Below are 123,441 nucleotides of genomic sequence, written 5' to 3' on the forward strand. Positions count from 1 at the left end.
TGTTCGTGCTGTTTCAGAACAAATGATTTACCACTAGCTCGTATGTGTCTTCACAGGTGTCAACGTTTGAGGAATCTCCCTCTGCAAGCAGTTCCAGAGTTAGCTCTATGACTAGATAGCTCGCTGATTCGGGTACCTCGAAAACTGACTTTTTTGCCACAAACTGCGACACAGTTGTGCGTACTTTGCTACAAGAATGAGACCTCCTCGTTTATTTCCTTCGCCACATGATAGGGGAGGAACGAAGAGACCGTGATAGCATCGTGATCTGTTAATGGGGCGGTCCAATATGTCGGGGACAATATAGGTCGGGGACAATATTTTGTTCTTTGACAGGGTTTCTCGGGCTACTACAGCATTCTAGTTGGTATCATGTGTTACTGCGTTCTTTCGCATACATCTCCGTGCTTAATCTAAGAAGCTCATTGTTCTTTTATATTTCCAGCCGCAACTTTGACTTTCATAAGTCTGCCTGAAGGAAACGCGGTATTGGGAACCAGCCAGATGTCTGTTTGCCGTAGCGTTTCTAAGCTGTCCAGAACTTTCATATGACTCTGCTGGGATGACGTCGCCGTCTGCTATATGTTGCTCCCCGACCTGACAAGACGTTTTCCTGATATAGCAGCCGTCACAAAACTTAATGTGGATTCCTAAATGTCTAAGAATGTGAAGCCGAGATAGAAGAATGTTTCACTGAACATTTCGTATCTTCAGCGTATATGACATCCAATTCTCCCAATACAGATTTCAACCATCAAAGCACGTATTCCCCAACTGCTATCACTGCGTCAACACTGCGCGTCTGCGAGTGTTGTGAAGTCGCTGTCAGAAAAGAACGCGCAACCAGATCATCTGGGCATTATGCATTCAACGAGCGTCTCCAATGACGTCTCCGAGCCCTGTGCACAGAACGCGAGGCTCCAACGGCGTTTCTTAGTTCTATCTTCAATAGAAAGTGGTTTTAAGCCAGTTGGTGGGTATCGTAAGGAACACAACTGCTGAAATAATAGGGCGCGCGTCTCGAGCAATGGTTTTCAAGTTCGGTACAATGCGGTACGTGGAGACAATGATCACTCATTGTCGCTGTCCATTTAGGCATCCACAATCTCAGCACGCGCTCGGCAGAGGCAGGGTAAGGTAGTGGGTAAACTCGCGTGGACACTGCCCCCTAAATTTTATCATTCGGTTATTTACGTCACTGCTAGAACCACTGCTCGTAGAAACAACCTATGGGCAGACTCTCAGGACGACTCCCGGCCTCAGATTCCACGTCGCCTGGGCTAAATAAGGACTTCACAATAAAACTTAAGCAGGCATTTTAAAGACGCGCTTCAACTCTCTCGAAGCCTTGGTGGTGAAAACATTGCAAGCAACAGAATAAATTAACGGTAGCAAGAACAACGGCGTTTGTTTAGCTTCAGTTAAATCCAGTGTGTAGCGATAGCTTAAGAGGCCATCGGTACTTATCGTCGCGCACGCCTTGAAGCATCGCCGCGGCGGCGTTTCGCAAGGTGCTCCTCACGTTGTTTGGGCGTTTCCGCCGCCGCTTTCCTGGCTTTACGCTAACTTTCAGCTAGCAACGCAATGTTCTCCGCATAGTTAGATGCAGCCAACCAACGATTGTAACAAGCACAACTGCTTACCTGTTCTTCCTCCGAGTTGCTCTTCCTCTGCACGCACCAAACACACAACCTGGACACGCACCAGTACGAGGCATGGCTGTCACTGCGCGCCACTCCCGCCTAGGGATTTCCCAAAATGCAACGTCTGTTTTAGGTACGCGTGGTATGCACGTAGGAGCGTCGCCTGGAGGTGGGCCTCGATACAATGACGTAGCTCTGACGTCACATCCGAGCGCTAAAGGCTTACTTAGACTGGGTGGTGTTATGGTCTACTCTGAACTGCAGTCTGCGTCTTCTTTTCATTTTCTTCGCTCTTCGGACAGGCCCATACAGGCACTGCGAAATGGCGACTGGCTAATGTAGCTTTCGCTACAAAAGGAGAGAAAGAAGGAACAGAAGACGAAAAGAAAAAGAAGAAAGATAACTCGGTAGTTGGTAGCGGCGAACGACAACGGCTAGTTGCTAGGACAGAAAGTTCGTTCGAACGTTATGACGGCGGTATACCCAAGAGTTTGACGTAGAGACGATGTCATACCAATTGACTCGAATGATAAAGATCAATGACGAGAGGCAAGGGGTACTCATACATGAAGTGATTCCCCTATGGCTTAAATAAAGCTGAAACCATAGAGTAAGGTACTATGTGCAAAAGCCATGTCTTCAAGACGAACCTAAGCGTAGTCTGGCAGATTGCTCTCGCGTAACTACAGGTTTAACCACAAGCTAAACCACAGCAAATTGTTTGTATATTGTACATTAGTTTATAGGAACGGAAATCCGCAATATCTGTCTTTGACCTTCAAGGGTGTTCAAGGTGACATTGCACATCCCACGGCTGCCTCTACGTTTAGGTTTTGTGGAAAGGAACGAGGAATATACAAGAGGTTCGGGTGGCTGTTCATGGCTCTACGGGGCTGGGCCTGGTAGGTCACTGCCGCTTGCGGGAGGGGCTAGCCTGCTACCACATTTTTATCTGTTGTAGGCCATCACTGCACCCTCTACCGTTTCAGTGGTAGACGACGGCTGTTGCGACGCGCGTCTTTCTGTACGTCTTTTTTTTTTCTTTCTTCTCTATTTTCTTTTCTGTCCGCACGAGGCAGCGGAGGTTGTTGTTGTCCAAATAACATATAGCACATACCCAGAGAGGGGGATCGGCCAAGAAATAGGTAGCAAAGAAAGTTTTTGAAGTATACTTTCATGTAAAAAAAATAACGTGATTAGAGGGGTAGAGGAAAGGCAACAAAAGGTGAAAATAATTGAACAGAGAATGAAAAGTCGTAACACACATGGGAGGTTGACACTGGAATTGTAGAATAAGTGATGTTGAAATATTTAGGAAGGCAAACGATTTGATTCCAGTAAAAACGTTTGCATGGCGGTAAAAACCGACCTGTGACTGTCCAAGGATGGTAGCGCCGAATGATAATAGCGGGCTACTTAAACTGAAGCCAATCTGTTGCAATGGCCTTTCCATCAACTGTCTTCTCAACGTAGTGAAGCGATGGCAAAGCAATGAAATGCGATCTTATGATTCCTGTTCACCGCAAAATGTGCAGACTGGAGAAAGAGCCAAACCAGACATGTGAAGAGATAAAAATTTAAATGTGGGATACACTGAACCGAACTCTAAAATTGGACGCACATACATCAATTACATAAGCCATTAAAAGCACATCTCTCCGCATTCAACACCGGGTACGACTAATTCGGCGCAACATGCCCACGGCAATATGGTTAATGTGGGGCTGCCATAAAAGGTTATCATCATAAGTGACTCCTAATTACTTTAATGATTTACCCTGAGGAATTATTTGTTGTTGATTATATTGAATACGAGGACCACGCTTTTGCTCACATTTAATGTGAGACGCAAGCCACACAGCCAATTCTCAATGGAGTTTAGGTACGTTTGCAAGCGGAGATAAGGAGGAGGAGGAGAAAAGGAGAGCGGAAAGCAGGGATGTTAACCAGAAAGCGGAGATAAAGGGATTGAATGTCGGATTCAGCCGCAAAAAACGCGATATCATCTGCATATACGTAACTGTGGAAGTAATTATTAACTGGAATTGAGCTGAGTAGCATGTTAAAAAGCACAGGTGAGAGGACTGCCCGTTGATAAACTCCACTGGCTTGCTTGTATCTGTCAGAATGGACGCCATTTAATGCACAGCAAAACTCTCGGTTTTGAAGGGATCTACAGATGTCCACGCTACTAAATAATGTGGAAACTGAAGAATAAAATGCTATATCAACACTATCATAGGCTTTGACTATATCTAGCATTATCAAGGCAGCGTGCATTTTTTGGCGCCGCGCTAAAAGAACTCGTCTCTCGAGGTCAGCATGCGCATTCTATGTGGAACACTTTTGACGGAAACCAGTTTGGCAAGTGCTGAGGATATTTTCTTTGTTCACGAAGTCCGAAGTAAGTATAAGTATGACTCTTTCAATTATTTTACAATGTTTGATGTTAATGACAGTGGAAAAGGCACTATCATTGTCCTTAAGTGAAGGAATCACTTTGGCGAGTTTCCATTCTGGGTGTATCCAAGCATGTTTGGTGGAATAATTCACTAGCTCTAATAACGCGTCAGGTGACTCCTCAAAAAGGACCTTTATCATTTTGAAGCTACGTAATCAGGACCGGGAGCAGCGACTGGTATTTTCATCACTATAGGAGAAAGCTCAAAAACTGTAATGTGAGGATCATCATTAACTGGATCCATTCGCATTACTTATATCGAGCATGAAGGAAGTGCAGACGAGAAACGCTTCTGCAGTACCTTGGTAATTGTTTCAATTGTGTCTATTGCTTCATGGGGAGTCAAAATAAGAGAATGTAGATTTTGCGATGGCGGAATCTTTTTTCCGCTGGCGTAAAAAACTGAAAATATCAGTTCAGTTGCCAGATTTAGAAAGGAAATCGAAATGCCTAACATCATACTCCTTCGCTTTTGCAACTGTACGTTTAAAAGTAGCTGCGATGAACTTATAATCATGCCCGTTTTTCGGGCACTGATTGTAGAGAAGGTCCTTCCAAGCCGCTTTTCCACATCTGTAATCCCGGGAAAAATATGAATTCCACCATACAGCTGAAGTATTCCCCTTTCGTACCAAGATCTCCGCAGACTTCTTACGGCAATCCTCAATCACCGATCATAAGTGTTTTGATTTTTGTTCGTCATCCGTGTTAGTCACTGACTCACTATTAAAGCGTAACGTTAACTGAAAGTTATGTTAATAAATGACTTCAACTGGGAAGTTGCTGGAGTTACAGGGCAATTAACATCAGACGCAATTGCTATGTGGTCACTAGAGGTGCCACAATCAAGTGTCGACCAATTATTGACAGAAAGGCAGGGAGAGGTAAAAGGTAAATATAACACAGATCGAATGTATTTTCGTATGAAAGTAGCCGAACCCAAATTTCTGCAGGAAAGGTTATTATGTGTTACCCAATCCCAAATACGCTTGCCGCAACTCTGTCTTGTAGCCCCCCACGACACATGATGCGAATTAATATCACCAGCCAGCAGAACCGAGTTTCGACAATTACTAATAGCAGATCTAGAGGTTTTGTATCTTGTACATCGCTAAGAAAATAAACATTCTCTAAGAAAAACGTACAGCCACGTTTCTTCCAAAATAATTATATGTGGATTATGCTAAGAAGAAATGTAAACTAAATCGATTGAAGCTGTTATAATAGATCGACAGTGCCACTGGATAACTTTTAGTACCCCTTTGAGCGAAATTTGGGCAGCCGCAACTGCCTGCCCCAGAATATTCTCCTTTGGCTTTGATTCATGCTGATGTTTCTTTGATTTTGGTTGGGATCGCGCAGAAGAAGGGAAGAAGGATTCGACATGGGAGACCCACACCGTTTTAGAATTCTTGCATCTCATTCTACCATCTCTGCGTCATTAATGACTCCATCCTCATCTGGAAGAGTAGTCCTGTGAAACGAAGCAACAGTAGTGCTTTCTAGCAGTTGAGAACTTTCATAAAGTATGCTTACCATGACAAACAAGCCCTGCTTGCAGGGTTTGTGTTAGCTGAACTGTCAGAACGTTAGTAAAACACTCTGACAGTAGCAACTATTCAGTCGACCATCTGTTATTGAGGCTTCCACAGCAGTCATTATTGCCTTTGAGATTGATGCATCCAGAGGCACACCTGATCGGGCTGACACACCTGCATAACCATGTTCTCGCTCTTTAACTTCTGTTAAAGCGTCACGACGCGAACAGCGTTTTCTGTCAATTACTTCTAGAATTTCAATTTACGTTCTCGAGATAAGCAATCCAAGGAATTTGCCGGATGGGCTCCACCTCAAAGGCAGCATTTGTCATTTTGTTGCGGACGTGATGACGGATGATGACCATCGCCACATTTGCAACACCGCACGGTGGACTTACAACCACAAGCACTGACCATATCGCCTGCAATTGGTACACTGCAGTGGCTTAGATTCAAGAGGATCCACATGAAAAATCAATGGCCCTGCTTTTAACTGTAACGGGCATGAAGTTCCTGCCAATATGACAATCACTGACTCTGTTGACACCCGCGTATTGTTAACCTCCCGGATGCAACGATACACCACTAAGTCACCAGCCGCAGAAAGAAGGTGGAGAGTCTCAGTTGGAGTTAGTGTTTACTCCTCGGACCATTCATTTTGTGCATGCAACATGAGAAGGGATGAAGCTGCTCACCTAAAGCGATCCAAATGAAGTGCATTTAAAGAGATCCTTAACGCGATCAAGGTGTGGTGATCGGCACAGTATCCCGCCACGTCCAAACTGCGATCACTTCTGTAATCGTGTCATACAGAGAAGAGGCTACCTAGCTCGAACAGTCCCAGGGTTGGTCATTTTGATGAATCCGCCATCATTAGGCCCCAGCGTTAAAGGAATGCTTCGAACGCAAGACCGTTGAAAAGCTTCCAGAGGTAGATCATGGGGCAGAATGAAAGCCGACCATGGGGTGCTCCCCTGGCCGGTAGACTGCGTAGACATCACTTGACAGCTACAATCTCTCCGCGAGCGTTAGCTACACGGTAAAAGGCGCAAAGGCGCAGGGAAAACAGAAAGAGGACCAGCTGCCCAATACTTAGCCGATTCAAACCAGCGTCGAAAGCCACGTCACCTGATTTATTTATAGGAAGGGAAAGGCGCGGTAACTGTCTCACTAGTTTTCTGTGGACACCTCCACCGCGCCGTGAGGGAAGGGAGGAAGGTGGGAGTGAAAGTGGAAAGAGAGAAATAGGAGTCGTAGTGGAAGGCTACGGAGTAATTTCGACCACCTGGCGATCTTTAACATGCGCTGACATCACACAGCACACGGACGCCTCTTCGTTTCGCCTCCATCGAAACGCAGCCGCCGAGGTCGGGTTCGAACCCTGGTACTCCGGCACAGTATCGGGCGTCTTACCACTGCACCACCCCGGCGAGGCGAAAACCACGTCAGCACAGTAGCAACAGCAGGAACTCGAGAGAGGAAGACAATATACATTCGAGTAAATACCATGAAATTGTGGACACCTGCACTTAATTAGGTCAAGGTCATGGTTCATAAGAAAGGAAAAGCGCAGTGACTTTTAAGGTCACTTGAAGGCTCAAACTACCTGCCCTAGTGAAGCTTTCGCTCCAATATACAAGGAAACTTTGTTTCAAGTACACTGCAAGTGTAGCGGACTTCACTTTCATTCTAAATTGGTTTATAAGAAAGGAAAGGCGCAGGTACTGTCAAGGTCACATGAAGGCTCAAACTACCTGCCGTAGTAAAGCTTTCGCTCCAATATAGCAGGAAACATCGTTCCACATGCGCTGAATAAAAAAAGAAAGGCGCAGTGACTGTTAAGGTCACTTGAATGCACTGAATAAGAAAAATAAAGGCGCAGTCACTGTCAAAGTCCTTGAGGGCTCAAACTACCTGCGCCGTAGTAAAGCTTGCCGTTGTCAGATGGGGGGAGGTCCTTCCCCTGATGGGGCTGGGACAGGTAGGTGACCACCGCTTGCGGCGGGGGCTAGCCTGCCACTGATTTTTATCTGTTCTAAGCCGTCATTGCACCCGCCACCGCTTCGGTGGTGGTGGGCGACGGCTGTTGTTGCGGCGCGCGTCTTTCTCTCCCTCTACTGTTTTCTTGTCTATTTTCTCTTCAGTCCGCACGAGGCAGCGGAGGTGGGTCAGCTACAGAGCCAGTAGCGTTGTATTGTGTTGTGTTGTGTTGGGTTTAGTGCCAGATAAGCAACTAAGGCTATCATGCTCCAAGCACGAGATGTATTGTGTTTATGTTAGGAATACGAACTACAGATATCAAGGACATTACAACTTGTTTAGGAGCATTGCCTGTTCTAAGAATTTAAAAACACTGGAAGTATCGACAATAGCATTCAGGCCTGTGCATTTTCATTTCTTTCTTCCTAGAGCCACAACAACAACAGGAGGTTTGGTTCCGGAGGGCGCCGCACCTCAAGGTCTTACATACCCTATCAGCCCGTCATCATTCATACGTCATCCCCGGCAAGTCCCCCTCTTCCCGGATGTCCGGGGGGCGGAGGTTTTTGTTTCAGGATGACAGCCGTACCCTGGCAAGGGGGCAGTCGTGTGGTGACACGCACACAGCAGTTACACCGAACGCTATGCCAACTGTGTTTAAGATCCCCACTGTGACAGCAGGCCGAACACAAAGAGACCGGACCTTCATTTGACCCTAAAGGACAACCATACTCTTGGGGTGCTTCATATGGATACTGTAATGGCACCCCCAGTGACCATGCAGATAATCGGTGGCATGCTCCACATGTCTATGAACGCTTGCTCGCCGAGGTGACGCTGCTCAAGACAGGTGAAACCAGACCTCCCTGCAGACTCGTGCGAGTACCTCATGAAGGCCTGGGACACTGCGTCCAAAGGCAGCGGCGCACCTGGCTAACCAGACCTGATACATGCACTCAACGAGCAAGAGCACAAACTGCTTCACTGCATGCTTAGGCAGCGGGTGGAGGTACCTGACAGTCTGATATGGCACTCCTGGAATATTAAACAAGATAACCACTCGATGGAGGAGGGCGAGAAGACCACCACAGAACAGGCATACTGGGTGCAAGCTTACTCGTGTTAATGCCCTGCTGCGGAGGGGGAGACGACCGTGAGCAAGGCGATACATGAACGTTGCACTTCTTGCATCTAGGAAGTCCGCCGGTATCAATTTCCAGCTTGGACGCATACCTGACCGGTCGCTTGGACTGTACCTAGGGGAGGCTTAGGCGTTAACAGATTGGCTATAGATCCTTTAACGGTACTGCCAGAATGTCTATGACGGCCTAGAGGCCTCTTAGTCACTCCAAGCAGTTGGCTGCTTGTGGATAAAAAGGCGAAGGAGAGCCAGAGCGGGGAACACAGTGGGAGAATGTACTTTGAGAGAATAGACGTAGGCGGGTGCTCAAGAAGAATGAGGTCAAGCCTCGAGTCAGGGACATGTCTGAGTTCAGGGCTATCTGGGTCCATCTGACGTGTAGCACTGTGGTCACTTTGCCCAGGGCCGGGATGCCGAGGCCTCCCTTATCCCGAGGCTGTTTCACCACAGGCCTCCCGATTTGATCCGTCATTCCATTCCACAGGAAACGGAAAAGGATCCTTTCACGCTGAAGCTTTGTACGTGTCTACAGAGTTGTTATAGGCTACATACGTCAGGAACGAGAACAGAATGAACCGAACAACTGTAGCCCGTGCTGTGAGAGGACACGCCAATGTCCCATATTCTCTCTTCTCAAGCTTCTCTTTAGAAAGAGGCCAGTTGGTCTCTGATAACCCGTCAGAGCGGAAGTAGAAATTAATATGCGCACCTCATCCTTCAAAGGGAGACCATGAGGGGGATTCGGACTGAACGGTGCTTGCCAGATGTACAGGTCTGCACTCTTGGATCTATTTAGCCTGGGCCCACTCGCCCTGCAGCACCCATCTATGACGTCCAAGACAGAGCACACAGATGCTTCATCCGGGACGACGATAGTCAGGTCGTCTGCGTAAGCAAACATGGGGACAGGCGGAGAATCTGACGGCAGCGGAAATATGCCTATCTGGGAGTCTTTTGCTAACTTCAGCAGGAGTGGTTCGATTGCAAGCACGTAAAGGGCAGGCAACAAGGGGCAACCCTGCCGAACTCCACGGCATACATCGAAAACCTGTGACACCATTCCTTCAACTATTACCGCAGAGGTAGGCCTTGAGTATAAGACTCTCACCATCCTCTGGAAATCAGAGTGGAGATAAGCCTCCTCTAACACTCTAAAATTGTAGGCATGACTGATTATGTCAAAAGCCTTTTCCTGATCAAATGAACAAAGGATGTCTGACTGATTGCGCGCCTGCGCCCAAAGAAAAAGGTCTCTAAGGGCGAAACCATGGAGCTGGATGGAGCGGCCTGGTACGCAAGCCTGGTAAGGGCCAAGTAGGTCCCCCAGGAACATAGTTAACCTTCTGTACAGGCATCGCGCGATGAGCTAAAAGTCGCAGTTAAGGAGCTTGATGGGACGCCAGGCTCGCAGGTCAGTGCTTCTCGACTCGTCCTTACACAGGAGAGGGATCATCCCCTCCCTTTGAGCATCTGACAAAGCCCCCTCACTAAGAAGCCTATTCACTAATGAGGTGAAAGGACTCCCCAGTTGCCCCAAAAATTTGACGTAGAACTCAATGGAAAGGCCGTCCGTTTCTGGACTATGATTTCGATTGTAAGCCTTATTGGCTGCTAAAATTTCGTCTGCCTCTCAAGGACCACCTGAGACATCTACCAGCCCACACGGCCTCTCAAAATGAAAAGAGGTCGTCGGTGGAGGGGGAGCTGTATACAAATTACGTAGAACTGCCTTGCCAATTTCATTGAAAATGTATCGGGGTCCATTACAGCGGAAAGAGTTGACTCTGCGTGCTAAGTGGCGTCGGAGCAGATGCCTACTGCACCACGTCTCCCTTTCCCACCTCTCAGCGCGCAGTCTGGTCCTCAAGCGATTCCATCTGCGCTGGAGAAGAGTGCTCTATTCTTTGCGAAGTGACTGCAATGCAGCGGTCACCCCCGGTCCCCCGGAAAGAGGCGCGGACAGCAGGAAGATCGCATCAGAGATTATTTTAATCTCCTCACGCACCTCACGTGCCCTCTGCATTCCCCAGGACCGGCAGCGATCACGTATACTAGCCTTCACTCTATCCCAACCAGCACAATCGAGAGAATCGTTCAGATTGGAGCTTAAAATAAACAATGTCATCCGCTACCTCCTGATCTAGCAATAATCGCGGGTTAAGACGCCACGGTCCCTTGCCGCGAGGAACTACCGAACCATGAGCAAAGAAGAGAATTAACTTATGATCGCTAAGGGCCGTGGAAAATGTCCACATGGATTGCATGCTAGACACCAATGACTGAGAAACGTAAAACCTATTCGCTCCAACTAGGAAACTTCTCCATGTGCACTGTTAGCCGATCCCAGACACCTTATCTGGCACAAGGACGACATATTCATAACCACACTAATATGCAGCAAAAACAATTTGGTCTTCCCTGGGCCTTTGGACAAAATTTTGCAGGGACACCTTATTTTGACAAAAATTTTGCACTTTGTCTGTTTGTAGGCGCACAGCTGTTATTGACGTTCAAGCAGTTCATAAAGTACTGAACATGAGCTGATGTGTTCTGGAAAAAATTATCGAGGGTCTCTTAGATGTCTCGAAGAAAATGGCAAAAGCCTGCCCTTCCTCGCCTATCATTTGCCTCTCATCGTTTGCCTCTTATTGGTGTTCGTTGCAGTGCTACATATAATTACAATAGGCTTAAAAGAAAGGAAAGGCGCAGTATCTGTCACACAGTTATCCGCAAAGGGTTTGTACAGTACACCATCGCTCCTGTCGCGGAGGTGGTGAAGGGTGGCTGTTCCTGGCCCTACCGGGCTGGGACTGGTAGGTCAAAGCTGCTTGCGGCGGAGGCTAGCCTGCCATCTGTTGTAGGCTGTCATGTACCCGCCACAGCTTAGGTGGTGGACGATGGCTGTTGCGGCGCGCATCTTTCTCTCCCTATTGTTTTTCTTGTTCTCTGCTTTCTCTCTTCTGTCGAAACGAAGAGGCGTCCTTGTGGTGTGCGATTTCAGCGCACGTTAAAGATCCCCAGGTGGTCGAAATTACTCCGTAGCCCTCCACTACGCCTCTTCTTTCTCTCTTTCCACTTTCACTACCACCATCCTCCCTTCCCTTACGACGCGGATGAAGTGTCCACAGAAAAAAAGTGAGACAGTTACCGTGCCTTTCCCTTCCTATAAATCAATCAGTTCTCTCTTCTGTCGCCCCACCGGGGTGGTGCAGTGGTACGACGCCCGACTACTGTGCCGGAGCACCCGAGTTCGAATCCGACCGCGGCGGCTGCGTTTCGATGGAGGCGAAACGAAGAGGCGTCCGTGTGCTGTGCGATGTCAGCGTTGTTGTTGTGGCTGTAGGAAGAAGGAAAAGAAAATCGAATGCGCTTCAAAAGGCCGCTGAGCCGTTTCAGAAAAAAAAATATCTGTATATGTACATGAGCGTAGGTGCACGGACAGATGAATCGTATTGCTCACCATATGCGCAGGTATAGTGAATTAGAATATTATCCGCAGGTAAACAAATTTAGCCTGAGAGGTGCATGATAATAACTGACATCCAGCAACAAATCAAGCATTTCGTACCGCCCCTTCATGGCAGCAGACAACACTAAACGATGCAATTTTTCACCACTGGTAAACTGCTCAGAAACCCAAGGTACGAAAAAAAATGCTTACATGATTGCACTGAAGCTAGTTAATACAGCGGCATGCAGGATTATTTACTAAAGAACCATTAATGCACCACAATGGGGCAACGACACAGAGAAACACGCACAAGTGTCTGAAGCAGCCGCTAGAAGAAATTGCAGTGGCGCCATCTCGTGGTTTTTACACGAAGGTCATGCCTGCACCTCTCTGTTCGCGCCACTAGGACAATATTCGACTATAGCCTAAACCATGGCGCAAGAATATTACGGTCTAAACTCACACTTGCCGGAGATAGTGTGACAGATACTGCGCCTCTCCTTTCCTGTAAACCAATTATATGTAACACTGCAACGAATGCCGACAAGAGGCGAATGATGGGAGGCAACTTATAGGATAGGAAGGGCAGACTTTCGCCATTTTCCTCTTGAGGGAGGTGGTGAAGGGTTGCTGATCCTGGACATGATGGGGCTGGGACAGGTTGGTCACCGCCGCTTGTGGCGGGACTAGCCTGCCACCGAAATTTATCTGTTGTTATCCTCGCGCCGGTACCCGCGCGGCTCGAAGGGGAGAAGCGGGTGAGCGAAGATAGTGATCTAAAGAAAGGGAAGACGCTTGATTCTGCAACCCGTGAGGGTGCACGGCGAAACGTCAGGGGCGAGTGGCGCGCCACGTGTCGGGGCAGCGCCGCACATTGCGAGGAAGGGTTCTTCTGTGTTGGCCGCAAGATGGCTGTGCATGTGCGCAGAGCGCAGAAGAAATGTAGCGGAAACGTACTTCGCTACTCGTGTAACTGCGACTTCTGTAAGTAACATGCTCATAATTACCGATATACACCGCAGTATAATGTTCTACGGCACGTTTCTAAGGCAACACCGCATTCACTAGAAGCGCTTTTGAACCGCTTCAAGCATCGAGAATTGAGCCCCTTATGCACATGAAGAGTTTTTAGCCCCTTTACATCAGTCAAGGTTTGGCTGGAAGTTTTAGCCTATACCGAAGCTATGTACATGTGTTCTTTCACTTTTGTTGTGTAGCGATGTATGTCTAAGCAGGCAATAAAAAAAAACTCGTGGCTGAGTGGTAGCGTCTCCATCTCACACTCCGGAGACCCTGGTTCGACTCCCACCCAGCCCATCTTGGAAGTTGCTTTTTATTTATGAAGTGCATGCCGGGATTTATCGCTCACGGCCAACGCCGCCGACGACACCGGCTTTTCTGCTACACGAGCTTCTTAACGCTACCGCGTTAAAATGCACGGGCCTGCTACTGGCTCTCTAGCTGAGCCACCGCCGCTGCCTCGTGCAGACAGAAGAGAAAATAGAGAAGAAAGAAAAGGAAGAGGGAGAGAAAGACGCGCGCCGAAACAGCCGTCGTCCCCCACCGAAGCGGTGGCGGGTGCGATGACCGCCTACAACGGATAAAAATTCGGACAGGCTAGTCCCCGCCGCAAGCGGCGGTGACCAACCTGTGCCAGCCCCATCAGAGGTCGAACCATCAGCGCATGTTAAAGATCCCCAGGTGGTCGAAATTACTCCGCAGCCCTCCACTACGGCTCCCCTTTTATTGCGAAGCAATACAACTTTAGCTACCACCTCAGCCCGTCAAAAGGCGCGGCGGTGGCAGCCCCCTTGACCTTTAGCGTGACCTGGCTGCGTGACGTCATACCATCTGTGTAAGACTGGGGGCTCAACTCGCGCCGTCGCCTTGCGCGGTGGCAGCTACGGCCTGACTCCGTTCCTCTCACTAGTGGCGCTGCGCGCTGCGTGACGTCATACCATCTGTATAAGACCGGGGCTCAACGCGCTCCGTCGCCTTGCGCGGTGGCAGTTACCGCCTGACTTCTGCTCCTCTCACCAGTGGCGCAGCGCGCTGCGTGACGTCATACCATCTGTGTAAGAGCGGGGGCTCACCGTCGCCTTGCGCGGTGACAGTTATGGCCTGACTCCGCTCCTCTCGTCAAGCCATGAAATGCCGCCTACAGTCAAAGCGCTTAGGCAGGCTGCAAAGAGGAAGCAAAAGCGAGCCACAGAGACAGAAGACGAGTGAGAAGAACGGCTTTCCAAGCGACGAGCGCAAGAAGCAGCTAGGTGAAGAAGACTGTCAATGTCTTCGGTAGCAGAATCGACGACAGAAGCAGGAGAGGAAGGTACGAATTTGTCCGATAGTTTGGAACGTGCATCTACTAGCAGCACTACCAGTTCGGCGACTAAAGTAGTGAAAGGCGAAAGCCTGAGAAGTCTCACCTTGTAGCGTTCCTGCCAATCCAACACTTAAACACGCTCCAAGGAACGCCACGCGACAGGAGTGATGGCATACAATCCAAACGCACACTTGTCGGAGAAAGTGTGTCAGATACTGCGCCTTTATCCCAGACGTATGTAAAACCTGTACCAGTATGTAAAACCATAGCTAAACATAATACAGTCAAGCGTCATCATAGCCATAACAGCAAACATAACTGGAGCGTCACCATGGTGAATATAGCACAGCCAAGCATCACCACAAGCGGTACAATAGTAGTACCACGTATTGCTTCGCAATCACCAGGCTTAACCAAGCTAAGCCACAGCCAATTTTTTCTATTTCTATTTTTCTAGATAGCGACACACCGATAACGACGCAAACTCGGAATACGGGCCCAGGTGTCCACAGATACATGTGACAGATACTGCGCCTTTCCTTTCCTGTGAACCAATTATATTTCTCTTCTGTTCGCACGAAACAGCGGAGTGGCTAAGCTACAGAGCCAGCAGCAGGCCCGCGCATTTTAAGGCGAAAGCCTTAATGGCTCATGCTGTCGTGGACAAAGTGTGTCCCGCTTTTGTGGCATTCTGATTGGCCGAGGCGGGATGCGTCCCTGCCAATCTGCAATGCCACACTAACGCGCGCCAAGGAACGCCACCCGACAGGAGCGCTGGTGTACCATCCAAACTCACTTGCCGGAGAAGTGTGTTAAATACTGCGCCTTTCCTTTTCTGTAAACCAATTTAGTTATATGTAGAAAAATGCAACGAATGCCGGCAAAAGGCTAAAAATGGGAGGCAAATTATAGGATAGTAAGGGTTGGCTTTCGCCATTCTCCTCTCACGAGACATCTAAGAGACCCTGAATTCTTTCTTTTACTTATTCCTACAGCCACAACAACGCTCCTGTCACGTGGCGTTCCTGGGTGAGCATTAACGCTAGACAAGAACACATCTCGCGGAATCTCGAGGAATATGATATATCTCGAGCAGAAATCTCGCGTTGAAATCTCGCGCACAAAGTTTCGTTTCATGAGCATAGAAAGGTTTCGCCTTAAAAAATATTAAGGCTAAAACCTTTAATGGCTCATGTTGTCGTGGATAAATGTGTCCCGCTTTTGTGGCGTTCTGATTGGCCGAGGCGGGATGCGTTCCTGCCATCTGCAATGCCACATGGGACAGGTAGGTCAGGTAGAAGAAAGGAAAAAGAAGACGAGAGAAAGACGCGCGTCGACACAACAGTCGTCGTCCACCACAAATGCAGTGGCGGGTGCAATGACGGCCTACAACAGATAAAATTCGGTGGCTGGCTAGCCCCCGCCGCAAGCGGCGTTGACCTACCATCCCAGCCCCGTAGGCCGAACTGCCACCCTTCACCACCTCCAGGCTCGATCACGAAGCGTACAGTAGAAAAGGCAGGGCAATCCCAGAGTAGATGAGATATGCGGCCGCGCGTTAGAGTCGTGCAGTGGGGGCACGTAATCATTTTCTCTATGTACTGTCACCAACGGGCTATACGTGACATGTAAGCCACATATGCGATTAGCTTATTCAAGACTTCTTGACATCGGGTGAGATGGGTCTTACGCGTAAAAGGTGGGTCTGGTGTGGCCACCTGCATTCGATGCTGACTGAGGCTACGAAGACTGCTCCGTATATACTGCATGAGGGCAAGAGAAGGGGAGTGTTGCCTGCCCAAGGTCGAGTAAGGATGAAGCAAGGGAGTTGGGGAAATAAACGTAACCGTCCCACCTGCCAAGGCAGCCGCGGCGTGTGCCGCCGCGTTGCCCCCTGATTCGTCCGTGTAACCTGGGGTCCACTAAATGACGACAGTTCTGGTCGCGAGTTGGTGGCGTTTAAGGAGGCGCTGTATGGCCGTATTAGTTGCCTCTTGAAAACCCGGAATAGCGATCTCGTTTTAGCTTTATATGAATCAGTACGAATGCGTAATAAATCCGTTCAGGTGCATGGCAATCCTGACAAGGCTCCCCAGTTCGCGAGGTGTTCAGCATGAAGAGGGGTACCTTCAGGTAGGTGGCAGGCATAAGCGCCTGAAAGGGAAAGAGCGGCGGTCGGAAAAAATCATTTATGGCACACCCGTCCTCCAACTGTCAAAGATGGACTTCGCTAAGGTCCAACTCCTCCATTGTGCAACGCTAAGCACTATCACCGGTCTACCTAGGCACATTCCTATAGCTGAACTTGAGCATTTAACCGCTCTTCCACCGCTCTCTACCATCGTTTCCCAAGTCGCAGACGCGTCATCGAATACGTCTAGAGAACACTGTCCAAGGGCATCGCCTGTTGCCTTGGGATCAGCAGTGCAACGACAATACACCAGCCCTGTATGCATTTCTTCCCCCTTGGGAGATGCTAGTGGTCACACACCTCCATCGCCGACCTATACACCGCGATTTTGTCATTCCCCGGGAGCTACTCACTGGCAAGAGTGAATCCCTGAAACGACGGACATATACATTAACGCATCAGTTACTAACGAATTTGCCTCTATGGCCTGGGTATGAAATGACAAAGCCCTTCTAAACTCTCATCAGTGCATGGTACCCGTGTTGTTACCCTACAGACAACACGACTAAAGGAAAGAGCGTTCACAAGGCTTTGAGAGTTCGCACAGCTGGGTATATGAAGAGTGCAGTAAGATCACCCAAATAGGCGGCTCGGCTCGGATTCTATTCCGGACACCGCTTCCGGGTTTTGATAAGGGAAAAATGCAAGCTCCGTAGGCTGTGCGAAGTCGGTGACGGAAAGAACCCAGAAAGGCCGACATTATTCGGATCCTTTCATTATGGCGTCCCTCATAGCCTGAGTTTCTCTGAGACGTTAAACCCCATAAACTAGCCCAGCAACAAGCAAACCGACCAATCCACCCAATTTGAATGCTTAATTTACGTGCCCCGTTTTATTTTTAATTTGCCCGCCGTGGCAGTTCAGTGCCTAGCGCGTTCGGCTACTGGACCGAAGCGTTCGAACAGGCCGCAGCGGCCGTGTTTCGATAGAGGAGTAATCCAAAAAAAATTAGACGGCTTCAATGCTACTGAACCGACTATGGAGCGAAAGCATGAGCTGCGGGTGACCGAGCGTTCCTCTTCTTCTGTTAGGCGCAGTGCGGGCTCGGGGACCATGGACACGGACATGGACAGGGCACACAGCAACGAGCGGTTATACCTGGCGTAGTATTTCTTTCATAATAAAATCAGCCTTTGTGTTCAACGATGTCAGTGCACAGTCAAAATTAACCGGAGCTCTCTACTACGGCTTCCCTCATACAGCCGCTTCGAGACGTAAACCCCACATCCATGTATCATTATTGAACGTCAAACCCACGCAGTTAAAGCAGCCTTGATATAACGAGAGTACTTACATGACCAGAAATACAAAGCGTAATCGGTTATTCAAAGGCTATACAAGGAAAAAGAGCAAAGCCTTACCTTCTGTGGAGCAAACGTTGGACACTCCGAACCAGCAGTAATGTGGGTGAGGCGAATACGCCAAGCTATGTTATGGGAAATGGCAGCTCGAGCTAGGAAGAGCACCCTCGAGTTCGAGCACGAGGTTCGAAGGGCACTGCGTTCTGCACGCGCCTGTATATGGTTCGCTGCAGACAAGACCACGCGCTGCTACTTCGCCCTTTTCAAGGAAATGGCACGCGGTAGGGGTACATTCCTCTCTGCGTACCGCATCCTTCAGAACAGGCACCACCTCGGGGCCTCCGCGTCTCGAACGATTGTATGGGCTCTAGCTCACATGGACCTCGTAGGTAATGAAACGGCAGACACCGCCACCTCGCGCTCACTCTCCGGGCAACGCCTTCAGACCCTTTCGATGCGGATCCCCACCCAATCTGGTTCTCACTTTTCGAGAAATTACTGAGTTGTACCGATTCGTATCGAAGTTACGAATTGTTTGTTGAGAATCGCTAACGAATGTTTTAGTAGAGGGGTCGGTCAGAGCTAACGCGATGGCAACCTCTTCCGCGGTAGTAACAGTTACAGCGTTGAGGGCTGTAGGCATTTGCCAGTTTCGGTGCGGTGCCAAAGCAACTGCAACTATAGCGAGGCGAAGGGGGTGGTGGGAGGCATCTGTGTATGTAACGTCGGGGTGACCGGCAAAACGTCTCTGTAGTTGCCGGGCTCGGTCGGCTCTGCGCTCTGTATGATGCTCTACATGCATAAGTTTGGGAAGCGGAGGTATCGAAGACTGAGAGGGGTGATTCCTACCTGGCGCAGCACTGCGCGGCCCGCATGTGTCAGCGAGAGGCGCTCATATTGGGAAGTTAAAATCACTTCAATCAGCTCGTCGACTGTGTTGGAGATCCCGAAGGTCATCAGTTTGGTGATGGAAGTGAACATGAATGGGTAGATCCAATTGACAATGTCCGGCACGAAGCCATTCTGCAGAACCTCCAGACCCTAGGGGTGGTTTGGTTTGGTTTGGTTTGGTTTGGTTTGTGGGGTTTAACCTCCCAAAGCGACTCAGGCTATGGAAGACGCCGTAGTGGAAGACTCCGAAAATTTCGACCACCTGGGGTTCTTTAACGTGCACTGACATCACACAGCACACGGGCGCCTTGCTTTTCGCCTCTATAGAAAAGCGGCCACCGAGGCCGGGATTCGATCACACGTCCTTGGGAACAGTAGTCGAGCGCCGTAACCACTGCGCCACCCCGGCGGGATAACAAATGTATGCATATTATGCGACTTTCTCACGAAACGCAGAGTGCACCTTGACACCAGCCCAGGAGATCCTTCCATCATCTCTCCTGGGAGCGGGGTACACCCCAAGGTTCGGTGCTTTCACCACTCAGTTCAGTATTGCGCTGCTTGGCCTACCCAACCTTTTTGCAGACATCCCTCACTTGCACCACAGCCTCTACGCCGACGACCTCTGTTGACGTCCCCGCTTACCAACAAAAAGCCGTCCGCCTGGCGGCTGAGGCCGCGAATAACCAATGTATATTCGCCAGTCCTTAGTCGCGGAGGTTCCAGCCCCCGTTCCTCAGGCCTGCGTGCCAGAAGCGGGGAGTAGGGGGCCTCCTAAATCGGTGTAAATTAAAGTTTTAATCAATCAATCTGTGGATTACACATGGCAGTGATAGCCAGATTGAGGAGACTCTGCAAACAGCCATCGATCGCGTTGGTACTTACCTGGCGACAGTCGGCCTATCATGCTCGGCCACCAAGTCTGAATACATTATTGTCCCGACCCTGGGTAGACGCCTCAGATCACCTCCGGCATCATTCAATCTGCAAGTAGAGGGCACCCCCATGCGCCGTGCCGACCGAATCAGCATCCTGGGCCTTCATCTACAAGATAATGAAGGAAACGCCACTACTCTTCAGTGAATAGATCCATCTGTAAGCCAGATCAGCCGCCTGCTCAAGAGAGTCGCCAACAAGCATAAGGGCATGCGCGAATCCAACCTTTTGCGCCTCGTACAAGCCATCGTTTGTACGCGCATTGCCTACGTTGCCCCTTACCTTCGCCTCACGCGAACAGATCGGGAGCGACTGGATGCATCACTACGCAAGGCATACAAGACGTTGAGAAGAGTGGCCGCTGGAGATGTCAAGGTAATGGCCATGTGTCTGTTAATAGAACCAGCAGCGTCTACGTACAGAGTATTCCGTTGGCTGTCCCACATTCGAGAGAGGTGAGTGGCTCTTGCCTGTTGGCGGTCTTGATGATATTCTGCATGCATGTGCTTGGAGAGAGGTTTGACAATAATTGCTCGGCGGATATTTTGTGGCAGATCGTCGCGATTTTCGGTGGTATAGAGCGGAGCAATATTGAGAGTTTGAAGGACATCCCTTCCAGTGGACGAGGCTGCTAAGAGGACAAGTTGCGCCAGGCGATGTGCTTCATTCAACTCTTCAATTGTGTTATGAATGCCAAGTTGGAGTAAGCGGTCGGTAGACGTGCATTGGGGACGCCCCAGGGCTGTCTTGACCGCTTTTCCGACAAGAGTGTTCAACCCGTTGAATTCCTGCTTACGAACGAAGTGGAAGGTATGGAGTGCCATAGATAATGCGGGCGATAATAAATGCGTTAACCAGTTGCAGGGCGTCTCGCTCCTTAATGCCGTAGTTTCGATGTTTAACTCGTTGAAGCATTTGTGTAATTTTATCGGTAGTGTTGATTAAATGACATGATAGAAATCAATGATACATGATAGATGTCTCTCCTATTGATTAAATGATTGAGCGTAGAGGAATGGGAGCGGCCGTTAGGGATAACGAGGCCGAGGATCTTGATTTCCGACTTTACTTCTACCACCTACCATCCAGGATGACCTTGTGACCATTTGGACTGCCCATGGTAATGAAAGCGAAATTCAAGAAAACCTTCAAGCGGCGCCAGGCCTGATCAATGCCTATGCCGCTTCTCGTGGCCTTGCATGTGCCCCTGAGAAATCAAATTCTTATTATTGACCGCCGGCGACATCCCCCTCACACTTCCACCCCGCCCGGGACTAGGAGGCAGCCCTGCTAGGGTGCTCCGACCTGGCGAGCCAGAAGGCCCTGATCCATCGAGCCCGAGCCGCGGCGGTCTCCAATGGGCTCTTGTAATGAGAAGCCCACCTAGTGATTGTGAGAAGTGGTCCCGGCCACCTCAAGCTTCCTCCCTGCAATAAAGCTTTTCAGACAGACAGACCGAGTAGTCGAGAACCCGCTGTGGAGGCAACGCTGACGCGGCGTCCGACTGCCAAGCTGAAGAACGTAAGGTCAAATTCCGACCGTGGCAGGATTTCAAGGCAAAAGCCTTCAATGTCTCATGACTCATGCATGCGTTAGCGAGAAGCATCCGACTTCTTTGCGAGATTCCGCGTGATACCGCGAGACTGTAACGTCATCATCTGATAACGTCATCACCACTCGTTACGCCATGTCGTCACGTCTGGTCATGACCGATTCCCACATACGTTTACAAGCCGGAAACTACACCTGCCCGATCTGGATCTTCTTGACACAAACCGGGGAGGAAGAAGATTCGAAATGAGAAAATTGCGGCCAAAAAGGCACACTAGATTGCATTATTTGGGAATGCGCCGACTCCCCAGGCGCCAGCTTAATAGTGGAGAAGCCTAGGAGGTTTGGCTGCGGAGCGGAAAGCGCGCCGTTCAGCAGCAGGCCAACCGCCTGGCGGCTGAGACCGTGAAGAACTCTTGTACCTTCACTAACCCTTAGTCTGCGGGGCTCCCCGACCCCCCCCCCCCTGGCCTGCGTGCCGGGGGCGGGAAACGGAGGGCCCCTTTTCGATGGAAAATAAAAGTTTGCATTCAATCATTCATACACACGAAACTGACCGCGCTGGGCGTCCGATTCTGACGTTATTGCTGCGCCTTTCATTTGGCCCTTCCTTGAACGCCGCATATAAAACCAGACGCAGTACAGCAGGCATCAGAGCCGTTTCAAATTGGTTTACATGAAAAAAGAGGCGTAGTATCGGTCACAATTCTTCATGGATACCTAATTGATTTATTTATAGGAAGGGAAAGGCGCGGTAACTGTCTCACTTGATTTCTGTGGACACCGCAACCGCGCCGTAAGGGAAGGAAGGAAGATGCGAGTGAAAGTGGAAAGAGAGAAAGAGGAGCCGTAGTGGAGGGCTACGGAGTAATTTCGACCACCTGGGGATCTTTAACGTGCGCTGGCATCGCACAGCACACGACGCCTCTTCGTTTCGCCTCCATCGAAACGCAGCCGCCGAGGTCGGGTTCGAACCCGGGTACTCCGGCACCTAAACCGAGCCAAAAGAAAAGGAGGAAGGTGGCAGTGGAATAAGCAATGGACAGAAGTGCCGTATAGGAGGGCTGCGGACCACCGAGTTACCTCATCGCACTTTAGTGGTGAGAGGGGAGGGTGGTGGCTGCTCCTGGCCCTATTGGACTGGGAATGGGGGCTGCTCGGGCTCGACCAACTTTCTCAAATATAGACCATAACGTTGGGCTCGCCTGCCACGAGATGAGTGTATCTATTGTAAGCCGTCATGTTTCTCATTGTAATTCATTTTGAGCTTGTTTTCTGTAGGTATTGATGAACACGGAATAACTATTAATATATGATTGTTGCTTGTATCGCATCTTTCGTTGTCCTCCCATGTATGTACTACAGTGCGTGTGTGTATATACAAGTACCTATGTGTGTGGAAGACAATATTGGATTGGTAAAACGTTTATTCGGGGCCTGCAGTAGAACGCGCGCTCGCGCGCGCGTGCTCCGGACGGGGCCTATGTCGTCCTCTGGGCACCGGCCGCGCGGCCTGGGTCCCCGCTCGCCGTGGCCGGCTCGCTGGTTCCCTGCTGGGCCAGCGCCTTGATGACCTGCTGGACGGCCCAGAGTTGCTCCTCTTGACTGTCGCTCCCTGCGGCTGCTTCCAGTCGCGGCGGGATCCTCCCAGACTTAGCTTCTTCCTGGTACTTGGTACAATTCCACAGCATGTGTGCGAAGCCGGCCGTCTCCGTTCGGCAGACTGTGCATTTGTCTGTCGGGTGCGTCTCGGGATACATTCTATGCATCAGCGACGGACTGGGGAGTGAGCCCGTCTGTAGCTGTTTGAATAAAACGGCTTGCTCTCGACTGAGCCCCTAGCGAGGGGGTGGAAGAGTTCTGCGAGCTAGGCGGAACACCTTGGTTGTTTCGTTGTAGTCCGTCATTCGGTCTTTGGTGCTGAACCACAGCGGCCAGTCGACCGAGGCGCTGTCCGTTAGCGCGCGCGCCTCGGCGTGTGCCGTCTCGTTGTGGTTGGCGTTGCGGTCTGACGCCTTGCCCGCGTGCGCCGGGAACCACTTGATTCTCACTTGTCTGCTGCCATCGTCGTTTTTGGTTGCCTGCAGTATGCGCACAGCTTCTTTCGCTATCCTGCCTTTGGCGTAATTTCTCACCGCCTGCCTCGAGTCGCACAGCACTGTGTGGCAGTCGCGGTCGGCGATGGCCAGGGCGATAATTCCCTCTACTGCATCACCGCCGTTTTGGTGGCGGACGACGGCTGTTGCGAAACGCGTCATTCTCTCTCCCACTTCTCTTTCTTTCTTTCTCATTTTAATTTCTCATCTGTCCGCACGAGGCAGCGGACGTGGCTCAGCTTACAGAGCCAGTAGCAGGCCCGTGAATTTTCTTTCCCTTCTTCCTGCAGTTGCAACAAAGCAACTTTAGTGGTCAAAGTGCGGCTGCGAGAATTTTTTTTCACAGCAGTCTCTGTCCTCAAAGACGGTACAGCTGGGGCTGCTGCCACCCTCCGAAATAATTCGCCTGCACAGGTGGAAGGAGCCGCCATCACACACAATTAAAATCTGCACATATTTTGGGCCGCATACCGCCACTGCCTAAAGTGTACATTGTACTGGAATACTAGTACACTATACTAAGCGGCTTTATGACACCGGCCACCCATCACATTGCCGGGAACCATTGAAATGTCTATTTGTTCTTTTTCGGCAGCCACCAGTATGCGGCCTTATCACTCTGATTTGAACGCGTGGATCAGTTTTGTATTATTTGCTTGTTCATGTTCGCTGTCGCAAGACACGGTTTTCTCAGTCAATTTGTTGTGGCAGATGATTCGAGATGTATCTCGAAAGATTCCAGCTACGCACGTGTGTTCCTACAATGTTCTAGGGTATGCTAGTCACCGTTGGTGTTTTTATCTAGATTTTTCTTCGATGCTTTTAAATTGAGCGCTGTCGAGTGAAACTGCATTCTTTGTTCGATGATCACCTAGCACAACTGTTGCTATGCCGCCGCCGAATCGCTTAGTTCTTTTGCGGGCGCAAGTGAGCCCTATAAAGAGTTTCTTCAGTACACTCCTAGACTCTTTATTTATGCCATCGGCCTGGTCACCACCACGTGACATCCGGTGGAGGTGCTGCCCTTTGAGATCCGGCCTACCACTTCAAGCGAACACCTCATCATCATTCCTGCCGCCCTAGGGGACCAGACCCCAGGTCACCGAGCCTGCGGTCGACATCAATGGTCTATGCCGACTCTAACCCTTGGATGCTTGGGTTCTGAATGTGTTCCGAGACTCTCTTTCTGCTGTGCATGGCTGTACTTTTGATACACATCACATGACTGGATGATCTTTGATCTCAGAGTTCATTCTGGGCCAGCAAATGCACTCTCTTGCTATTCGCAAACAGATTTCAATTCCTTGATGCCATACATGCGGAGCCTGCTTCATGTCGGCAAGCATGTTCTGTGGTATCACAACTCTTTGGCCATTGTAGACCAAGCTTTTGTCAATTACCAGTTCATCATGGAAGTTGAAGTATGGATGTGTTCATTCTGGGAGATTTGACCTGTCTTTCGGCCATCCTTCTTTAATCAATCTCATCAGGTTGCGCATCACAATGTCGGTCAGTGCGTCTTCCTTGATTGCGTCAAGAGTCTGGCGCTGGATGCGTTGGCGACAAACAACATTGACTTCTTCTGCCGGTGGTCCACAGCTCAGTCCTTCAGGTATGCTCTGGACATTGCATCAGCAACAATGAACTCTTCCGTGGCAGTATTCGACTGTAATGTCATACCTCTGCACTTGTAACATGTCTGCAGTCGTTTGGGCACCTTGTCAAGAGCTTTCTTTGTGATGCTCTGCAGTAGCTTGTGGTCAGATATGACTGGTGTCCCTCCCAAAGGTACATTGGTGAAACTTGTGCAGGGCAAAGCAGATACCTAACATCTCTTTCTCTGTCTGGACATACCACGTCTCTGTTGCCGTCAGAGCCTTGCTAGCATAGCAGATAGTCTTCCAGCATTACAACATCTAGGCCTTTCTCACCGGCGTCACATTGCACTGTGAGTACTTTGTTTGGATAGTAGAACTTCAGGAGAGGCAGTGACCCCCGTATTTCCTTCACTCTGTTGAATACGATCTGCTGTTCAGTGGTTCAGGCCCATTTTATGTTCTTGGCTGTGAGCCTTCTGATAGCTGTGCCATGATCCGGGTCATGAAACGCTCTTCATGATTCTGCTTGTCTACAGTGAGCATGACAGCGGGATTCCGTGAGGGACAGATACTGGCTCGCAATTTGAAAGTACCAAGGACTAAAATAGTTACGTCACTCAATTAGGGTGACGTCAAGGATGTGACGTCACCTATCTGCCGTCAGCTATGAGGACCAAGTGGAAACGAGTGCGCTCTAACGCCGCAGGGCGGCCCTTCTTGCGTTCCGCAAGTCGTTACAAAGGGACTAGCTAACACTATCATCAACGAGTGACAGGTGCTGCGCCTTTCCTTTCCTGTAAACGAATTATAGAACGCCGGTGAACTTAGACGCGCTCGACATGGAAGCCAAGGAGAGTTTAGCTGCTGGCGAACGGCGCAGAAGACTGGAGAAATTAACTTCTCCTGATCCCAAAGTAGTCACTGCTTTTCGCTACGTATATCCAGGCATAGCAGAGCTAAGCCATCTTTAATTTTTTTAACCGATGTTGAGTATTTGTCTCGCATTATTCTGTTTGTGTAAAAATCGGGTCTTGAAGTTGGTAATAAAGAAAACATTTCTATGGCGGAGTGGTAGGGTACTCGTGTTTCCATAAAACTTTTATTGCTTCTCACTTTCTTCTGATTCTGCGTTACAACCAAACGCCGACGTCAGCTTTTCTGCGACACGGAGTCCTTAACGAAAAATCATATCATAGCAATATTGGTTCTAATGATTTAAGACTGATAGGTGTGTGTGTGTGTGTGTGTGTGTGTGTGTGTGTGTGTGTGTGTGTGTGTGTGTGTGTGTGTGTGTGTGTGTGTGTGTGTGTGTGTGTGTGTGTGTGTGTGTGTGTGTGTGTGTGTGTGTGTGTGTGTGTGTGTGTGTGTGTGTGTGTGTGTGTGTGCGCGTGTGCGTGTGCGTGTGTGTGTGTGTGTGTGTGTGTGTGTGTGTGTGTGTGTGTGTGTGTGTGTGTGTGTGTGTGTGTGTGTGTGTGTGTGTGTGTGTGTGTGTGTGTGTGTGTGTGTGTGTGTGTGTGTGTGTGTGTGTGTGTGTGTGTGTGTGTGTGTGTGTGTGTGTGTGTTATAGACGATAATGGGTTTAAAAAATCATTGCAAATAATTTATGAATGTAAGAAATGAAAAAAAAATGAAAATTTTGCAAAAGGGGGTTTAAAGATGTTAAAATGCTCAGATGAAATGCCAATTCTTGGGGATTCTAATTTAAAAAGTTTATATGGTTTCATTGGTTTGGTTTGGTTGCACGGTTTAGCGTCCCAAAGCGACTAAGCCTATGATAAACGCCCTAGTAAGTACTACAGAAATTTCGATCCCTTTGGGTTCTTTAATCGTGCGCTAACGTAGAACAGCGCACGGGCCCCATGATTTAGCCACCATCGAACACCGGCCACCGCGGCCGGGATTTGATCCCGAATTCTCGGGCACAGCAGTCGAAAGCCTGAACCTGCACCGCCGCGGTGGGAGTGTGCAATTGATCAATTAAATGAAGTAATTGAAGAAATGAAAAATTGGGAAAAGGGGGTTCAAATGTGAAATACGAGATGTAAAGCGAACCCTTAATGATGCTAATTAACTAAATTTTGAATGTATAGTTGATCAGTATAATTAATTGAAATAATTGAAAATTGGGAAAGGGGCTGGGTATTTGAAAAAACACTAAAATGACAAGCTGACGAGCGCAACTATCGCGAAACATGAACAGCGAAAAGACCATCATCTGTCGCAGCCTTTATTTCTCAAGAACTTCAAATAAATATTGAAAAATTGGGAAACACTTACGCTACTAAGGGTTTGACGCGATAGCGTATGACGCACATAGACGACGTTTTTCACGTTTGAATTTTTTTAATGTTGGAATTCTATTTTTTAATTTTTTAACTTGTGTACACCAATACTTACCATTACAAACATTCGCTTTCTATTCTGAGTGTTTTGGCATCATTGAACCTATTTTTCGTTTTTAACTATTTCACTTAAATGAAAGGCAAATTACAAACAAGCTTTTTAATTATCACCATCAAGCATTGGTTTTTTATTATAAGCACTGGGCATCTTTAGCCCCTTTGCAATTTTTCATTTTTTTTCAAGAATTTGCATTCATTATAAATTACCACCTTCAAGCATTGGTTTTTCATTCTGGGCATCTTGACACTTGCCCCACGGGGTGGCACAGTAATTAAAGCGCTCGGCCGCTGTGCCCAGGGATGCGGATCGAATCACGGTCACTTTTCGATGGAGGTGAAAAGCAAGGCAACCGTGTGCTTTGCGATGTCAGTTCACTGGAACCCTAGGTGGTCGAAATTTAAGGAGCCCACCAGTACGGCGTCTCTCATAACTTGAGTCACTTTGGGATGTTAAACTCCGTAATCCAAACCAAACCATTTTGACACCTTTGAACCCCTTTATTTCAATATATTTTCATTTTTTGCGATACTTCTAAAATTAATTAATATAATTACAATGATTTCATTAACTGCTCACTGCCTATCAAATGCCGATCATTCAACAATCACTAAACCACAAGTTACCATGACATAACTTTTTACGCAGCCCCAGATTATTTCCGACTTGCATTGCCGACATGCTCATGTGATACCCCTTAAATGGGGCCTTTGAGGATTCAATAAATAAATAACAATAATAAATGCTACAACGCGCTGTATAAGCTATCGCTTAATATTTATTTTCTTTGCGGTTTTCTGTGTCAAGAACTAGAATTACTCGAAAAGTCTGGAAGGCTGCATCGACAAGGTGGCATCGATCCGCTTTTTTCCCGCCGCTAGATGGCCGCCATCGGCTTCAAGCCGGCCCATTGTTTTCCACTCCAGCAGTTGTTTTATGTCCTAGGGTCCATAGAGTTAATACAAAGACTCTAGAGGGAAAGCTGCCCGTTCACCCAATGCATTCGATGGGTGACCGCGTGATTGCCGCCATTATCCCACTGTTCATTGGTTGCCAGATGATTTTCACTTGCTAAATCTGGCACATTAAGATGGTTTGAAGCTGGCAACTTATATCGTGGGAAGATGGCGGCGTGCAGTTAACCGACTGCGGGCGGCTACTGTTCAGTAGGTGCTGTAAACAACGGCAGAATCGTCGCGTGTGGAGCATTTCTTGTGATATTTTGCTTCGCGTACCTACTGTAACGTCACATATGTGTCCTGATTCTTCTGAGTTGTTATCGCAAGGCCGGCTATCCCTGCGATTGTTTCGCGCTTCGCATGCATTTCGTCCGTCGAGCGCACATGCATCTCCTCTGTGCCCGATCACCTGAAAATATGTCAGAAATTTGCTTTGGCGCAAGACGACGACCACAGTATATTAAAAAAAAAAAAAACAGTGACGAATTCCACAACAACGGCCCTTGGTCTATCCGGGATGGCTAGTGCTGCATACAGTAAATGTCAAAGGGTGCTCGTGTGTGTTTACTGTTGATCTGCTACGTCTGATCGCAAACATGGCAAACATGGTTTCCAATTGTTCTACATCATTCCTTTATGGCCAAGAAGGTGCCTGAAAGATTATATAATATGCTTGAAACTTGAAAACAATGTATAGAAATTTCCTACAGTTGTGTTATCGGCAGCGGTTTTTAAAACTTTCCAAACCTTTGTTTATTTTTGACGCAGTGAGCAGAAACTGTGCTGGCCACAATGATAAATTTGATGATGGCGGCTAACCAGTGAGAAGCTCGTTTCCACCTGAACTTGCAGAGAGCCGGCTCTGTGAACTGCGCATGCGCGCCCAGGACCAAAGTGGAAAGGAGGATAAGTTGCTCTTCTGGACGGATGTGACGTCAAATAGCTTTTAGTGCTTGTTTTTTTCTAGAAGTAAGCCTCAAACCCAGATGTTCACTGCGCCGCCCAAAGTATGGCCCAAACAAGGAAGGCTGGCGCGTTTTTCAGACAACGAGCATTTGCGCTTTGCGAGCCCTAGGCACCCTAGGTTGTCTTTCATGCGTCGGTCTACTGCAGTTTGCGGGCCACCATCCCGGTAGACGCAAACTCGGTGAAATGCGGTTTCAGTTCGTGGATTATAGCCTTAAATTCAAGGGCGCAGCCGTCGGTGCAGTCCTACTGACTGCGGTGAGTCGTACATACATGCCCGCGAACTCTAAGTAAAGTATTTGTCGTCTTTCTACCATCGCCTTCCTTGCAGCTTCTTTAACGAGTTTTTGCACGGCAGCGCAAGCATGCGTTATCCTCAATTATTGACGTGGCGTAATCGCGCTATCGCGCGACAGTCTCCGGGCGAAGGCGTGAGGAGACGACGAGACTGCTTAATGGCGTCCACGATCTCGTTTCATTGCGCTTGGAACAACTTCCATTCCTGCTGCTGTGCACCGATCGGTCGCCGGTTGCTGTTGTCTTCCGGATGCACTGGAGTATTGGGACATATGAGGCGACTAAAAGATAACGTAAAACTATTTCTGAGTTCGCTTATATTTGTTTGGGCAGTATAAGGCATTTTTGAGTGCGCCAGCGTGAACGCGCTGGTTTATAAACGGGGTTTTATTGCCTTCCTCGCAGCTTCAACCGATGGAGCGCGATGGAGCGGCTCGGCCCATAGAAAATGTCGGGCTTCTTTCGGAAAACTGTTGGAAGGTAAGTGGCACTCATCTGTACAGACCATACGTGGTAGTGCTGCAATACATGAGTAATATCTGCGGACTGCTAAAAGGGGGGTTGCTGGCCAGCTGAGAGAGTTTAAACGTAAGTAGGCCCTGTGCGGACTGAGCCTCGAAGTGCAACAAGCCTACTGCACAGCATGAAATGGCTACAAAAGTATGGTTATATACATGACCGAATTCATGTGCTTATTTGCTCAGACCTTCCACTGTCAAGTACTCACACTTATTTCGGTGTATGCAGCAATGAAAGTGACTTCATTACTCCTCAGCCAGCATAGGTTCATGCCTGTGACAATATCTGTCCTTTTACTGCCGAAATAACTGCATTGGTGGAACTCACTGAGCTTGTTTATATAGATTTAACACTTTGGATGCATGTTGCTACTGCAGAGTGCCCTAATATATATATATATATATATATATATATATATATATATATATATCTTTTGCCTGCTCCAACATAAATAGTTGGCAGTGCTTGGCTTCAAGCTGCTGCCAAGGCCATTGACAGCTTATTTGAAAAGAGAGCAATAATTAATCTGAGCTGGCATGTCTTGTGGGAGAGTGAGGCACTATTGCGAGTACCTCGTAATCCTGTCAAAAAGCTTGTCAGTTGCTGCTATAAGCACTCTCCATTGCAGTTCCATGCAAGCCGCAGCATATTGGGCACTTACTGCACAAGTGATTTAACTTAGTCTCTTTGTTGCTATTTCAGTGCTTTGTAAGTGTGCTAAATATTTGTATTTGTGCTAGCATTGACAGCCAGTCTCGTTGCTACCTTTTTCCTTCTGCAGCAGGCACTCTCACTTGTTTTACTCGAACCAAATTCTATTGTGAGTAAGTTTGCTGAATTTATGCAAACTAAATGTAATTGCTGTATTACTCTCATTTATTTACATTTACAGAGGCAAGGAATACTCTGGGCTGACGTACGAGTTTCCTCCACCAGTTGGATTCCGCCGCTACCTCAGTAGTGCAGTGAGCTGTAACTGGTGTGACCAAATGGACACTCTCACTCCTACTGGTTTAGAGCATGCTCCCAGTTAAGTTTAAAACACCTTGCTTGCAATGTATTTAATCTTGTTGTGTAATATTGTCACCGTTGCTGATATGCTATTATTTGAAAATCATTCTGGGTGGTTTGGAACACATGATTTGCAATGGGGGGAGGTGGGAAGGACAAATGTGTGACTGCAATTTTTTGCCAGTCTAGCTTCTAGCCTTGCGAATTAAAGTAACAGATTAATACCTGAACAGGCCTGACATTTATTGGAGAGTTTGTCATATAGAAGAAAACTTGATCCGGTGTGGTGGTAACACAGCTGTGGTTCTCCGAGAAAATGTTATCCGTGTGTGATGGTGTCTAAAACATGGCATTGTCTTAGGTAACTTGGCATGGAATCGGCCACTTCTTGTACTCTCTTGACAGCATCTATTATACTATGTGCTAGGTGATATGCCTTCAGGGATAAGAGTAGATGGAGAATACCTCAGTAATCTGCAATTTGCTGATGCCATTGCCCTGAAGGAGTCAGGATGATGGGCAGTAATGTGAGCAGGTTGTACGTCATGCTGGTCATGGAGGAAGTAAAAAAGACTTAGAAGCAATGCAAAGGGGGAAATCGGCTGGTATGGATAGGCAACTGCAGATCTTTGAAGAGTGGTAGGGAGATTGTGCTAGAAAAACTGCTTGCTTTGTGTGTGTAGTGCCTCACGACCTCAAGCGTATTAAAATCTTGGAAGGATCCTAACAGTACCATAATCTATAAGAAAGGGGCTGTCAAGCACTTGCAAACTTAAACTGATAGGTTAACTGTACATTGCCTACAAGATAATAGAATTGGGAAAATCTTGGACTTTCTATCAGCTGAAAGAGCAGCTGGCTTTCGTAAGGGCTGCCATGTTTTTTAATGTGTCTGCCCTGCCGCTGTTGTGTGCTGGATTGTAGCCTACATCCACATCGGATAGGAGGCTGTGCAAACAAACTGCTCTTTACAGAAGGGACATAATTTGAACTGCCCATATCATACAATGCAGCAGCAGTAGTGAAAAGTGCTCCACAAGAAGTGACTTACTGTAGAATGGTTGCTTTATTGCGGTAGCGTAAAAGGCGTCACCCTTGAGAAAAATCACAACCATGCCTTTGGCAGGTGACATGGCCATGCACTGATTGGTTGTCTGGTTTTGCGATGTCATGAGGCCACATGATATGGCCGAACTGGCTGGAGCTCATATTGTGGAAAAGCGCAAAAGAGACAAAGAATCGAGAAAAGAGAGGACGACGCTATCTGGAGCTGCTAACTCAGGCAGCTCCTTTGAGGTGAGAGGGTGAGGTGGAATAGAACCCTCCGAGACCCTTGGATCCAGTATCAGGCGTACTACTCCACATTCATACAGCTTGGTTAAAACAGAGCTTTATACCCATGTTGGGTGGTCTTAGGCACAATGTGGTAGATTATGGTTGTATGCTGACGATTATGTGTGAGATAATACCGGCACAAATTAAGGGATTAGGGCTTATACCTTTCAGGACCGCTTTAAGCCAATCGTTCATATATGAATGATGGTTCTCACACACTGGCAGACGTAAATTTTCTTGTTTGGAACATGTAGCCCCATTTAGGCAGATAGTATGACAAAAGTAATTATAGTAACTAGTTCACAGGGATGGAAAGGCACAGAATCTGTCACTTGTTTCTGTGGGCACCTGAACTGTGTCGTAAGGGAAGGGAGGAGGGAGTGAAAGTGGAAAGACAGAAATGGGTGCTGTAGTGGAGGTCTGTGGAGTAATTTTGACCACCTAGGGATCTTTAACGCGCGCTGACATCACATAGCACACGGGTGCCACTTCGTTTGCATCGAAAGCAGCCGCCAGCGGTCGGGTTCGGACATGGGTACTCCGGCACAGTAATCTAGCATCTTAACCACTGCACTACCGCAGTGGGGCTATTGTGACAACCATAGTTTCTGTTTGTGTGCAGCTTGTTTATTTTTTATTTTATTTTTTGTTCTTTCTGGCACAGTGTGACATTTAAAAAATTATTCGAAATAAAGAGGTCTTTGGCACCATTCACACGATTCTGCTGCTTCTACTATAGTTTTATTTTTATGAGAGCAGTAGCGAAGTCTCTTGAAGACAATTTTACTAGCTCTCAGTTCAGCTCAGATGATGAATCAGTCAAATGCCAGCCTCGAACTTCAGCTAGTGGCCAAGAAAAGCTTAGTTTCAATCTCTAATCACTCTTGGTCAGTTACACGTGCTCATTTTGTGTTCCTACTGTTCTGTTTCCATTCGCTGGGTTTCAGCAGCAATGAAAGCTTGGTACTACTTGATATGGCTTCTCCAGAACTTCAAGTGTGGAACTTCTTCAAGCAAATCGAGTGGAGTTTGAACACCGAGCTCCTATTGCAGATTTTCAAATTTGATGGCAAACTCTCCCACCTTGTGGAAAACATATCACCAAATAATCCAGTCATAAATCCTGAAAGGTTTGGAAATGCCAATGCTATAAACTGTAAAATGAGTAGAGGAAGGCCGAGCTTAAAAATGGGTGTTTTCAGCAACTTAGCTATATTTCTAAAAGAACAGCACACCTTCAAAATGAACTTCAGAACGTAAATTATTACTTCCTTGGCAGTTGGGCTTCGCTGCATTTTGTTAGTGTGATGTGGAGAATAGGTACATGAGACTCTCAACAACTGCTGCAGGAAATCAAGAATGACCACTGCTTCCGAACAGCACTACGAAAAAAAGAAATCTGCCGATAGGTGCACCATATCTTTACTAGTAATAAAAGAGGCAGTGTAGCATATTTTTAGTACTCTGAATTATTTTTCTTGCTGGCTTATTTTGATATTCATGCCCCCTTTTCTTTCACTTTTTGGATTTTTTCTGCAAATTTCGGAGAAAAGGGTTTTTATGTTATGTATAAAGCCAAAACAAAAACATGGGCATTTATTTAAGGTGGCGTTCTCTTCGACTGCGTCAGCGTGGAAACTGTAGAGCGGAAGAGAAACTACACTGTAGCACTTGACCGCTGGGAAGATAGGTTAGATGACCTGAGGCGCCAAAAGCGGAATGCTGCTGTGTACACTGAAATCGTGCAATCATTACCCCAATCTTAAATTTCCTTTTGAGACTCATTGCGACTGACAGCAGACGACGGACCACGTAGGAAATTTCTCAATGCTGACTGAAAACGCCCGTGTAGCACCGGATGCTTCAATCCTTGAAAGCCTGAATGCAGATTGAGTTCAATGAGGATCGGAAGTGTTTGTGTGACAGAGGGATTAGTATAGCGCAGCTAAAGCTTTGTGTTAGCTGGTGTGCACAAGTTGGGTGGCCGAGCTGTGTTAAATGGTATTACAATGCATATTTAGAAAACAAAACAGGGCACCCCAACCATTTATTCAACTTCTCAGATTATTTGGCATTACACACATTGTCTTGAAAGCAGTCCACAATATGGCCAGCACAACTTATGTCCTTGCTTATTTCAGATTGTTCATTTAAGAGAGCTAACATATTCAAGGGCTACTGACCAGGCTGACATTTTAACCAAGCCCGATAAGGCGTTGGACATGGTCTCTGCGAAATACTGCAGCGATGCACACACTGGAAAGCAACAAAATGCAAACCAAAGCTCTCATGGTCCTTTTAAAACAGCCAAACCTCCTCATCCTTTGCGCTGGCCATCGAACTTTGTCGATGAGGTACCAACAGATACTGCATTCATTGGTTTCTCTCTGACTGATGGGCGAGGGGTGTCACTTGGTCTGCTGATGTCACGCACTTTTTTGTCTTGCATTTCGTTTTCACTCATGCATACACTCACACAAGAAAGAAGGCTTTTAGTTTCTTGCCCTTGTCTATGCATGCTTCAGCGTGTTCTGTGCACTGTGCTATTCATACACCAACGGCTGGACTCAAGTGGCAGCGGCGCGCACTTTCATACAACCTGCGCATTTGCCGCAGATATAATGGCAGCTCTTCTAGGCAAGCAGTGCTCTCTTCCCCGTGAAGTTCGTGCAGGATTTACCCAACCCTGGCCACTCGCTTCTGTGGCGGCGCCCGGTGTGCACCTGCGTTCGCGCCTTCAAGCGTTCAAGTGTCCAGTTTACGGAGTGAGCGAAATACTTAGAGAAATTATGTAGTCTCAATTTTGTGTGCGCGAAAACAGTGCAGTGTAGGCTCAGACAACAGTATTATTTAGCACATTTTGATCGTAGTAATACTTACTTTGTCTTATTTCTTAGTGTGCAACATGTGCTAATTACCATCTGAATACAACAGTGATTTGGATTATCAGTCTGCAGTAAGGCAAGTAGCAGCATACTATTGTAAGGTCAGTCCCATTATGCTGCACAAAAGCTGATTTTTTTCTTCCTGCTGTAACTTTGTTTCCTTCATGATATGAGGGGAACTGTCAAAAATGCATTGACATGGCTACAGAAGCACAGAATTTATCACATGAACATTTTTGGGCTCTCGGGCCTGTTCTGCCAGGCCTGTTAAAATTAGTGGCCGAGCAAGGAGGAGTACCTGTTTTGCCTACATGCATTGTTTCAAATGATATGCCAGTGTGACGGCATCTTTTCGCTTTTGGGCACATTTCTGTCTGCTTCTGCACATGTACCAAAAGTTCGGGCGCCTTCACGTGTCTGCAAGTCAAGCTGGTCGTTGACCTGTTTTAAGTTGTTAGTGCAAATTAAAAAAAAAAAGTAACCTGCTCTTATTGCACTTTTTGTGCACTTTGAACAGCGCATTCACTGTAACTGCTTTTCCTGTTCTGAGGCGTGCGCAACATCACCTCGAAATAACAGGAGACATTCATCACCATCCTCATATAAGGATAGTAGGAAAGCCTTCCGACCCTTGTCTTTGCCTGCCACCTATGTTGCTAAGCTCTGCGGCTAGTTTGGAACGAAGCTAACTTCATGACAATAGTTGAGCTTCTCGGCTGCAGTGTGCTTTTGGTATTTCCTTCGGTCCGGACCCATACGTATGCTTTCTGCCACGCATTTGAACTTTATTTCCTCTGAACGACGTGCCCACGCCTGCAAGTTTGAAAAACTTGCGGTGTTTCCTTTTATCAATTTCCGAGTGATGGAGAACTCTGTTCCAATAATTTAGCTATATTTTATGCGAGTTTTTCCCTGGTTTTGGCTCTTCGGCAAGATGCTGATATACAGCCAGAGCCTGTAAGGATGGCTCACGGCCGGCACACCTATCATCTATAACAGCGGCAAAAATCACTGCAGGTCGCTCTGAACGCTCAAGTTCATGACATCTCGTTGGCAAGAATCACAACCGGGTGAAAGTGCAGGCTTGCAGCGGCAGGCTTGGCCAGCCTCCGCTTTTTTTTTTTTTTTTCCAGCTTGTTGCACACCAAATGACGGCATCACTGAGTAGACGCGTCAATGCCACACAGTGCCACGATTTCGCAGCTGTAGCAGACAGGAAGCACCCTCCATGCATAGGTCGTAAAGAGCGCACCGTCGCCACTCGAATCCAGCCATGGTACACCATGCATAACCATGAATACAGAAAACACAGAACATCCATACATGCACGGGCTTGGTTTCCTAAGAAAGGCCAGACACCTCGCACCTATGCTTCGGCCACCCATTGAGCTCAGCCTCTCCCACTCCTCCTCCTTATTGGCATTGTAGCTGGATGAGCCGAAGGTCACTGGTGGTGCTTGGGTAGCAGAAAGCAAGAAAAAAAAAAAGCTGCGGCAGTAGCTTTTTGATGGAAGGCAAAAAGCAAGGCACCCGTGTTTGTGCAATGTCAGTGCACCTTAAAGAAAGAACTCCAGGTGGTCGGAATTGTTGGGGACCTTCACTATGGCGTCTTTCATACCCGAGTCGTTTTTGGACGTTAAACCCCACAAACCAACCAGCAAGAAAAAAATAATAATGCCTGTAAAAGTCGGGGCCATAATGACTGCATTTGATGCGTTCTCGTAGCTGTTTTTACCCAGCACAGGACAGCCAGCGTTTTCATTTTGTTGACCAAACCAACATCGCGGGCATAGTTTCTCAAAGCACTAAGAGATGGCGCTCCACATTTCGCGTATTTAGGGAGCCTACATGTATTCCCCTACGCGTATTCTCTTGTGGAGGCTAGTCAACCAGGGAGGAGGGAGAGACTCTTTGGTGATGGAAGGGAAGGAGAGAAACATACCGGTTTTGATGGTTGTAGCTCTGTTATTAACGAGTCTGCTGCAAAAGTATTTTTGGCCATCGCGCATTCTGAAGGCGCTGCCTCATAGACAGCAGGTTTGAACACATTTTCGAATCTAGGGTGGTTCATAAACAAGTTCAGTTTATGGAATCGCACCTGAAAACGAAAGGAATGATTGAAGCAGGAGAAATGATAGCACCTTAAAATAGAAACAAAAGGTGGATGGGTTTTAAGATGCTTTGCAGCTGTTTTCCACTTGCCCAAAGGCAGTGCAGAGTTTTGGCTGGTGTGCAATGAGCAGTTGGGCGCATGGTTTCGCTGATGGCATGGCAGCTGCGTGCTGGTTGGTGACATTTTATACACAAGGTCTTGTAGACTTTGTGTCTAGTTGGAAAAAAAGAGGATTGTAGCAAATGAGCATTTATGCTGAAATAATTTTGTGAGTATCTTCAAAGAGCAGCCTTTTTTAAAAAATGGCTGCTTTCCATGAAAACATGGCATTAGATTTTTACTTTTCTAGATGGGGTTTTAAATTTTGTTTTGATGGTTTCTTGCAATCTTTTGCTTGTTCTTCACGACAAATGCATTTACTTCATAGCTTGCAATAAAATGCTTCCATTGCAAATAAGCATTCCTTGTGTGTCGTGCTCTTTGGTCTCATTATTTTGAACTGTAGTAGCCATGACAATCGGAAAACATTTGGGAGAACAGCATTGCATCATGTCTACATTATATTCCTGTAGAAAAAGAGAACGGGCATTGCAGTTGATGTCGATGAGACTGAAATCGACATTTGTTTCAGCTAAACTGTTTCCTCGATTTCGAATCTGGTTTGGGCTATTGCATGTCTAAGGCCCCAGCCAAATATTGCCCACTGCCTCAATAACAGCACATGCTCAAGGACCTAAAGAAACTACAAGATGAAAGTTTATTTTTCAAACCTTTGTGATGAGAGCAACTTTACAACAGGTAGAGGTATTGACATGGCACACAGGGATCGGGAATGCCAAAACCTAATGCGGTCTATGAAAGACGGCAAGCATGGGAAAGAGCTAATTAATTTTGATTGCTTGGTGTCCTTTTTATATGCACTGACATTGTATAGCCCACAGGTGTCTTTACATCTTGCCTCTGCCAAAATGTAGCCATGTATTTAATCTTAAAACCTTAGGATTAGCAGTTGAATGCATAGCCACAAAGTCACTGCTGCACATAGGTAGGAAGGTTTCGGACGTAGGAAGGGAGTAATGTTTTTAAGCCAGGTAGTCACTCTGAATCTGAACCATGAGAAACATTTCCCCAAGAGCAAAAAGAGGTGAATGTAAATTTGGAAGGTGCTGTACATATAATGTAATAAAAGGCAGCTTGCTATCATGTGATCATTTGAAAGGCTGAAAAGTGGACATTAAAGCATTAGTTTCAAATACCTAAGCAAATGACAGTGCAGCAGGATATAGAAAGTAAAATAATTTGGAAAACCTTCACAAACACAGATGTGGATTAAAGTACAGTTTCAAGGTAATCATAACAAGGAAGTAGTAATCGGCTATTATTGAAATGAGCAGGCCCTATTTGCCCTGGGCAGGTGGCGTCCTTGGTCCAAAAAGGTGAGGGCATAAGCAGGTCCTCATCTGATGGTTTGTGTGGGTGGTACTTCTATGCTGCCGCAACACCATACCATATGACACAGAGTGCTGGGCATCTTGCAGTAGAGTACCTGCAGTTGAGATTGCAGCACATGGTGCACATCTTTGAGTATGAAGATGCAGAAAACTGAAAAGAAGCATTAGAGTGGGACATGTAATCCAGGAAATAGGGCTTTTCAGCTAATCGATTAGGTTTCGAGGGAGTGAAACAAGCAAGGGATACCAGACACTGGGATGAAGAGATAATGTCGGCAAATGAGCCAAGGTTGGCGGCTGCAGCTAACGCATGAAGCAGCGATGATTGCAGACCATTAATTCCCTTCAGCATACCTAATGCAGGCAGTGATGATAAATCAAAACTCTGTTGCCAATTTATAAAATAACTATAGATATGTAACTGCACTGTGGGAAGCCACTTAGCCTCTTGATTTTTCTTCCAAGTTTTTTGTTATGAATGGACAGAGTGAAAATGCGCAAAGGAAATAAATGCCAGACTAGGAATAAGTGTAGTCCTTCATTGAATGGCTCTAGTGTCGCATTGCTGAACTGTGGTTTAAAAGTTACTTGTGGCGAGATAAATGAGTCATACAGCCTCTGGGAGGCTTGCAGAGAGAGCTGAACTGAGAAGAGAGAACTCGAGAGAACAGCAGAGACTTGTGCGAGCACCGTACAACCAGCCGGTTCAAATGGCGCGCCGTTGCAACGGTTGAGTGACAGCGCTGCAGGTGGCGAAAACGTCCAATACCAACAAAAATTAATTCAGTAAAAGGAAACCTTTAGATAATTAAAATTCGCACTTGTAGTTTATGGGTCACCACCTCCTTTGTTTAACTGAAACTGTTTCATTTGCAACAATTTCAGATACGATGGCGCGTGCGCCATTATCATCATCATCGCCCCCTCCGCTAAATTATTTGAGTTGCGGCGCGTTACATAAAACGTTTAAAAAAAAAATGTTTGACGCGTTATTGACTCTGGTTATTCTCCTTCCAGTGCTTTACGGAGCCTGTGTTGCGCTTTATCTATTTGTTGCTAATGCTAACGAACCATAAAATGGCTGTGTTCTGTGTTTATACAGCACAGGCGACGCACTTCGCACGGTGAGCATCACTTTGGTGAGTCGAATAGAAAGCCAGCTGATTGCTCTTTGGAAGGAAATGAGTTAATATATTGATTTGTGGAACATTAACGTACTCGAGTGCCATGTTGGTAAGCATGGTGCCTGCGCTAGAACCGCGATTCTTCCACGAATCGCTGTGTGAAATTAGCTGGGAGCGATTTGTTTCGGGACGTTTAACTGTGAACATTGCAGCAAGGTTACTTTCTTGCTGCACTTGAGGTTGTCTGAGAGAAGTTCTGCTTGCCTGCGCAGAACTAAATAAAGCGCTCCGTTGAAAGTGTTTAGGCATAATGACTACAGACATCGAAGGCTTACGTTTGTGTCAGAAGTGCTTTGAATTAATTTTTAGTGTCAATGTGAGGCATGTAGCTTTCCCCTAGCAGTCGTAAGATCACCGAGGGCAGCGTCAGTTTTGCACTTGCATCGGACGCGCCTTTTCAGCACATGCTGCATTTATGCGCCTGTTATTGCTTTTATGTATGATGACTGTGGTAATAGTTTGCAGACTGGCGTCTCTCATAGCCTGAGTCGCTTTGGGACGTTAAACCCCACAAACCAAATCAAACCAGTTTGCAGACTAGCTGAATATAGAACTGTGTTTCAAGTGTGTTGACCGCTTCTTAATAGTGTGTAATGTTGATTTACTAGAAATTAAGCTTCGCTTTTTTTTTTTTGGCAAATGATAAGGGCCTGACACGCTGTCCGTCAGTCCCGAGACGAGTGGTACGCTGTACAGCAAAGTAAATATACTGCATTACCGAACGGGGTCACGTACTCGTTAGCTATGATTTTTATTTTTATAACTGTAGTGCACAACGTAGATGTAATGTGCGATCGCTTGGTTCTTTCCTAGTGTATTCTTGTAAAACAAATAAACTGGTCAGAACAGCATAGAGATGTGGCTTTAGGGAATGCATCGAAACAGGCTTGCCAAATGGCTTGCCTCTGTTCTCATTCTTGCTCAGATCCAAAGGCAGTACATTTCATTTATCAACTTAATTTTTTTGTAAGTTCAGTGTTTGACTTTACAGTAGTTGTCTGCATGTTAGGTAATCTGCCCAAGTATAGATGACTTGCAGCACTGTCACATTGTTGGTGGACCAGAGCCATGAACGAACCCTGTTTGCCTGCCTAGCCTGCTACTAGCTACCTGCCCCATGGAAGATACCTATACCTGATTTACTATCATGGAGTATGTGCGACAGCCACCTGATAGCTCGCAGCTGCAGCCATGTTTTTATGTTCTACACCTGTGCACTGCAGTGTAACGCTCTATCACGCATTTTAAAAAGGACAGTATTTAATGGCTACATTTTCATCTACAATAATCTGTCACGGTTCCATCCACCAAGGCTGCACAACATTCATAGGTGCCCTAGTGAGGCTCAGAGGAGTTTTGAAAATTCTTGTGCAGTATTGTTGAATTATTACTTACAAAATATTGTCCAGTGAACCAGTTTTAACTGTGAATGTATTTATTTTTTCTAAATTACTACCCATGCAATGTTATTACGGCATTGTGAATGCACAAGATTGTTAGTCTGCTAGAGTTTCCAGTTTGTACAACCCATAGCCATTTAAACAAGAATTGCAATGGTGGCGCTGAATGGTAGCACTTATCTGCGAGATGGCTGATGCATTGTGAGGGCACCAGACATTCCCCTCATCATCTGCGGCGACTGTCATCGATACTACGAAATCACGGTGGTTGCCAGTGTTCAGGTGCGAACTGCTCGGGGTCGCAGTCGTCAACAATTTCAAGCCACTACAAAAAGTGTTAATTGCATTGATTACATCTTTGCATGACAGCCGATGTAACCAGCATGAACTATGTCTTACTTCAGGTACCATATGCTGTTACTTGCTGTACTGTACGACAGCACAGAGCACATGTGTGATTAGTGGGGTAAATAAAATAAATAAATACTGTCTCCACTGGGAATCAAACCTTCATCCCTTGTATTCCTCACATACTGTACTTTGTTTATGGCAATAGAACATGAGTCAGCACAGGTGCATTCTTGCAGTGGAATTATCTAGGCATAGCACTGCTAATTTTTGTTCTAATGTGGCACCTTTTATGGAGTTCACCGATTTTTTATTTTTTGCATCGTTCATATAATAAACACATAAAAACCCTGCAGCACTATGAAAATTTGCCCGTAGCATTCAACTCGTGCTACAGTATGTGCAGTAAAGCTACCTTTGTCTTTGTGTGCAAAATGAAATTTTTTACGAAAGATTTACATTTTGCATGTTGATTTGATCAGAATATATTGGTTTTGAACAAGATTGGAAGAGGCTTTTCAATACCCGAGCTGTTTCATGTGCATGGTTGTTAACTACCATGCTGAACTTTGTAGTCAAGTACAATATGTGCATAGTGCCTATATGCATACAATATATGCATAGAGGCAGGTAGAGTGATTGTTTAGGTGTACTGTAATTATCAGGCTGTGCTAGTATCGTTACAGCTATGATATAAAAATTCGCATCAGGTTTGTAGAACTTGTATTGTGAACAGTGGTTATATGGTGTCTGTGTATTTTATTTTAGTATAGCAGTGATATTGGTGCAAGTTCTGTCAAGTTTTGTTTTGTTTTGATTTTAACTTTGCTTATTGCCACTTGTGGACAGCCTTATCACACAGCGCTATTCAGGTTCTACTAGTGTCGAAGATCATTGATTTCACTTTTTTTAATAGGCACTGAGGGTTCACTGACACATACGCTACCAAATTTTTTTGTTTCAACTGCTTCAATTGTTTTCCTTCCCAGTGGTGTTGTACATTTTCACAAAAATTTGCTTTCAAAGTGAAGTTGTCGACTTTCTTCCAAGTTGTGTGATATGGTGTGAAAAATGGCATGCGTGTCATGAAACTTGTTCCAGATTTTTTTTATCGCATTCTGCATGTACGAGTTTTTTCAACCTTCTATGAATGCTTTGTCTTAAAAATATTAAGTATTCAGGCTAACGTCGGATTAGGTTGCATTCTGGGTTCTGTTGTGCCGGGTAGCAGCTCAGCAGTCAGATTCTTTTACTGGACTTGCCTGAGAGTACAAGTTGTGTGAAGCCTGCACACAGACCCATATCATGCCATTTGACGCAATTTTTACGCTTGACCGCCATCAGTTCAGAAAAGGACTGTATTGGGCTACTACGACAAACATTACCCCAGCTTGTTTTAGACGAAAAAAAAAAAGTTTGTGCCATGGTCGCCATCTTGCATGTTCTCATACACTTAAATTTCAAATTTGTAAAATTTGCTGTTCTCATCGTAGTTGTTCCAACAATATCCCAAGTTTTCCAGAAGTAAAGGAACCCAAGAAAATTGTTTTGGAGATTAGAGAATATAAGCCATGCCAGAATAAAATTCTTAAATTTAGAAAATTTGCTTTTTGCAGCATTTACAGCTGTAAAATACAGAGTAAGGTGGTTCTAGTGAACGTATGACCTGTATTAAGAAAAAAGTACCACTCCGTGGCATTTATTTTGGGAAGTTAAATCACAGCACTCAGTTCCTTGCTCGCATACAGCCGCCCATCTTCAACTAGACTGCTCAACGGCCACTTTCAACAGTGATGCTGTTTAAGCAGGAGGTTGTTTCATCTATTGTGCGCAGCTTAATGTGTTCACAGTAATGTCACTATGACCGGATGTGACATCATCATGACGTCACATCCAGTCATGTCTAATAACCAGAACTGAGGTCACCACATGACATCATGTCCGGTCATGACCGATGACTTCACCGTGCGATTTCACGCATATATGAAGCTAACCTTGCCAGGCATCCAATCTCCCCAGTACTATTCACAGCTTGCTTAGAGGAAGTATTCAGAGACTTGGAATGGGAGCAGTGAGGGATAAGGGTAGATGGAGAATACCTCAGTAATCTGCAATTTGCTGATGACATTGCCTTGCTAAGCAACTCGGGGGATGAACTGCAAATAATGATTGATGACCTAGACAGGAAAAGTAGAAAGGTAGGCTTGAAAATCAATATGCAGAAGACTAAGGTAATGTTCAACAGCCTCAGAAAGGAACAGCAGTTTACATTAGGTAGCGAAGTACTGGAAGTAGTAGGTGAATATGTCTACTTAGGACAGGTAGCACCCGCAGATCCGGACCATGAAAAGGAAATAACAAGAACAGGATTGGGATGGAGCGCATTTGGCAAGCACTCGCAGATTATGACTAGTAGCTTACTGGTATCGCTCAAGAGGAAAGTATACAACAGTTGCATCTTACCATTACTCGCCTATGGGGCTGAAACGTGGAGGCTAACCAAGAGAGTTCTACTTAAGTTGAGGACAACCCAGAGGGCTATGGAACGAAAAATGGTAGAGGTAACATTAAGAGACAGGAAGCGTGCACAGTGGGTCAGAGAAATAACTCAAGTTACCGACATTCTAGTGGAAATTAAGAAGAAGAAATGGACATGGGCCGGACATGTAGTGCGAAGAGAGGATAACCGATGGTCACTGAGGGTAACAAACTGGATTCCAAGGGAAGGAAAGCGTAGCAGGGGGCGGCAGAAAGTTAGATGGGCGGATTAAGAAGTTCGCAGGGGTGAAGCGGATGCAACTAGCACAGAACCGGGTTAAGTGGAGAAATATGAGAGAGGCCTTCGCCCTGCAATGGGTATAGTCAGGCTGATGATGATGAATCCCACAGACTTTCAGTAGAAGCAATGTTAGGTAACCCAAGGGCCGCCTTATACGTCAGCCTAATCATAGCGTCCACCTTGTTTTCCTCAGTCACATCCATATTCATACAAGGCGTCGCATAAACTGTTCTACTGATCACGAATGCCTGTACCAAATGACTTGACTCCTTTTCCTGCAATCCTCTCTTTAGATTGGAGATTCTTTCAGTGAGCCTCATGGCAGCGTTTACCGTATTCTTTAGCTTTCCTAAGGCCTCCTTATTTTTCCTGTTAGTCTGCAAATACATGTCCTGTTGTAGCGTATCCTCCTCCTCCAATTGTCTGTCTCTACCCCTGGTGACAGAGCAACATCGCACCAAGTGGTGACACACAAGCGATCTGTATCTGAAGAATGGTGGCACCTTAGATAGAGAAATGTTCGTGTCAGGCCGCACAACAAAAAACACTGAAATTGTGTGATTCAGCAACTTCAGCTACAGATTTCTTTTTATCGCACTAGCAGCAAAGAAGCCAGAAGAGTCTGTCAGAAGAAGCTCTGATTTCAGCTTTTAGCGATTCAGGTACTACAACCACCTGTAATGCCAACTAGTGGCCAAAGGTGCACATAGTTTCCGTACCCACTTGCTTTTGAGTATGTACACATGATCGCTGCATGTTCTCAGTTTTATCTCTGTTTAGGAGGGTTTCCACAATCGTTAGCAACGATCTGCTGACACTGGCACACAAGCGTGTAGTTTTCACGTAGATAGGAACCTAGTGTATACTTGAGTGAAGGTTCTCCAGCTTATGATACAAAGTATTTGTAAAGATAAAAATAAATATGATTGTACAGGGATTTTGGGGAAACCAACAGGTTGCTTGTTTTGACGGATGTTTGGAAGAAATGACTAAGTGAAATGCTTAAGTTCATAGGCCTCTTGTTTGTCCAACACGGGCATTGTGAAACTTCACTGGCTGAAGCTGCACTGGAATGAGGACATCTACAGTGGTTTGCCTCCACCAGGAACAATGCTGTGAATCTGCTTCATAGCAGTGCTGGTGCTTCTCAAAGTGGCAGTCCTGTACAATGTAGACCAGCTGCCACAAGTAATGCACCGGTACATCAATCAAGTGCGAAGCCCTCACAGCCACATTAGGCAGTATTTGCATGTAGCTTCCCGAAAAGAGTTCAATAAACAGATATTTAACCTTCGTGGCACACCAGCTCAAATTTTGTCACCCTCTGCAAAATGTGCCAACCATAAACCACAAAAAGTTGACAAATGCACGAAATGAGTTGTGCTATGAGCAAAAGAAGACCGGGCTTAAAAATAATGTTTCTAGCAATTTGGCAAAGTTACGAGAGTGGCAAGCCTTCACAATGAACCACGTAACACATTGGTTCCTGGTATTTGGCTTCACTACATTTTATTGGTGTAGTCGGGAGAATAGGAATTTCCAACTCGCAACAACCACCCCATCTTGATACATCAAGGCAACTGCTGCAGACATACAACAGATCCGAAGGCATGTCGCCTAGCACACATTACAATAGATGCTGTCAAGAGAGTGCAAGAAGTGGCCGATTCCATGCCAAGTTACTTAAGACAATGCCATGTTTCGGACACCATCACATACAGAGAACTTTTGCTCAGATAACCACAGCTGTGTTACCCTCGCAAGGGTCAACCCCAAGGGTCAAGTGTTGTTGTATATGACAAACTCTTTAATCCATGCCAGGCCTGTTCACACATCAATCTGTTGCTTTAATTCTAAAGGCTGAAAACTAGAGAGGCAAAAAATTGCAGTCACACATTTGTGCTTCTCCACCTTCCGCCACTGCAAATCATGCGTCCAAAATCACTCTGAATGCTTTCCAAATAATAACATATCAGCAAATGCAAGGGTGACAATACTCCACAACAAGATTAAATACATTGCAAGCAAGATATTTTAAACTTAAATAGGAGCACGCTCTAAACCAGTAGGAGTGAGAGTGTCCATTTGGTCACACCAGTTACAGCTCACTGCACTACTGAGGTAGCGGCGGAATCCAACTGGTGGAGGAAACTCGTACGTCGGCCCAGAGTATTTCTTGCCTCTGTAAATGTAAATAAATGAGAGTAATACAGCAATTACATTTAGTTTGCATAAATTCAGCAAACTCACTCACAGTAGAATATGATTTGAGTAAAACAAGTGAGAGTGCCTGCCGCAGAAGGAAAAAGGCAGTAACGAGACTGGCAGTCAATGCTAGCACAAATACAAATATTTAGCACTCTTGCAAAACACTGAAATAGCAAACAAAGAGACTAAGTTAAATCACGTGTGCAGTAAGTGCGGAATATGCTGCGGCTTGCATGGAATTGTAATCAAGAGTGCTTATAGCAGCAACTGCCAAGCTCTTTGACAGGATTACGAGGTACAGTCTTTGTCAAAAGTGTAGAGCCCAGGGGGTCTGCTTCTGGGCCAGTTCCTGCAGCTTGTAATGAATTTCCGGTATTCCAACTTTGTTGATGGCAAGAAGATGTTTTGTCCTACCCCCTTCAGTGGGAAAGGCCTCAACTAATTCTACATCAGTGCCACTATTCGGCTCAGAAGCGGACCCCCCGGGCTCTACACTTTTGACAAAGGCTGTACATGCAACGGTGCCTCACTCCCCTCAACAAAACGTACCACCTCAGGTTAATTATTGCTTTGTTTTCAAATAAGCTGTCAATGGCCTTGATAGCAGCTTGAAGCCAAGCACTGCCCACTATTTATGGAGGCATTGTTTCTGCTATCATTCCCAGTTTTCTCAAAGTGATGACGCTGTTGGAGCAAGCAAAAGATATATATTAGGGAACTCTGCGGTATCGACATGCATCTGAAGTGTTAAATCTATATAAATAAGCTCAGCGAGTTCTACCAATGCAGTTATTTTCGTAGTAAAAGGGCAGATACTCTCATGGGCAAGAACCTATGATAGCCGAAAAGTCACCCTCATTGCTGCATGCACCGATGTGAGTACTCGACAGTGGAACGTGTGAGCATACAAGCACAATAAATTCGTGCGGGTATACGCCCGTATCTTGTAGCAATTTTATGCTGAGCAGTAGGCTCGTTTCACTCCGGGGCTCATTTCGCACTGGGCCAGTTTACATTTATACTATCTCTCAGCTAGCCAGCAACTCCCCTTCTTTAGCACTTCGTCGACACTGTAAAGAAGCTGACCTCTTGCACTGCAGCACCACGTATGGTCCGCATAGATAAATACCTTACGACAGTTTTTTGACAGAAGCACGATCGTTTCTATGGGCCCAGCCACTCTATCTGCTGAAGCTGCGAGGAAGGCAATAAAACCTCCTGATCATAAACCAGCGCGTTCACGCTGGCGCGCCACACCAAAATGCCTGCTACTGCACAAACTAGGCCACAAACGAAGAATTTCAAAAAAAAAAAAAAAAAAAGCAAATTACAAACTTCCGTGACTCTCGACTCACAAATAGTTTCACATCATCTGTAAGTCGTCGCGTACGTCCCAATACCCCAGTGCACCCCGAAGACAACAGCAACCGGCGACCGATCGGTGCACAGCAGCAGGTATGCAACGGTTGTTTCAAGCGCGAAGAAACGGGATCGACGCATTTATGCAGTCTCCACATGCCTTCGCCCGGAGACTGTCGCGTGATTACGCCGCGTCAGTAATTGTGACTACCGCATAGCTGCACTGCCGTGTAAAAACTCGTTAAAAAAACTGCAAGACTGTAGCAGAACGCCGACAAATGCTTTACCTAGAGCTCGCGGGCATGTACGAAACACCATCACTCGCGTACGACCACGGTGTAAGAATATTTAGGTGGGGACACAGCACGGGCGAGACACTGGACGCAAGTTTCCAGATAAAGTACCAGCCACGCTCCTCTGAACCGGGCCGCTGATCGCAGCGTCAGCGTCGATGTAGCGGTGAACCTTCGCTGGAATAAAAAAACACATACATCGACGACGCCGTTGCGATAGCAGCCTGCTGATATCGCGCGGCGCATTTCTCCTGCGTGAGCCGTTTGCGTGGCCCGAACTGTTTCCCTGTCGTCGCCAGAAGCATATCACCGGAGCACTTTATTCTTAAGCCGTGCCCACTGCGTCACTGCAGAAATGAAGTACAGAATAATTTATTGGCTTGTCAATAGGAGGTATTCACTGAGGTCGTACTACCAGATGGCGCGAGCATCGTCCCGCCTCGTCCGCCATGTCGGAGGTCGCCGGTGGCATCGGCGCGCGTCTGCTCGCGTTGTTTCAGGTTCGCTGTCAAGTGCCCGCCGTATATTGGAAGTGATCCGCAAAGTTTTATCAAGCTGGTAAATACGTCCACATACACTTTTCTTTGTTGAGCCCTTTATGGGCACGGAGTTTGCAGCGATATTTTGATGCTCCGGGACATAACACGCTGTTCAGTGTTGCACCAGGCATCACCCGTGCAACAGCTCGACAGCAAAAGTGGCCGGAAAAACGACTTGCAGCTCGTCAAACCTGTTGTTGGCTGCCACTGAGGCAGAACACATCGTGAAAAGACAGCGAGCGCATTAAATTCTCCAATTCCAAAGCTGGCACGGCAGCAAAACATACACTTTTAGTGGCGGTAGTCGGCAAACTGACGAAGCTTCCACAGGCGCTGTTCCAGCAGTAAAGCGAATCAATGCAGTTGCTTAATTTGGGTGACAGAAGGTCGAGAAAAAAAAGTACTGTCATGTCCTCGCAGGATAAACGGCCCACCCAGAGAGCATGTTTTACAAATTTAGTATCGGCTACGTAGCTCTGCTCGAAATCCACATAACCCATGGAACCTAGGTTCGCAACAACGCGATGTACAGCGATAACGCTTGACAAAGTTGTAACTTGTTACTTGCAAGTCGGAGGAGGACAGACACGTCGCAATGTGCTCACCTCTAAAAACGACACGCCGGTCATCGACACCCTCACGCACGTGTGGCTCTTGGCCTCGCTTTCTTGCCAAAAATTAAAACACATTCGTGGCTTAGTACGTTTTAATTTCTTCACCTGTCGCAAAACTTCAGACCGCACATCACGTGGCAGGCACCGATGTCAGGGAATTCAACGCGAAGCAGTGGTCTTGTAGTACACGACACACCTCGACGAAGTTACCGCGGTCGTACGAGCCGGTGTTTTCACGAAGTCAAACATTTTGTCCAGACAGTCGTTTTTCTTGTTCCACGAAATCCACGGGTGTATCCACTCGCTCGCATGGTTTTCGCTGGCGCACGCAGAAATTCTGTAAAGGCGCGAAAGGCTTACCCCACGGATCAGAACGAGTTGAATATTGCGGCTGGGTGCGGCGCCCACACACACGACCCATGCACGACCACGCGTATGGCGAATTCTGCGCTGGCCGCTAGCGCCCCTAGCGGATGACGTCACATGAATACCTCCTATACTATTGACGTAATTTATTCCTAACAACGAAGTGAAGAAAAGGTTGAAGATGCACTTCATGTTTAAATTTGGGGGAGTGAGTACTACATTACTCAACCATTCAGTCATCGTTATTCAATTGAAGGCGCCGGGGAAGCAGTTTTCTCACTTTGGATAGCGTAAATAGAGCAGGGAAAGCGAATCCTGCGTTCGGTTGGGCGAATCGGAGAAAAATATAAAAATTCATAGGGTATTTGTAACCACTTATTGAAGGAACTTCAACAGCGCCCCGTACAGCTTCGTGCAAACTGAGCGGAAGAATCGAATAAGCAAGAGAAGAAAAGTACGGACGAGTTAAGTGTACGAAAACCGGAACAAATGCTGCCGTGATTTAAGGCTTTTTTGCCTCAAGCAAGCTCAACTGTCTTCAAAATTTGCACGAAACCCGACTGCAGGAACGGCTGCACGATCTATCTATCTATCTATGTTCATCAACTGATTTATATGCTGCTTTGGCGCACCACATCACATTACTGTTCGCCGATCTCTAACGTAAATTCGAGAAAGCTGTTAACCGTAATTTTACCTCTATTGTTTTGTATGGAATGAATTATACTCGGTGTTCTTTTTCCATTGTTGTGAAATTCTATGCCCCTCTGTACTGTACCCAATACCCTGAGGATAAAAGAATGAGGAAAAGGAAAAACAGAAGCTAAGAGAAATAATGAAGTTAGAGGGGGGGGGGGGGGGGGGGGGGGGAATTCAGTGGGAGCTGGCAGAATCCAGTTAGGGGACCTCTAATTTAGGGAAGGAATAAAGTAAGGAGCAAACTAAGGATGAGCGGGCACACTGATGGGCGAAGAAAAGATGCAAAGTCAAAGAACAAATGAAACGACCGAAGGTTAATGCTTTGTTGTCAAAGTGCCACCGCTTATGCGTGCAGCAGGTTCAAATTCCGCGCAAAACATTATTCGCCTTCTGCGCTTTTATTTAAGCATTCATGAAGCCAAAGATTGATAAAACTGCGCTGACTAATGGACCTAGACAAAAACAACGCGGCAAAAATATTTTTCTCTCATCATCGGCCACAGTTTACGAGAAAATGGCTCTCAAAAAGCGTGTATTCACCATAGAAAAGCATTGCCTCCCACTACGTCACAGGCCGCTGAGCGAACTGCCATCTCGTACGGCTTAGATTAACTAGGGGACTTTATCTGGAACCGGCGCGGTACGCTGTGTCCCCACCTATATGTCTTGCACCGTGCGTACGACTCACCGTAGTCGGAGGCTGCAGACAGGCCAGCGACAGGACCGAAGGCTACGCTGTTGAATTTAGGGCAACAATCCACAAACTGAATCAGATTTTCACCGAATTTGCATCTATCGGGATGATGCCCCGCAAACTACAACAAGCCGACGCATGAAAAGCGACCTATTGCTCGCAAGGTGCGAGCACCCGTTGCCCGAAAAGCGCGCCAGCTTTCGCTCTGGTGCGGTGGCTCGAAACGGGGTAATTGGCATCTGGGTTTGAGGCTTATTTGCAGAAAAAAGCAAATACTAAAAGTTGTTTGACGTCACATCCGTCGAGAGAATCAACGCATCCTCCTTTCCATTTTGGTTCTGGGCGCGCATGCGCAGTTCACGGAGCCGGCTCTCTGCAAGTTCAGGTCTCGTTTCCCTGCCCAGGGGTGCGTTCCAATACCCCCTCGTAGACGTCTACTTAGACGGCTACGCGAGCAGCCGCCATCTTGGGATGCGTTCCAATTCTCGCGAAGCAGTCTCGCGAAGACGGCTTCGCCGAAGTCAACATCGATGCAGACTACTTTGCTGTCTAAACATGGCGGACAGAGCGCGTTTCGCGCTGAGCGAGTCGTGCGTGCGGTTGTTGCAGTAGCTGTACGGTGGTCGTGCTCTTTGCGAACGTCGGAGTATGCATATGAACGATCCTTCAAACGTGAGTTGTTGCGTCAATGTATGCGCTAGCTAGAGGATAATTTAGCTGTCTTTATGGTCGTGAGATATAGCACTGCAGATTCTTTTACCGCGCTAAGAGGAAAGCGTGCGTTGGATGCTGTTGGTCTTCTTTTTTTAACTTGTCGACGACTTTCTTCAGTCTGCTTCAGTCTTGATGTTATCGACGAACTCGTCGCACCTCGCCGGGAGTCAGGGCGGCTGCTGTACGGCGCACGTGTGTGTTTCTACCTTGCTGTAGTAGCCGTGGCAAACTCTTCCGCCGATTTTCAGTTAATCTCAGAGGAACGATCTCGCCTGACGATGCCGACTTGTTGCGCATTGATTTTTTTTGTGCCTGTACATTATTAAAACAAGTTGTTGTCTTTGGTTTCCTCGTCTAGTGACTACAGACAACAGGTGTAACGGCACAGTTTTTCGTTTGCTGTAGCCGGTTATCACCTTTCGTCCGTAATCGCCTCAAGTTTACAGTATTTTGCATGTTTTCATTCTTACAGCTGTGTGAATGAGACATCTGAGAAGCATGTACACTTCAGCATCAGTAATAAAAAAGGAAAAACGGACTAACGTTATCTTCCGTCAATTTGTGAGCATGCTCATTGCGTGAGAAGTCGGTCTGCTACACGTTAACCTACTAATAGTCCATCTACATTGTGGCGATCACACATGTAATATTCTTGCTGCAAAAAATCGGCGAACCGTTAAAAACGTGATTTTTACCTGTATTGTCGTAAATCTTTAAAGAAAACAGCGTTATAATAGTTATAAAAACTTTTTAGTTCAACCTTTATGCCGCGAGGTGACGCTAGGCGTAAACAGGTAGACGCGTTCCAATACGCGAACCTGTAGACGTCTACGTAGACGTCTACGAAGCAGTCTTGCTAGACGTCTAAGATTTGGAACGCACCCCAGTAACTCTATGCTAGGGTCAAACCACCTGGATCTAGTCAATTGCTTGCGATGCTTGTGCCGCCGTCTTGCGTAGCCGAAGTGCACTTGTGTTTCCTACAGTTATTAAAAAAAAAAGGAAAAATATTTTGTGCAATTGCTGTGCTGTCTATAAATTGGTGGTAGTGGTAAAACTATTTTAATGAAAATGTTTAGGAGTGTGTAGCGGCGGTTGGAGTCCTCAGTTCAGAACCCCATTGGCGTAGGCTGCTGTCCGCGCTCTCTCGACGAGTTCTTTTTGACTCCTTGCGTCCGAGCTGGCCAGAGCTGCCTCCCACCCCTCCTGCGTTGGGTGGTTATTAATAGTGATAGTCTGATTTATGCCCACACCATATGATACAGGTCCGCCTTCTCCCAGCAGAATTTGCATTGCGAGTCAAATGACTGGATCTATTGCGTGTAGTCTTCGTTGGTTGTGAAAAGTGTTGATCTGTAGCTTGCGGAGGTGTACTTCCTCACCTTTGTTTAGTGTCTTCGCCGGTGGAGGATAGACCCGGCGAGATAATCTTACGTGCTGAAGTATTTCAATGTGAGTTAGCAATGGGGTAGGAGGTTCCACGAGATCCGTATTAGGTGCCCGGGGGAGAAGCTTGGGCAGAGGAGTGTGCGCTCTCGTTCCCTTGGATGCCCTACTGACCTGGTACCCATACTAAGTGTTTATACGTGGGTTGTTAGCCACGGGTGTGACTATCTTCCAGGATTTTAGTAACTAGCGGTGCAATCCTGCCCCTGGAGTAATTGCGACATGCTGTCTGTGAATCTAAGAATGTATTCTGAGGTAGTGTGTGTTGCAGCGAGGGCAATCGCCACTCCTTCCGCAGTCAGTGTGTCTTGGCGGGGCAATATTAGTCCGTCCACTGTTTGATTTTGGTGCACTACCGCAACGACCGCCATTCCCCGTTCAGGACTCGCGGCATCGACATAGAACACGCCCTCGCATCTGCCTTAGTGCCTTTTTATAGCTTCCGCTCGTGCATGTCGTCTTGGCTGATGAGATTCGGGGTGCATATTTCCTGGCAGTGGAGTTCCCTTAAGTTGTCCTCTCCATGAAGCTGGGATGCTGCTTTTAAGTTCTAGCTGTCGGGTGCAATTGATGTTCAAATCATTCAAGATTTGTCGGCCAGTCAGAGTCGTGGAGATTCGTACCACCTGCGCCGTGAGGTGTGCCTCTATCAGCCCGTCTACCGTGTTGTGGATACCCGGTCGTAAAAACCGGTCCGTCGATGTCGTAAGAGGGAGGCCCAGGGCCTTCTTGTAGGCTGTTCTGATTATGACGTCGAGGTTCTTGATTTCAAGCATCTTGAGGCGGAGGTAGGGTGCTGCGTAGACGATGCGGCTTACGACGAAAGCAGCCTGCACCAGTCGGAGAGTATCTTGCTCTCGCATCTCTGATTTCCGTGTCGTTATCCTTGCTATAATCCTGGCGACTTGCTGGCTCACGAGGCAGAGTTTCTGGATCGTGAGGAAATTGTTTCCCTTGTTATTTATGTACAGACTCCGCATCTTAAGGTCTGGACTTCCTTGATGGGTAATTTGTCAACGTGGATGCCGATGGTGGCCTGATTTTTGTTCTGACGGAAGACTAGGAGTTCGCATTTTTCGGGAGTCCAGGTTAGTCCACATGCTAGAGCATAATTCTGAACTGTTGTTGCTGTTTGTAGCTGTTCTTCAATCATTGCCATACTTCCCGTGGTTTTCCCGATTATATAGCGTCAGCGTACAGGGCATGGCGTATGCCCTGTATCTTACGCGCGTTTAGAAGTGGTGGGAGATTTTGGGAGCAATGCTGAAACAGAAGCAGGGATAATACTGTCCACTGCGGAGTTCCTCTCGTGCTCATCTTAACGTGCGTGATTCCTTTTGTGCCGATGCTGATAAAATCGTAAATGTACGAGTTGACTCGCTGGCCACACCTCGTGCTCTGGAGGTTGTTGAGAATTGTGGGGTGCTTGACGTTGTCAAAAGCTCATTTGAGGTCGACGGATAGAAGTGCTCGATTACTGTTTCTGCGTACTGGATCAATGACCACGTATGACTTGCAGAAGCACATCAAATGGAGGACAGATGTGCTCTGAATCCAAACATCGTGTGTGGCAGTACCTCGTTGTTCTCTAGATGGTTGGAGAGACGCGCGTGGACTGCCTTTTTCTTGAGTTTGCCTGCGCACGACGTGCGTATGGAACGTAGGTTTTCAATGCTGATTTTCTTGCCGGATTTGGGGATAAAGTGTGCACTGGCTGTTTTCCATGCCTGTGGCATGGTGCCGGTGCGCCAGCATTAGTTTACGTAATTCGTAAGTTGCTGCAGTGCCTCCGTGCCAAGGTTGGTTAGGAGTCCGACCATAACTTTGTCTTGTACCGGGGCTGTACCTCGGCGTATATCTGCTAGTGCTGCTATGATTTCTTCTAAATTGAAGTCTTTATCTAGGTCTTCGTTCGGTTCCCCCCGATATTCTGAATTTGAGAGTTCTGCGTCCCTCGATGTGCAGATATAGCGACGCGTGAGCTCATCCACGAGTTCATTATCCGTGCTTTGAAAGCCGTGCAAGGCCCGATGCAAATTTCTATGTTGTTCACTCTTCGATTTCGGTGGATCAATTAGAAATCGGAGAAGGTTCCACGTAGTCTTGATGTCTAGGCGACCTTTAAGGGATTCGCACCTTTTTAGCCACTTGGTTCCTGTTTGCCCATTTTAGTCTTTGGTACTTTCAAATTGAGCGCCATGCCTATGCCCTTTTTTCGGCTCTACTTCCGGTTGCGTAACGTCACATCCTCTATCACACATTAATTCACTTCTTGTTTGGCTCAGGTGAAAACAAGAAGTGAATTAATGTGAGGTAGAGGATATGTGACCTCACGCAGCCTAAAGTAGAGCCGAAAAAGGGCATAGGAAGGGATTTAGTCTTTGGTACCTTCAAATTGCGCGCCAATCCCTTAATAATAATAATAACCAATTATTATTACTATCATCATTAAGGAATTGGCGCGCAATTTAAAGGTACCAAAGACTAAAATGGCAACAATAAGAAGTGAATTAAGCAACTAGAAGCAACCAACAGCAGCATCCGCGCTTTCGCATTACTCCAATGCGGATTCTGCAGTGCTCTTTAACTTCTGTCTTTATAGCACTGGTCGCTCCATATTCTCATGTGTGCGTCTATCATAGCCTGAGTCGCTTTGGTACGTTAAACCCCAAAACCAAACCCAACATTCTCATACAACCACGTGCATGGCATGGACAGGTGGTTGTTTCTGTTTCAGATCGGGAAGTCCCCATCTATCTATTATTTTGGCTCCTTGCTGCAGCTAACAGCATTTCGGTGCGTGGCCTCGCTACAGAACATATATATTCTTTAGCATGGAGCAAATATTGTTGAGGTTACCTATGTGAAAGCAATAGCGCAAAAGCCCTGGCTTTTATTGCGTAAGCAATACTGCGCCAGGTTTCGAGCCGTCACGTATCCCCGGCGGACGCCACGCTTGACTTCGAGCCGCAGCTGCGTCGACACCTGAACCGCGCCGTAAGGGAAGGGAGGAAGGGGGGAATGTTTGCATTAGAACGAAAAAAAAAAGATGTGAAAGAAACGTCCGCTATCCGTGCTGACGCACCGCTTACTCCCGTACTTCGCACTTCTGACGTTCCTTGGATCGCACTCTCTCACCGCATGCGATGCGAGCAAGGTCCGATGTTGCATGCGCGCGTCGAAATGCAGGCACGTGCGTCAGAGCGGTGGTCGGGAATTCGCGGCCGATCCCCCTGTGTAAGTATGCGCCATCAAATTAGAGGAGAACAACAACAACAACGCACCGCGCACCACACAGGGTCCAAGGGGCGGACAGCCGCCGCCCAGGGTAAGGAATTGCGCAGTAATAAAAAGACGATCGCTAACAGGAGTGAAAGTGGAAGGAGAGAAATAGGAGTTCGCGTCGGGTTGCTATGCGGTCTTACAAGAAGAAGCATCGGCGATGCGCCGAAGCCAGAAAACGGCAACGGAATCCAGAGACTGCTGAAGAACGTGAATAAGGGCTAGCGAAACGGCGAGCGCAAGACGCGCTGCTAGACGAGCGCGTCGTGCACCTCTAGACACTTGTACGTCTGGTGATGATCCTGCACGGAGACTTCAGAATGCCTTGGACAGTGATGACTTGGCATCAACAACAGGACGAGAAGAATCACAGAGTAGCCAAAAACGGTGCAATTCAACCAGGTGACAACGACGTGCCCAGGAGACTGCTGAAGAACGAGAGAAAAGGCTTGAGAAAGAACTAGATCGCGATGCTGCCAGACAGGCAAAACGGTGTGAAGAGCGTAAAAGACAACGTGCAGAAGAAACCGAGGAGATGAGAGCCGCACGTTTGAAGAAAATGTGTAAATCTTTGGCTCCTGCTGGCCTGATCGTCCAGACTCGGGACGTAGAAAAGCAAAGACGTTTGGACTACGCTCGATGGGTTGCTGAATGTGATTCCGCGACGCGGGAGTTTCACCGCCGTTTCACTAATAATCCATTCGGAAGCGTGTGTTCAGTGTGTGATCGCCTATGGCATAAGAATGACCTAACACATACACTACGTGCCGAACCTTAAGCGCAACCATTGCAGTATTGCTTGCACAATTCTTACCAGGTTTAACCAGAGCTAAACAACTGCCATTTTCTCATGCTGCATTCCGTAGTTTTGCAACATGGTCCTCTATGGCCGCCAGTTTGCTGCCGATGTAATTGAAGAACTTCTCCGTTTATGTGCATCTCATTTCAGACATTCGTACCCTTAATACCCTAAAATAAATGGTTCAGTAGAACGCATCGACAGAACGCTCACCAACATTCTTGCAATTTACGTCGCTTCGGACATAAAAACCGGGACTGTGTAATTTCGTTCGTCACATAAGCCTTCCAGGCATGAGACCACAAGCTACAGTCCGTTTTTCCTACTGTACGCCCGCTCCGCTCGACACTATCGACACCATCCTCCGATTTTTCACTGAAGACGACCCGTGCTTATCGGAAACATATGGTTAATACGGCGAGTTAGGCATGTTGGTACATATTTTTTTGGCAATGGCACGAGCCGAATTTTAGAAATGGCCATGGCCGAGTGTGAAGGTCGCCATCGTGTAGGTCCGAATCGACCGAGGTCAAATTGGTCAAATTTCAGGATTCGGTGAGCCAAATTCTGTGGTGGTCCATGCCAAATTTTGGGGTCACCGTCATATTCACCGTTGTAGAATTATGTTGGACATTGATTTTGATCCAAATAGACCGAGGTCACATTTTGAGGGTGGTTGGGTCAAATTTCGAACTCACCATCATGTCTAGTCGAATTAGGTTGGTCATCGATTTCGATCCAAATCGGCCGACGTCAAATTTTCGCTATAGCGGAGCGCTTTTGAATTAACCGCGTTAAACGACATTTTTTTCGCCTCGCGAACTTAGCCAATCAGAGCGGCGGCAAAAGAAAGATCGAACAAGATTCTTGGTCGGTAGTATTCCACGTACACTGTAGTTTTGATGACCCTATGAGTCCCTTATATGAGGTTTCAGTATTCTTACTCTGTAGTGCCGGTTAGTTCGTAGCAACTAGCCGCCGCAGAACCCGTTCAGTTGTATTTTGAGCCGATCCAGGTCAAGCCAGGCTTGTCAGGCAGCAATAATCGTCTGTCCGTCCGTGCGGCGGCCGTTCACGGGGACTTTTGCGCTTGCGGTCGTCTTGACGCCAGATGTAACGATGGAGTTCGAGCCGTTTTTATCTTGCCCGTGTGCCATTCCATGCGGCATCTTCGTGTGCTGCGGTTCATACCCTTTGCCGGACCTGGCACGTCGTTACAAGTAACCAATGGTGAGCCTAGGTAACGCTAGCAAGGGACTGACATGCTCTCGGAGCCCCGCTCCACTCAAGCTTTCGTTGCTAACCACATATGAAAAGATTGCATGCAAAATTGTAACGTTTTGGCTACGCTTATAGCTACGCTACACTGTCACTGAGCTATTTCTTTGAGATCTATATTACTCGGCATGACAACAAAAGCTGTCAAGTAAGTCTACGCATCAGCCTCTAGCGATTAAGCAAGCGATGTGGTAATTTCCACAGATAGCGTGACGCAGTGTTTGCGTAGAGATTTGCTTCCTGCGTCTGGATTCATTTTCTATATGAAGCACGAAGCTGGTAAGCGCTATAATATATGCCGGTGAGGGCTGTAACGTCTTCGATAAGGCTGTTAAGTAGAAATTCACTTGGAAAGCATCACTCCATCAGTGAATTTCCGGCGCAAGCCGTGGCTTCGAAGATAAACACGGCGTCGCTTCGAAGCAGAAGCCTTGTTCATTTATATTACTTTGTGGTTAACTGGTAAACTGTGCACTATTACGCTGCCAAATGTCACTATCCACTGCGCAGTAGTTGGCATGGCATGTTGGCGAATTAAGACCCGGCTGATTGCAATTTATACAGAAGCTCCTTCACCGCAGGCGCAAAAAAAGTTTGCGCCTGCTCATATTGAAAACGTGTGCACGTGAGCGTTTGGTGTGCAGTTTTTTTTTTTTCTTTTGTGAGCATAACATGACTTTTTTTTTTTTTTTTTTTTTTCAGCCCCGTTTATGCCACCTGGTCACTAAGAAACATTGCGCTCCAGAGATCTGCGAGTGAACTAGGTACAATGAGGAGCAGAAGCAACTCTGGTGTGCGGCTGGACTACTACCAGCGCCTGCTCTACCGCACCATCCTGAACTTCCAGGATCCTGTGACAGGGCTGATTCCTTCGCAGAAGTATGACAACCATGCGTGGGTGCGCGACAATGTCTACTGCGTGCTGTCCGTCTGGGGTCTCTCAATGGCCTACAAGAAGAATGCAGAGCTTGACGAAGACCGCGCCAAAACCTATGAGCTCGAGCAGAGCTGCGTCAAGCTGATGCGCGGTCTGCTCATGGCCATGATGAAGCAGAAAGAGAAGCTTGAGCGCTTCAAGGAGAGTCAGAGTCCTGCTGATTGCCTCCACGCCAAGTACAGCTCCGTGACGGGAGGCACCTGCGTTAGCGATGGTGAGTGGGGACATCTTCAGCTGGACGCCACCTCACTCTACCTGCTGGTGCTCGCACAGATGACTGCATCAGGCCTTCAGATCGTGTTTAGCCTCGACGAAGTGGCATTTGTGCAGAACCTTGTGTTCTACATTGAGAATGCCTACTGCATTCCAGACTATGGAATATGGGAACGAGGTGACAAGACTAACCACGGACTCCCTGAGCTGAACGCTAGCTCAGTTGGTGCCGCCAAGGCCGCTCTCGAAGCCTTGAATGAATTGGACCTCTTTGGGGGCAGAGGTGGGCCGCCGTCCGTCATTCACGTGCTTCCGGATGAAGCCCAAAAATGTGATGCTGTGCTCAATTCGATGTTGCCGCGGGAGTCAAACTCTAAGGAAGTTGGTGCAGCACTTCTGTCGGTAATCGGATTCCCTGCCTTCTCAGTTACAGACCCCGAGCTGATAGAAACAACACGTGCGACTGTCATTGAAAAACTGCAGGGTCACTATGGCTGTAAGCGTTTCCTACGAGATGGTTACAAGACTGCCAAGGAGGATTCCCGAAGGCTGCACTACGAGCCTTGGGAGCTGCAAATTTTTGAAAACATTGAGTGCGAGTGGCCGCTCTTTTTCTGTTACATGATTATTGATGCCTTGTTTCGTGGCGATACAAATATGGCTGATGAATATTCTGAAAGGCTAGAGCGTGTGATGATAAAGACAGATGAAGGCCTCAGGCTCGTGCCTGAGATGTATGGCGTGCCAGCAGACAAAGTGCATCTTGAATATCAGACTCCTCACAGCCAGGTCAGGGTGCCAGTTGGACAGGTCCCTTTCATGTGGGCCCAGTCTCTGTTCATACTTGGCCGCCTTTTGCAAGAGGGGTTTCTCGCACCTGGTGAATTGGACCCTCTGAACCGTCGTCTGTGCTCCCTGAAGCGGCCTGACGTAGTAGTTCAGGTTGTTCTGCTGGCAGAAGATTCATATCTACAGGAGAAGCTATTGCCTGTTTACCCTGACATCGAAACAGTCAGTGAGGTCTGCCCATTTGAAGTACAACCTGCCCGCGTATTAGGAGAGCTGTACTCCCACTTGGGACAAAACCGCAAGTTGGGTCTCAAGGGCCGTCCATCCAAAGATGTTGGCTTGCTGGCAACAAGCAAACTGTATCTCCTTCAGGACAGGCTCTTTGTGTTTTCACCACAAAATTTAGACAGTGAGGAATTTCACTTGGTAAATGATGTCGACCTTTTTGCAAACACCCTGTGTTCCAACATTTCTGTCCTTCGCTCACACTGGAACATTTTGGGGCGACCAATAATGGTCGTGACTCTTCAGCAGAGACAGTTGGTAAATGATAAAGTTCCACTCAGCTTGCGCCAAACTATAAAAAAGCTGTCTAGTGGATACCTCAACGGAACACGGGTGTGTTTGGGCAAACTGAGTGATTTTATCAGCACTTCTTGCATGGCTAGTCTGGACTTTCTCAGGAACTATGAGGACGGGGACCCAGAAAGCCTTCCAACGCAGGTACGGGATTATCTGGACCGAGAGATGAGGCGCACTTGGCTCAATCGCCCTGGGGCCATAATGCGCAACCCTCTGAGAATGGGTATCCCAGGCGCCCGTTCTCGAAAGTCGGGAGTCGCAGGTCTTGTGAAGCGGTCGCGTTCCATTACTGGAAAAGACGCCTTTGACGCCGAGTTCAACGCACTTACGTCGTATCCAGCTACTGCGTCTCGTCGCGCGTCTCTCGAAGAAGATGTTCCCCTCCGAGCAATGTCAGAACTGCACCTTGATCATGTGGCTGAATGGGAACTGCTGACCACTCTGCGCGAGACTGACTCCCTTGAGGAGCAGGGAGACATTCTGCATTACCTATCCATTCACAAGGGCCTCAACTGGGACACAGGGCTTGGCCAGCCACACTCAGTGGTCACCGTAAAAGACCTCTTTCAGGACTTCTATGAACGCACATGCCGCGAGCACAAGTGGGGCTTGGTAAGGCATTTTGCCAGTTGCCTAGGCAAGCGGGTCGAAGACCTAGCCAAGTCTGTGACGGATTTGCTCGTACGCCAAAAGCAGGTGACGGTGGGCATGCCACCGCACAATGAAGAGGTAATCACGCGGCCGCTATCGACTAAGGAGCTGAGGGTGATCATTGCACGGGCGTACAAGGGTGACCAGAGCACAGCCATGCTTACCCAAGAGCTTCTGGCCTACCTGGCCATGTACATAAGGACGGATCCGCATCTATTCCACGAGATGCTGCGGCTGAGGGTCGGCCTCATCATCCAGGTTATGGCAGCAGAGCTGGCACGCGCCGCAAAGTCATCGGTGCAGGACACGGCTGACCTGCTCCTCAACCTGAGCCCGTTTGAGATGAAGTCGCTGCTGCTAAACATACTCAGTGGACGGGAGCTGGCAGCTGTCAAGAGCATCTCGGCAACCAGTCCAGGGAGCTTTGCTGCTAAGCGCAGCATTGTCGACACCTTTGTGCATGGTGATGGCCAGGATGACTTACAGGTAATCATAGTGTTGATGGTAATTCATAATGTGTGTAGATTCCTTATGGTAGCCAGCATGCTAAATTTTTAGTCGTGCTATGCCCCTTCAAAGTCAAAACTTCTGATACCCCTGCCTCACGGCACTCCTCCAAGGTCTTTACTACAAAGGGCATTTATTGCACTAGAGGAGTAAATCACTTTAAATATATAAAACAGTTTTATTTATATATTTAATTATTTTGAAATACTATCAATCCCTAGAGAGATTATAACAGAGGTGGGCACAAAAAGGAATGGCATGCAATATAAGCAACAAATATTCCAGAGGACACAAGACAGCAGGACCGATGCATCGAATTTCTACAATTTGAGCCCAAATGTAGATACAAGGAAAAAAATGCAAAACTTCAAGTTCCAGCTTAGGTGCATAAGAAGATGGCTACACACTAGTAGAGTCAGCAACACTGCACAATAAATAAGTGCACTAAGAGATACGTATGGAAACATAGACTTACTGTAAATTTGATGGGAATAGCAATTATTCTAGAAGCTTTGCAAACTGTATCTCGAATTACCGCCCCATTGCCATTTTACCATTTTTTAGCAAGGTAATAGAAAGGTGCATAGCACAGCGCCTGACTAGTTACTTCTCTAAGTTCAACATACTTTCACCTCATCAATTTGGGTTCCGCTCGGGATATTCAACTAACTTAGCATTGGTTGCCTTCACTGACAAAATTAAATTTGCCATTGATAAGGGATGCTTTGCCGGGGCAGTATTTATTGACCTGACCATGGCTTTCGATTCTATCATCCACTCTATATTACTAAGTAAACTAGAAGCTGTAGGGGTAGTAGGGCCGCCTCTCAATCTCATCAAAAGTTACTTACTAGACAGAAAACAAGCCGTGTCGATTTCTAATGTGCTCTCTAACTTAAATACAATTAATACAGGTGTGCCTCAAGGTTCTATTCTCGGCCCTCTGCTGTTTTTAATATATATTAATGATCTACCTAGTTGTCTTGCTAAATCAGAACCGTTTCTTTATGCCGATGACACTACTATATTAGCTACTGATAAATCAATCCACTCATTAACATCTGTGCTGACTACTGATCTCAATAATATTTTAAACTGGTGTCATCGTAACTGCTTGCAGATCAACCCTTCTAAGACAACATTCATGGTATTCAGCTCCAATCGCAAGGCTCCCGTACACATCCCACCACTTACTTTTAATTCCCATTGCATTGAACTTTCAGAACATTGCACATTTCTTGGCGTTACTCTGGATGCTAACCTTAAATACAATAAGCACATTTCTAACCTGAAACAAAAATGTGGTTTTGGCATCAGAGCACTACTAAAAGCGCGTCCCTTTTTCAATCGTGACACTTTAATAGCTCTTTACTACGCATTCATTCATAGTCATTTTAATTACTGCATCACTTCATGGGGAAACACTTACCCATCACATTTATATCAACTGCAACACCTTCAAAATCAGGCCATACGTATAATAACCTACAGTTCATACCGCAGCGAAGCGCTATCACTTCTTCACGAGCACAGCATTTTACCGATCGCTTCACTGATTACCTCTAGTCTCGCAATCCTACTTTATAAAGCTGTGCACAACACCATACCCTCAATTGTAATCAACAGGGAGGCCCTCACCAATAACAATCAAACAAGATTTGCTAAGGACAACAATTTTCTATTACCAACTGTTCGAACAAACTACGGCAAGCACACGGCTCTTTTTGCTTCTTTACAAATTTGGAATAACCTCCCTTCTCATGTCAAGCAATCCCCATCTCTGTCCAGTTTTAAACAACAACTGTTATCTGTATTATCACAATAGTGTCACATTCAAACAAGTTTTTTCTTTATATACTTACCGCTTTGTTCACATTCAATTCATGAGTGTTTTCATATGCCCGTAGGGAAGACGTATCACTTTGTATATGTATCTTTGTATGAATATGTATCACTTCGTATACTTAATTTTAACAATACCGGCCGCGCATGAAATTTTCGAGCTTGTATTGAATTCATATTCTTTTGTTTTTACCATATTGTGTTCGCCGGATTTGCCTCTTTTGACTGCTTTTGCTGTACCAATAATATTTTTTTCATATGTTTATACATCCATCCATAGGAGGTCCCGATACAGCCTTGAGCTCTGGGACCTCCTTCTGTATTATTTATGTAATACCTGTTTCATGAATAAACAAACTTCTTCTTCAAAAAAAAAAAAAAAAAACTTTTCAGGTGATTTCTGTTACGTTATATCAGGGTTAAGCCTGTTCCACTCACGCACTGAGAATTAAATGTTCTGCAGTGTGAGTGCGTGTTATGACGAGTGGATCTTGAATGGTTGACATTGATGAAGGCTGAAGGATCCATCTTGAATTTATTATGGAGTGATAAAAATAGGAACTTAAGGCGATGAAACATCGCTCTATAAGCAATGTGGGAGGCACGCGCGACATAGTAATTTGATAGGAGAGTCAGTGCAACAGTAACTGTTGAATATTAATCGAACAGCCTTGTTCTTGCCCAGTTGCTCAGTGCACGTTTCAGGAAGAATGATTTATTTGTAGCTTTTTAGCAACATTACAAACATGAACTGACCAGCTAAGATCAGCCGTGACTGATATATGTCTAAATATTGATATTCTTGAACTCTGCGTAGTAGGGCAGTGTCGAGGCGATATTCAAAATTTAAAGGTGTCTTTTTAGTAACTGTCATGGAGACTGTTTTTTTCTGTATTAATAACCATTTGCCATTTGAGGCACCATTGCGTAATGCGATTTAGGACTTTGTTCAGATTTAATTGGTCTCCGTAGTTGTTAACTTTACTATAAATTACACAGTCAGCTGTGAATAGGCAAACATTAACGTCTATGTCCTCTGTAATGTCGTCAATGTAGAGTATAAATAAAAGTAGAGCAAGCATTGAACCCTGGGAGACACAAAAAAGAAAGGGAACCGTGTCTGAAGTGCAGTCATAAAGATGACAAACCGGTAACGATCTGAAAGGTAATCGCTGATCCAGCGAAAAATCGGTCCGTCTTCATCTAGTTGAACTAGAGCGTGGCACTATGAAATAAATAGTAAATTAGTGAGCAAACACTGCTGAACAAAAAATGCGAGCACAACAAAAAGGCAAGAAAGCAAGCACAGCACAAGGAGCATAGCATGTGCATATCAACGCAGCTTCTAAAAACATCTGAAGTCTTCTCTGAACACTCCAGATTTGTAAAGTTCATTGCGATGCAAAATTAATCCCTCTGTGGGATCAGCTAAGATTAAATGTAATATTCAAAATTATATTTGCAATAACATTTTTGTTTTTTGATCTCGATTGCTGGCGTTCGTACTTGGGCTGCTCTTTTATGCAACTTGAAGGTAGTCGACAACCGCCTTTCTCGCTATGGACCTTTTTCGCAACGGCCTTGAGTCTTTGCTGCGTAGCTGTGCCTCAACCGCCTTTTGATCAGGCAACCTTAAATCCCAAGGCCTTACAAGCAGAGCTTTTAGATCATACCAGCTGGAAAACTCCACTTCGAAAAGTGACCGGTTTCCATGCACATTTTTCGGATGCTTAAGAATTGTCGCACCATCTGGAAGCAGTCAGCAGAAGCTTTCTGTTGTTGCCATTATTGCCTTCTGGAAATCACCTTTTTCTTTTTTTCATCTTAATTACCTCTACGGCTTTTATTTCTAAGAATTCTCGCTCCTGCAACTCTTGAACATATTTTATTTTCATGGTTGTTGTGCATTTATAAAAAATCTGAGTTTGCAATTTATATGCAATTTCCTTTAAAGGCTGCGGGTGCCGCCACTATACGTAAGCACCCGATTTATTACCAATCAAAATCGCCGTTTTTTTATGCATGGGCCCTATAGGACGTTTTGCAGCTTGTAATATTGAAGAGCTCTGCTTACAAGTGCCCGTGTAACAGGATGATCAGGCTAAATAAACACTGCGTGTTAGGAAAGAAAACTGCACCCTTCATTCGGCTCACATCTTAGTAACGCTCTGGATCACAGCGGTTTCAGATTCATGCATATTTCTGTTGCCATTTACAGATATCTGACCGCCAAGGTCAGTGGCTACGCCGACGGCGCCTCGACGGTGCCTTGAACCGGGTTCCGGTTGGTTTCTACTCCTGTGTCTGGCGTGTCCTGGAGCGCTGCCCGGGAGTCTGGGTGGGTGGCCATTGTCTCCAGCATACGCTCACCAAGGAGATGACGCCGGGAGAACTCAAATTTGCACTTCGTGTCGAGGAGATACTTAACAAGGTTCCCGAACCCGAACACCGGCAGCTGGTTGTGGAGGCCCTCATGGTTCTGAGCCTGGTTGTCGAAAACGAAGCTGTGGCACACTTCAGCATGCCCATCGACGTCGAGACCATCGTCCAGAGGGCGCACGCCCTCTTCCTCGAGGACCAGCGCTTGTGCAGAGGAAACTCGATGCTCTGTTGCCTGGCAAATGCACCCGTCGTTCCGTGCGCTCGAATGGCGGGTTTCTGCCAGCATTTCCTTGACAGCGCCCCCAGTGGTTGCTTTGGTACCATGACGTACCTGGTTCGCTCGGTTGCCTACACGCTTCATGACCTTCCGCAATCGGTTCTGGAGTGCCCGCTTTCATGATATCCTGCCTGGCGATTGTTTGGAACGTGTTTTACAGGCAGATGCTCACAGTATCATTATAGTTACGAATAGTTTAGCCTTTTCTGTTAGTAGGCCCTTCTGATATTTTGCAGCATCTGTGATGCTTTGTTACACTGTTTATGTCCTGCTCACAGGGCATTTTGTTGAAGGCTGTACATTCCTGCGAAAGTAATCGCTTGGTAAAGAGTGCCTTTTTTTTGCTTTTATTTACTGTGCAACAGCACTGAGAAAGGATGTACTGGCGAGCGTATTGAGTGCATTTTTGATGTGCTCTATTGTACTTCATGACCAGATGTATGAATAGAATGCGTAATAGTAAGCTTGCCTAATCAGTGATTGGGCTTATATATCATATACCTGTGTGCTGAGCACACTTTTTTACCGTGCAGTCGCTGGCAATCATTTAAGTAGTTGAGACAGCGCTTATAAAGAGATTTAGTTTGAGAATGCCGTCCTGTACCAAAGTGAAGTGTAAAGAGTGGATATCATTTCGACAGTAGATGAGGGAAAAATTGCCACCAAAGTAAACTCATACTAGATCACAGACACATACTTTAATTTATTATAGGTGATATAAATTACAGTGAACTAATTTTTGCATTGCTGTGCCCTAGCAGTGCCCAATGTTGAGCCGTACAGCCAACAAATGAGAGTAAAGCTTGTACGTGCTCCCTGTGACATTCGTCTTCCTTTAACTAAAGTTGAAACGAGTTTAAGATGGCAGCTTGTTCCTACACGGATTTATGACAAGGTCACAATTAATTGAGCTTTATGCTATAAATTTCGCGCATTAGAAAGGCATTTGAGCATCTGAGGAGATCATTTTGTTTTTTATATGTTGGTGTGTGACTGTGTGAAGCTCGGCCCTCCAGTACTGGGCAGTTTCATTTCTTACCAAGTGCTCTTTTAGCAAAGCGACCGTAAATGAATCCAGACATCGACTGTGGCTGTAATTTTTTCTTGCTTTACGCAGCGTGCTCTTGTAAGCATCGGGACACAGTGAATTGTTTTGTTTGTTGCAGGCCAAAGTATTCATCACGATATATACCACTAGAAAAAAAAAAAAGGAATACTCTTAAAATGATGGGTCTGCCATCACCAGTTCCTAAAGCTACAGCCAGGGGAGGAGTTATGGGTCATTCTTGAACATTTTTTGTCAAAAAATAATCATGTACGTGCAGCTTTTGTGCAAAATTTTGTACTTGAGACCAAGTGTGTTCGTCCCACCCTCCATCTTAAGGCTTCCTCTGACTGCAGACAGTATGTTTGGCTAGTCTTATGCATTGCAGAATGTTTTTCTTTAATTGCACTGTGTCGTTGCGGTTCAAAGCATTCCATCATCTACCAGTCCAGGAAAAAAAATGCCTGTCAGTAGTACTAGCAAAGAGTGTTCAACATGGGAGCCATGTCTAGTAACTGGGGAAAAGCAGATCCCAGTGCTGTACTACACTGGTGAACATGGAGCGTTTACTCTAAAGTCATCTCACTACTGTGGAACATTGCCCACTGGTTTGGTACGCTCTTTGTTATTTATACTGCAATACGCAATACAGATTTTACGCATCTCTACGACTGTAGGGAAGCAAATGGCTTTCCAGGCATAGCTTGTATTAGATACATTGCACGGTAGTAAAAAGATTGATTTTGGTTAAAGTGGTTCATGCGTTCTCATTACTGGCAATCCTTTACTTTGCCCAAGTGTGGTGATGAAATGAAAACAAAAAGGACATTGTTAACTTCTACTTCATAATGTTGCTTTCGGTAGAGTTTGTAGTCAACCGCCTGTCATGATTACACCACCTCCATGATGCAGTGTCTACAGACCCTGATTTTTTTTACTTCTTGGCAGGAGTCATTGCCGAGGTTTTGTTTTTGTATGGATGTATACCAGTTCAACTTACCACTTCATTTCCCTTGGGTTAAGATTAGCATCCAGTGTCGCTATGGGACACTTGTATTTTGCTGGTTGTATAAGGTTGTGGAAATCTATTGGAAATCAGTTTTAGTGGAAATCAAAAAGAAGAAATGGGCGTGGGCAGGACATGTAGTGCGAAGGGAAGGAAAGCGTAGCAGGGGGCGGCAGAAAGTTAGGTGGGCGGATGAGGTTAAGAAGTTCGCAGGGGTCAAGTGGATGCAGCTAGCACAGAACCAGGTTAATTGGAGAAATATGGGACAAGCCTTCGCCCTGCAGTGGGTATAGTCAGGCTGATGATGATGATTATAACATTGTGAGACAACCTAGGGAGACTCTGAAGCTAGAATTTGACACCAGGTGCCAAATAATGCCCCGAACACGTCACAAAAACTGCCAGAAACTTGTCAATCAGCCGCAATTCTTATTGGTCGACAGGTCTGCCAGTCAAAATCGACCAATAGGAGCATGACTAACTGATCAGTTTTTGACAGGTTTGTGTGTTTCTGTGATGCGACTGGAGCGTAATTCGGCCCCGTAGTATTGAATAGCTCCCAGCAAGCAGGTAGAGTGCAGAAATACTGTGCAGTTGACAGGAACAAACTTGACTGGTTTGTTGATTATTCAATTTTTTTTTTTTTTTAAAGTGGCTGCCAAAGCTAAAATGATAAATACGCTTCTCAAAGCTCATCGATGCATGTTAGTATCTGCATAAAATTTCATATCTTTGTCGTTATGCATTCATAACATTTAATTCGTTCCAAACCTACATTATTTGCTTATATTTGAGCTATGGCTAAAGATATGCGCTCGGGAGGTCTCAAACCAGAGCACTAAAAAATTGGCTTTGGAATTACTTGAGCAAACAGAAAAACTATTCTAGTGGCTCTTTATGTTGAAGCACAAAAGCATTTATGCCTCTAAGCATTCCATTTCAGTGAGTTCAATGAAAATATTTGTACTAATTCATTTTACCATAACACTGACAGAGAGCTGCAACTTTTTTTAATTTCTCTATGCTTGGCCATTGATCGATGCAGTAGGAAATGTGTCCTCTGCTCTCGAAGCTCATAACAGATCATGACCTTAGACACTATATAAGGCCCCTACCTAGATTAAATATTACCTTCGACAATAAAATTTCGATTCAGAAAAAGGCAGCACTCCAGAGAAAGCAGATTCTGTTCTTCCGAGACAAATCCTGGGACGTGGGGGCTCTTGTTATGCAGGTTGCAGGTTATCTTTTTTTAAGATGGTAAAAAAAAAGTAATTTACCGAACTGGTACCTCGGGGCAAACATTTCAAGCAGTTTTATTAGACAGCGTACAGCGTCCAAGAATTTATGCTTAATTCTTCATAGCAGTTATTACAAAGTTAGCTAATTAGTCAGTACTATCTACTGTCGTGCATCGTTAATATGAACACTTTGGTTTCCGACCAAAACTGTCTATACAGCGAGTCATCCATAATAACGAGTCATGAATAAAAACAAAGAATTTTATTGAGAAAAAAGAATTGTAATTAATGACTGCTTTTGTACATAACGGTGTGCACTAGACTCAAAATTTCACAGTCAGTTTTGAGTGCATTATCCTTGTCATTGTTGTCTTCGAAAAATTGTAGTGCAGTCTGAAGTGACTCGCGTACCATGACACCCGTGATGGTGAGCTTTGTGTTGGTCGAACTTTCGAGCATGGCTGATGAATCAGCGTCCGATTCTCTACTCACCGCCACTTCCAAAATGGCCTCGTCACTGAGCAAAGTAGCCGCTAAGTAGCTGCTTGAGATTCTCCTGAGGAAACAGCTGAGCTGTCTATACTAGTCCCTCACGGCTTGGATTGACTGAGATGGCTTTTGCGGCTTGTATTCACAGATTTCTTCGCGCCTACGTTCAGCTCTGTTGTTTTGCGTTTAACTCCCGCCATGCCAAAAGCCAGATTCAAGTTGAGGGTTACAGGCTCCTGACGCTTTTTTGGCTAGTTAACCTTTCTGCCTTTCGTTCTTCTGATTCTGTACTGTTTCCGTAAGGAAGCAAGGGAGTCAAGTTGGCAAGCTGCTATGCAGATGGCTATCGAACATCCCATCTTCTTGGCGCCGTTTCTATGTGTTCCTATAAAACAAACAGTGCAAACCCAAGTACAGTTTAGAACGACGGCTGACCGACTACGAAGAGCTCAGACCTTGTCAAAGCCGCATCGTTTACTCAAAGCGAAGCCGACATTCGAACCGCCTAGTGTCCAAAATGTGGCAGTTCGGCAGCGCAACAGGGACGAAAACCAGGAGCACGAGAGGGAAGCGTGTCCAGGACGGGACGCCCGGTTCCGGGTTGTTTGTTCGTATGTCTCCTTTCTTTTGCCGCTCTACTTTGTGAGTGTGTCTTAACTCTCACCGAAAAGCGTTAACGGCTTCATGGAACTTTGGGAAAGAAAACTTCAGTTCCCACCGCCACTGTAGGCACTTGTCTTTCTTCCTGTCATTTCTTTCTTACGCTTTTACCAGCCTTTCTGTTCACGTTCAGCAGAATGTATTGCAACCACATGTTGCTGTTATCCCGACTGCGGCGGCACTTCCGCTGCGCCCAGAAATCTCCTGGTTCCCCCCTTTCAGGGTCTTTCTTACGCTGACCCTCGGTTTGCTGTGTACGTTATTCTCCGCTCTTGCGCTCCCCCTCCCTTAGAACGGCGACACGCCCGCTTTGGTTCTTTGCAACCCCACAGGACTCGTTCAGGCATCCCGCCGTATCGGCTGTCGCGTAGGTTCGCGGGCGGCGCGCCCTTCTTTACCTTGCGTTCGGACTCCTCTGCTTTTTTTTTCAGGCACTGTCCATATTAACGAGACAAAAATACATGGGCCCAAGTGGGGCGCGTGCATTCTTCCCCTGTCCATTGTCCTGACAGCGAGTTTCCATATTAACGAGGCATAAATACATTGAAAAGGTTTCGTCCTCAGAAAAACTGTCCATAATTCGGGTTGTCCATATTAACGGGGCACGACTGTATATAAATCAACTTAGGGGAATGAAAAAGCACTGCAAACTAGACCAAGCAACTCTAACTAGTAGTTAGGCTAAGCTAGGACATTCCTCCTTTTTTAAAGCTTGGCTACCTCAGCTGGTATATCTGCTGAATGATTATGAATATGCTTTTAATTCACTTATATTTTCCATAGCTGCTGTCACGAAAATATCAGCAACACGATATCCTCAATTTCTTAACCGTTATAAATAGAAAAGACTAATTCAAAATGCAGCCTCACTATTGAAAGGTGCATGTCCCAATCAGCCACTACAGGTGGCCAGGAGTATAACCACATTTATTGGCCTGGCATTGCTGAACCCCGTAATGACCAGTGACCCACACCAAGGTTTACTGATGTTCAAAAAACGCAGCCTAAATACTGGACAAGATGAGGACAGAGTATGCGCTACATCCTACCCTCACCTTTTTTTGTCAGTTCTGGGTATTACATTCTTCCTTCAAACGCCATGGCAAACAAACCTACCTTAGCAAACTTAACTGGTCATACCACAAACGCTGCAGCACCACATTGGCAGAAGGCCACTAAATAACACAGATGAAATGGATTCAAAAGAAGACAAAAAAAAGGGCCCAACACAAACAGGGCTCATCAATGATTAGTGACTTGTTTCCTATCAATACAAGAAGCCTAAACTGAAGTTAAATGCACATAGTTTGATTACTAACACCGCTCTTCTCAGCAAATGTGGCAACGTAGTTTCATTTATGTAGCCTGTATTAACCAACGTATTGCATTTGAAGTGGGCATGCCCTCCAAATATGCAAAGTATCTCAAAGACAATATGCAGGAGCAGAAACTAAAAGGGAGACGGAAAGCCACAATTTGTCACTCAAGTTTGTCACTTTGAGAGTGTCCTGCCGGCCTCGAGGGCAGTCTGCTGTATGCATGGTCCGACGATCTTATCCTTTGTTAAAGGGTAAGTATCAGGAACTCCTGGAGTACAGTGCAGCACAGAAGCAGGACACTTACACAGGATATGTTTTGACCGTCTCCTCACAGCCACTATCTTCCACAAACAGGATCATCGGCCATCACTATTCAAGAAGTCCCTCATCAGTTCCCTCATTCTTTTTCCCAGGTGCACGGTAGCCAATCCTCAACACTTTTCTGGTCAAGATGCCTGCCTTCCCTTCACCTCTTTATCTACCTTTCAATGGGGACGCTGCCTTCCAACTCACAGAACAAATCTTTGCACCCTAAAGCAGTTTTCACTACATTTCACAATCGCTTCTACAAAGCAGGTATATCACTTACGCAGTATTTCACATTTACATGATGTGTATACATAATTCACATATCGCTAGGACTGCCCTCTCTTTCATAAAATGTGTGGGGTATCTATCTATTCACCGCTTCTCATCTAATCCTGCTTCTTTTGCTCAATCATGACTGATGTGCTCACATTATATGATAGTAATTAATAGTATTAATTAATTTTGACAATATTTATACTAAGAATATATTCAATCACTTCATAACCAGTTGTTGCTCTAGCTAGCTCCATATATCATGCCCATATACTGAATAACATACTTTTGTCATTGAATCTGGCTGAAATATTTTAACTGCTCAATGTACACACCTTTAGGATACAAATGTATAGCGATATATTATGGTTGAATATTTTAGGGAACCCCCGAAGGTGGAGTAGATTTGTAATAAGCGAGTAATTACTCATTATTGTCTCCATAAGTGCAGCCATACGGCTACAAAGGAAAGCTATACAGCTTTCTCAGAAACTTCGTAATTAAAGGAACATTTGCCCTGGTCCGGAGGTCGAACCGGGACCACAGCCTTTCTGAGGCAGTCACTCTATTAACTAAACTAACCAGGACGGTCAGCAGAACAGATGGTAGGGCGAGAGCGAATGGATCAATAAGTCGATGTGGGAATGGTGCAGGTGTAACTAAGAGATTTCCGAGAAAGCCGTATAGCTTTCCTTTGTAGCCATATGGCTGCGCTTGGGTGGATGGAAATGAGTAATTACTCCCTTATTACAGACACATTATGATACATGAAACAATGAAGTCGCCCAACTGAGGTGTACCACATTCCCACACCGCACCAATCTTGGGTGGGACCCACTCCAAGGTGCATGCTGCATCATTAATTACAAAGTGCTCAGACCAACAGCACAATCTTGAGTTTGTTGCATACTGGAATTGGGTCTCGATCAGCAACACTGACACACCAATATAGACTTTGTTCCATAGCGCAAATGATTAGAGACACAAGACAAGAAGACTGTACAAAAGGAGAATTTACTGATATACTGAGTGAAAAATGCAATGTCAAAAAAAAAAAAAAAAATGCATGCAAGAAGGCACAGTGGTCACTAGACAAGTGGATAGCTGGCAGAGCTGGCAATACCGCACTGGTTTTCCTTGTTCCTGGTCATGTAGATGTAGCCATCGTCTCCCCATGTGGTGCCCCAGCTGAAAAAGTTTACACAAGAAATAACATTCTTCATCATCATCAGACGGACTATACCCATTGCAGGGCGAAGGCCTCTCCCATATTCCTCCAATTAACCCGGTCCTGTGCTAGCTGCATCCACTTGACCTCTGCGAACTTCTTAACCACATCCGCCCACCTAACTTCCTGCCGCCCCCTGCTACACATTCCTTCCCTTGGAATCCAGTTTGTTACACTAAGCAACCATCGGTTATTCTCTCTTCGCACACGTCCTGTCCACGCCCATTTCTTCTTCTTGATTTCCACTAGAATGTCAGTAACTCGAGTTACTTCGCTGACCTGCTCTGGGCACTTCTCGTCTCTTAACGTTACCCCTACCATTTTTCGTCCCATAGCCCTCTGCGTTGTCCTCAACTTAAGCAGAGCCCTTTTCATTAGCCTCCATATTTCAGCCCCATAGGTGAGTACAGGTAAGATGCAACTGTTGTATACTTTCCTCTCGAGCGATACCGGTAAGCCACTAATCATACTCTGCAAGTACTTGCTAAATGTGCTCCACCCGAATCTTATTCCTCCGGTTATTTCCCTCTTATGGTCTGGATCTGCAATTACTACCTGTCCTAAGTAGACATATTCGCCTACCACTTTCATTTCATTCCTTTTCTGTCTCAGCCTACACTGACACAGGCAAGACCCAGCACACACTTTTCATAAAGTACTAGAATGTGCTTGTGGGCTAGTTGGTTCATGTCGATGAAGGTGTTTACTGTGAGAGGAGTATGACCACAGGAGACATGGAAGCACGAACACGACACCAGGGGGCACAGATTTCTGTTTATTCAAGAGCGAAAGCACATTATGTAAATAATTAACCGAAGCGTGCAGGCACCACGCAAGGAATGACAGAACTCATATTTCTTTTCTTGGCTTCACAGAAAATAAAGCAAAGTTGCATGATTGCAGGAGACCAGATTAAACAACAGGGTTATTAACCAGTGTGCCACTGGGAGCCTCAAGACATAAATTTAAAGTCAAAAGAACAATAGGGCAATAACGACTAAGCTGATTTCATTTTGAAAAATTAGGGAAAAATGCGTTCGCAGTCCACCTCTTTCAATTCCACTGAATGAAATTACTTTTTTGTAAAGGCCATACAATTTTGTGGTGCTTGTGATGTCCTATGCTTAGTCTTCTCAGGCCAGAAAAAGTGGTCTTTTATACCAAGTATTATTCATGAACTTTATATTTGTTCCTTGTTGGTTTTATCAGTTTCTTTCTATTTCGTTTTCCGGGCCAAAAAATGCAATTCATTTCAATTTTCCTTTTTACGCTTGCTCCTGGATACATTAAACTTGTTATTACTTTACCTATGTGTTTCCACAGCTTTATCTTCACCACTGCCCTCTTTTCAGTTTTTATTGTTTTTCATCATCACATCTACTACTCTACACTGTCACATAGCGGTGTTTTTTATCACCATTACTCAGGTTGACTGTTATTTTGTTTTTTTTATTCATTTTGTCTTAAATTTTTGCCTTGAAGCTATGAGAAACAAGCTTTTTGATTGCTTAGTTGTTCAGCCTGGTCTTCTGCGATCATGTTACCTTCTTTTTTTTTTTTTTATTGTAAACCCAAGAAAATAAAAATGAGAATCATTGTTTGCTACTTTCTACCACTTCTTGTGTGAATGTATAAAGTGCGTGTATGCTTTGATTTGTCACTCGAGTAGCATGTGCTTTCGCTTTTGAACAAAAAATTGGAAGTTTGCACTCATGGTGTCGTTTTCGCATTGCAACGTCTCCTGCTGTTGTCCTCTTCACGCAGTAAAAACATTCAACAACTTCTTGCAAAGGACGCCTGAAAGCCGCACAAACAATAACAGGAACAGCTTCTCTTCAACCTGGCCCAGCTATGACTTTCCGTTGCTCTCCCTTTCAACCTCTACAGTTGTGACTGCGAGTTTAGACTTTCAGAGAAAGATGAAAATTATGAGAGAAGAAAGTAATCATAGATGAGGCACACACACGAGTGCATGCATTCTATGCCGTTGTGAAAAAGTCTAAACAGAAAGATTTAAGTGTAGCGACTTGGCTAATCAGATATTGCTCGAGTACGCGCATATGACACATTTCGTAAGTCTGCTAGCTCTAAGAGCGAGTGTTTACCTGTTTTTGACCAGCCAGTAGTCCTGGCCATCCTTGGTGCCATAGCCTACCACAAGGACGCCGTGATCCAGGCTCTCACTGCTGCACTCGGGCTCATCATAGACGCCTGTGGAGGGCAATGAGAGGACACAATGACATCGTTGCATCACACACTGTACATTGAAAGTTTACAATGTATGCCGCTTTAACCTATATCCTGGGGGCTGCAAAAATCTGCACTAAAACCAAGACATTGTTTTCTTCAGGTGTCCCGCCGTGGTGGAGCACTGGTTAAGATGCCCGACCACTGTGCTAGAGTACCCGGGTTCATTCCCGACCGCCGGTGGCAGCATTTCGATAAAGGCGAAACGAAGAGGCGTCCGTGTGCTGTGCGATGTCAGCGCACATTAAAGATCCCCAGGTGGTTAATATTACTGTGCAGCCATCCATTGAGGCTCCTCTTTCTCGCTCTCTGCTTTCTCCCCCACCTTCCTCCCTCCCTAACTGTGCGGTTCAGGTGTTCACAGAAATAAGTGCAACAGATACTGTGCTTTTCCTTTCCTGTGAAACCATAAAATTTTTTTCAGGTCTAAAATACACGCCAGATGAGTAGCTTCCCTTTCAAGGAGGCTTTATTAATGTGTAAACAAAAATCAACTTACTAAGTCTGTTGCACGTTTAGATTAGTTTTAGTGTACTGTGTGCAACGCAACCATGAAAACCACTGCAGTCACCGCCTGTAAGCAGTTAGCTGAAACACCACTTAACTCTTCTCCTTCCCACAAAGAATGTGAGGCATCTGGGAACGAGGTTCTTTGATTGGAAAACAAGCCTTGCTGCGAGGCTGACAGAGGAATCCTCATTTAGTGCCTCGTGCACTGCTGTGGCAGCCCACGACACTGTACCTCAGTTTTTCTTTGGCAGGACTGCTTCAGTCATTGCGAAATTATGATCTCGCGCAAATCACTTGGCACACGTGCACAAGAAGCTAGCCGGAACACGCTTCACAGTTCATACAAGAAATAAGGCACTGCTGTAGGATGACCAAACTTGAACAGAGACACAACCCGCTCACTCTTATGAAAAGTGTAGTGTAAGAAAAAAAAAAAAGCTTTGCAAGGTCATGGTGAGAAAATGTGAACCAGATGCATGGGAAGCAAAGAAAACAAAACAATGACACGCAAGGAGGGAGCAACGCATGGAGACAAGAAGAAAGCGAGTAGTGCACGAGCGTGTACTTTTGGCCAACCCTAAACACTCAATGCGATGTGCTGTGCCATGCAGAGAAGTGCACCTGCTGTTCCGTGCTGTCACCGAGCGGATTTAAAAAGCGCTCAAGAGTCATTATTTCACTTCGCGTGACCACATAATATGCGGCATGACTTTACGTTGAGTCCTACAGGAGCAGGCCAGTGGCCGGCAAAAACCGCATTACATCAGGTCCCATGCTATAACCGGTTATTTTGTAAGTGGCCTCCACTGTACACACCCAAAGTAGTAACCTTACCATGTTTTTCAACACATGGCCGCCAACTATGAAGCACACGAAACTGTATTTCCCCATAAGCACGTACCAACCACCCCTAAGGCAATATACTCAGTACTGTTCTCGTTGCTGACACACATCACAATAGTGCACGCACGTTGCTGAAAGACAAAAAGGAAGAAAAGGGTCTTGCCAGACTTCAGAAATTTGAAACTGATATATATCAGTGCAAGCTTTGAAGCCGAACAGTCACTTGCCCCACAGAAATTAACACGACATATCAACTGCCGATGCTAGAGGTGAAAGGCGAGCTTTCTGCAATCAATTACTCGGAAGCAATGAATTACTGTAGTGCTGCAAAGGACAATGTTTAAGTAGCAGTGTGACCCTAGAATGAACAGCAGTTTGACCACAGCAGGAATGCTCAAGGGCCGGCCATAAAAGTAACCACTGGCATCACCAGCTGTTTTGCTCTACTCCACATGTTTTGTGTATGCCCCATTGACATCTGCCAAATTGTGCTTCCTGCTTTGTATAACATCCTGCTTCATGCTTTGCTTTTGACTCCTCTGTTTCTGAGCTTCTGAACAAGCCGGAACAATGCCAGCGTGCTCTGAGCACCACAGCACCGCCTCTTCGTCTGCTTATATCAAATGTTTCTTCGACAACTACGGAAAGTATGCAGACATGGCAACAGAGAATCATGACGCCAGCGAAGAAAACAATGAAAGCAGATCAGCTTCTGCAAGTAGATGCTGCTGAAACAAGTGGAAAAAAAAGGGGGGGGAAGGGAAAAAACTGCATTTGCCCGTCACGGTGTAATGCTGGGAACAAAAATCCAACTAGAAAAGGCTTTTGAAGCATGAAGAAGGCACTCCATATAGGATTCACTGATTTGGGTAAAAGAAGCATCTGTTTTGGGTGGCTTCCTCAAGCAGGAAGCAGAGGTGCCTGCTAGGGCAATAGGTATCCAAGCCTTCCGAGATCATCCGAGATCATCCGTGGCATCGAGGACAAGAGATGCATCCTTTTTTTTAAGACGGGAAGCACCCCAAAGACAAGCGTAGCCTTAGGGTAGCGTGATATCACAAATTACCACAAAGGCAAACTTAACAGCTGGTACATGAGTGAACTGGTGCTGGTGCCGCAAAACAAGCCTGATTTCGTCAGAATGCTGCCGCATCTTTCTCTTCCACATTCCACTAAAGCCTGCACTTGAAGAAAGCCCAACAAGAGTTAAAAGAGCGATCACAGATGGAGCAGACGATGCAGTCTAGTGCACCAGTGCTGTCAGACTGCACGAGCTCACCTTCACTTCCAGCAGTGCTGACCACAGCCGATCCTGAATATATCAAATTGCTGCTTATATTGAACAGTTGAAGAATCTCTTGGAAACTCCCTCGCAAAAACATGGCACTACTAAATGTACTTATTGAGCTCCTATAAATGGAACATCAGATAAATCAGACGATGAGCTTCACTTCTGTCACCCACTAATTTCTCGAGATGCAATTTTTTGAGACCGTTCCTCAGGTAACTGCTGGCTCAAAAAACTATTAGTAAAAGCACTGCACTATAGAATCACTCACAGCCCGAGTCGCTTTGGAACGTTAAACCACCTGAACCAAACCAAACTGCCATTAGGAATACACTGAAGCTTTTCTATTCAGAAAGAATATCTAAAAAGAGTCGTCAGAAACAAACTGATAAAGCCGCATGTGGACAATGAAATGGGGCAACATCTCACCCTGCGAGTAGAACTGGAAGGACTCATGGCTGGCATCGATGGCGACCGAGACAGGTCCGACAGTGGCCACAGCCTTCTTCAGCAACTGCTCGTTACCTTCGGGGATGTCGACGAAGCCAGTGTCCGTGGCACCCACGTCACTCTTCTCGAAGTGGCAAATACCATCCTGCCCAGTTTTCAAGAGAAAGATCACACACAGCTAAGACACTGTAACATACGAGCTAAAGTAGTTATAACACATGCGCAGACCTTGCACATGAAGATCCACTATGCATTGTTCGTCCCTGGCATTGGAAAGTTTGCAATCGTCCTTGCTATGAAATGGACCCTGTCGCACGCGTCCATTTGGAAAGAGAGGCCCACAAATGGGCCTGTACAGCAACACGCCTCTACGCAGTGGGGAAGCGAGAAACAATGCCCTGACCTGTTTTACACATTATGTGCTTTATCCAAAGCAGAGAAATCATGTGTAAAGGTGGTTTTGCTCGATTTATGACAAAGGTCTTACACAAATAGTGATCTCCATGCCTTGCCAATGAGCGAGAAAGATAATGGCAATAACAGCTCATAGTCAAATGAAGCGTTGGCACTTATAACGTATCTAATATTATTAATAAATGGCAGTTATCTTTTCGAAACGGCAGAAAAGGAACATTTCAACCATCAGCAACAGAAATAAAAAATGGTTACTTGCTTTAGACTCATCCCTTAAGTTCATTAGAACCCTTGTCAATACTGGTCAGTGGCAGTCTCAGTGACTGGGGCATAGAGTTTCTTTGTTTACTTTTTGTCTGCACAAAAAATTTTTGTCTGCTTTGTTGCACAATAAATGGCGAATAACACAGATGCTTCACCATAACTCACGCTTTAAATACTGAAGGTTACATGAACAAGGGTCATGCATAATCGTCTTATATTTATCTTACAATGTTATAATTTGATCACAGAGCAAGTCATGGAACGCAAAAGTAACTGTTACGGTAAAAGTGAACAATATAGGTATCTTTCATTAATGCAGCTTTCGCTTCAAATAATTTACCGCGCATAAATGTAACGCTTTTCATGAAGTCAGTTCACAAAAGAAATTGAGCACTTTGGCACCAGGACAGCGTGACAAGAGTTTCTGGAACAATATACAGTCGTGCCTCGTTAATATGGACACTTTGGTTTCCGACCAAAGCTGTCCATAAAGCGAGTCATCCATAATAACGAGTCATGAATAAAAACGAAAAGGATTTAATTGAGAAAAAATAATTGTAATTAATGGCTGCTTTTGTAGATAACGGTGTGCACTGGACTCAAAATTTGACAGAACACCGGCAATTTTGAGTGTATTATCCTTATCATTATTGTCTTCGAAAAATTGTAGTGCAGTCTAAAGCGACTTGTGTACCTTGACATGCGTGATGATGGGGTTTGTGTTGGTCGAACTTTCGAGCACGAACTCCTCACTGGTCGATGAATCAGCGTCCGATTCTCTACTCACCGCCACTTCCAAAATGGCGTCGTCACTGAGCAAATTAGCCGCTAAGTAGCTGCTTGAGATTCTTCTGAGGCGAAGAAACAGCCGAGCTGTCGATACTAGTCCCTGCTTGGATTGACTGAGATGGCTTTTGCCGCTTGTATTCAAAGACTGCTTGCTTTGCGCCTACGTTCAGCTCTGTTCTTTTGCGTTTAACTCCCGCCGTGCCAAAATCCACTCAAGTTGAGGGTTACAGGCTCCTAATGCTTTGCACTTTCTTGCCTAGTTAACCTTTCTGCCTTTCCGTTCTTCTGATTCTCTCTCTTTTGCCTTGTACTGTTTCCGTAAGGAAGCGAGGGAGTCAAGTCGGGAAGGCTATCGAACATCCCATCTTCTTGGCGCCGTTTCTATGTGTTCCTATAAAACAAACACTGCAAGCTGGAGTACAGTTTAGAACGACGGCTAGCCGACTATGAAGAGCTCAGACCTTGTCAAGGCTGCATTGTTGACTCAAAGTGAAGCCGACATGCGGGCCTGAGGTGCAAAATGTGGCAGTTCGGCAGCGCAAGAGGGACGAACACCAGGAGCATGAGAGGGAAGCGCGTCCAGGACGGGACGCCCGGTCTCGGTTGCGTGCTCGTACATCGCCTTTCTTTTGTCGCCCTACTTTGCGAGTGTGTCTTAACTCTCACCGAAAAGCGTTAACGGCTTCATGGAACACATACTGTGCTTTGGGAAAGAGAACTTCAGTTCCCGCCACCACTGTAGGCATTTGTCTTTCTTCCTGTCATTTCTTTCTTACGCCTTTACCGGCCTCTCTGTTCACATTCAGCAGAATTTATTGCAACCACATGTGGCTGTTTTCCCGACTCTGGCGCACTGCCACTGCACCCAGAAATCTCCTGGTTCCCCCCTTTCGGGGTCTTTCTTACGCGACCCTCGGTTTGCTGTGTAAGTTCCTCTTCGCTCTTGCGCTCCCCCCTCTAAAACTACGACACGCCCGCTTTGGTTCTTTCCAACCCCACAGGACTCGTTCAGGCATCTGGCCGTATCGGCTATCGCGTAGGTTCGCGGGCGACGTGCCCTTCTTTAACTTGCGTTCGGACTCCTCTGCTTTTTTTCAAGCACTGTCCATATTACCGAGACAAAAATACATGGGCCCAAGTGGGCCGTGTGCATTCTTCCCCTGTCCATTGTCCAGACAGCAAGTTTCCATTTTAACGAGGCATAAATACACTGAAAAAGTTTCGTCCCCAGAAAAACTGCCCATAATTCGGGTCATCCATATTAACGGGGGTCATATTAACGGGGCACGACTGTATATAACATGGGGCTTGAAAGACCTCACGTATACACTTTTATGCTTGTTACTGCTGATTTCCTGGAACTAAAACAAAACATTATTTTCTACTAAAATGCCACCCAGAGGTCACATATTTCCATAAGGTAGACTATCCTTTTTTTTTTTTTCTTAAATTTCTTAAAATGTTCAGCCAACTAGCCCACATTGCTGCTTTGCTAGACTATCCGCTTGTCATTTACAGGGAGGGAAGGCACAACTCAATGTGAGGGATTTAACCAAAGGACATTTGATTTATACGGTGCCATTCATTCCATTCGCTAACAGCAAGACATGACTCACTGCTAGCAAAGCGACCAGGAGACAACATGAAAGCGCTAGGGTGGTCAAGTAAGCTTGCAGACCGCTGAATTTGCTGTGCACAAAGGTACAGGATGCCATGTTAATATGCAAATAAGTGTGTATATAAGTTTCCTTCGTCTTCTCTTTAAGAGGTGGATGATTGACTGTCAGTCAAACCGTGGTGAAAACAGACGCTAGAACGCCAGCGCAGAGGCCAAGGCGGTTTGGCTTGCCGAAGGGAAGTCATACAGGGCTTCGATTTGCTTTCCGGTGCACGCATGGCTCTAGTATTTTGCACAGACTACCTCTGATGCCTGGTAAAAGCACTGGCGTTGTTGCCTTATATTATCCAGACACTGTCAGAGGGCTATTTCAAGGAAAAACAGAAGTAGGCCTGTATTGGTAGACTAGTACATCCAAAAAGACCACGGGGCTACTTTAACTGAATAGAGAGTTTTTATAAACAAGAAAAGACCATGAAACGAAATGCAGGTGTACCCATCACCAACTGGTACTGCAAATAAAATGTGCATGTCGACACTGATTTTTGGCCGCAGCTCACAACAACGACAACAACCTGTGCTATCAGTGTAGATACTACAAACTTCAATAGACTGGTGGGAAGATATTTACCGATTTTTCCCGGTGAAAAATGCAGCTCCCACTGCTGTAGCCATAAAAAGCCAGAGATATATTTTTCAACTAAGTGTCTATTTAAATGTGCCGACAATTCCCAGTGCACAAGCACCTTTAGAGCTCCACCACAATGCAGTCGTCACCGATGGAATTCTACCCCACAAAACTCCTTCGTGCTCTCACCGTGCCATTGTATGGGTAGCTCAACTCTGTGTCAATGCCACCGTTGGCCTTGATGTACTTGAAGGCGTTGTCCATTAGACCTCCCTCGCAGCCGTTGTTGCCAAACTTTCCAGAGCAGTCAACCAGGTTCTGCTCACTGAGTGACACCATCCGGCCTGTCTTGCGGAAGTGCTGGCCCTCCAGAGATCCCGTCTGATTGTGGATGAATGATGGAAGAAAAAGAATGGAATTCAGTGCACGAAGTAACAAGGGCATCGGTCTGCATCGATATGACACCGTCGGTTCCCACAAGACATATGGTCGTAAACATACAGCTGTAAATAAGCTCCAAACCTAAAACATTACAAAGAGGAAATTAAAAGGAGAAATGGAAGGGCCCTTTGGCAACACTGAGCAACCCTTACGTTACATCCCCTCGCTCTAGATGCTATTCCAGGCTGTGCTGCAGAGAAAGGCACAGGGCATGAAATAGAAGAAAAGACCTACTACTGTGTTGGTCAAAAACGTAGCACAATTTCCTTGCCATCGAAAAACATTAGCACCTTTGAGTCACGTCTCCTATCAGTCATAGTGCCATCCCTCACGCACGTGCCACTTACAAGCCCAACAATGCAGTTGCTGCCCTAATTGAAACTCAACTGCTAAATGACATCTTTTCATCTGTCACAGATGGCAACAGCAAAAGTAGACAGCCAACTTTCTTCGATGCTATCAGTGCTCAATCACAATCACAACATGAAAAAGTGTCACAAAGAAAAGGGAAGAAAAACAGCCACTATTACAGCAATATGAATTTCTCAACAGGTCGCTGACAAACAACCATGCTCTCCAGTACAATCCTGACAAAAAAATTGGCCTGCAGTGTGCCACACAATGCTATGCAGAGAAGCCAGTTGAAGCATGCAAATGTGCTTTTATGATACTGAAAGGTTCCTTAGGAGGCCTTCTTGAAGACTGTGTTAAAAGATTTATAAGCAGATATATGTATGTATATATTAGCATGGATAATCCAGACTACAAGCAAGAACATGACTTTCCCTAATCAAGATACCTGTACGAGGCTGATGCACGACAACACTGCTGCAGGATGACCTGCTTTCTAAAAAGTTTTTTTAGTGCAACTACACAAAAGTAACGCTGGAACCCTAGCTAGTGAGCATAGTTTAGCAGTACTGTTAGAGGAATTAGAGAGGATGAAATGGGATGTGATAGGGCTTAATGAGGTTAGGAGGCCAAATGAGGCATATAATATACTAAAGGGCGGACATACATTGTGTTATCGAGGTTTACCATAGAGATGAGAGCTAAGATAGGTTTCCTTGTCAATAAGTATATACAGTAGCTGGTAATAAAGATGAACTCTATAGCATTAATGAGAGGGTGGCAGGCATCATAATTAAGCTTAATAAGCTGTATAAACTGAAGGTTGTACAGGCCTACGCGCCTACATGTAGTCATGATGACCAGGCAGTAGAAAGCTTCAAAGAAGATGTAGAACTGGCAATGGGGACAGTAAAAGATGCAGTATACTGTACTAATGGGCGACTTCAATGCCAAGGTAGGGAAAAAGCAGGCAGGAGACCAGGCAGTAGATGACTATTGCATTGGTTTACGAACAGCAGAGGGGACTTACTAGTTGAATTTGAAGAGTGCAATAACTTAAGAATCATGAATACCTTCTTCAGCAAACGGAAGAACCAGAAATGGAGATGTAAAAGTCCTAACGAAGAGACAAAAAATGAAATTGACTTGATACTGTGTTCAACCCCCGCCATTATGTAAGATGTAGAGGTAATCGAAAGCGTGACGCAGTGACCATAGGATGGTAAGGTTTCAAATTAGTCTAAATCTGAAGAAGGAACGGAACAGATTAGTAAGAAAGAAGTCCATCAACGAATTAGCACTGAGGGGCAAAAGGATTCAGAATCTCGCTACAGAATAGATATTCAGCTCTAACCAAGGATGATGACCTTAGCATAGAAGCAGTGAACAATAATTTCAGAGATATCTTTACTGAGTGCGCAGCAGAAAAACTAACTTCAGAGATATCTTTACTGAGTGCGCAGCAGAAATAGGCGGTAGGATAATTGGAGAGGATACCAGCAAAATATCTAAGGAGACGAAAGATTTGATTAAAAAACGCCAAAGTCTGAAAGCTTCCAACCCAACAGACAGGATAGAACTGGCAGACATATCAAAGCTAATCAATAAGCATAAAGTGGCCAACATAAGGAAGTATAACATGGGGAAAATTGAGCATGCTCTAAAGAACGGGGCAGCCTTAAAGTGGTGAAGAGAAATTGGCCATAGGCAAAAATCAGATGTATGCGCTAGGGGGACAAGGTGGGCAATGTCATCACAAATATGGACAGGATAGTCAAAGTAGCCGAGGAGTTCTATACTGATCTATAAGTAGCTAAAGTAGTCAGGACCATAATGAGATAGGCAATACTGAAAAGCAGACAAATGTTCTGCAGTGACAAAGAACGAGCGAGGTTAAGAAAGTTTCAGAAACTATGAAAGGGGGGAAAGCAGCTGGGGAGGATCAGGTAACTACAGATTTATTGAACGATGGGGGAGATACCATGCTAGAAAAACTGGTCACCCTATATATGCAATGCCTGGTGTGTAATCGACGGTACCGTAACCAGAAAGGGGACGCTAAGGATCTGGAAAATTACAGACCAATCAGCTTACTCTCTGCTACGTATAAAGTATTCACTAAAGTAATTGCTAATGGAATCAGGCCAACCTTAGACTGCAATCAAGCAAAAGATCAAGAAGGTTTTCGGAAAGGATACTTTGCTATCACTCATATCCATACCATCAGCCAGGTGATAGAAAAATGCTCGGAATATAACCAGCCCTTATACATAGCATTCATTGATTACGAAAAAGCATTTGACTCAGTAGAAACCAAGGCGGTCATGAAGGTGTTGCAATATCAAGGTGTAGACGAGCTGTATGTGAAATTACTGGATGATATCTATAGCGGCCGCACAGCAACTATAGTTCTGCATAAAGAAAGTAACAAAATTCCCATAAAGAAAGGTGTTAGGCAAAGAGACATGATCTCCTCAGGACTATTCACAGCTTACTTAGAGGAAGTATTCAGAGACTTGGAATGGGAGCAGTTAGGGATAAGAGTAGATAGAGAATACCTCAGTAATCTCTGATTCGCTGATGACATTACCTTGCTAAGTAACTCAGGCGAAGGACTACAAAGAATGATTGATGACCTAGACAGGAATAGCAGGTAGGCTTGAAAATCAATATGCAGAAGACTAAGGTAATGTTCAACAGCCTCGGGAAGGAACAGCAGTTTACGTTAGGTAAGCGATGCACCGGAAGTAGTAGGCGAATATGTCTACTTAGCACACGTAGTAACCGCAAATCCGAACCATAAAAGGGAAATAACAAGGTGGATAAGATTGGGATGGAGCACATTTGGCAAGCGCTCGCAGATTATGACTAGCAGCTTACCGGTAACGCTCAAGAGGAAAGTATACAACAGTTTCATCTTGCCTGTACTCACCTATGGGGCTGAAACGTGGAGGCTAACAAAAAGGGTTCTACTTAAATTGAAGACAACGCAGAGGGTCATCGAACGATTAATGGTAGGGGCAATAAGAGATAGGAAGTGCATAGAGTGGGTCAGGGAAATAACTCAAGTTACCGACATTCTAGTGGAAATTAAGAAGAAGAAATGGGCATGTGCAGCGCATGTAGTGCGTAGAGGACAACCGATGGTCGCTTAGGGTAACAAATTGGATTCCAAGGGAAGGAAAACGTAGCAGGGGGCGGCAAAAAGTCAGGTGGGTGCATGAGGTCAAGAAGTTCGCAGGGCTCAAATAGATGCAGCTAGTACAGGACCGGGTTAATTGGAGGAGTATGGGAGAGGCCTTCGCCCTGCAGTGGATATAGTCTGGTTGATGGTGATGATGACATAAAAGTGAATAAAATAATTACTATCAAATTTACATTCTGCTACATTTTTCAACATTCGCTTCACCGATTCCTTCAGAGGCAACAGTAAATTTTTGCGCCATTGCAAAATATTAACTGCAATCTGTGGTTCAAATAACATCACTTTCAATCGCAATAGAAAGCGATTGTGCAGCAATACAGAAGTCTCAATGCCCATACTGGATAATGACTGCAGTGTTGCTGTACTAATTTTCTTCGTGTCCTCTTTACGCGAAGTATATACGGCTCGTTTGGTGCAAAGTCCGTCGGCATAGTAGTAGTGGTTGTCGTTGGTACCGAATGTCAGAAAAGTTCATGCAGAAAAATCCCAATCGATCAACAGGGTTATGACATCACAACCACATGATCTTGTGGGAATTGCAAACACTCCACATTCAAAATAAAGCTGCATAACAAATTGGGGAAGCGTCCAAATAAAGCCAAAATTGGCAAGGAGTTTCCTTTAATTGATATATTTCAAAAACTAGAAGTAATTCAATTAAATAATTTTGTTGACATTCAAGTTCGAACCCAAGTCCTCTAGGCCGTGTACGAAGGGTCATTGGTATGAAGCGTGTTACAGGAACCCCTATGAACGTGTTGTGGTGCATATGACTTACTAAGGTGTGTTTGGGATGCACACTGATAATCAATAACAATTTTAATACTGAAATGGTTAAGCAAAACAAAAATTTTCAAGAGTCACGCAATGAAAACGATGTGTTAAAGGCGCTTCGCGTCTGCTCTTTAGGCGAAGCTTGAGCGTCTTTCTAATTTTTACAGTTACGATAATTTTATGGGTCTATAATACCCTCAGGGTACAGTTGTATGTTACAGAGGGGAGGGGCGCATACAGGATATATATATAAAACAGAAGGTTAACAAAAGCGTACAAATCTGAAAAACAAAGCAAATAAAAAAGAACAAGGTACATGTGCAATTTAGGAAATTTAGGAAAACGGCATAGGTGTTAAAAACAACAATATAAAAATATAATAAGCAACAGTATACAATGATGTTATGCAAATAACCATATGGGTCTACGAGAAAACAAACAAAGAAACACCGATGCCAACTTACGGTGCTGAAGGCCCAGCAGGATCCGCACTGCCCCTGGTTTTTGACAGGGGTCACGGCACCCTTTTTGCGCCAGTCAACTGTCTTGGGAAGGTGCTTGTCCTCGATGCCCTCGGGCTCAATATAGAAGCTGCCCTCCCGGGGCGTCGAGCGGTAGTTGCGCTTAAAGCCGTTGCGTGTGCTCACAAATTCGTGGTGCAGCTAAGGAGACAAAGAGAGGACAAACCCAAGGCGTGCAAACTGTCGATGATTCACGCATTTTTGCGCGCCAAAGCAGAACCAAAGGCTATGAGGCACACTATAGTGGAGAGAGTTGACTCGCTCCGTCTTGTGTTTCAAGTCTCTTTAGATGCTTCGGTACACGGATGCAAGTCAAAAGACATGATGCTACACACACCCTTTGTTTTAAATTTGGTAGGCCATTAGGATAAATGCGATGGTATATTGTAAACCTGTTCTACGTAAAATGAATAGTTAAAGCATTCATTTTTAGTGCATATGGCCATGACTAATGAACACGAAACAAGCTGTGAAGGAAACATTTAGTAAGCACTTGAAAAAAAAATTAATTTGCGAGATCCCACCACAGACCAGCAGTCCTAGGTTTGAGCCTATTTGTTGATAGCACTCTCCTCCGTCACATTGAATTAAACTGGTACCGTACTTAACCAGCAGGATGTTTCCAAACACAAGCCACATGTATCAGCACGCATCGGTCGCCAGTATACGACTACAGTATACCCTCTTCATTCCCATTTTTATTTGTGCTCCAGGGATTAGTAATCTACATTATGGCCAACCTTGTTTTATAGATTAAGAAATAATACTTGTTTACAATAGCTGTAGGCGTGGCTGTATAAAAAAGAGCGCTACTAAATTGTTTACATTTTGCCCTTTAACCACAAATACAAACCGGCAAACATATGAAGGCTACCATACTATAACATTTTAACCACTACCACTGTTACCCTCTGCAGACTCAGATTATCAACAACACTTATTTGCGATACTTAAATACAAAACAACTCCTTTTTAAGGAGAATTCAAACATGTTATGTTATGCTGGCAATTTTTTTTTTTTGTCTTCGAGAAATATATACATACAGTAAACATAAAACACAGTAAGCATGGCAACAATCACACCTTGTTAGGTCTGGTCTTTGTCATATTATTGGACACAAGTGTCCATGCCAAGCACAAACAGTAACCACACTGGACACTCATGCTCGTTCCACTAGGTACAACTTCACCCCATGTGAAAACCTACCAAGTCTCCAAATTCGTTCATCGCAAGCTTGTACGAGGCTTTGTTGTTGGCATACTTCTCGTTGTGTCGTGCAATCTTCAGCCTATTTTCCATGTAGATCTTCAACCTGTAGTATTCTTCAGTTTCTGAATGGTATTCCTTTCCTGCACACAGTTAAGAATCAAAACGACATCACATGACACAGCCAACAGAAACAAGCAACTCCTTATTCAAGATTTTGAGCCAAAAGACCTGAAGGAATTATGTATGATCCTAGTTAGATATATTCAGGATTCTGGCTGGAAATAAAAAGAGGGGGAAATATAGCACCTAGCAAAGGAAGCAAGGTTTGGAAACGTTTTATGACTAGCCGCACTATTTTTTTTCCACTCGATGCATTCAAAAATGCCTCACTTATTAAAAACAGGCAAAGAATGATGCCACAGAAAACTGCCCCATCACGCAAAAGCTTCGAAGAGAGTCCTTTTCAACATTAAGACTCTGCACAGCATGCCTGGACAGAGCTATCAACGAAACGTTACACCAAGTGCCACGAGGCCAGAATATAAGATAATATACAACTTGCTCCATTGCGGATTCATGTCTTATGTTACGGTAAGTCCAAGTATTCGCATGGCCAAAGCTTCGGACAACTGCTTTGTGATAAAACACTCCATTTCCACTAAAGCCAAGATTACCCATATACTACCAGCACAAAGCATTGCAAACAAAACTAAGGATGCTTGTGAAAATTTAAAACACAAATTTTATTTATGTACACCCTTGTTAGCTGACCAGGAAGTTTTTTTTTTTTTTCCACAAGAAAGTACCATGTATGACATGACCGATGTTTGAAGCATCCCCTTTGTAGCGAGGTGGTATCAGATGCCATGGTGCTTGTTTTATTTTTTTGTTTTTTTTTTTCCTTTATATTTCTCTAACCGATCTGTCAAACTTAGCAGCGCTACCTATAAATTCAACACATTTTGTCATATACAAACTCTATTTACTTCAATGTTCAACAAAGTTTTTCTTAACATCATTTCCCGGCCTTTAAGCTTCCAATCTGTCTCTTTTTTATTTATTTTATTTATTTAACAATACTGCAGACTCCTTCTGGAGTCCAAGCAGGAGTGAGGAAACAAACGTGTGCAAACCAGAAATATAAAACAAAGGCAAAGAACAAAAGTTAAACACTCATACTTTTCAAAGAGGTGATGAATTCCACTTCACCTTTACAACATTCTGAGGCAGCCTATTCCAATCAGACGCAGTCTTGGGGAAATAGAAATATTTAAAGGAATCGATAGAAGCCTGATATTCTAGTAAAAGTTTCCCGTGGTTAAAGCATGTGTTAGCCCATGATAAAGGGGTCAGGCAGTAAGCCTTGTTATTCAGCGTCTTACTACTGCAAAGGAAGTATAAGAATTTGAATCTGTATTCCATTTGTCTAGATTAGAGGGTCTGAAGTTGCAGGAGATTAATCATCTCTGTTAAGCTGTCTATTCGTATGTAGCAGTTGCAAATAAAATGAACGGCCATTCTCTGCACCTTTTCCAACTTGTTTATATTTGTTTTGGTGTAGGGGTCCCATAAGCATGACAAATACTCCAAAATCGGTCTAACCAGGCATTTGTATGCTGTAAGCTTCACCTGTGTTGAGGCTGTTGCCAATTCTCTTCGAATGCCCCATAGGGCCTCACGTGCAGTAGAGCATATATTACCAATATGTTTGTCAACCGCAAGTTCATTCGTATTGCATTTGCTATGCCTAAACCCCAATGACTGTGCTTGTACCGACATCTTGATAGATACTGCCCAATTCTGGTGAAACGTGTTCCACTGTTTCTAAAGATTTCCCACACAGTGCACATGTAAATTTTTGTCGCTAAGACACCCTCATCTCACTTGAAGAGCAGGGTGCTCATTTTTGAACTATTATTTCTAATTAGCCTGTTTCACTGTCTGCAGTGCACTAACAACTTTTCCAAACACCACTGGCAAAAACAATGTTTTGTACTGCAACGGGAATCAGAAAAGCGTATGCCACAGCGTGACTATAATGTATATAACGGGGAATCAAACATCAGATTTAGTTACCGTGTAGTGCCTTGAATGCTGACCATTCTGCACCAACAAGTTCTTGATGAGTAATAGCCGCTGCAGTCACGAACAAACAGCACAAAACGACGAACCCCCTCATTTTTTCCAGATACCTGAAAATAAAGCATGGATTTGTGAAACAAGGAGAAAGAGAGGAAAACGGAAATACTGAGAAACAAAAAGTTCTGTTACCGTTCAAGGGCACATGTGTTACTAAAAACAGTCGGATTAAGGCTTCCAGAGGCCTGTTTTACTAAAGATGATTAACAGCAAGCATGGAAAAATGTGGTGCTGTCAGTTCAGATAAAAAGGGAGCGCCCTATGAAGCTCTTGAGAACCAATAACACTAACACGTGGAAGAGGCATATCGCAAAGGTGTTTATGAATTGGCGCGGCTGTCACGGCGCCAACAAAGGTTGCAATCGCGGGATGCAACGTAGCGATCATCTAGCACTATTTGAGGCCATGACACGCTGTGGAAAAGCCAAGAAACATTAAATAACATATTTGCGCTTCTCTTCTACTTTTTCTCCTGAAGCGTGACCACTTCAGAAAAACCGCCGTGCCGCCAAGAGCTTAAAAGAAAGAGAAATGTCGTGCGACAAACAGCTGTGTAGACGATGACGTAACGCGCGCGGCTACACAGCCACACAGCGCCAAGCTATGAAGGCAGAAAACGTAAGTGAATTTTTTTTTTTTTTTTTTTTATCGCAATGTGGCTATTAGCGTGGGCACTTATCTTTAGAGAATTTCGACATTCACTTCGAAGCATGATGCCGCGCGTTTGTTGTCAAGGGCAGAAACGGAATTACAGCAAGGTCGACGCAATGGTTTTTATTTCAGTTAGGGATATGGTCAGCGCTGCGCTGAGGAAACCTATAACTTATTGTCACTCCGCGCACTATATATCCAAAGCAAATTCAGCATAAAGGGCTGCTAACAACACGGGAACGACGGTACCAATAAGAAAACATGGCTAGTACATTACACGTTTTGCGCATGCGTTCTCAATATCTGCAGCGAAGACCAAAGAGGGAAAAAACAGCGCAGCCATGTACTCACTCTGTTGAAGCCAGGCAACAAATAAAACGACGGAACTAACGAACTGACGACGACCACGGGACCGCGGCACCGCGACTGGGCCGTTCTTATCGCTGCTAGGGCAACTCCAGCAACTCTTTTCAGTGGCGCTTCCAGATCACGTGATACCATCCTCTCCCACCCCTCGCGTCACGTGAAACGCGGAGTGAGTCAGGGAGGATGGAGAATGATCTCTCTGTGCCCTCTCCACCCACCAACGATCAGTCGTTTCTTGTCACCCTTTCTCTTTCTTCTTTATTTGGCTTCGTTGTTGCTTGTTTTCGACCGTTTCCTCCGGCTCGGACGAAAACGCTGGCTTGCGGAAGGCCGACGGCCTTCTCTCCTTTCTCTTAAATGCCCACCACGCGCTTATGAGCGGGCCTCCGTATCTGCTAAGACAGCGACGTACGGCAGCGCACATATCGCACTGAGCAGCCTACATCGGGCCGTCAAAGGCAAGGCTTTTCATAGCCTTTGATGCCTTTGCATTGCATCAGCACACCGTTTTTGCACCAGCTGCGGCTACCCGACGTCTCGCTTTGGCAGTAGTAGTGTTGCTTTCGCAACAATAATTTAACAGTCTTTGTTGACTTACTCCCCGTCGTCTGCAAAATTCAGCGTTGTCAGTGTTTTTGGGCGAAAAATAACGTCCGTGACTCTGTCAGATGCTAATCGGCAGGTCATGGCCGTGCACTGACGTACGTCGCATTCTGTGACGACACAAGATACGACATGGCCGAGTTGACAGGCTCTACTATAGGGGGTATTCACATGACGTCACAGCTGACGTCAGTATGCAGCCGACGCCATCTTTGCGTCCTGTTTTGACTAGTACTAGTACGGGGCGGTGGTTAGGTTAGCTGTTCGTGCGCGTCCGTTTGCTCTGTCACTCTGCCTCATGCCAGCACCGTTGTTATGAAAACTCAATCGGTATCATGAGTGACAGTTCGATTTATCAGCGAAGTGGGCGCGATGCGGACAGAGACCTGTACGAAACAAAAATTTGGTACCAACCCGTGTGCAGTCGATATGCGCAACTGCACGGTAAGCGTCGGCCTGTGCCCACGCATAAATATGTGCGACATTCATGAATACTTGTCCTATAGACGAGCTTCATCACAAGGAACCAATCGCAAGCCTACTAACCACTCGAAGAACGGAACTACGTTACAAGCGACTGGGTTAAGAGCCGCGGTTGAAGCAGACGAACTCTCTCTTTGTGCGTGCCGTCCATCGTTTTTACCAACTAAACCGCTGAGTTTTTGTAGCTGATATTCTGCATAGAAATGGCGTTTAGTAGTCAGCATCTTTTATACAAAACTTGTTTGGTGTACTTGCCTCAATCGATCAGAAGAAGTGGGATGTTTGCATCGTCTGTGGCGGTAAGGAAGCAAAAGAAACCGCTGCCACACGCCACAGCGATGACACCGGTAGCGCCACCTCGTTGCCTTGCGGGCTCGAAATAACTTTTTGCAGCAAAACTCTTGAAATACAGCGCAGTTTTGGCCAAGCTAAACTTTATTTGTTATTAGAGATAAATTTGTTTCTAAAGTTAACCTTCTGCAAAACAACTCTGCCCGCATACGTTCCTTCGCCGAATCTGCATGCGGTCTGCTTTGATTAGCAGCCGACATAGACGATGCGAACATCCGACTTCTTCTGATCGAATGAGGCAAGTACGGCAACACAAAGTTTAGCGAGTTCTCTTCGAAGGATTTTATTGCAACAAAACACGACGAGGAGGTGTTGGCGGCGCGCTGAATGCATGCGCATGACTGCAAGCGACACATTGCCGCGCTGCTCTTTTACTGGGAATGTGTCTTAGTGCGTGAAGAACAGTCGTGCACAGAAAGTGACAAGAGCTCGCTGCTAGGGCACATCCGGAAGATTCCAGTCCAGCCCATTTTGACATACATATCTCATATTCCATGATAATTATGCGGTTGTGCCGTGCCAGCCATACGTGGCGTCGCATCTCGGTGAAGTGTCTCGTTCGGGTGGAGTTGTTCGTGTGTACTTCCGGAACCTTAAAATGCCGAGGTCTTTCACGCAGCTCTTCAGCTTCCGTTGTTTGTTTACACTGTGCACGCGTCTATTACAGTCTACTATAGCTCAATAAACAACATATAGCTGCGGGTGCCACGGAATTGTGGAACCGCACGACAGCACTTGATACGTACGTTCGCCCTGTTCGTTCCGTGGACACAAAAATGGTTGACTGCGCCTCACTTACCCACAATGCACCGCGCACAGCGCGTCAGTGAATATCCCCTATAGTGCTCTAGAATATAGCTCCACCAACTCGGACTTCACCCGCCAGCTTTACCTATGGCCCCTTGGATCCCGGCCGGGTCAGACACGATGCCTCAATCGTACGGCTTGATTATATCTAGGTCGAGCGGTCTTCCACATAGTGTATCTTTCGACGTACTGTATGCCGATGAGTAGGACACGTAAGCGGACGAGGGACCTCAAGGCTCCGGAAATGTACCAAACAGGAGCCATTCCTTTGTGATTGTTGCATCATATATCCTTGAATTTTTCTTGTTGAATTATGCGAAGATTCGCAGCGTACAACTATCATAGATTTGCTGCAGTGAGCTGCAATTCAGCACGAACGCTGGCATCAGTTCCCCCCCCCCTTTTTTTTTTTTAATATCATTGTTTTTCGACAAGTGTGCCACAAATTGTGGCAACACGACCCACTGCACGTATACGAAAAGAACACATCCACCGCACCTCTTTGTTGTGCGTTGCGGACCTGCACTTTTGTTCCTCTTTCGTGTCTCGAAGTAGCACACGAAACAGCGGACAAACCTCGCAACAGGAACGTAAAGCAGCCCATCAAGCGCTTGATCAAGAGTCGTGGATGGTTCATGGCATTTTTTGAGGCCCTGTCAAGAAGCCTAATGAGCTTTTTTTCAGCAAGAAATCGTCGCCGCTAAAAGAAACCGAGAATTCAGAATTGCCAAATTACATGAAGTCTGCGTCACTTATTCTTCAGCTGTGACTCGGTTGCATTACTTAGTTCTCATTTATCACTGCGTATACTTCGTTTTTATTGTTTAATTCACCCTGTTTTATCGACAGTGTGCTTATACGTATGTTACTATTCACCTGTGTTCGGCTACCTCACTATAACCACATATTATTGCACCAAATATGCACACCTATGGTTAGAGTAGGCCCCCAGGCAGATATTTTATTTTAAAACATTTTGTCCTCCCCACCGCGGTGGATCAGTGGTTATGACGGTTAGGGCCCTCGACTGATAATCAAGGACGCAGGTGCGATCCCGGCCATGAAGACCACCTTTCATTGAAGACGAACATCGAAACGCCCTTGTAATGTAGTATGAAAGTCAGCTGCATGTAAAAAAAAAAGCCCGGGGATCGAAATTTCCGGAGACCCACACTACGGCGCTTTGGGAGCCATTTCGTGTGCTCTATTTCTCCTGTAGTATGCACATAAAAACTTAAGATCCAACGCCAGGGTTCGCATGTAATGGCAAGAGATAACTGAGAAAGGGGCGATCCCAAATGCATGTTCTGGACTACAATTACTGACTGCTTTTCATTGAAGAAGCGGAGGTCACTGTGTACTTTTTCTCTCACAGTAAGGGTGATCCCCATTTACGTCCCTTAAGTGTAGACGGTCCTGGTCTAGAATATCTGTATTTTGCGGCTGTCCTTGCAGTACGATATCACCATTCGTTTCCTCGAGACCCGTCGAGTCTCCACCGCCCCTTTAACCAGCATGCCCAGACTCATACAGATGAACACCGGGGAAGGACTTTTGTATGTCCCGATACTTTTAATAAAAGAAAAATGTCTCTCAAAATCATCGTCATCCGCAACCGCAACATAACATCCATTGCAGGGCAAAGACCACCTTCATATGTCGTTAATGATCCAGCCCTGCGCACGGCTGCAGCCATATATCTCCACAAAGTTCCCAATTTCATCGTTTACCCGACTGTCTGCCGAGGGTACTCGAGCTCTCTGGAGCTCATGCATCTGTGCACTCGCACTGTGTCCAGCTTTCCATTTCATTAATTGATTCTTTCCCTTTCAGTTCTCGGATGGCCGAAGAACCGATTCCACAATGGCTTGCTCCGAAGATTGCGTGGTACCCCAATAAACAGAAAAGGACATCGCAGGGAAAAAGCATTGCGAGTAGTGTACGCAGGATCAGCATTACGCGCTTTCCTGCGTCAGGTACCACGAATATCGCGGCCCAATTAAGGCGAACACAACTAATGCAACGGAATTGAAACTGCGGCTACCCCGTGTGAAGCGCCCAGCATCCCCTGATTCACAGTTTCTGACCTCATGTGTATATATAGATACTGTCTGGGGTACCGAAAGTGGTTGGTTGGCAATCGGAGTTCACACCCGCCATCCAACTCGAGGTTTGAACAATGTTCCCGTGGCGCGCAGAGCAGCCTTGTTTCAATTCAACGGCATTTTGCAGTTCGCTGAGAAAAGTACAGCGTACTGTCTGACGTGGCAACCATTACCCCTTCCGTGCCCACGGCAGCCGAAAGAAAAACAAAGTTCGAAAAGGTGATGGGCAGTGGCCACGCGGTGTACGTGATGATTATGTGCCCCACCATATGACGGGTGGAAAGGGCACTGTATTCTTGTATCACATGGGCAAGTGCGTACTGGGCAGAGATGAACGTGACGCATCTCCACAGGTGCACGATCACGTCGTTTCGATTCGGAGGTGGAAGCGGAATCAGACCTCCATGCGAGTCAGCAGGACTGCGGGGTTTCAGTTGTCGTGGCAGCTGCACTGGTGACAAACTGAGGATCAACAATTCTTGGTTGAAATTTTGCTGCACCGCCAGACGAGCAAAGTTGCAGTCGAATTCGGTCAGGCATATAGTTGATCGAAAATTTTCGTTACGAATAACAAAATGAGTGCAGAGTTTGGTGTTGTTGAGTTTGTCGGGTTTTGCATGCCGGTATAGCACACATTCTTCCTGGTAAAAAAGGAAAAGAGCTAGACAGGTCACATGACGTTCTGCTTTCGTGTAGTCAAGCCGGGAGTGACAGAGTGATTTCAAACTGTAATTACCTTTTCTCTGTCCTCGTGCCAGCCAAGCACGTGCGTAAGGCATCGTTAACGCTGAGCGGGGTGTCCTTTGTGTATATGCCGCCCCCCTAACGACGCTCCCCGCAACGGCCGAGCGTGGCCCGGCGCCAAGGGCGCAAGCCCTCCTTCGTGGGAGTTATGTCACAATAACGAGGAACACGCCGCCAATTCCCTGCGCTACGCGTGCACCCATCCTTTAGCCTCCGAGGAAGTGTCGAACAACAGCGGCTGCACTGCTTCGTGTTAGCAAACCCTTATCCATGTTTTAACTGCAAAACTAGGCACCCTAAAACGCTAAAACCATGCGATACTGAAGAGCCTGGAGCTAATCGCATGGACTAATCAGAGGCCATATAATATATATATATATATATATATATATATATATATATATATATATATATATATATATATATATATATATATATATATAGAGAGAGAGAGAGAGAGAGAGCTGTTATCTGATCTGTTGATTGGTCATACGAATCACGCGAGAATGCAAAGGAAAGCGGCTGTGCCAATGCGCTGTAGAGAGGGAGAGGCGGAGTTCTTCAGTGGGCCTCAATAGTGCTGCTCTGCTGACGGACAATATAAACGGGCTTATATAGAGATAGGAAAGGAAACACCAAATTTTTTCCTCGGATTGATTCATGAACGAGCACGAAGAGAACGCAAAAGAAACAGAAAGGGAGGTTCACGTGGCTGGTCATCAGCCATGTGGGAAAAGAAAAGACTCCAGGCGTCGACTGCTTGATTCATTTTGCGGCCTTACCATTTACTCATACATCGTTTTACTGGCGTGGTGTAAAAGAAGCAATACTTGACACATTAATCCACTGTTAACTTAAGGCAGAGGCAGATTTTAGGGGAGAAGGGTACGTGATATATCTCTCACTCGAAGAATGTAACTGCTCATTGTGCAGAGCATTCGTGGTTGCGAATCAATTTGGTTGATGTTAATTTATTCCCCATCTCTTCAAGCCCTGCCAAGTCGAAAAATATATATATTTATGCTTCTTCTTGTGTGACTTGCTCGTGCGCGCATGTGTGTGTGTGTGTGTGTGTGTGTGTGTGTGTGTGTGTGTGTGTGTGTGTGTGTGTGTGTGTGTGTGTGTGTGTGTGTGTGTGTGTGTGTGTGTGTGTGTGTGTGTGTGTGTGTGTGTGTGTGTGTGTGTGTGTGTGTGTGTGTGTGTGTGTGTGTGTGTGCGTGCGTGCGTAAGTGCGTGCGTGCGTGCGTGCGTAAGTGCGTGCGTAAGTGCGTCGTGCGTATATTCGCAACCGGTAAATAAACGAAAAATATTCTTCATCATGTAGGCGCGCTGAACTTTAACTCTAGACAATTCACTAACACAAGACAAGACTGGTACGCGCGCGAACTTTCAACTGTTTATTACAAATACTTCCTTATATACCCACATACAGAGAAAACATGTACAAACACGTGTCAGAAACAAGTTTATAAGTGCAATTCATCAACCCGTAACACCTGAAGCACCGCTTTCTATCACGCTGCCTGTTAACAATTGGATCTCTCTGCTCGTCAGCGCTATCGACGGATCGCTTACGCATTCCGTGGAACCGGCCCGTGCCATTTCATATGCTTCAAAGATTATTCTTTCGCGCCAGTCTGTGAAATGTCCGATTACAGCAGTTTCTTCAGGTTGATGAATTGCTCTTATAAACTTGTTTCTGTCACGTGCTTGTACATGTTTTCTTTGTATATGTGTATAAACAGTTGAAAATTCTCGCACGTACTAGTCTTGTCTTGTGTTAGTGAATTGTCTCGAAACCAACCAGCCGCCATTACAGCATTCCTTGCGAAAATTATTCCTTCATCACTCAGTCGCACTTAGTCGAGTCATCAAGTCGCTGCTGAGAAATGGGCGCGTGGGGAAGCCGTCACCGAGGAGATATGATCTCGCATCCGACACCGCGCTGTATCTCACCGCCAGCGCATTGCGGTGACGCAGGCGGTTTCGCGAGAGGCTCTCACGTGAGGAAGACTTGTACAGCGCTTGTTTTGAGCAGCGCCTTTTACAGCCATTATTACAGACTGCCTGGCTTATTTATTTATTTATTTATTTATTTATTTATTTATTTATTTATTTATTTATTTATTTATTTATTTATTTATTTATCCATTCATTCATTCCCTTTTCTGTATTTTTTTTTCTGTTTCCACCTACAATTCACACTTAATTTATTTTGCTTATTGTAATGTTTTGCACGGGATATCAACGGTCATTGCTCAGTACTGATTTTTATACGACATGCATATCACTGACGTGCATACTTTACGTGACTTATCAATATTTCTCACCGGAGGGGACTACTGCTCTCGCAAAAAAAGAAAAAAAAACGAGAAATTGTATAGTCCCACCCAACTTTTTATTTCTTTGCTTGAATTCTCTAAACTTGGCAAGCAGAGTGATGGCAGCTATATAATGGGATATAATTCAAGCCTGCAGTGACCGCCGCTAACAATTCCTCCGTGAGAGTAAAAAGTAGTTGCCTACGCTTTTCTGGCTATACACATAAAAAAAAACACAAAAAAAAAACGGACCAAATTAAAATTTCAAGAATTTCTGTGCATTTGGCTTGTTTCTTATGATCTAGTTTTAGAACTGATCTTGTTTACTGTTGCAACAGAGCAATGCAAACGCCGTGTACAATGGCTCAGAGTAGAAACTGCTACTTATTTTTTATTTATTTGTTTATATCCTACTATACTTCGTATATATTTAAAGTGGAAACGTTAATTTATTCCTTGTAACCTGGCGAAGAGATGCGACTTTTTACAAAGTACTGGTTTGCAAAGCTGGCTTTTTTATTATTATTAATTATGAACAGTACTACGGCGCCTGGGCACACAATCGCTTGAAACAGTTACCATAAATCATGTATAAACGCCTTATGTAAATGTGCTGTCAGTTTTTCCATGCCGTTAGTCCCTGTTCAGCTAAATATCCAATGTGGCATAGAACAACGCTCATGCAAAGCCGCAGTACCGCGTTACAGAAAAGATCACGTCGTACAACAAGGTACAGTTAAGCAACCTTATCGGTACAGACACGTCATGACCAACGCAAACTTCAGTCAACGCGCTGTTTTTCTTGACCTCCACACCCGGCAAGCAACTCGCGCATTGCACCGCACATTGCTCACTCCTGTTGTAACTGACGTTTCAAACTTTTGTTTTCCCCTACTAACAAGACGTACCCCCGGCAGCTTCTTTTCTGCACTCATTTGTTTTTGTTTTTGTTTTGTTGTTGTTGATGTTGTTTTTTTTTTGCATAGTAATCATTTGTTATGACGACGTGACTCTAATAGTGCTCAAGCTCAGAATTAGCCCTAAAGTATTTGTCCTAGTCAAGTAGATATTGTTTATTAAACGTAACTCAACTCAAACGCCAGTATCTAAAACTCCAGTCTATAGTTATCTTGATGACAGTTAAGGCGCAGTTCATTCATGAAGTCCGCAAAGGGGACGCTACGTCGCCGCGAAACAACGCCCAGCAACCGTAGCCTTCTGCGAACTGTCTTTTTAATGCTTGCCCTTTTTGTCGACGCCGGCAGGACACACGTGATGCATTCACTGGGTGAGAAACGAGAGGCGACTCTGCGCGCCGTGGATGTTTTGACTAGGCGCAATGTGCTGTTTCCAGCGCGCGCAGTGTCGATGCCAGGGGCGAACCACAACAGAGACGCATGAAAGGGAACGGCGCGGCAAGAATCCGCTGTAGAAAAAGATCTTTGTGCGCCTGCACTGCCGCAGCGGCAGAAGCGAGCGACCCTTTTGTTCGGCCACTGCGGAGGCACTTGGGGGAAAGGCAGACAGACGGTGAGAACTCGGACGCTCGAGAAACGGTGTTCGCTTTCCTTCGGTTTTATTTTTGTCTTCAGTCGAGATGGCCATGGGTCCGTTCCTATAACCAACTTTTTTTTAACCAAAAGGACAAATCGCTAACGACACATTCACAAGAAAGAGGACACGGACAAGCGCTCCTCCTCTATAACCAACCCTTTGGCACGGTAGCGACCATACGTTTGGGTTATGGCCTTTTGAATTAAAATGCTTCATCGGTTGAATAATGTTCAGTACAAGTCACAGGAAACAATCGCCTTTATTGATTTGTTCTGTTAGCCTTTAAAAAGGTCCACTTGCACTTTGCCAAGAAGTTTCATTCCTTTCGACTGCGAGCGGCGACTCCGTGCTCTGCATCTGCGGTGGCACCTACGCTTGCAACGAGTTGGAACAAAGACACCTTGCACATTCCTCTGTGCGGTGTTAGGTTCTGTTTGCGATGTAATTTGTTGTTAAAGTAGTGTATTGCTTGTTTAACTCGAGACTTCTAAACCGTGTTCATTTATGCATGTATTCGGTGAAATAGATATTTCGTCTTCACCTCTCTTCAAGATCGCCAACATTGTATTTCTCCACGCCGCCAAGACGAAAACAGAAAAATAAAACTCACCTCTTAGAACGTTACAGAGCAAAGCGCATGCATATATCCTCACTGCAGCTTGTACTGTTCTTTGGGGAGTGAAAAATAACACCCGTACAAATCACAATCTAATCAGCGGCCTCCTGGCTAAGTTTAAACGTATACTTTCGGAGACAGCTCTTTTAGAATCCGCACGTACCAATTGGTTTTGAGTAAAAAGTTTAGCGGATATTCGTAACGTTTTATCTGCAATACCTTTTATATTACGCAGATATATTATTTAGTACATCTTAGGAACGTACGTGAGATCTTCCTAAAGATCTCACGTATGTGTCTTAGAAATTGTGAGAAATGTGTCCATCTGAATGGAGTAACTAGTTAAATACTAATTGGCCGTCGAAGATTGCTAAAATTCTCTTCATTTCGGCCTAATGGAGGATCGAGGAGAAGCTGAAAGCTTGAAAGCTGCTGCCTCAGCTTACTCTAGCTTTTTCGCAATAGCTACACTCTTTAAATACCCATACTGTAGAATAACCACTTCAGATGTATATAGCGCAGCACGGAATAAAAAAAGAGCCACAAAATTCATTCACTTAAACAACGTTGCTAAGCATCAGCTTTTGCCAATTTTTTTTATTGGAATCAGATGAGTGAAGGGGCCGGGTACTTGCTGTTTTATGGTACTACAGTGTTAAGCTTAGATGTCCTGCAGAAAAAAAAAAAAAAAGTAGGATATGGTGGGCTGACGTCTAATTCTTCATTCAAACAGCTACTGAAATTAATTCAAATAAAATTATCAGTAAAACAAAGGTTATTTTGTGATAGGCCGATTTTTGGTATACAAGACAAATACAGCAGTGGGCTGAATGCGTCAAATATGCAATGCAAATATTTTTTTTGTGTGTGTGTGTGTTTCTGAAGTGTATGTCGCTTCACTGTAACGCTTAGTATCTCTCTCTGCAAAATCCAATCATATAGCGCCTTGCTGATCATTTAAGTAAACATGTATTCTTTCTGTATAAACACTTATTCGGACACAGTTGGTATGCAGAATAAGCTTGATAATTACCCGCCGCAGTTACTAGCTGCCCAATTTGCAAAGCAAGTGCCTATGTGGCCTATGTGGCACGTTTTTTTTTTTTTTTTTTTTGTTCGTTTTAAGCAATCATTCCTGCAAACAAAGGATGAAGAGTCCACGGTGGCTACAATCGATACGGCTGAAAGCCGAAAACGACCGTGCGCAGTCTTATGAGAGTACACGCTAAAAAATCACAGGTGGTCTAAATTTCTCCACGTCCCTCTATTCTGCACACGTGGTATAAATTTATCCACGTCCCTCCATTTTGCGTTGCGCATGGCGTCTACTGGCAGCTATGTGCCATTTAGGACAGAAGTATCCGCAAATATCCATACATGCAGTAAGACGCTAAATATTCCATCAGTGCCGCACGTTCCCTATGCAGTTCGATGGATGCTGCGGTGTTCTGAAACTCAGTTAAGTTTGTACCTTTCATGCGTAATGTCTTCGCTATATGTCATCGGTGTCAATCCCACTTTTTGCCATCATTAGACGGTTGATGGAGCTGATAACAAGATCAAAGTATAGGTACATCCCATACATCCAGTTAGAGGCACTGGTGGGGTAAAATTAAAAAATGCTGTCTAATCATGATGCGCTGTGACATTTTCACGGAACATCAATGGACAATGATGGAACCGCGTGGTGAGGAAGGTTGCTGCAGTCAGATCCATGCATGAAATAAAAAGGATTGCTGCAACATTTTTGTAAGTATTTAATTTTTTATTAAACAGGATTTCGTCTCGTTTGCCTATTTGCGTGTTGGATTCATGCTGTATGTCTTTCTTTTTTTTGCGGTGGCTGGAGTTCAGATTAAATTGAAAAAGGGCTACAAGGCATCTTCATTTTTTTTTTTTTTTTCCTTTTCTTTAGGCACTCGACCGCCTAAAGCTGATTTTGGCGGCTCAGGGGATCCGGTTTGATTCCTAAACTATGCTAGATGCTCAGAGGTCATCAGATGTCTCCTGGCGAGGCCAGCGAGGGTCAACTGGTTTGGCAGTGGGCGGCTCGCCAGATATGTACTACGTGTCGTGCCTGTTTGCAACCGCGTTTGAGAGAGCCGTCTACTCGACGCGCTTCCCGTGGCTGGCTTGCGCCCTTTGCCGCCGCCATAGCACGTACTGTTCGGAATGTAATGAAGGTAAGCGTAGGATAAAGTGCGTTTGAAAGCACGATTCGCTTTACACTAGGTAATATGAACTTTTAAGAGAGAAAGAGAGGACGGTGTTTTTGAGGAACGTGACATAACGTGTTCAATATTAAGACTTGTGACGACACATTCATATCTGTGTGTATTGGATGCGTAGTCACCACAGTTCTAAAAAAAAAAAAAAAAAAAAAAAAAAAAACGTTACTGAAAAGAATGGTTTCAGTAAAAACGCATCTAGTAAAAAGAGAAGACGGCCAGTAGAGGGAAAAAAAAAATGAAACTGACGCTACTTGAGAATTAAAGGTCGAGCGAATACTTCGGTACAAGAGCGTTACAGAATATATAAACTACGGATTGTGTATCCAATGGCACGCAGAAAATATTCAATATTGATTCAGTGTTTGCCGTCCTGGAAGCATATATGCTCTGCTTTTGTCTTGGAGGAAGCGTTGCATGACGATGGAGAGCTGATTCGGTCCTTTTCCGTCTTCATTGTCACAGTGGGTTCCTCAGAAACAAGAGTTTTCTCTGTTATGTCAATCTGCTGTGGCTGAGTGGGCATTCCACGCTCTGACAGGTGAGAGATGTTCGCCGCAAGGTATACTGTGCCGTTTGCTCGATACCTGAAACGTGCCAAGTCCACGTTAGGGTAAACCCTTTAATTCTCAGACAACTGATTAATATGTAATATAAGCACCTGTTAGCATTCGGTAGAGCTAAAAAAATGAAGCCTCACCGGCGTAATGAACTTAGCATCTACTGAACAGGAAAATAATGGCAGGTATTGTAATGAGCTCATATCATCGCCAACTTGAACCTTGCTTACATACAAATAGGCTGTACAAGTGCTCACGAGGGCACATTTGGAAGAAAGTTCATAAAGACCTCCGAATGTCCTGCCGTGGTGGTTTAGTAACTAGGGTGCTCGACTGCTGTGCCCGAGGGTGCGGGTTCGAATACCGGCCAAGGCGGCTGCCTTTAGGTCAAGGCGAAAAGCTAGGCGCCCGTCTGCTGCGCGATGCCACTGCACCTTAAACAACCCCAGGTGGTCGAAATTCCTGCAGCCCTTCACCACGGCATATCTTATAGCCTGAATCATTTTGGGACGTTAAATCCCATAAAACTGAACCAAATCAAAAGCCTCCGAATGAAACCTGTGATTCATATCCGGTCATTAGTGTATTGTTTTTTTTTTCTAAGCTTCTCGCCACATTGCAAGGATCACCATGATGTCCTAGATGATTGGCATATCTCGCGCTTGAACACATTGTCAAGGGTTTTATCTTTTCTAGGTTCCCAGCGCTAGCAGCGGGTGGCAGCGTGCTGTGTACTAGCCCGTCATTTTCACCGAAATATGGCTCAAGATAAATAAGAACTCGTGCTTTCTACATTATAGCAATGGACACACATCGGTATATACACATAGATAATGGGGTGTGTGCGCTCTAGTTATCATTCGAACGTGCTGATTTTACTTGAGATTATGACTACTTTATGATTTTCTGTTAACTATATGGGAACTGCTTTGCAGTCCATATCGCACAATAAGTTCGTAGCAGATAAGCAGCTGAACGTTTCAAGAAGGGGGCGCGGCATTTTAATTTTCGTTTCATTCTTACAGTGCGAACTTTACAATCACGGCCTCTGCCCCCCTCCCCGTCCACTCGTCTTCCTTCCCGTTCAAGTATTTCTTCCCATATGTGATTTGCTCAAAACAGAGCCGTTGCGGGGGATGAAGTCAGGAATGCGCCTTGTTGTTTAACATTTAAATCAGAGTTATTTGCGGACGTGGAGGATGATAGAGCAGGCAGTCCGTAGAGGAGTTCAGCAAAGACGAGGGATGCCCAGTAATAATTCGTCCCTCGAAAAACCCCAACTTTCTACGCCCTGCGAGAACTCTTTCGAGATTTAAGTATACTGCACCGCGAAAACGATTGCTGAGGAGTTATAGTGTTGGAGTACCCTGCGTTTCAACAAGGTTGACGGCTGGGCGACTAAGCTACCATCCCTTTTACTACTTTGGGTATTTATTGTGCGCGCGCGCATCTTAATGCGAGTATTCGTTGTCTTTTTCCTTCAATAAAATTTCACTTGTTAGTTCAGACTCGTCTCTTCTTCTCTGTGTTGTGTATTTTGGTTCGTTTTAAGGTACACACTGACTAACTGGCGCGAAAGATAGCAACAGCAATTGGAAAAACAGACTTACCAAGATATACTTTGTTGGGCGAGTTGGTACATATTCATTATTAATTTAAACAGCGCGAACAAGAAGACAAAAGACAAGGTAAAAGGAAGCCACAGTACAAGCGCTGTACTGTGGCTTCCGTTTACCTTGTCTTTTGTCTTCTTGTTCGCGCTGTTTAAATTAATAATGAAGGAAAAACAGCTTTATATTTTACGGAAATGCACGGAAGTATGTATCAAAAACATGAAGGCGCATTCATGCACGTGCGCCATAGTTTAGTACGGTCATATCCTGTTAATATGATAAAGCGAGTCGTATGTAAAAACGAATTGCGAAGAAAAATATTTAAAAAAAGAACGCTATGATTAAGATAGCAAGGAATCGCGAAGAAAAATATTTATAAAACGCTATGATTAAGATAGCTTTTCGTGCTTATAGGGACGACGAATGCCAGGTGATTACCCTGGACTCCATTGACTGGATAAATGTGGTGAAATTTGACATTTCTGGCGGTATATCATAGTGTAATGGTTTGACGGCGTTATACTACGAAAAAATGAGCTAATGAGATCTTCGACATATGTTCATACACATGACATCAGCGCTCACTCGGCTGAAAGCGACTGACTCAATTTGGCTTTGTATTTTCTAAAAGCTGCCCAGTTTTCTTCACTGCCATTCATGTATACAAATTACAGAAAACGGTAAGGGTGCGTTGCAAACCATGAAACAATAAAAGAAAATGATCATCAGGTAGTCATTTACACTGTTGAATTGCTTTCATCAAATTGACTATATGCTCAAAATACAGAAAATGGAACATCTAAGTGAGGCAGTAGAGATCTTGCTCTCACCACTGTCCATATTATAACGCAACAAAAATGCATGGGTGTGGTTAATTTGTGAACTGGCAAACAATCATTGCACAGCGTGTCTCTTGCCCACTCACTCTAGAGCTGCAGAAAATTATAGCATGAAAAGCGTTTTGCTTAATCGCGGATTACAAACGCGAAAGTTGTATCAGATATATTTTTTCCGAGCTTGCGGCGTATCGCGAGACAAGCAGAACAAACACAGCATGGAGAAGACACAAACACACAACGCCGTTTATCTGTCGACTCAGCTGGGCACTCGTGTGTGTCTGCACCGCTTTTGTCAAGACGAGTAGTCAACAAGCCCGAATGTTTACACATTTGCCGCGCATTCGCCGTCGTCTTCATAGTTCGCTGTAGTAGTGATACGCTTATCGCACTAGAAAACTAGTGACCTTGACAACGATTAGCGAGTGTAACCCAGGAACCGTATTGAGCAACAACTCATGCTGTAACCCACTAATTTATACGTTTGCATTCAGTCAGCTTTTTATCCAAATGAATAACCGGCAAGCGGCACTGAGCAAGCGAAAAGCGTCTATCGTAACGGGGCAAAAGAATGGGGCGGAAAATGAATCATCCCAACACACAACCCCCCTTCCATTCATAAGCCTCAGGACCTACGGCATGTTTCAATATCTAGAAGAATGCTTCAAGGTGAAGTAGATTCAAAGAACGCAGTTACTAATTAGCGTCGTACCAAGCTCAGTCATATCGGCTATAGAGAGATGCCGTGCAGCTTTAGCAGAAACTTCTTTACTGAAGAAAAATTTGCCCTTTTTCAGGATAGCGGCAGCGCCACTGAGTTTCTGAACGCGACATTCATATCGCTATATAGACTGCAGCAAACGATGCCGACGATATGACACCGGACTACTCTGGGAAGCTGCACATGCTTTCCTATATATGTAACTTTATGGCTGCGCCCTTTGTGGATTCTAACGAAAAATTAGACCCTTATAGGTGTTTTGTGAAGATAAAAATAAATTAGGGGGGGGGGGGGGGGGGGGGGGGGGGGCTTATATCGAAGAACTTCTTGAAGGTTCAATGCTAATTGATACTGTAGAACTCTGCGGTTGGAAGGAGGCTGGACGAATGCAACTTTGTTGGACTCGCTGCTTGGGCCTATAGTAAAAGAAACGGCACCCAAAAACAACTGGTAGTGCGCCGGAGCATGACAGTACCGGCTTAGTTACCATCATCATCATCATCATCATCATCATCATCATCATCATCAGCCTAACCAAGCCCACTGCAGAACAAATGCCTCTCTCGTATCCCTCCAATTGACGCTGTACTGTGCCGGCTTTGACGCCATTATCCCTGAAACCTTTCTAAGCTCATCAGTCCACGTGGCTCGTTTTCCTTTCAAAGCCCTAGCCAATAGCCTAAAGGAATAACAGGTATCTTTCCTTCATATTGCATGCCTTGACCATGTTACAACCATGTCAATTTTTTTTTTATTTTAGCTACAATATACATTGCATTTGTCTCTTAACCACTTTTATATTTTAATTCCTATCTCAGTGTCACGGCTCCATGGAGTTTTCTTTTTGTTTACAATGTATTCCGAGCATATTTCGTACATATATAAAATCAGATATATATGATTTTGTTTCCGAACATCTGAGAGAGTGAGTTGTTTCGGTTGAGAAGGCGGCCTGTACTCTATAAGGAAGGTGTAGTGAGGGAGTGCCTACGATCAATTACCCATTCTGCACAAGAGGTGCCAGCGTGAAATACGATGCATTGTTCATGAACAATGCACGGCTGTGTGGGGCGTATCCGGCGTGGGAAATGTCACACTGCCCTGTGACTACGTTGAAACGTCTTCTCAATTTTGAGGCGGGCAGCGTTTCCATTTGCCAACAGTGGGTCCAGTATTACAACAGAGTTCGCAGTCACCGGATGAGCCTCCTAAATTTGGTTCCTCATTTTTTTGGCGGCCGCTGTAGCGGCCGGCTGGCATTTCATTGCCAACGAAGCTGTGAGACAAAGCGGTGTTCTAGCAATCTCACAGTGGCGCACATAATCCTGACGGAATGGGGAACTGCTCTGCCAGACGAGTCCGCGAGAGAGCACATAAGCTCGACTCCTTGCGCTATCTTTGCTTCGTTACTGCATCTGAGGACGGGATATACGCCGTTCTTTATCGTTCCTCATATTTCCGCTCGACGGCTGCACGTGGCTGCCCCTGAAATGTATTTCGCTGCTCTCTCGAGGCACTGTGCACGCTGTGACAAAAGCGGGCCACGTGTAATGAGGCCGAACACTGTGCCGCTATCGAAAGGCTACCACACTGCTGACTACAAGTCTCCTGGCTATTTTTTTTTTTCAGTTATGAAAGTAATTACTTATTAGTGGACACTTGAGCACAGTCATACGGGCGGAAAGAAAATATGTATAGCTTTCATCGGCCCCTAGCAGTTTATGGTTCAGCTCAGGTCATTATTTACTCCACATTGTTGGATTCCTACAAGCGAAGCGCTGAAGGCGCGAGAGTGCTGTGCGACATCTGTGGACGTTTTAAGATCCCCAGGTGGTACAAATTAATCACAGTCTTCCACTAGTCTTACAGAATTTTTTAGACGGTCCATAAGCTGTCAAACGCGGTCTATAGACTATACATATACATCTATGGTCGTACACTCTACTCTATAGGTCTATGATCGTACACTGTTCTTATACTTTTGTATACAAACTGCATGTATACAAAGAAATTTGAGAGTATGTATAGTTTGTATGAATACGAAAGTAAAAAAGAAGGCTCTTATTAGCTTCATTCTATAGATTGCCTATAGACGAAAGTTCCTCGCAAGAAAATACAGCTCATGTATGAGCAATGTATGGCCCAACTACATGTCAATATTCCACAAATTTCGGTGAATTTCGATCTGTGGAATACTTTGTACAGACGCCAAGCATATGCAGCTTGATCTGAAGATTTTGCCAGTGTTTTCCTGGGCCGAAAGGGTGAAGGCATTAAGTGTTGTACGCGCGCATTTTCGGCATGAGCGAAACCTATATAACTGCTTTGAATTGCCGTAAGTAGGTTGTGACTCTGCGACTCAAGAACTGCGTCTGCGTTTGTAGTGTATTGCAGACACAAATGTATAATGTGCCTGTAGAATCTAGTGAGGTGAGAGGAAAATCTGCCTTACGCTTCGGTATAGGTGAGCAGAACGAATTCGTCATAAAAACATGAATGAATGAATGAAATCTTTATTTGCCATCAAATACAGATGGGGGGATTGTAGAAAAAAAGCTGTCCATGGACAGCTTGACGGGTCCACAATCCCTTCTTTTCTTTCGGCAGCATGGCAGCATCACATATGCACACATACTCTTCATTAAAACAAGTATACAGGTACATATTTAATATTATGTAAACATAGTAATCATTAGTTAATGTTTAAATGAAAACAACATAGAAACGCATTATTACAAAAGCAAACAAAAACATCAGCAGGGTTAGACAATATTACATAGAAATCGAAAACATCTCCCGGAGGTCTTTGCAGGATGCCGTGAAAAGATCAAAACGAATTGAATTATAGTAATTTAAAAGTGATGGTATTATGTACTTAAGGCTCTGTTTCCCGTAATTCGAACGTGACGTGGGTACTGACCAGTTTTCAAAATGTCTCGTGACGTAGCTTTGAGTGTTGTCCTGTAATTGAGATAGGTTACGTAGATTGTTGACATTCCTATGGGTTTCTTTTTTGTACATATGACTTAAGCGATATTTATATAAATTGTAAGCTGGAATTACACCGGAGTTCTTAAAGAAAGTGGATGTTGAAGCAGTATAAGAAGCATTATATGTGTGTCGGAGATACTTTTTCTGTAAGAGGTGGATGTGTTCTATATTAGTGGATGTTGTGTTTCCCCATACTAACTGACAATAGTTCAAGTGTGATTGAAAGAGTGAATTATAAAGCAAAAGTTTGATGCGTGTGGGAAGGATATATTTTAAACGACCGATTACACCAGTTATTTGACTTATTTTGCTGAGAACATGCTTGACATGATTATCCCAAGACAGATTAGCGGAAAAGGTGACTCCAAGGCATTTGAAATTCTCGACTAAATCGATGCATCGGGAGTTTATTATAATATCTTGATGCGGAGGTATGAGCTTGTTTTTTGGCCTGAATATAATCGCTTTCGTTTTGCTTTCATTTATCTTCATTGCATTTACTCTCGACCAATCCTCTAAGGATTTCAACGCACTGTTACATTGTTCAACGAGGAGATTAATATCATTGCCGGCGAAAAAAAATACTAGTGTCGTCTGCATAGATGATAAATTTTGCTTTGGAGTTAATATTGACGATATCATTCAGATAGAGATTAAAAAGTAGAGGCCCTAAAATGCTTCCCTGCGGCACTCCACAATAGACAGTTTTAGCATTCGATGTATAGGTACCTATTTTCACAACCTGAGTTCTATTGGATAGGTAAGATTTTATAAGAGCTAGTGCCTGTCCTCGTATACCGTAATAACTTAATTTTTCCAGCAAAATGTTATGATCCACTAAATCGAAGGCTTTAGAAAAGTCCACAAAAATGCCAACAGCTAATGTCTTGTTTTCAAATGCCGTTAGTATATACTGCTTCTGCTCTAGCAACGCTAACTCTGCTGATTTGTTTTTACGGAAGCCGAAAAACATGACACAATGTAAGCGTAATTAGCCACCTATCTCATTATAGTTGTAAAGGTAGTTGCTTTACGCTGCTTTCGTTTCTTTTTATTTTCCTGTTGTACATTTTGACTGGAGAACAAGCAGACACTTTAGAACTTAGGTGTGCCATAGAACGGAAATCATCCGATTCAAGCCTGATCTGAATCTCTCATTTTAAAGCACACTTTGGTTTTGGACTTTTTCTGCAAGACGTATTGACTTCAAGTCACTAACAAAGCCGTTTCTCAGCCTCGAAGTGAACGTGTTGGGGCGAGTGCGAGAACTACACAGGATGCATTGACCAATGTGTTTACCATCTAGACGCCAAGAAATTATTTTCTGAGGAGAGACACCGAGCGTTGACACCAAGTACGCCGATGTGCCATAAGTAACTTTTTCTGAATCATTCGTCAGTCCTGCCACGCGCTTCAAATCCACACGATGACCCTTCCATGTGGACAAACCCGATGCGTATCATTTAATGACTGAGAATATACGTCCACCCGTCGCACAGTCTTGTGATCATCATTGCACGATAATGGCCTGGTAGAAGTGTTCGTCAAAATGTGCCGTTATTTTAACTAGTTAGCCACCCATGCATCGCCATCATCATTATTATTATTATCAACCTGACTATACCCACTGCAGGGCGAAAGCCTCTCCCATATTTCTCCACCACACCCGGTTCTGTGCTAGCTGCATCCACTTGACCCCTGCGAACTTCTTAATCTCATCCGCCCACCTAAGTTTCTGCCGCCCCCTGCTACGCTTTCCTTCCCTTGGAATCCAATTGTTGCCCAAGCGACCATCGGTTATCTTTTTTTCCGACATGCCCTGCCCATGCCCATTTCTTCTTCTTGATTTCCACTAGAATGTCGGTAACTTGAGTAATTTATTTGACTCACTCTGCACGCTTCCTCTCGCTTAACGTTACATTTTTTGCGTTCCATAGCTCTCTGCGTTGTCTTCAGCTTAAGTATTACCCTTTTCCTTAGCCTCCACTTTCAGTCAGCCCTATAGGTGAACACTGGTAAGACGTAACTGTTAGATCCTTTCCTCTCGAGCGATACCAATAAGCTGCTAGTCGTAATCTGTCAGTACTTGCAAAATGCGCTCCATTCTAATAATATTCACCTGGTATATTTTCCTTTCATGGTCTGGATCTCCGGTTACTACTTGTCCTGAGTATACATATTCGCCTACCACTTCCAGTGTTTCGCTACCTATTGTGAACTGCTGTTCCTTCCGTCCTCTACATTACCTTAGCCTTCTGCATATTATTTTTAGGCCTATCTTTCTGGTTTTCCTGTCTATGTAATCAATCATTATTTGCAATCCATCCTCGAGTTACTCAGCAAGGCAATGCCATCAGCGAATCGCAGATTACAGAGGTATTCTCAATCAACCCTTATTCCTAACTGCTCCCATTCCAAGTCTCTGAATACTTCCTCTGAGCAAGAGTTCCTCAAATACCGAGTGAGTCCCGAGCATGAGTATTGCCTCATATATATATAAAAAAAAAGAAAAGAAAAGAAAAATTAGCAAAGGAAAATGTGTCGGAACTTTTATGTTATACAATGTGTGCACGTTGCAGTTGGGCTGAACTTTCTAAGCCATTCTGTTGTCTCTTCGGATATTATCTTCATCTTTGGGAAATGGGTATCCTGCAGCGCTCCCAGGCATCACCAGCAAAAAGAAAAAAAAAAAAAATCTGCAAGGACTGTGACGCAGCTTGTCTCTAAACGAACTTACTGACATAGTCAATAGCTTATCTGGATGAAAAAACATTCATTCCTTGCTGCTAGACGTTTAGACGGTCAGGAAAACTTATTATCGTACAAATAATATTCTCTGTCGGTTTTTCCTATATCTCAGTATACATATATGCATAGGCAGCGGCTTATAGGAGAACATGTAGTATGTGCTCCGGAAAGGCGGGAAGCTCGACAATTGCTTGTCAGACTTTATAACCGGAGTAATGTCACGCGGCTTCCGTTCTGTAGCTTTAGAAGACTGAAAGAGAGAGTTTAGGCAGATCGAGGGATAATGCATAAATGTAATATAAGACGATCGAGTGTACACAAGAGAAACAGCGTCGCGACTACATGCGGCGATTTCGTTGTTCGTCTCGCCTCGACGTTGGTCATTGTCGTCTCTGGCCAGCATGTTGGCGTCCATCGCCCATCTTCATCGTGACGACAGCGCGACGATAGAGCAGCGACCCGTGTCTGACCTATATTATCGCCACGAGACACCGAGGCTTTCGCAGATCTATCAGGCTACAAGCTCGTGTCGTCTACTCGTACACAATCTTAAATACCACGAAAGTTCTCAGGATTGCGAACGTTTAAGGCATGATGCTGCAGAAGCCACCTATCACTCGTCTCTTCCTTACGCCAGATGGGATGAGGGCAACGTCAAAATAACGGGAACCACTGGAGGTGGCAGCCAAGGCAGATAAGTTGCATAACATCAACTGCAAATGCTGACTTCAAATTTCCTTCGTGGAACACCGGAGGCATTCGGGGCGAATTGCGCCCACAAAACTATGTGAAAAACCACTGTCGAGAGCAGCACTTTGCCACCGCGTTTCACCCGCGGCGGTGGCTCAGTGGTTGAGACATTCGTCTACTGACCCGCAGTGCCCGGTTAAGAACCAGAACTCGACGTCCACGCTTCAATGGAGACGAAACGCAAAGGCGTCTGCGGGCTGTGCGATGTCGCCGCACGATAAAGGTCCCCAGGCAGTCGAAATTATTCCGCAGCCCTCCACTACGGGTGATTAAGACGCTTGGCTACTCTCCGGAGTACCCGAGTTAGAACCCGACCACGGCGGCCGCGTTTCTATGGAGGCGAAATGCATATATGTCCGTGTGCTGTGCGATGTCAGTGCACGTTAAAGATTATAAATGTAAATTGTAAACTGGTTTATTAGATGGGAAAGGCTCAGAATTTGTCACACACCTCTGTGGACATCTGAGCCGTGCCGGAAGGGAAGGAAGGAATATGGGAGTGCAAGCTGAAAGAGAGAAAGAGGTGACGCAGTAGACAGCTACTAAGTTATTTCGGCTACCTGGGGTTCTTCAACGTGCACTGACATCGCACAGCACACGGACGCTTCTCCGTTTATCCTATATCCAATCACAACCGCCAGCTGTCAGGTTCGAACCCGAGTACCGCCGCCAGCGCGCTCACTTTCCGGGTACCAACCTCGTCTCCTACCGATCCGGACTCCAAACCCAATCCCGCCTACACTTTCAAAGAAATAATTCAATTTTATCAATCCAGCCTTGCAATCTATCCTAAGCACTGCAAGGGCCTCACAAAGGCGGAGGAGCGCACTCTTCCTTCGCCTTTACACCAAAACTTTACTGCGCCCGGAAGTATGAAATACTTTGACTTTGCATGAGGAAATTCCCGCACTGTGAGGAAAAGTCCTCGGACATTTTTCGCATGGTCAAAAAGCCCTTAATCTTAAATAAAACTCTTAAATAATAGCAGTGTTGAACGAAAAAAAAAATACGACGTGCGCAACTTCTGACACGACCATTTACAAAATTCAACCCGGTAGAAATCTTCCTCTTAATAACGAAGTTGTGCAGCTAACCGCTCTAGCCATTGGCGTCCGCAGGGATGCTGATGATAAATATAAACACACACTTCGACTTTTATACATTTTTCTACTTTGGCCACTTCGCAGTAAATATGAGCAGTTAATACAGTAACACTCCAAACACATCTCCCAGCATTATGAATAAGAAAAACAGAAGGGGAGATAGGAGGAACAGACGGGGAGGCGTCGTCCGAAGCATCGGCTCCTTTTTCAGTATCGCATTTGCCTTCCTCCTCTTCGGCTGGAGGACTGTCTCATAAACATGTAGCAGCTGGGCAGGCAGGATCCTGTTCGGGTCGCTGAATGCAAATGAATCCTACGCCAAGTCCACACAAACAAAACTTGTTTTCGAGTATTAAAATAAGAGAATTGTATCTGTTTATGATCATGGAAAATAATTTACGCACTTTTTGCTTTGTTGGTTCAACACACGCAACATTGAACTTGCACATTCTGTCGTGTTTGAATTGTGGTGCTGGCGGAGACTCTTGAGAGTTCCTTGGAGGGCCAGAAGACCAAATCAGTCGATATTGTCGACCATAAACCCCGACTGCTCATTGGAGGGTCAAATTCTAAAGTTAAAGCTCAGCTACTTTGGTCATCTGATGAGAAGAGAGGAGTCGCTGGAGAAAGATTTGATGTTGGGAAAGGTTGAGGGTCACCGGAGAAGGGGTAGGCAGCGAACGCGATGGTTAAATGGCATCCTCGAGGCGCTGCAGATGAAGTTATGTGATGTTAGGAAGATAGTGAGAGACCGGAAAACGTGGCGTGATATGGTCTATAGGGTTACGAAGAGTCGGACACTACTGAACGACTGAACTGAACTGAACTGAATGCTCTCATACACTGGATTGAACAATTGGTTGCGTGGTGTCGTGAGATTTCGTTTAACAGCGTGGTGTCGTGAGATTTCTGACAGCTGAAGGTGTTTCCCAGCAAGAAATTAGCCGCCGTATGGCTACCGTGTACGGTGAATACTGCATTTCATTGGCCATTGTGAAGCGTTGGAGCAAAGCAGGACGTGAAAGTTGCGAAGACGATCCAAGACCGGGCCAAAGCCACCATGCAATCACCCCCAACACAACTGAAAAGGTTGATGAGCTGATTAGACAAGAATGAAGGATAAGCATCGACGAACTGGCAGAGCGTGTGAACATCAGTCACGGTTCGGTTCTCATTGTAATTAATGACCATCTCGGTTATCGGCTCTTGTGTGCGCATTGTGATGTCTGTGCGGTCCCGTCTGCGAAGGCGCCAGCGTGTCTTCATTACCAGGGGCACTTGAGGAAGCGGATATCAACCTGGACATAGTGACAGGCCTGCCTCGACGACGGCGGTCAAGGCCCTGCGCGAAGCAACAATCTCGCGTGGCATCGGAGACCGAGGTGCGGCGCACGCTCCGGGAGTCTGCCCTTGAAATTGCGCTCTTCCCAAGGGCAGCGGTGGAAGAAAGAGGCATGCATCACCGGCCCCGCACTGTGGTCGGTTTACCGTTACCAAAAGCACGCCTGAGAGAACAGACGCGCCGACAATATGATATCCTCTCTTCCGCTGCATCAAGAACCAAGCTACCCGTGGGAAGCTGGTGACGTATTCGTCGACGTGCCGTGGCCTACATGAAGGAATTTGGAAGGCGGGTCTTCATGGTGCTGTGTGCGAAAATGCCAATTGGTGCTCTTCGATTGGCCAGTGCTCAAGGACAAAGGATTGCTGGGGACATTGGGGGACTTTCTCTAATATCTCTACCATCATGTAAATAAATTTGGACTGCTTCTCGCTTCCGTGGTGCCTCGTCGCCTCACCTCACTGGCTTTCGCTACCTTCGGCCTCGGCCCTGCCGGCGTCACAACAGCATGGATGCCCAAGATTTTGAATGACCGCCAGAAGACAGAGAGGTTCGGCACTGCCTTGACTCATCTGATCCGGTATCTCAATGGGAGTGACGACTACTTATCTGCAATTGTGACCCGAGACGAATCATGGTGCCACAACTACTATACCCTGAAACACGACGGCAAAGCCTGCAGTGGAAACATTCGAATTCACCGCCCCCAAAGAAAGAAACGGCCGTTATTTCCGCCGGAAAGGTGCTGTTGATTTTTTTTTTTTTTTTGTCTGATGTCTAAAGGCTCAAGGAGACTACTCTTAAATAAAGTGCCCCATTTGTCATATATTCGCACTGGCTCACTTTCATTTCACTCGACCTCGTATATACGGAGAGGTGTCACTTGAAAGGTCACACCTTTACAATCACTAATCGCTCCGCACCTGAGGTCAAACCATCACGCCCGGTGACCTGCGCTAAACGTGGCGTAGTGGAGCTTCCGCACCAATAGCTCTGCCGTTTAAAATAATTTGATCAAAATTCGCCCAGCGGTGGGGATTATAGAGTGGAAGCAAAACCGAAAAATTAAAGCAGGCGGATGCCAGCGTAGATTCTGTTTTTCATCTGCACAGAACGTGCTTGCATGACGTAGAAAAAACTATATCATTAAAGCGAAGCTGATAATGGTCGCATTCTAATGCAAACTGTATAAAACCACTGGTTCTGGGACCCGTACACCTCAGGCAAAGCTGCACCATACTGTGGTACACTTTACTACTGCGTGCTACTGTATACTATAACTTCCTTGTGCCATTTCGGCCTCGTGCTTTTTTCTTTGTGCGTTTGTCTGTTGCTGTGCTGCTGCTTCCAGCGCGCTTTTTTTTTTTCTTTCTCGGGCTGCTTTCTCTCTATGCTGTTTTTTCATGATCTGTTCATTATGCTCTATTTGACGCATCCTTAGTTGACCTGTATTTTGGCCGAGCCATTATTACTGCAACCCTACAGCAACGTGCATCTTTGTAAATAGAGAGCTATGCTTTTGATAACAGGGTATAACGCCTTCGTCAAAACTTAGAGACCAGAGTGTCTGACTTTAAGCTGAGTAGTAGGGCACCTGTAGCTTTGTGGAAGCCCTACTGCTGAAGACAGCAGGACAAAAGGCCGTCTAGCATTCAGAAGGTTTTCAAATGCCGGGGTTGCATCACGAGCCACATGATGTGGCTCAAACCTTTGCAGAGGGAGTAAGTACGTGAGACAGCTGCATATTTCGGAAAAATAATCTCATTGATTTATTTGAAGCGATGGCGATGCCTTTCAATATAAGATTTATGTGGCCGCAGGGGTGGTGCAGTGGTTACGGCGCTCGACTGCTGTGCCCAAGGACGCGGGATCGAATCCCGGCCTCGGCGGCCGCTTTTCGATGGAGGCGAAAAGCAAGGCTCCCTTGTGCTCGTTAAAGAACCCCAGGGGGTCGAAATTTCCAGAGTCCTCCACTACGGCGTCTCTCATAGCCTGAGTCGCTTTGGGACGTTGAACCCCACAAACCAAACAGATATATGTGCCAGCGCTGCACTGGTAGCTTCTCCATAAGATAACGCGCGTTTTCAAGATGGTTTCCTTGCAATTGTGCAAGAATGTGTGTAAAATCCTGCTTGTGGTGATGCAACTCTTTGTGCAGGAGCATTTTTTTTTTTTTTTTTTTTGTGGTTTGCTGTCCTTAAGCTCGTCTTTACTGTTGGCCGCTACCGTTAATCTTAAGCGCAAATTTCTGTTTCCTCAAATGCTATGGGAAATTAAAAAAAAATGGAATCACATATTTTATTATCTAAGAAAGTACTATGTCCGTGTCTCTGCGCATGTTCGTTTCCTCTTGTTTCTTTGTCTCAGTAAAGCAGTTACATTTTCTTCCAGTCATGGGCCAAAATCAACTCGATCAATTCGCTTCTTTAATTCGTCTTACTGGAGTATGCTGTAACCGAGATTCTGAAAGCAGTATATATGATCATTACTTGTATCGTGAGAAATGAAAATTGCACCGTAGAGGCAGTATTTTTATATTTTCATAACCAGCTAGGCATGCTCTTTAAAAAAATTTCAGATTTAGAAACTTTTATCGAAACTGGATAATAACGGGACGGTTAAATATAAACAAAATTCGAACAAAAGCCCTGAAAAAGATAAAAAGGCTCCCATGCCACGGCCGCTCGATGGAATCGCACTATAGGTCTTCCATCGAGCGGCCGCGTGCCCATGCGTTCGAGATAAATCTGGATACATCAGCTGCGCCGAGTCTCAATTCTAGTTTCGATAGAAGTGGAGCCCAAAGGCGCCCGTCTGCTTTGCGGTGTCACCGCACTTTAGACCGATTTACGAGGCGTTACGTGCCATAATTCTTTTTTTTTTTCTGATTTTCTTTTTTTTTTTTCTTTTTTTTGCTTTCTTCCACCATGCTTCTTTTCCTCTCCTCTATTGCTTCCCTTATGGCGGAGTTCACGTGTGAACACTGAGCGAGACTATTTCTACGACTTCCCTTTCTTCACGAAAAATTTTCAAATATCTGATTTTTTTTTTTTTTTTTTTGACGGACTAAAACCTTGTCGCTTCGTCCACCAAGACGTTTCGTCTCACCTACCACGCCCTGGGAGCACGCGCGTCTGGCCGCGTGCGTGCGCTATACTTCCCACATTCGTTGATGAAGTCACAGGAAACCAAGTATATATTTGGTTATGTATCAGACAGCAAAAGAAATTCCTGACTGTCGTGCTATCGAGAACAAAAAAAAAAAAAAAAAATAGCCAGAGCTTAACTTCGCCTAAACCGATTAACACGTGTGAAGGCTCTGCTTGGCACGGCGGTTTATCACGGAAGTCTGGCAGGAGGTTTAGGAATGTTAAAGGTCTTTATTTTACGGCACACAGTTGGTGGCATATTTCGTCCGCTCGAATCCCTACCGCGAACTTCCCTTTAATGTGACTAGCAGAAACATGCTAAATGGGAAAACAAATGCAGACACAAAATGTACGTTGAACCAGAAATGGCTGCCTCGCAATTTTGTTACTTAAGAAGGGGAATCTGGCACCACAAATGGGGGTTCATTATTGACATCATACGAGCAAATGTTGATCCAGCGACGATAGTGGGGAAGAGGCCCTGCCCCAGCAGCATCTGTTGTGCATGCCTCTCCACTCGCTGTTTCGGTGCTTCGACAGTGGCTGGTGACACAGCTTCTATGGCACCAAGCGAAGCACAATCATTATGTATATATTGTAGAGTTATTATGCTTTCTAAAGATGGCGTAATTTTGCCGCGGCGCAAAGCAGCAAGCGAGTCTGACTTTCTCCTTGGGAAATATGGCATCGGGCGATTGTCTAAAAACACAGATATTAGCTCCAGTTGACGCTGAGACATGTCCTAAAGCCTTTTGTTTGCGATGGAGCTACTGTTCCAAGTGAGTGCCCAAGGGACGTCTGAGGCACATTGGGCAGCAAAATAAAGCTTAAAACTGCACATGTACGGTTATCGCTTATCCACGTACAGCAAGACACATGGTGATCTACTATCATTTGAAAATAACACCCATTATCTTACTCCACATGCATCATAAGGCTTGATAGATTTTAGAGATCTTGCGCGATAGAAGAAGAAACAAAACAAGTGTGTCCGCCGCCTCGATCTCACTTGAAGATAGTGGAATATCTCTACTAAAAAGAAGAGAGGACTGACGACGCGTGAAGAAGAAACAAAACAAGTGTGTCCGCCGCCTCGATCTCTCTTGAAGATAGTGGAATATCTCTACTAAAAAGAAGAGAGGACTGACGACGCGTGTGCCCGCGTGTTGCTGTTTATTCTTCGAGTTTAGCTTTTGCGCACTACAATGGTCATGTGTAGGACCATTCCCTTTGATTCACCAAACTTCAACGTTTAGTCAGCTACTTGTCTTTTTTACTTCTTTGATTTCCTGTAGCCCGGTTCTGTGGTGACACCAATATGCGAAATAGGATGTAACCGATGGTTCTTTCGAGTTGTGCGAGATGTCCATTGGTTGGATGAGCTGCAACGGTGTCCAACACATCATAACGTTGCACGCTCTCTGACACCAGTAGCCTCCTGCGATTGAAAAGGCCCTTGGGTAGAAAACGCCAAGGAGTCGAACCTGATTCCTCGGTGAGCGGCAGCCGACAGATACCGAGGGAGAGAGAGATGCAAGCGAGGCAGACGTAGGCGAGACATGTTAAAGATCTCATCGCCATATTGTACGAACGGGCAGCTCGCGTTTCTCCGGCAGACTTGACCCGCAAGACCGGAGGTCACTGTCGATAAGGGTATAGCTGTCGCGCTCTTCTCTGTTTCTTGCTGGCGGTTGTCCATAAGCACAAACACAAACAAATAAAACAGCCAGGACAGTTCCCACTGAAACGGCTGCCGGCTGCTGTACCGAGTTGTGAGAGGAGAAAGAAAATCAAGAAAACGCTGCCCATGGCTCCCGCGGACTCGTGTATCATGTTTCGGAATAACAGCTTGCGCTTTGTACGCGATGCGTTGAGCACACTGTCATTCACCTGTAAGGGGGTGAACTTCTTGCTCAGAGGTAGCCATATTTATGTATTTCGCAGTGCCTTTTTTTGTCACGTGTTCTCATTCGTCTTGCATCCCCATCCGCTTTAACCAGGTTATACGCTATTGTAAACTGCGTACGTTTAGAGTGTACGGGTCCTTGTTTATCATCCTTGGGCAGCCACAGACCCCCGAAATGAAGAGGTTTCAACTTGTTATCTGGCATTTGAAATATTCGGTCCGTACAGGCCAGAGAGGTCAGGTTAAAAACGCCCATCTTCAGGCCCTCTTGGGTCGAGCCGCTCGAGAATTGGTTGGTCCCTTTCAGTTTTTTCTTTAGTATTTTTTTGCTGTCAGAAATGTATTACGAAATTAGTGTTGTTTAATTGGTACAGAAGAAGGTAATGACGTAAAGTCTGGTCATAGGCCAACG

General features: G+C 45.5%; 2 protein-coding genes and 1 long non-coding RNA gene across 4 annotated transcripts; 1 reads left to right on the top strand and 2 right to left on the bottom strand.

The window, feature by feature from the left end:
• Positions 1–46,232: 46,232 nt before the first annotated feature.
• Positions 46,233–51,718, bottom strand: LOC146209001 (uncharacterized). Its single transcript, XR_014705701.1, has 2 exons — positions 51,515–51,718; positions 46,233–46,930 (listed from the first exon to the last, which is right to left on the bottom strand). It is a non-coding gene; the product is annotated as an uncharacterized LOC146209001 (long non-coding RNA).
• Positions 51,719–58,639: 6,921 nt separating this feature from the next.
• On the top strand, positions 58,640–68,530 carry LOC146209002 (putative phosphorylase b kinase regulatory subunit alpha). Of its 2 annotated transcripts, none has more exons than XM_084596739.1 (3): positions 58,640–59,001; positions 59,742–62,697; positions 66,779–68,530. In XM_084596739.1, exons 1-3 carry the CDS (start codon positions 58,922–58,924, stop codon positions 67,340–67,342), a joined length of 3,600 nt encoding a protein of 1,199 aa, XP_084452865.1. In that variant the 5' UTR covers positions 58,640–58,921; the 3' UTR covers positions 67,343–68,530. The 2 variants fall into 2 exon arrangements, with proteins under 2 accessions (XP_084452865.1, XP_084452868.1); XM_084596742.1 differs by having other exon boundaries at positions 58,641–58,991.
• A 6,026-nt stretch (positions 68,531–74,556) lies between these two features.
• LOC146209003 (procathepsin L-like) lies at positions 74,557–93,634 on the bottom strand. The gene is made up of 8 exons (XM_084596749.1): positions 93,484–93,634; positions 92,419–92,534; positions 90,340–90,482; positions 89,076–89,273; positions 84,030–84,221; positions 80,107–80,272; positions 76,895–77,000; positions 74,557–74,749 (listed from the first exon to the last, which is right to left on the bottom strand). The coding sequence occupies exons 2-8, from the start codon at positions 92,519–92,521 to the stop codon at positions 74,650–74,652; spliced, it is 1,008 nt and encodes a 335-aa protein (XP_084452875.1). The 5' UTR covers positions 92,522–92,534; positions 93,484–93,634; the 3' UTR covers positions 74,557–74,649.
• Positions 93,635–123,441: the final 29,807 nt, after the last annotated feature.

This window comes from Amblyomma maculatum, chromosome 1 (genome assembly GCF_055883805.1).
Source record: "Amblyomma maculatum isolate TAMU_Amacu chromosome 1, ASM5588380v1, whole genome shotgun sequence".
Taxonomy (NCBI): Eukaryota; Metazoa; Arthropoda; class Arachnida; order Ixodida; family Ixodidae; genus Amblyomma; species Amblyomma maculatum.

Coding starts and splice junctions, on each gene's coding strand:
- LOC146209002 (XM_084596739.1), top strand. CDS start 58,922: ATGCGGCATCTTCGTGTGCTGCGGTTCATACCCTTTGCCGGACCTGGC. Junction 59,002..59,741: donor GTAACCAATGGTGAGCCTAG/GTAACGCTAGCA, acceptor TTTTTTTTTCAG/CCCCGTTTATGCCACCTGGT. Junction 62,698..66,778: donor ATGGCCAGGATGACTTACAG/GTAATCATAGTG, acceptor TGCCATTTACAG/ATATCTGACCGCCAAGGTCA.
- LOC146209003 (XM_084596749.1), bottom strand. CDS start 92,521: ATGAGGGGGTTCGTCGTTTTGTGCTGTTTGTTCGTGACTGCAGCGGCT. Junction 80,273..84,029: donor GCTACCCATACAATGGCACG/GTGAGAGCACGA, acceptor AAAACTGGGCAG/GATGGTATTTGCCACTTCGA. Junction 77,001..80,106: donor CTTCCAGTTCTACTCGCAGG/GTGAGATGTTGC, acceptor TGCCCTCCACAG/GCGTCTATGATGAGCCCGAG.